Source organism: Neofelis nebulosa, chromosome 17 (genome assembly GCF_028018385.1).
Source record: "Neofelis nebulosa isolate mNeoNeb1 chromosome 17, mNeoNeb1.pri, whole genome shotgun sequence".
In the NCBI taxonomy this organism is placed as follows: Eukaryota; Metazoa; Chordata; class Mammalia; order Carnivora; family Felidae; genus Neofelis; species Neofelis nebulosa.
Window position 1 is genome coordinate 10,965,893 of NC_080798.1, and position 119,686 is coordinate 11,085,578.

General features: G+C 52.7%; 4 protein-coding genes and 1 long non-coding RNA gene across 16 annotated transcripts; 2 read left to right on the forward strand and 3 right to left on the reverse strand.

Annotated features, from left to right (window-relative positions):
• Positions 1–1,971: 1,971 nt before the first annotated feature.
• On the reverse strand, positions 1,972–24,901 carry PPP5C (protein phosphatase 5 catalytic subunit). The gene is made up of 13 exons (XM_058708603.1): positions 24,694–24,901; positions 18,898–19,139; positions 10,925–11,072; positions 10,130–10,251; positions 7,241–7,306; positions 6,825–6,923; positions 5,924–6,029; positions 5,026–5,168; positions 4,805–4,892; positions 3,998–4,038; positions 3,731–3,909; positions 2,685–2,766; positions 1,972–2,496 (listed from the first exon to the last, which is right to left on the reverse strand). The coding sequence occupies exons 1-13, from the start codon at positions 24,812–24,814 to the stop codon at positions 2,434–2,436; spliced, it is 1,500 nt and encodes a 499-aa protein (XP_058564586.1). The 5' UTR covers positions 24,815–24,901; the 3' UTR covers positions 1,972–2,433.
• Positions 24,902–28,716: 3,815 nt separating this feature from the next.
• HIF3A (hypoxia inducible factor 3 subunit alpha) lies at positions 28,717–92,966 on the reverse strand. Of its 8 annotated transcripts, XM_058708596.1 has the most exons (16): positions 92,294–92,966; positions 78,628–78,698; positions 52,575–52,765; positions 51,409–51,554; positions 49,643–49,727; positions 49,264–49,376; positions 48,627–48,835; positions 46,963–47,069; positions 46,595–46,742; positions 42,337–42,455; positions 41,124–41,314; positions 40,482–40,586; positions 35,246–35,517; positions 33,945–34,062; positions 32,385–32,466; positions 28,717–29,607 (listed from the first exon to the last, which is right to left on the reverse strand). In XM_058708596.1, exons 2-16 carry the CDS (start codon positions 78,642–78,644, stop codon positions 29,510–29,512), a joined length of 2,001 nt encoding a protein of 666 aa, XP_058564579.1. In that variant the 5' UTR covers positions 78,645–78,698; positions 92,294–92,966; the 3' UTR covers positions 28,717–29,509. The 8 variants fall into 8 exon arrangements, with proteins under 8 accessions (XP_058564579.1, XP_058564578.1, XP_058564582.1 ...); XM_058708595.1 differs by lacking the exons at positions 78,628–78,698; positions 92,294–92,966 and adding an exon at positions 57,756–57,878; XM_058708599.1 differs by lacking the exons at positions 51,409–51,554; positions 78,628–78,698; positions 92,294–92,966 and adding an exon at positions 57,756–57,878.
• On the forward strand, positions 85,227–95,429 carry LOC131499980 (insulin growth factor-like family member 3). Of its 4 annotated transcripts, none has more exons than XM_058708606.1 (4): positions 85,228–85,366; positions 93,636–93,689; positions 93,826–94,093; positions 94,280–95,429. In XM_058708606.1, the coding sequence occupies exons 1-4, from the start codon at positions 85,348–85,350 to the stop codon at positions 94,311–94,313; spliced, it is 375 nt and encodes a 124-aa protein (XP_058564589.1). In that variant the 5' UTR covers positions 85,228–85,347; the 3' UTR covers positions 94,314–95,429. The 4 variants fall into 4 exon arrangements, with proteins under 4 accessions (XP_058564590.1, XP_058564589.1, XP_058564588.1 ...); XM_058708604.1 differs by lacking the exon at positions 85,228–85,366 and adding an exon at positions 85,606–85,737; XM_058708607.1 differs by lacking the exon at positions 93,636–93,689 and having other exon boundaries at positions 85,227–85,366.
• Positions 95,430–110,974: 15,545 nt separating this feature from the next.
• LOC131499426 (insulin growth factor-like family member 3) lies at positions 110,975–113,660 on the forward strand. Of its 2 annotated transcripts, none has more exons than XM_058707428.1 (3): positions 110,975–111,079; positions 112,662–112,714; positions 112,791–113,660. In XM_058707428.1, exons 1-3 carry the CDS (start codon positions 111,055–111,057, stop codon positions 113,073–113,075), a joined length of 363 nt encoding a protein of 120 aa, XP_058563411.1. In that variant the 5' UTR covers positions 110,975–111,054; the 3' UTR covers positions 113,076–113,660. The 2 variants fall into 2 exon arrangements, with proteins under 2 accessions (XP_058563411.1, XP_058563412.1); XM_058707429.1 differs by having other exon boundaries at positions 110,987–111,079; positions 112,662–112,715; positions 112,804–113,660.
• Positions 113,661–114,106: 446 nt separating this feature from the next.
• LOC131499627 (uncharacterized) lies at positions 114,107–117,785 on the reverse strand. The gene is made up of 3 exons (XR_009255984.1): positions 117,690–117,785; positions 117,202–117,413; positions 114,107–114,435 (listed from the first exon to the last, which is right to left on the reverse strand). It is a non-coding gene; the product is annotated as an uncharacterized LOC131499627 (long non-coding RNA).
• Positions 117,786–119,686: the final 1,901 nt, after the last annotated feature.

Genomic DNA, 119,686 nt, shown 5'->3' on the forward strand with positions numbered 1-119,686 from the left:
TGGGCTTAAAGTTAATTCTGGCATCTTGAGCTCAACCAAGAAAACCTACTTTGAATAGGCAGGCATTTGCATAAACAAATGCATTTATTTCTATTTCCCTGTCCCCTTGAATCTGGGTCGGCCTTAGGGACCTGACGACAGGCAGAATGCGGTGGCAGCGACGCAGGGCGGCTTCCGAGACCAGCTCGCGAAGACGTGTGGGCTTCCACCTGGACCTGTGGGGTGCGCGCGGCCCCGTGGGACCCGGCCACCATGCCGCGAGAAGCCCAAGCCACGTGGAGGCCGTGTGTGGCTGGTCCGGTGACAGGCCCCAGCCGGCACCCTACACCGGCGGCCAGGCCCTGGAATAAGCCACCTCGGACGTGCGGCTAGGCTGGTCTTCGGGTGACGGCAGCCCCAGATGTCACCTGACCGCAAATGCCTAAGACTTCAAGTTGAGAACCGCACAGCGCAGCCCCGTCAACCCACAGAACCGAGGCAAACACATGGGCGTCTAAGGCCAGTAAGTTGTTTGTTGCACAGCTGTGCAATGAAGGACTCACCTTGCCCAGAGAAAGGTTTGACCCTTGCCCAGCTCCCGGGAGGGGATCTTGAAGCCCTGGGAATGTCCTCCCCGATGAGGGTCTTTGGGCCACTCGAGGTGGCCTATACTTACGTGTGCTTTGTGTTTGGGGACCCTGGGACACGTGACATCAGCTTGTGTCTCCCGACACTAGGGTCAGTCATGGGGGCGAGGCAGTGAACACGACCAACCCCAATAAAGCCCCTGGACACCAAGGCTTGAGCGAACTTCTGTGCTGGGTGACTCTACCACGTGGAGGACACCTGTGGGCTCCGGGCCGGTCCCTCCTGACCTCCCCCCGTGCGCCTCTTGTCTTTGCGGGTTTTAATCTGGCTGCAATAAACTGGAACCATAATAACTTTTCTGAGTCCTGTGAGTTCTTCTAGCACAGTATTGAACGTGAGGGGCGGCCTGGGGACTCCTGACTGCAGCTCTCAGCGACCCAAAGCCCCAGCGCGCCTGCAGAGGGCAGCTTCTCAGCAGGCGGGATCCCCCCGCAGGCCTGCAGGCCTCCCACAACACCGCCCATGGGACACCCCTGGGGTCGGCAAGCGGGGATTCACGCCTACCTTCCCCGGGATAGTCTAACCCCCGGTGCTCGGCCCCCAGGAAGGGCGTTCATATGCCACGATGCTGACTTCCTTCAGAGAGAGGACCCTAGCGCGGGGCCTTCCCAGATGTCACCGTGGAATTAGCAATGCCGTCTGCTCATCTCTGCCCTGGGGGAGGCAACCCAGGGGGTCAAAGTGCCCACAGGACTCAACCCTCCTACTGTTGCCACCTGCCCGTAGACAATACCCCAGGTCTACATCTCCCTGGAAAAAGGTGGGTCCAGAGGAGTTCAAACTTGAAAACAGGCCTCTCTCCACAGGCCCAGGGCCAGGCAGAGCAGCTGGGGTAAGATCCGGTATTAATCTCTGATGCAGAAGGAAAGCGGAGCGGTAGGAGGTACCTCTGGTCTTCCTTGGTGGGGGAGTCGGCTCCATCAGGTGCTGCAGGAACCAGGGTGGGGTCCGCCCTGGCGGGCTGTGCGCGACAGAGGGCAGGCTGCAGACCCAGCACATACTCGCTGACAGGATCGTCGGGGGGGGGGGGGGGTGGGGGGGGGTGGGGGAGGCGGGAAGAACGAGTCTCCTCCAGCTTCTGCTCCGGCGGGGCCTCGCGGGACTGTTCCCCGGAGCGCACCCTGTGCCGCTGCCCGGGGCTCTCCCTCCCGGGCGGCAAGTCGCTCCCTCAAGAGCCCACCGTGAGGGCAGACACTAGTGCAGCTGGGCTGGTCGGGCCCCCAGCCCCAGGGCACCCCAGGGCACCCCAGGGAGGTGGGAGATGAAGCTTCGAGGCCCCACCCCCCCACCCCTCTGGATGATGTGGTCATCCCAATCCCAGCAGCTCCACCATCTGAGACAAGGTGACTTACAATAATGACTTTATTTTAACATATTTAATTACAGACATAAAATAGCTGGGGAAGGGGGTGAACCCCAGCCTAGCCCCGTCTCGGGGCCGCCAGGAGGGGGAGACGCAGGCGAGGCCTCCCTGATGACCCTCCTTCTGGGGGGGTCTTCCTATGGCGGGGCCCTATTGCTTCAGGGGGGAGGGGCCATGCAAACGAGGGAGGCGGGGAAGCCTCTGGGCCCCGCCCACCCCACCCGCCGCGGCCTCCCTCCGCAATGCCCGGACGTGCCCCAACCCTGGCCTCTCCACCTCCTTTCTCTTTCTCCAGGGAGCGGACCCTCTGGCCGGCCCCCCACCCCCTCTGCAAACCTAAAGGGGAATAAATACAAACTTTACAAAGTAAAAGGGGGTCCAACGTTGCCCTGGGCTGGGCCTGGGGTCAGATGGGGAGCAGGCCCTGGGATGCGGGCCTCACATCACATCATCCCTAACTGCAGCAGCGTGCTGGCGTAGGCCATGGGCTTGACGTCGGGATGAGGCTGGGACACGAGAGCACACAGGGCAAGGGAGACAGAAACAGGGCAGCTTCAGGGGGGTTGTCTGAACACCAGATGCAGAGACCAGCCCTCCCCCCAAGAGCTGCTGAGCACTGCACTCTGTCCTTGACTGGGCCTCAGCCTTGTGCTCCCCAGGCCAGGGACAGCAGGGGACAGAGGGGGTGACTCACCACTGCTGTGAACTGGTGGAACTGGGGCCGCAGGTCAGAGCCCCGGAGGTGGATATAGGAGGCTTTATTCCCCATCTGGTCACTGTGGGGACAGGGGCAGAGCAGCTGGTCAGGGGTGGGGAGCAGGGGGGAAACACAAGGAAGGGCTGGGGAGGGGCCTGGAGGGAAGCGACCCAAGGAGGCTGGATGGCAGAAAGTCCCAGTGAAGAGGGAGACACAGACGGACAGAGCCCATCAGAGACACTGACAGAAACGGAGTCAGAGACGTTGAGAGCAGAGAGAGAGAGGCATGGACACAGATAGCCCCAGACACAGAAGTGAGAGACGACAACCGGGAAAGGCAGGAATCCAGGGGAAAGGAAGGGGGCCCAGGAGGTTCAGGTAGGAGGGGAGCAGAGGCGGAAGGGGAAGCAGGGGACAGGTGGGGGGCACATGTCCCCCCACGGAGGCAGGACGCTTGCCAAAGCCTGGACTCTGACCCAAGCACACCCTGGCTCTAACCACCAAGAAACAGAGGATAGAGGAACGTGCTGACTGGCACCCGCAGGGTGTAGGCGGCCTGGTCCAGAGCACAGGCAACTCTGGGGGACAAGGGGCCTGGTTTCTTCAACCAAAAGCCTACAAGTGACAGGGGAGGAGGGACAGGGAACCGAAAGACCAAGAATGTGTCCCCTGTTACTCGGAAGAAATCAAACCAAAAAGAGCCATTTTTGAGAGACACGAGGAAACGGGACTCTGCGTTCAGGTGATCCCATCTGACACTTGACAGAGTGACAGTGGAATTTCAGTCGCACGAAAAGGTTCAGGGGCACCAGGGGGTGTCGGAGCACGGAAGCGGTGATGCCCAGGGTGGGGGTGGCCGGAGGCCGGCCCGGGCTGGCAACTGCTGAACCCGGGTGACGAGGACGTGGGTGTTCCTTGTACGATTTTACCTGCTCTTGTGAGTCTCTGCAACTTTCTACCGCAAAAAGTTAAAGGAAAAACCAGCAACACAAGCAACAGCGGGTGGGGAAGGGAGGCCCGGATGGGTCGGAGGCGGGACCCACCAGTAGTTGGGGGCGGAAAAGACGGTGACGCAGCGGCCGCCATGTGCCACCTCGTAGCCCTCGGCCTTGACTTCGTGGCTGCGGATGATGTAGTCCAGGTGGTTGTCCTCCAGGAAGGCCTTGGTGACGTCGGGGCCAAACTGGCAGCTCACGCCCCGCTTGCTGACCGAGCGTCCGTTCTGGGGAGACAGGGGGCTCAGGGTGCCGCCCGCCCCACCCCCTCTGCCCGCAGCCCGCACCCGCCGGCCCAGCCTGGGGAACACTGACCTGCGGCTGTGGGTCTGACCAGAGCAGGTCGCACATGGGACCTGGGTGGGGGAAGGAGAGGGGACGTCAGCGCAGTTGGGGTGGAGGCTGGGCAGGGGCACGTGAAATGGGGTTCTGAGCCCCGTGACCGCCCCGCCAGATCCAGCCAATGTATTTCGGCCCCGCAGGGGGAGGGGCCCTTTAACAGTGCTATTCGGATCACACCCCTCTGCTGCTCAAAGCCTTCTGGGGCTCCCGCTGCCCTAGGAACAAAGCCCAAGCTCCTCCCCCAGGCCTCTGAGGCTCTGCAGGGCCTCATCAACCCCCTTTAAGTACATCCCCGCTCACCCCAAAACCACTGCCCTGCCAGCTGTTCCTCCCGTGTGCGAAACTCACACCTGCCTCGAGCCCCTCTGTGCTTGCCCGGGGCAACTCTGCGTGGCAGGTGCCTCCTTCCCAGTCGGTCCTTGGTGTGGCTCCTAGAGAGGCCATCCGGACCCCCAGCGCCCCACCCTCCCCATGCCCTGTGCCACACTTCCCACAGTCGTGCGTGCGTGCATGTGAGTACTCGGCCACCTGTCCTCACCAGCACGGGAGCCCCGGTACGTCACTCTCCAGAAGTCACAAACAAGTGACCAGAGCGCGCCCCACGTGGCGCGCGAGAACACTCCCTTGCAGGCACGGCCCCGTGGGGAAGTGCGCCAACCTGAGTCACAGGCGAGGACGCAGAGGCTCGGCCCTGCCATCCCCGCCAGGGGCAGGAAGCCCACGCAGGAGGTGCCGCGGCCCCGGGAGGGAAGGGGCTGTCACCCGGCCCACCACCGTCACCTGAATCCGGGGGCTGCCGGTTCCGCTCAATCTTCCTGATGTCGTCCAGGGTGACTCCATCTTCACTGAATAAGCCCCCGTGCATGATCTGGGGTGTAGTGCGGGGACAGCTGTGTGAGCGGAGGCACCGGCCACACCCCAACCCTCCAGCTCGCTTCAGGGTGGCCCTCGTGGGCGCGGGCGTGGGAAGGGGCCCGAGGGGTCCCGCCTGCCGCCCTCACCAGCACTTTGCCGTTGATACACTGGGCCAGCGGGAGCCACTCGAACACCTCGCTGAAGAGTTCGTACATCTGGGCTGTGTATTTGGCCTTCACTTCGCCCTCGAAGCCATAGATCTGGTTCATGTTGTCCGTCTCGTGGTTGCCTGGCCAGGAGCAGAGCGAAGCGGTCAGCACCCCCTGCACGGGCACCACCGGGCCCGGGGCCAGGGGCCTGAGGCCAACAACACGCACACACACCAGACACCCAGTGAGGTGTTGACACTGCTCTTAGTCCCTTCTCTGAGAGGCACACACTGGGCAGGTGGCCACAAGGCCTAGGCCTGGCCCAGCCTGGAGTGACCATGGGTATGTCCCTTGCCCCCTGGGCCCTGGACTCCTTTCTGGAGAACCTGCGTGCCTTCCAGGCTGGAAGGGGGCAGGTTGGAACAAAACACAGGCCCCTCCAAGATGCCTGTCGTGGGCCCGCCCCTTGCTGTTCCTCCCAACTTCCCGCACACAACCTCGTTCTGCCCTCCCGGGACTCCCAGGGCTTGGGGCAGACGAGGAAGCTGCCCGGGCCCCCGTGTCTGGCTTCATCAACTCTTCCGCTGGGGCTCGCTCTTATCACCTCCTGCAGGGAAGCCCACAGCAGACAGTCACCGAGCACCTACCATGTGCCGAGTGCTGACGCTCAGGCCCCCGGGAGCCCCCAACCCAGCCCAATTCCCCACCTCTCAATGGAGCCCCCAGCCCGGCCCCATTCCCCACATCTCAATGGAGCCCTCAACCCAGACCAATTCTCCACCTCTTAATGGACATGTGCCCCCCCCCCCCCCACCCCCGGTGGCCCTTGTTCCCTGGTGAGCTCATCTTGCACCAGGCCACACTGACCCCAAACCTTCCTGCCACACAAGCTCACCTCGAAGCAAGTGAAAGTGATCTGGGTACAGGAGCTTAAAGCCAAAAAGGGTGAGGATCACTTCTACGGAGAAGGAGCCGCGGTCCACAAAGTCGCCATTAAATATCTGCTCTGCTAAGGAAAACAAGGAGTGGGGGGCCCTGCTCCTTCCCCAGCCTCCCCATGTCCCGCGGCTCCTGCCGGTGCCACCCTAGGAGTGGGGATGTCAGCAGGGCTAGGGGATCTGGGCTGTGGTCTTCTTCCTTGCTGTTGGCTCTGGCCCAGTCGCCCAGCCTCTTGGAGCCTCAGCGGGATAGTGCTGACATCCCCAACCTCATCTGTTGCTCAGGGAAGTGGACGGTGGAGGGTGACATGAGGTGGTCAGTCTGCCATAGGGGCAACGGAACATGGACCGTCCCACCCGATATTCACAGGCCTGGTGGCCATTCATCAAGCAACGGTCATCACATCAGCAATCACTTACACAGCTCTGTGGGCCACGCAGCTCTTCACACATACGAACCCATTTACCCGTCTCAACAACCCAGTGAGTCGGACCCCATTATCCCTATTTTGCAAATGAGGAATCTGACGCACCAAGAGGTGACGTCACTGCTATGGTCACGCGGCTGGGGAGTGGCAGTGCCTGGGGCCGTTCCGTGTCTGATCTTGTAGCAGCCCCGTTTCAAGACGAAGAGAGGCTGGGGCCCAGAGGGACTGAGCCACCTGCCCCGGGCACACAGCGCAGGGGGACCTGCCCTGGCCACTCTGACGCTGGCCGGCCACTCCACCCACATCCCCGTGCCTGAGCGACTGTTCAGGCTTCTCCCTTCACGGGTTCCCACTGTGCCCTCTGGCCACGGTGCCTCCCCCAAATCCAGGTGGAGGGACAGGGAGGGTCTGCTCTTCTGAGGAAGGATACATAGGGGTTGGTCTCCGAGGGTAAACCGTTGAGCTCAAATATATTGAGGAGGTCATAGAACTGGCCGTGGGTGTCCCCGCACACCGTAATCTTCTCTGTCTGGAAGAAAAGAGGCCACCGGAGAGGGAGGGGCCCAGAGAGAGACGTGGGGAGGGGGCAGGGGTGAGGGGAGGGGCAAGAGGTCATGGCGGACCGAGAAGAACCATGCAACAGACACAGGCAGGGGACACAGAAATGAAAAGGGTGGGACAGAGACCAGGAGAAGAGAGGGACATCCAGGGGAGAGACACAGGGTAGGGGGAGAGGGAAGGCAGACCAAGCCAGGTGGGCCTGTGAGTTTCTGAGCTCCACAGCCCCTCCCCAGCCAGGGAGCCCCCCACCCCCAGCCCGTCCACACACCGCCCCACGGCACGCACCTCTTTAAGCGTGGTCTCCACGAGTGTGCTCAGCTTGGAGAGGACCTCTTTGACCTGTACCAGAATCTGGAAGGCAGGGTGGGCTGTGAGTGGGGCCTGGGGGAGGGCCTGCTGTCCGCCCCGGGCCCCGGAGAGCCTGGGCTGACCAAGAGACACTGCCGAGCGGAGGGTGAGGGAGAGGCAGGCAAGGAACGGGCAGCGGAGGCCAGACAAGTGAGCGCTGGCAGGAGCCACAGCATTTAAACGTTAGAATTACTGGGGCGCCTGGGTGGCTCAGTCGGTTAAGCGACTGACTTCAGCTCAGGTCACGATCTCGCGGTTCGTGGGTTTGAGCCCCGTGTCAGGCTCTGTGCTGACAGCTCGGAGCCTAGAGCCTGCTTCGGATTCGGTGTCTCCCTCTTTCCCTGCCCCTCCCCTATTCTCTCTCTCTCTCTCAAGAATAAAAACATTACAAAATTTAACATTTGTTTTAATGTTTATTTATTCTTGAGAAAGAGAGGGACACAGAGTGTGAGCGGGGAAGGGGCAGAGAGAGAGGGAGACACAGAATCGGAAGCAGGCTCCAGGCTCTGAACTGTCAGTACAGAGCCTGACACGGGGCTCTAACCCACGGACCGCGAGATCATGACCTGAGCTGAAGTTGGACGTTCAACCAACTGAGCCACCCAGGTGCCCCAAAACATTAAAAAAACTGAAACATTACGATTATTATTTTTTTTAAAGCTTATTTGAGAGTGAGGACATAAGTGAGGGAGGGGCAGACAGGGAAGGAGAGAAAGAGAATCCCAAGCAGGCTCCACACTGTTGGCACGGAGACCATCTTGGGGCTCGAACTCACGCACTGTGAGATCACGACCAGAGCTGAAGTCAGACGTGTGACCAACTGAGCCACCCAGGCGCCCTTAAACATCAGCGTTATTTTACACGGAAACAGAGACTCTGGGTTCCTCTTAAGATAATCAGCATCATGAAGAAACATAGATGAATCCAGATGTGGTACATTTTACAAAGCAACTGGCCTGGACATGTCTAAAATGTGTCATGGAAGAGTCTCCCCAAAAGGGCAGGAGACTGTTCTAGATGAAAGGAGATAAAAATGCAGTATTTGATCTGTGAATGGATTCTGGATTTTGAAAAATCCAACAGCACGGGGGCGCTTGGCTGGCTCAGTCAGCGGGGCATGTGATTCTTGATCTTGGGGTTGTTTAGTTCGAGCCCCATATTGGGTACAGAGATTACTTAAAAAAAACAAAACAAAACAAAACTTTAAAACAACAAACAAAAAATCCCACAAAAAAACCAAAACCACAAAACAGCTAATTTGGGGAAACCTGGGTAGGCTAAAGAGTTAAAGTATTTGTCTGGAAATGTAGATAATACTAGTTTTTGCTACGTGAAGATTAAAGATGACCTTGACCTTGTCATATAGATTTGTCGGTGTTTCCAGATTTTGTGGATGGCCTGTGGACTGTCTGCATTAGTCAGTATTATTTTATCAACGCTAAGTTTCTAAGGTGAGACACCTGAACTGTGGTCACATAGAGTATCCTGGTTTTAGGAGATACAGGTTATGATGCAACTTACTTCTGGCTCACGAAAAGAAAAGAAAACCGAGAAAAGAGAAGGAAAGAAAAAGAAGTGTGTGTGCATACACACGCATACGTAGAGAGAGAAAGGAAACGTGTCAAAATGTTAACTGGTGTATTTGGGTGAAGGGGGCAAGAATATTAACTATACTGTTCTTTCGATTTTTCTGCAGGTTTGACAGTTTTCACAGGTAAGAGGAGGGGGAAAACCCCCAAACGTTAAACAAAGTAGAAGGCGTCCACTTCTGGTCAGAATGGAGAAAGTTGTAAACTACGGTCATTTTTGCGCTAATGGCAACAGGCCCCGAACCCACAAAATCCAATCTTTCGAAAACCATCTGAAAGCCGAGCGTGCGCTCAAATCTCAATCAGTCAACGGCAGACAGCAACCTTCCCTGGGGCTTTTATCCCCGCAGCACGGCAGGAGGGCAAGAGGCCAAGGGGCGCCGAGGCCCAGAGGGAGGGAAGCCAGTGGTACGTTGATGACAGCGGACAGACCGGACAAGCCCCCGCCTCCGAACGCCTCTCCCCTCACCTGCCGGCTTGCTCACACGGCCGTCACTGAAGGCGGGGTGCAAGGCAGCACAAAAGTGGGGGCGGAACGGGAGAGCACAGAACTCCCCCGGCACACCAAAAATCTGGCCGCAAGGCTGAGAATCAGAGAGCTCTCCCACAGTTCCAGAAGCTGGAGACGTGACAACGTCAAGACATCCCTGGGATTTTGCCAGGGCTAAAGGGACAGTCCCGATCCCAGTCTGAAAACACCGCAAGCCCGCGGTGGGCTAAGTCCAGCAAAATGCCCGAGACAGCAGATCAGACGGACACAGCCCCTTGCGCCAGCGGCCCGACGGAAGAAAGGGCCTCCATCTTCTGTAGAAACTCCCTATTTAGCCCAGTCTCTACTGTTCTTTTGCACAAGATGTCTGGCATCCAACACAAAATGATGAGACACGTGAGGAACAGACCACAGAAGCAGACCCAGAGATGACCCAGATGGTAGGATTACCAGAGACTTTAAAATAACTGTGACAAACGTGCACAGGATCTCGCGGAAGAGACAACATGCGTGAACATATGGGGCAGGGACAGGAAAACTATTAATAAAAGGAACTAAATGGCAATGCCGGCCGTGGGAACGCAGCGTCGGGAATAAAGACCGCGTCCGCACGGTGCCCAGCAGCGTCGGCTGCCGTGACCACCCGCCCCCTCGAGCCGCCCTCCGTGGCCGAGTCTGGGCCCCGCCAGCGCCGCTGCGATGCTATCCTGGGGTCACGGGTGTGTGCAGCACCTGACGGGGCCTTACCTGGTAGGCGCATTTCCGGTGCAGTTTCTTCTGGTCCTTGTACCACTGCATGAGCTCCTTCATGAAGGTGACCGTCACCTTGCCATCCTCAAGCTTGGGCCCGCTGTACTCATCCTCAATGGCTGGGGTGAATGGGGGACAAGACTCAGTGGCCACGGCCACCGTGAGGCCAAGAGGAGGCACAGGGCAGACAGGGTGAGAGGACGACGGAGGGTGAAGGGTCCTCTCCCCGGCCAGGTGCTTCTGTTCAGGCTGGCCGTGCCTGGCCTCTCTGTGCAGTGCGCCCCCTCTTCCGGCACCCCCTCTCCCCGCTGCCTGCGTGGTTTTACAGCACTCGACACCGTCTAGTCCCCTCTCTCCCCACCAGGGCATCAGCTCCGCGAGGGCTGAGAGTATTTTATTCACAGCCGTACCCCTGGTGCCTGGAACAGCGCTTGGCACATAGCAGGCGCTCGATAATTATCTGTGGAACGAAGGACTGAATCGTCTGAGCGCCTAGAGGACCTACACAAATCCGACGGGGGCGGGGGGGGGGGGGAGGGAGGGAGGGGGGACCGTGAGGGCGGGGCAGGTGGTACAGATGTCGCTAGGGAGCTAGGCCCCGATGGCGGGACGAGGGGCTCGTCCGCCTCGCCTGAACCGCGGGAACCCAAGCCCCAGCGCCGGACCGTGGAGCTCCCAGGAATGCAGGAGGCACAGACCGCGGCCGCCCCTGCCCGCATCCCCTAGCGCGCACAGGGCCCGGAGAGGGCTTGCAAGAACGTGGAATGTTCTAGGCACCCAGGCCTGACTCACTCATGCTCTCGATGTCCAGCGAGTCCACAACGGAGCGCTTGTGCTCGTCGCCGGCGATGGCCCGCTCGAAGGCTTTCTGCTTCACAATCTTGTTGCACTCCTGGTACTTCATCTTGGCGTCCTTGTCGTGGGGCTTCACCTTCACCACCTGGGAGGGCCGGGGGAGGAGGGGGGGAGGGAGAAAAGAGGCATCAACGCCCAGGCACAGCCCGCCTGGCGCAGAGGAGCAGACAGGACGGGGGAACGCCGAGGCTGCCCGGCCCCGGGCTCCACGAACACGGAAGCCAGACCACCCGGCCTCCACGCGCGGGCGGAGCAGCCCCAGACTTTCTCACCTCCAGACCTCAGTCTTGAGCATCCACACACCAGGCGATGAGAGCTGCCCACGCCGGGCTGTCCCGCAGGGCAAACTTGTTCACCCATGCAAGCGGGAGTTCTTAAAATCCCTTTGCTCTGGGGCGCTGGGGCGGCTGTTGGTTGAGCGTCCGACTCTTGGTGTCGGCTCAAGTCATGATCTCACAGTTCATGGGTTCGAGCCCCACGTCGGGCTCTGTGCTGACAATGTGGAGCCTGCTTGGGATTCTCTCCCTCGCTCTCTGCCCCTCCCCCAATCTCTCTCTCTCAAAATAAATAAATAAACATTAAAAAAAAAAAACTTAGCTCTGTCGTTAAAAGTGTCCCATCTGAGGAGCACGTGTTCAGCTTTAGGTTCCTCGTGGGAGCCACACCGGCCGAGGCTCACTTTACTGACGTTCCAGTCAATACCGGGTGGGGAGGGGATTAAGAGGAAAGCGGGGGCTGGGTCTACCGTGGCAATGAACAGCCCAGACCCAGCAGAAGAACCAAGGACTTGCTGGGGAACCTGGACTCCCTGAGCCTCAGTTTTCTCTCATCTATGAAAGGGGGGACGGGACACGTCCCACCTGGCAGGGCGGCTGGAAGGACAAGTAATGAAGACGGGGCTCAGCACACAGCGGCTAGCACCTAGCGGCGTCCCCTCAGTCTCCTCCGAAGGGCGGTCAAGACCACGGGCCACAGAGCCAGGCCGCCTGCTTCCAATCCCGGCCCCGCCAACCCTCGGCGGAGGAACGCCGGGCGGCGAGTCCCTCCCTCTCTACGGGAGGGAACTTCTGACAGCGGCCCCGTCAGAGGGTGGCTGTGAGGGTCACAGGAACGGACACGCACGAAGTGTGTGCAGCGCGCCATCAGGAGTAAAGTCCACACGGGCGCCGGCTGCTAGTCACGGCCCCTTTCCTGGGCCGCTGTGCTCGAAACGGGATCATACGCAATAAAGCCCCGGGCACGTGACTCTGGGGTAAAGTAAGTTCACAATAAAAGGAGCCTGTGCCCACCCCTCCCTCCACCTTCTATCCTGCTTTCTACAAACTCGGATCCTCCCAAGTTCAGCAGCAGACAGGGCTGGATCCGAATCCCAGCTCTGCCGCTTCGTCACCGTGTGACCTTTGGCAAGGACGTCACCCGTCCAGGACTCAGTTTAGTTATCTGTAACTATGATTGCTCTGAGTGGACCCCGCCGGGCCTGCCCATTCTGCTGGCCACCCGAGGAGCTAGGTCCCTGCGGCTCCTGTGCTGGGGGCGTGAAGAGAAGTGTCAAAGCAGGCCTTCAAGCGTAGGGACGCCACCCCCGGGGAAAGCCTGGCAGAGTGAACCAGAAGCCTGTGCAAAGGCCCTTGCTAACCCCTGCGGGTCACCGTGGCTCATCCACCCTGGGAACGGGTGTACAGACCCGGTGGATGGCAGGAAGCCGGGCCGTGGCAGGCGACGGCTTCCTCCCTGGCTGGGCAGGCTCACGCCCGGGTATCCTGCCAGGTGGCTCCACCTGGGGGTGGGTGTGGCGCGAGGCCCGGGAGGGAGGCAGCACCCCCTGGAGTCCTTCCCAGTGGGGACAGGGTTTGAGTCCACACCCTGGGGTTAAGTCCAGGCCTGGCTTAAGTTATTGGCCTGGCACACAAGGGCCTGCCCACCCCTGCTTTCTGTTTGCCTGGCACCACCCGGCCAGACCAAACTCACAAGTGTCCAATGTGCCAGCTCCCTGTCACCTGGCACAGGCTGCCCCCTGGCCCAGAACACCTCACGTCCATCTCCAACCCCTTCCTGGTTCCTCTCCTCCAGCTGTCAGCTCCGCTGTCCCCTCCTCGAGGAGCACCCCACACCCCCCCAGCTTGGGTCAGACACCCCTCTGGACTCCCACAAGCCCCTGGCTCACCTGCCCCAGCCCTAAGCACGGCTGGAGATGGCTCTCTCCCCACTGGAAGGCGGCCCTGCGAGGCTGCGGCTGCGTCCCAGGAGGGAATGAATCCCCCCCCCACCCCCCCACCCCGCGAAAGGAAATGATGAAGCACTCAGCATTTCCCCTGGCCAGTCCCCTGTTCTCACAGAACTCACAGGATGGCTGCAGGATGGGGACAAATACCAACAAGGCCAGAAAAAGAGGAGCGGCAGCAGTAACAACACACGGCTCACTTCCTGAGCACCTACTATGTGCCGGAGCACGGCGAACTTGCTCCCTTTACCTGCAGAGCAGCTCTGTTGGGTGTAACCACAAGCCCCATTTGATGGATGGGGAATCTGAGGCCCAAGAAGCCAGAGTTCCGTCTTCTCCCTGCCTAGGATCCTGACTTCCACCAGCACGGTGGGTGCTCCCTCCCTGCCCACCGTCACTCGGCCACTCGGCCACTCGTCCCCACGGCACCTCGCATGCCCTCCAGGGACGTACAGGGCCAGGCCTCCAGGGGCTGAAGGCAGGCCCTCCCAGTTCTGAGCCCCGCCTCAGCCTCTAGGACGAGGGCAGGGCGCCAGCACCCCTGCAGAGGGCTCCGTCGGCCAGAATGCTCATTCCAGGCGGCCCTGCTGGGCCTCCCTGCTCCCGTGGGGGGTCATTTGCTCCCGACTGGAGGGGACTGGTGGTTCAGAACTCAACACTAGACTCTTCTGTAAAAAGTGATGTGTGGACCGTGTCGGGGTCCATATCCTGACTGTGGTGTCTGTGTGGTCACGCCAGAGGTGCTGCGGGGGAAACCGGGAGAACGGGATCTCTATTCCTCCTTACCACTGCACGTGAAGCTACGACGCTCTCCAAAAGCTGTTTCTAGGGGCTCCTGGGTGGCTCAGTTGGTTGAGCATCGACCTCGGCTCAGGTCATGAACTCGCGGTTCTTTGAGTTCAAGCCCCGCGTCGGGTTCTGCTCGGAGCCTGGAGCCTGGAGCCTGGAGCCTGGAGCCTGGAGCCTGCTTCGGATTCTGGGATCTTTCGGATCCCTCTCTCTCTGCCCCTCCCCACCTCACGCTCTGTTTCTCTCCCTCTCTCTCTCAAAAATAAATCAGCTTAAAACAAAAAAAAAAGCTGTTTCTAAAAAGTGCCACCTTCAGCTGGGCTTGTTCACGGGCAAGACCCATAGTGCGCGAGCTAGTGACACAGTAACACAGGTTCGCACGTGTCGGGTAACCAGGAACAGCTATGTTACGTGACGCCCCTAGCAGATCCGAGGGGCACTGAGTAGTCACACATATTCCCACCACTGCAGCAAAGCCTCCAGTCACCCGACGTGGAGGCACCAAGACCATCAATGACCTCTCGTCAGTTCAGGTCGGATTTTACCACCAGATGAGTTGCCCGAACTTAACTACAACGGTGGCCTTTTCAGGACGGCCCGAGTTTGGAACTGAGGGCGAGGGGCTGTCGTCCAGCAGCAAGAGCCGGGCCCAGGCTGAGCGTTCCTGACCTCAGGGGACCCATGTGACTACGCGTGGCGGGTCATTTGGATGACCTGCCCTGCATAGATGACGAGCTGTGCCCCAGAGAGGGGCCGTGCCCATCTGAGGCACACGGAGAGCTGGAGGAGAGCCAGGTTCCTAGGCCGGGCACTGCACAGTGACAGCCGTAAGCAGGACACAAGGGTTTTCACCCTACAGGGCAACACCCTCTAGTGAGTTAACTGAGGTCTTACTCAGTGTCCCTTTTATTTATAATAAAACAGAAGAGAAGAGAGCCCGCCGGAGTGGGGCTGAGCCACAGGAGGATGCCAGGCCGAGACGCTTCTGCCCGCTGCGTGCCTCCAGGGGCCAGGTGCTTGACTCTGGTACGAGACCGTCACTTCCTGGCTGCGGGATCTCAGGGAGCGAACTACACTCTGGGCCTCGGTTTCCTCATCTGTAGGTCGGGGAAAACAGTCCCCACGCACAGGGTCGGCGTGACGACTCCGTTACGAGGGCAGGCAGGTCCCAATCGCGCCCCGCCCACGGCGAGCACCGTGCCAGGCCTTAGCTGACTGCTCCCCCAACCGTGGGGACAGCCACACCTCAGGTGTGCAGGCGCCTGCACGGGCTTGCAAGGCAAGACGCATTTCTGACTGACTGCGCTGGACTATGCTGTGAGAAGAAACCCGAGGGCGAGCCGCATTGTGATCCAAACCCCCAAAATCCACGAAGCGGGGTGGGGACTGCGGGAGTCCCCCAGATCCAGCCAGGGCCCACATGACCATCTGAGCGCCAACCACAGACAGGAAAGAAGATGGTGGGTGAGGGGGAAGGGCAGTCTTTCGAGAAGAGGACCCAAAAATGGGACAGGGAATCCGGGAGCAAGGGTCCCTCTGAGAGGACTAACCTGAGACGAGGGGGTGGAAAGGGGAGACTGTTCCTACTGAGGGGCCCTGGAAGGGCCCACCAGCAGAGGGAGACACACGTGGACCCCTCCCCCGCCCGGGGCCCCTAACAAGGTCCTGGTACCTGCAAACAGCCCTTCCTGTGGGCCACGGGCTCCCCCTGCCCCGACACCCCCATGAGAAATGCCATCAAGTGTGTAGTGTGGGCAGGTCCCGCTGCAAATGTACAAATCTCACTGAATCGTCCCGAGAAGGCCCTGAGGTGGGCCCTTCTACAGATGAGGACACCGAGGGCAGAGAGCCAAAGCACTCCGGGCCACACGGCTTACAGCTGGGGTGTCCCGACCGTGCTGCCAGTACCAACTCCTACATTAGTGACCTTGAGGCTTTTGCCTATGACTCACGGTAAGGAATACATATTTTATATCACACGCCTGTGTTTACGTAAGTGAAAACGAGCCTTTCACAAATACATATACCCACTTCCTCCGAATGAACCGTTGTTTTCTTCTCTATTCTATTTGATGAAAGACAGAGGTGCTGGTCTCAAACCATTAAACTGACTTCACAGCTCACTCACAGCTACAGGCAGGAACTCTAGGTTCAGGGCCCAATTCGGCCAGGAGATCCGGGAGGAGGGGTTTCCCCCTCTAGACCTCAGTTTCCTGCCTGCACAATGGACTGAATTCACGCATGTAAAGAGCTCAAACATATCTGGGCCCACAGTGAGCGTGCGGATGAGTAAACTGAGGCTGAGAAAGGAAAGGGCCAGGCCACAGAGAGGCAGAGCCTCAGGCTTGTTATTCAACCAAGGTCACATCTTGGCTCCGCCTCCGAGGATGCCAGGATCTGAGAGCGGGCCTGAGGCTCCAGCAAGCATGTCTCCAGACAGCTCTGGAAGGGAGGAGGGGAGGAGGTAGAGACCGGAGGGTGAACTGCTGCCCCGGGCCGGCCCTTCTGCCTGTTGCCCACAGAGCCCGATGAGATGTGGCAGCGTGGAGAGGCGGACAGCCTACAGGCACATGGAGGGCCCACAAGGATCACAGGCTCGTGCGGGGACTCCCACGGCTGCTGGTGAAGCCACCACAGGGAAACAGGCTGTGATGATTTAAATGCTGAGCGTGGTCCCCGCCTCAGTTTGGTCCCCAAGAGGCTGTGGATCCCCCTCACCTGCCTTCCATGGCATAAAAGGTCTGGGCAGAAGTTCCGATGTGGTTATTTCCACAAGACGGCCAGAACTGACCATCTCAGCCTCACAGAGTAGGCGGTGTTAGGCCCCCGACTGGGCCAGAGCCACAAGAAGGGTCCTTCCCTGCCCCCCCACCCGGGGAAGACTTCCCTACACCTCTGGGCACGGTGAGACACTGGCACAGGCCTGTGCACAGGCTCATCGGCCCTCTGCTCTGCCCGGCTCTTCCAGGCCTCTCCCCGCACCTCGAGCCCTGCAGAGAAACCCTGCCCCCATCCAACCCTGAGTGCCCTCCCGGGTTACTCATTACTGGACCCTGCGCCCCAATGACCTCTACTCACACCACTTCGCCAGAGCCCCATGGCCACTCCGGAGGTGGCCACTCCTCTTGCCACAATTCTCCAGATGAGGACACCAGGGGACAACAAGGGGAGGCTGGGCTGGGGAACGGCTTGGGACCCGAAGCTCGTTAAGGACTCTGTTCTGGGGCTCCCTACACCATCCTGCCAGGGGGCACCCCACTCCCTTCTCCATTCTGACCCCAGTCTCTAAACTACCGCCTCTGGGGTGCCTGGGTGGCTCAGTCGGTTAAGCATCCGACTTCAGCTCAGGTCATGATCTCACAGTTCATGGGTTTGAGCCCCACATCGGGCTCTGTGCTGACACCTCAGAGCCTGGAGTCTGCTTTGGATTCTGTGTCTCCCTCTCTCTCTGCCCCCCCTCTGCTCGCACTCTGTCTCCCTCAAAATAAACATTAAAAAAAATTTTTTTTAAGCCACCTCTCCCATGGCCCTGCCCCCACCCCAATACAGGTGTCCCCTGGCCCTGTCTTGGCTCAAGACTTCACTTGGCCTAAAATCCACCCTCCACCCCAGGCTGGCGGCCAGCCCCGCTCCCTCTAACTGCAGCCTGTGGCTCTCAGCCCCCAAGCACCCTCCCCACTCAACAGAGGCTGCTCAGAGTGTATGGTGAACGAAATAAAATAGGATGGGGGTGAGGGGGAAATAATAATGCAGCACGCTCCGACTGAGCCCCTGAGGATGCCAAGCACTGACCCAATAAACTGAACAAGGAAATTCCTTCCTTTCAGGGGGCTCACTCTCTGAAGCCGGGGAGCCACGGGGGCCTGGGTTCGAATCCCAGCTCTGCCACTGGCCAGCTGCATGCTGACGGGCAGGTAGCTGAACTCTCTGGGCCTCAGCCTCCCCATCCGCACAGTGGGGTTCATCACCGTCCCTGCCCCGCCCTGGGCTGCCAGTCCCCATGGAGGGCATGGGACACGCCTGGAGTGAGCGCTGGCCCCCAGTGTCACAGCACCTGCCGTTACCATCAGAGCAATCGTAGCGATGGGAGTGGCTGACGAGCCGTTGAACTAGTGACTTCCCGCGGTGCGCTGGGTCCTCTCCCTTGTCACCTCATCACAACACGTGCCCCACCCGCTGCCCTCTACAGCTCATCGCCCCGTTCCGCCTTCTTCCGAGCGTGTACCCCGCCTGCGAGGACTCTGTTGGCCTCAGCTAGGACACAGGTCTGCGTTTTGCCCTCCTCCGGACTGGAACTCCACCAGAACATGGGCTGCGTGGCTCTCATCCACCAACAGTGCCAATAACCGCAACAGCTCGTGGGTACAGAGCACGGACTACATGCCAGGCACTGGTCTAAAGGCACGGAAAGCAGAAACTCATTTATTCTTCACAGCAACCCTTAGAGGCAGGTCTCAGTGTTCTCCCCATTTCGTGACGCGGACAAGAAGGCACTTGGGGCGCCCGGCGGGGGGGCTCAGTCGGTTGAGCGTCCAACCTCGGCTCAGGTCATGATCTCACGGTCCGTGAGTTCGAGCCCCGTGTGCCGACGGCTCGGAGCCTGGAGCCTGCCTCGGAGTCTGTGTCTCCCTCTCTCTCCGCCCCTCCCCTGCTCGTGCTCTGTCTCTCTCTCTCTTTCTCTCAAAAATAAACAAACATCCGAAAACAATTAAGAAAAAAAGACGGCACAGCGAAGCCAGGTAACTGGTCACTTCACTAAGCAAGTGACAGCAGAGCCGGGAAGGGAACCCACAAAGCGTGCTCCAGGCCGAGCCGCTGGACGAGTGAGGGGTGAGTGAACGCGGGCCCGGCCTCCTCACACCCTCCCGCCGCCTGCCAAGCACCCCGAGGCCCGGCTCACCGTCTCGTAGTCACGCAGGGCGGCCCGGAACTTGCCCAGCGCCATGTTGCTGGCGGCCCGGCGGTAGTAGCCCTTAATGTACTTCTTGTCGATCTCGATGGCCCGGGTGGCGTCGGCCAGCGCGTAGCCGTAGCACTCGGTGCGCAGGTAGGCCAGGCTGCGGTTCCCATAGTAGATGGCGCTGCTGGGGTTCAGCTCGATGGCCTGGCTGTAGAACTTGATCGCGTTCTCGTAGTCCTTGGCTGAGGAGACGGAGGAGCTGGCCTGAGGCAAGACCACCGCCACCCGGCAGGAGCGGCCCCGAGGCCGGGTCCTGGCCCGGCCCCCCCACTCACGGGTGGGAAAACGGAGGTCCGCAGCTGAGCTCAGAAACGTCTGTTCCGGCCTGCCCCCTCTTCCCTGTTCCAACCGTCCCACCCTGGCACGGGCTTGGTCTTCTCAGGTTCGAATCCCCAGGACTCAAAGTCACTTCCACACAACCACCCCCCCACCCCCTCCCCCAGCCGTCACCCCTTAAGGCGCCAACCGGGGCAATGCTTCTTCCAGGGAGGACTTCCAGAGGCTCCTCCTCTGGTCCCACGGCCCGGAGAGGACAGATTAATGAGTGCCAGAGCCGAGATGTTGTGAATCCAGCACAGGTGAGTCTGCCCTGAGCCCTTTGCTTGGCCAGCCCCCACACTCACACAAGTAAACAAGCCCAAAGAAGGGGCCTAGTAGGAGAATAGGAAGTGGGAAAGGAGAAGGAACCTACTTAGGCCTCAAGGAGAAGGGGACACACCGGCAGAGACCCAAAGGAAGCAACAAACTGGACAGGAGGAAAAGCATTCCCAACAGAAGGAACAGGAGGTGCAAAGGCCCCGGGGTGGGAAGTGAGGGGGTGTGCTGCCAGCGCACGCCTTGTGTCCGAGGACCATTGAGAGGCTGGTGTGGCTGGGGTGGAGGAGGCTGAGAGCAGGGAGGCTGGCAAGACAGATCCCGAAGGCCACAGCCACGGCAGGGTGTAGATATCGCTGTTCTAAGCGTAGAGTGACAGGATGTGTCTGACCAAGGGGGAAAGGCTGATTTTGTTTGCAACGAGCTATGGCTGTGCCCTGCGCTTTACACCGTCACCCGTGGAATCCTCACATCTCCACGGCATAAGCACCATCTGGTGTTCACTTTAGAGATGAGCCACAGAAGCCTTGCTCAAGGTCAGACACCCAGTCTGTATCTGCAGAGCCAGGCTTGGACCCTTCCCACGTGCCCATCTGACAGGCAGGAGAGCAAGGCTCAGAGGCTTGCCTGGTTTGGGGGACCATGATGTGCCAGCTGCCATGCGGGCTCTTGCTACACGAGTCCCTTCACTGAACCCTCACAACAACCCTGAGGACAGCTGCATTAGCCCCATTTTCCAGACGAGGGTACACAGGCCCAGAGAGGGAGATCCCGTGCTTGCGATCACAAGGCAGGTGGCAGGTGGCAATTCCGAGCCAAGCCAAGACCCAAATGCACCCAGCCTCACTCTCACACCAGGTGACCCCTGAGAGGAAACCTAGCACAAGGAGCACGCAGACAGTGGCAGGTGGCCCGGGCCCAATCCTGGCCCCACCTCTTACCTGCTGGGTGTCTTGGGCAACTTACGTACCCCCTCTGGACTGGAGTTTCAGAGTCCTTCTCCTAACACTTGGCCTAAAATGGGAATTCCTACCCTAACTCCCACCTCACTCCTCTCCAGTGTGGTTCCAGCGCCATTGGATGAACCATGACTTTCCTTTGTTTTCTTTGCTTATAATCCACATCCCCAATTTGAATGGGCGAAGGAAGGAAGACAGAGACAGACAGACAGACAGACAGACAGACAGACACAATGACACCAGGAAAAGAAGTCAGGTCTTGGGGAGACGGCCAGAACAATAGAATGATCCCTCCTGCAGGCTAATATCTGGCAATCTGTCAGATGGCTCAGATGTCCCCTCTTTCAGGAAGCCCTCCTCCGCTCTCAGGCTGGGTGAGGCACTCCTCTGGGCCGCCCCAGCCCCTGGGCTCCCCTATCCCAGCCCTGCCCATCACCGTTAGGTGATGGGTGTGTCTCTCCAGGACCGGGAGACCCGGAGGGCAAGCCCAGGACTTCCCAGAAACAAGCCAGGGCAGAACCAGACAGCCTAAGTCTGAGGGACCCTCCCTGGAATGCCAGTGCCTTTGAGGACTACCTCAGCCTCCTGGCTGTGTTCCAGAGGCCAGCTGGCCAGCTCTCTTGACGGCTGAGGTGTTACTCACGGGGCCCGTTTGGCCTGGGGTGGGGAGCCTGGTGTCTCAGAGCCCGATCGGCCCTGCCCTGCCTCGTCTAGTGGCTCTGAGGGCTAAATAAACTCTCGCGTGAAATGCGGCTACAGCAGAGAAGGCGATCAGCAGATGCTTGCAAAAGAAGTGAGTAAAAAATGAGTGAACAAAGAGGAGAACCAAGCAGAGGAAACGGGAGGAGCTGCACTTCACGCACCTGCCCAACAACACCGGTTCCTGAACCTGTTCTATCTGCTTTACGAGCGCATCCAGTCCTCCAGATTTTAGAGGAGGAGGACATCAGGGCACAGAGAGGTTAAGCCATTTGCCCAGGGGTCACACAGCACGAAACAGGAAGAAACAAGATTTGAATCCAGGCAGCCTGAGCTCTTAACCAAGTCGACAGAGCCAGAGACCCAGAGGCGTCTTTGGGGGTTAAATACAAGCCCTCCCGTTTTACAGAAGGGGGGCAATGAGGCCCAGAGAGAGGGGAAGAGAGCTGGGCAACACCGGGGACCAGGCTCTGCCCCCCCAGGGCTTCCGGAAGGGGCCTGAGCCCAATCAAGGGCTGTCCTCTTCTGCCTGCAAGCTCCAGGTAAGGACTCTGAACAGGGGCACCAAGCACGTGGCGAGAAGGGGGATATCCGGGCTCACACTCTGACCTTGGGCAAGCGGTTTCACTTCTGAGCCTCAGCTTCCTCTAAGAAACAAACAGGGCCGCTCCTCCCTCCCTCCCTCCCTCCCTCCCAGCGCCCCGGGGAAGATGAAGCGTGTACCTGGCCACCACAGGGGCTCAATTAAGGAGAGCGGTAATTATTCTTTTTATTGTTATTCCCACAGCCCCGGAGGCTGGGGCTCGGTGCCTGCCACCGCCTGCCAGACAGTGAGGGGCCTGGACCAGGAGGGCCCTTCTCCTCTCAGCCAGCTCAGTGCCAGTACCTCTGGCGGCCTGCCCAGGGCTTCCGAGGGCCCCGGGGCCTGGAGGGCAAGGAGCCCCTCCCCGTGACTTACGGCTTCCCAGAAGTCCTACCTTGCCTCAGCACCCACCCTCCTATTTGCCGCTCTTCCCGAGCCCCATTTCAGGGATGGCCCCACCTTCCTCGCTGTCCCCTGGCTAGAGGCTGTGCCTTGTCCTGGACGCCTCTCCTGACCCCTCAACCCCCAAAGCCAGGCCAGTCCCCGTGTTCTGTCAGGCCAGCCTCCTGAACATCTCTCAAATCCACCCACCATCCCTACGGCCCCGCCCTGCCCTGGTCTGGCCTCCATCCTGCCCGGCCCAGGTTCCTGGCCCAGCCTCCTTCCAGGTCTCCCAGCCTCCGGTCCTGCCCCTCCGCAGGGGTCTCGCTAAAGCACAAACCTGACCCGGTCCCTCCCCTCCTCAGGACTATCCACGGCTCCCCGGGGGCCGCAGCAGAAAGCTCAGCCCCCCCTCCTGCCTCTTCCACTCCAGCCCCACTGACTTCCCTGGTGCCAGGTTCCGCTCCCCTTGCCAGGATAGGCCTCCCCGACCCCGACCCCGTTCTCCTTGCCTGGGGGGAGGTCCCTCCTCCCTCTCTCCAGGCGGCCGCCCTCTTTTCCTCTCTGATGCATTTCTTGAGTCGCTTTGGGTCTCTGGTCAGCACCACCACCGCCTCTCACCTGTCTCGGTCTCTCGCATCTAATGTCAGCCAGGCAGCTGGGGGAATCTCACCGGGCCTCTTCGCTGCCCCCAGGATGACATCCGCACCCCCCTACCCCCCCCCAGCCAGCCGCCAAGGCTCCACCTCCAAGCCTCATCTCTCACGGGCCCTTCCTACCTCCTTCTCGGGCCCTTCCTACCTCCTTCTCGGGCCCTTCCTACCTCCTTCTCGGCGCTGCAGCCTGACCCACGTTCCCACTCTGAATCCCTCTGTGCTCCCACCGAAGGCTGCGAAGGCTCTGGATCCCTCCCCTCCTCTCATCCCTAAGGATGAAACACTTCACTTGTCAACATTTGCTGTCCCTTCCTTACTTCCCAGTTTGCTCTTTGGTATCCTCCAGGCTGACGCCCACCCCCACTGGTCCCCAGAAACTGCTCCCGTCAAGGCTAGCTAGCACCAACATCCGTGGAGCCAAATCCCGCGGGCACTGCTCGGTGCTCGCCTTGGCAGCATGTGACCCGGGCCACAGCCGCCCTCCTTCTAGAAGCACTCTCTTCTCTCATCTTTCCTGACTTTCCTTCCATTTCACGGACCACTTCTCTTGAGCTTCTTCCTCTTCTCTACACGTTAGAATTCCTCAAGGTTCCGGCCCCTTCTCTCCCTACAAGACCTCATCCATTCTGAGGGTGTTCTATTCCACTCATTGGCTGACCATGCCTGAATTCCTCTCCTCAGAGCTCCAGACTGGACCATCTATCTACTCAGGGTCTCCTCTTGGACACCTGAGTAAAATCCAAACTAGCCTTGCAATGACTTATGAAACCCTACCCGGGCTGGCCCCTGTCCTAAACGCATCTTGTATCAGTCTCCCTGCTGATCCGCTAAAGTTTCAGCCACGCCAGTCTTTCATTTCCTACCTCAGGGCCTTTGCACATGTCTCTGCGCCCACCTGGAACACTCCTTCGTGACTCTTCTCTACTTAAATGCCTCCTCCTCAGTTAAGGCCTTCCCTGACCGCAGTAGCCTCCAGCCCGATCTCCACTTCACACCCTGTCGGTGGCGGGGGGGGGGGGGGGGGCGGCGGTTCAAAGCCCTCATCACAACTTCTAAGCATTTTTTTATTTCTGGTGTTTTTACTCAATGTCTGATTCTCCTGCTAAATTACAAGCTATAAAAGGGCAGGGCCACATGTGGCTCATTCACTGCGATAACCCCAGAGCCCAGCAGAGTCCCTAGCGCATAGCAGGTGCTCAATCAACATGCCGACTGAATGAATGAATGAGTGCCCCCACATCTTACTCTTTCCCAAGATCCCATGTCATACTATTCTTGGGATTTCCCCCACCTTTACTCCCAGAGCCTCCCACGCATCCCTTTTCCTCGTGCAACCCCAAATCTCCCACCTCCTCGCCTTGCCACCTAATGATCGATCCCCCCCCCTCCGCCCTTACAATTCCCTACTCAATTGGGACAGTGTCCCCCAGGCCCCACTTGGTGCCACCCACCCTAGACCTCCCCACTCGGTAGCACCATCACTCCCGAGCCCCCTGTCACTACTTGAAGGCGCCCTCTATAGGGCTCACCATAGCTAACACCTCTCAAGGACCTCACGTTTGGAAGTGCCCTCGTTCCCGTCCCCCTCCCGCCTCACACTTGGTAGCGCCCTCTCCGGCCTCCCCATTTAGCAGCACCCGCTCCGAACGCCACCTCTCGCTATCACCCCTTCTGTCAGAGCCCCCCCCCCCCCCCCCGTCGCCCCCCGGGTCGCGCCATCCTGCCTCCCCACGCCGGGTCACTTGGTAGTGCCTGCCCCGCGCCCAGGCTGCCGCTCCGCGTTGCCATGGTTCCGCGCGGGCCGGGCACCCCTTGCCCTGGGCCGCTCTCCACCCCACCCCGGCCCCCTCCCGGGCGGGCGCACCTTTAAAGTAGTCGTTGGCCTGCGTCTTGAGCTCCTCTGCCCGCTTCAGGGCGCCATCGGCCGGGGGCTCGTCCCGGGGGGGCTCAGCACACTCAGTCCGCTCGCCCTCCGCCATCGCCATGCCGCAAAGCGACCCCCACCCTGGCAACGGCCGCCAGCGGCACCCGGCCGAATCGTCGCGAAGGAGTGCCGACTTGCCGCGGCCGCTGCTGCACAAGTGTCGTAAAGCGCGGGCCCCGAAGGCGCCCTCCGCGCGCCTGCGCAGGGCCCTTTCGCCGTAGAGCGCGCGGAGGACAAGGTGACCAGAGGGCCCCCAGACAGCGCCCTTCTTAGAATGAGCCATTGGGGGGGGGGGGGGGGCGGGGAGGAAGGGGGTTCGCGGGGCGGGGGGGCCGGGAGGAAGGTCTGGCGTGGCCCCCCGCCCCAAAGTCACCGTGTCCCGAGGCGGCAGAAGTTCGGGGGGTTTTAGGGTGGGATTTCCCCGCCGTCTCCTCGGGTTGGTGGGTGTGGCTGCCAGGCAGCACAGTGCCCAGCGCAGAACCAGAGCCGCGAGGCTAGCCATACTGCCAGTTACTCGTGTGACCTTGAGCAAATCGGGGCAGTTACCACCCCCCCCCCCCCCCGAAAAACGCGTGGCTTCTCAAACCAACGGAATAAAGTTTCAACCTTGAGGTCAGTATTGCTAGCTGTTAACTGAAGGCGCCCCGGATGCCCAAGTCGGGAGCAAGACTCGGAAGTTTGCTTACATGCACCCGTCTCCTTTCTTCATCCTCCGCTTCCCAGCCTTACGAGGTGCCTCAGTGCCCTTAGGAAAACGCCGAAATTTCTGATGACCTAGGAAACCTCCCCAGATGCCACTCCCACTCCTGCCCCCACCCCCCAGCTGTACACCCTCGCAGGCCATCCTTTCGAAGCCCTCAGCCGCTACCCATGTGGGACTATGGCTCTAGATCCCTTTAAGGCTCTGCTGGGGCTCCCCTTCTGGAGACACGAGCTAGACCACTCCCCCAGCCTCTTTGTCCTGGCGGCCTGACCTGACCCCACAACCTCCTATCACAGCCAACAATCAGCCTAGAAAGTAGATGCTAACATCAGCTCCATTTTACCGCTGAGGACTTTGACATTCCTAGAGGTCCTCAAACTTGCCCAAGGTCATACAACCAGAGTGGCAGAGCCAGAACTTCCAACTTGTCCCACCTTAATTCCTGCGCTCTTAAGGCCCTGCTCGACTGTCTCTGTGTTCCATCGCTCACCTTGTGGGTTCGATTTTTGAGATGTTTAGGGGTGTGTGTGGGAAGCCTGCCGTGACGGGTTTGGATCCAGGATTCGAATCCAGCTCAGCCCTTCCCTGCTGTGTGACCTTGACAAGTGACCATCCTCTCTGAACCTCAGCGTCATCCTCTGTAAAACGGGGACAATAACCATGCCTGTTTGTATACAATTAGAGGAGAGTTTGAGAAGATCAAGTGTTTGGCACAGGGCCCAACACAGATCAAGTAGTTTTTATGTCCACTCTGTTGTAAATACCCAGACTGGGACTGAGTACCCAGAGCTGGGAGGGAAGCTCCCGGAGGGGCTCTCTCAGCAGGTCTTGGGAGGACCTCACCCTGCAGGGTAGGCAGGGAAGACTTCCTGGAGGAGGGGAAGTCTGAACCAAGACTTGAAATATGAGTAGGAGATAACCAAGTGAGAAGGCATTTAAGGTGAGGGGCCAACAGGTGCCAAGGCTTAGAAGTGTCTTCTTTCTTTGAAAAGATTTCTGCGTCATGGGGGAGGTGCCTGGCTGGCTCAGTTGGTAAAGCACATGACTCCTAATCTCAGGGTTGTGAGTTCAAGCCCCAGGTTGGGTGTAGAGACTACTTAAAAATAAAATGTTAATTGAATTAAAAAAAAAAAAAAAGATTCCGGGGCGCCTGGGTGGCTCAGTCGGTTAAGCAACAGACTCCGGCTCAGGTCATGATCTGAGTCTGTGAGTTCGAGCCCTGCTGTGCTGACAGCTCGGAGCCCGGAGCCGGCTTCAGGTTCTGTGTCTCCCTCTCTCTCTGCCCCTCCCCCACTCATGCTCTGTCTCTCTCTCTCTCTCTCAAAAATAAAACAAAAACATAAATTAAAAAAAAAAAAAAGGTTCCTACATGGGAGAGGAGTTATGAGGTGATCTACGGAGACGGGACGGAACAGGCACACCTAACTGCACGTGAATCTGGACACGCAATCTCTCTGTGTCACATGTAACACCATACGCTCAAGTACAGAGAGCACTGTGTCACACAGATATCCGTCTACGAAATGACGGTGTCAGAACAGTCCCATCCATGCAAGCAAAACTGCGATACCACAAAACCTCCCACACTCAGGAACGCAGAAACCCCGGGTAGCCAGAAACCCATAAAGCAGAATCCTTTCACTCCGATGCTAACACATACGGGTAGAAGGGATTACGATCCCCCCCGCCGCAACCAGTTCACAGAATGATGTCACGAAGACACGTACATAGAATTACAACATCACCGGACATGCGCTGTTACCGACCCATGCAGGAACACAGAGTCACACGGACTCAAAGTGACACAGCCAGCCAGGATACCCACGCACCGCGAAGCGACCCCGCAGATGAGTCAACACACAGAGCTCTGGTGCCTACCAAGGCGAAGTCTTTATGCTGGTGTACAGACTAGCGGGTTTCAGAGCCAGAGTGGCTGGACCAGTCCCTTCCCCTCCCCCACCCCCGTCCAGTTCCCTCCATCGAGGGCCCAGGTCACCCCCTGAGGGAAGGAGGGGCCGGAGCCTTCTTCCCCCATAGCACCAATCTGGACAGGCCATCCCCGGACAAAACAGAGAAGTGCCTTCCAAAGTGGGGGTGAACGGAGCTGAGAGAGGGAGGCCTTTTTGTGGGGGAGACCAAGAGTAGCACCGTCGTAGCAATGGGGTGGGGGGCAAAGGGGGATACACAGGTAGTGGCGGAGTACTGAGGAGTCCCGGCCTCTCTCCCCACCCGTGATATGCAGATAGGGCTGTGCGTGTGTCTGTGCGGCTGGGGAAATCTCCTGGATTGTAAGGGAGCCCCAGGTCCCCCAGGTACCTGGGGCCAAGTAAAGGGAAGTGCATCTCTGGAGAGCTGGGGGTGGGGCAGTGGTGGTGGTTCTAGGAGAGGGAAACTTCAGGGACATGGGATCAAGAACGGAGGGGCTTGGGCGTGAAGTCCACTAGCAGAGGCACTTGGAGGCTGAGTTCTAGAACCAAGTGAATTTTGATCTGAAATCAGAGATGATGGGAGGCTGTGAGGCCTCGAACCAGAGGACTCTATAGACTATACAGAATGGAATTCAGATGTCTGAGGACCGAGTTCTAGAACCAGAGAGATTTTGGCGTCAAGATCTAGAATCAGGAGCTGGGGGTTGCAGGGTCTAGAACCAGAAATCTTTTAAAGGCAAGATCTAGAATTAGAAGATGTTTGGAGGCTAAGTTCGAGATCTAGGGTAATTTGGAGTCATAAGATCTAGAGAGGGCATTGGAGATTGTGAGGTCTAGAACCAGGAGGATTTATAGGATGAAGTCTGGAATCAGAAGACATTTGAAGCCAAGTTCAAGAGTCAGGGGAAAATGAGAGCATCAGATCTGGAATCAGAGCGTCCTGGAAATCGCAGGGTCTAATGGTTTTATAGCCTCGAATCAGTGAATGGTGCAGGTCATGAGGTCTAGAGCAAAAGAGAACTGGTGTGTGGTCTGGAAGTATTAGCGTGGTTATAAGATCAAGACATAAAGCTCGTTTTACTTCTTTTTGATTGGAAAAGCAAGTCTTGAGTGTAGAAAGTTGAAAAGGAAGGAGCTGGGCATCATGAAGCATCATGATTTCGAAGCTTAAGGAGTCTGGATTTGGAACCAAATGTATTACAGGTCAGGAAGACTAGAACCAATATAAAGTTGAGGTTGTGAGGTCCAGAACGAGAAAGAGCTGGCCGTCGTGAGGTCTGGAGTCAGAGGGGTTTGGAGCATGTGAGGTCGAAACCAGACTGTGTCGGGGGGGGGGGGGGGGGCTGTGTGGTCTAGATCCGGAGAAGGCCAGGGATTGAGTGGCCTAGAGCCGGAGAGAGCTGGAAGTCATACGATCTGGAAGCAGTGGAAGTTGGAGGCTGCCCCTGGAAATAGGAAGCCCATGAATGAAGCCAGTGCCCAGGGGAGACTGAGGACAGCAGAAGCCCCCAGGGGAGGGGCAGGCAGAGTGGGGTGGCCACTCGAGAGGCTAAGGGGTTGATCTGAAGTTGCTAGGGGTGAGGTCTGCCCCAGAGGCCCCCCCATTAACACCTGAAGAAGGGGGGGGGGTGGGAATCAGAGTTCTGCATTCTTATGGACCCCGGGCAATTCATAGCAATTAAAACCCTGTTGTGAAAACAACAAAAATGGATGGAAAGAAACATGACTGTGGTTATCAATACTCCCCAGAGCCCAGAAACACAGACCTGAGCCCCTACCTCCCCCACCCCTAATTACCCAAAATCAAGCCAGGAGAGTGGGAGAAAGGGATGAGGTAACCAGTATAGAGAACCCCAAGGGAAGTCCTGAGAGAAGGAGGAGGAGGGCGCCAGGGACCCCCTCCCAGAGGTCACTGAGCTGAGACCACCCCAGAAAGCCCCCCAGACATGGAGGGGCAGAGGGGTGAGGGCTGAGGTAGGCCCGAGGTGGGCGGGGGCCACTGAAAGGAGAGAGGGAGCCCCTCTCCTGGTGCCCCCATCCTGTGCTTTGGCTGCCGGCGTGGAGTGTGGCTGAGGTCCTTTCTGGGGAGTGGAAGGGCGCAGGGAAGAGGGCCCGCAGAGCTGGCTCAGTTGGCCTGGGCCAAGCCTGCCGCTGGTTGGAAGTGGCTCCTGGGCTCCACGGGGTCCTCGTCCGCGTAGAGAGAGAGCAGCGGGGGACCCAGGCCTGCGGGGAAAGATGAAGGGTCAACCAGTGGGGGTTCCCACCCAAACCCGTTTCTTCCCCTCCTGACATTTAAAAGCGTGCGTGGTGAGGCAGGCACGCCCGGGATCAAATAGCAAACTCTTGGGCCAGTTCTGTCCTCTGAACCTCAAGTGTCCAGGATGTTTAAGGCAGTAGTTAAGAAGGCTGGAGTCACGGGCACCTGGGTGGCTCAGTTGGTTAAATGTCCGACTTCGAATCAGGTCATGATCTCACGATTTGGGAGTTCAAGCCCCGCATCGGGCTCTCTGCTCTCAGCATAGACCCCGCTTCAGATCCTCTGTCCCCCCCTTCCCCACCACCCCCCCGGCCCTCCCCTGCTCATGCTTTCTCTCTCTCAAAAATAAAGAAGCATTAAACAACAAAACAAAAGGCTGGAGCCAGATGCTGCCTGAGTTGGAATGCAGGCCCTGCTGTTTACTTGCTGTGTGACCCAAGATGGGTGACGTCACCTCTCTGTGCCTTGGCTACCTGGTATGTAAAATGGGCTAACAATATTTCCTCCCCGGGGGCTGTTGTGGGAAGGTAAATGAATCAATCCACGTGAAGTGCTTTGGGCACTGACTAGTACTGGTAAGCTCCTACTGAATTGTTGTTACCTAGAAAACAGGGATGCTCCTATCTGCCTCACGTGTGAGAATTCACCCACTCAGAAAATACTGTTGAGCTCCTGGTGTGTGCCAGGCACCAAGGACACAGCAGTTAACAGGACCGATGAACCTCCCGGCCCTGACATTCCAGCGAGAGGGATCAGTTGGGTCATGTACACAACACGCTTAGCCCAAAGAGTGGCACAGAGTGAGCGCCAGGTAAATGTTAGCTCTTCGTTTACAAATATGTACTGAGGCCCTGCTCTGTGCCCAGCCACTGCCCTGCCTCACGCAGAGAGTATGGCAACCACAAGACAAGTCTGGCCCCTGCCTCCCACAGCGCACACCCCCGGGGAGAGGACAGCCAAAAATCAAATAATGACATGAACGCTTATGTAAATATGATCTGTGATGAGTGTTATGAGCCATGAGCTTAGGAAGTTAGGGAGGGCTTCATGGAAGGGGTAATACTCGATCTGAGATCAGAAGGATGCAATAAATAGGCAAAGAATAGAAGAGAAGGCATGCCAGGCAGAAAGATCAGCGTATGCAAAGGCCCTGAGGCTGTCTCCTCCAGCAAGATTACTTCAAAGTCAGCACAATGCAGAGTCCCCACTGCAGTCAGCCACCCACCTCCCTCCCCTCTGCTTCAGCCCTACTGGCCCTGTCTTCCCCCAACTAAGACAGATGCACTCCCACCTCAGGACCTTTGAATTTGCTGTTCCCTCTGCCTGGAGTGCTCATCCCCCCAGAAATTGTCACAGCTCACTCCCTTACTTCCTTCAGGTCTTTGCTCACATGTCACCTTCTCAAAGAGACCACTCTTGATCATACTACTTGAAATCAAAATCCTACCACCCCAGAGTTCCCTTTTCCTTTGCATACATTATTTTTTCCAGAAGTGCTCTGTTCCTCTCTCGCGCCCTTAATTATATGTGTTTCTTCATTCTGGACTGTCTACCCCGCTAGCATGTCAGCCCTATGACAGCAGGGATTTCTGTTTTGTACACACTCATGTCTCCAGCCCCTAGGACAGTGCCTGGCACGTACTGTGTATTTGATAAATAAGTGTTATATGTAAGAAGGACAGACTGAACCAAAAGACAGTCACTGTGGCTGAAACAAGGATGTGAGGCCGAGTGGGGTCTGTGAGGCCCCGGGCAGACCCTACAGAGGCTGGAGTACAAGGTTGAGGAGCTTGGTCTTTCTCAGAAGGGCAGTAGGGAGCCATGGATGAGTTTGGAGCAGAGGGAGGTCAGGGTCAGATTCGCGCTTTGGAAAGATCTCCTAGCTAATGCCTGGACATTTTTTTGTTTTTGTTTTTAAGTTTACTTATTTATTTTGAGAGAGATAGGGAGAGAGAGAAAGAGAGAGAGAGAGCGAACGTGCACATGTGGGGGAGGGGCAGAGAGGAGAGACAATCCCAAGCAGGCTACGCGCCATCAGCGCAGAGCCTGATGCAGGGCTCGAACTCACAACCTGTGAGATCATGACCTGAGCCGAGATCAAGAATCAGACGTTCAACCCGCTGTGCCACCCAGGTGCCCCTACATGGAGGTTTTGAGTGGGGCTCCGGCTCCTGACGGTTTTGCTGGAAGGTGAGGACAGTAGCTGTGGAACCAGCTTCGCGTGAGGGCGGACATTTCTTGAGTGTTTACTCCTCGGGTCTTGTGCTAGGCTCTTCCTGTGCTGCCCCCCCCCCCCCCCCAGGGATCCTGAAAACCTCTCCTTCAGGTAAGAACTATTGCAATGGATCCTATTTGACGGAGGGGGGACTACTGAGGCTCCAGAAGCAGAAACTGTTTTCCAAAGCCACGCAGCTGGGAATGACCAAGGCAGGACAGCCCCCGAAGTGTAAGCAGACACAAGCTTCGGGAGATCTAGATTGGGCCTGGGCTCAGCTTCCACCCCAACGGGCCGCGTTGGCCAGCCCCTGCCCCCCTCGGAGCCTCTCTTTCCCCCCCTCTGTGCCACTGAGAGCAGGGAGGGGCTGTGTCTACCAAGGTCACAGCCAGGCGCTGACAGCCCCCCACCCTCACCCCTGCCACCTTCCGGATTGCCCCACCCCTCTCTCAACCATGGCGGGGGGGGGGGGGGCATCCTAGGAGAGAAAGGGACCCAGGTCCTCTGTATACCCAGGGTGCTACTCACGGAGGGGCTCATTCAGTTCCAGGAGGTGGGTGCCGGGATCCTGCTGGCTCCCTGGAGCTGGCCCTCCTGTCAGAAGGAAACTCTGCAGGACAGAGACAAAGCTGCCACCACCACCACCGCCATCATCGTGAACATCCCAGAAGGCAGGATGGGGCGGTGGTCAGGAGCACTGTGGGGTTCAGCAGCCACGTGTGGGCTATGGGACTTTGGATTAAGCCAGGGTCCTAGACAGCTCTCCTCTGTGTGTCCCTCCAGAGCCTTGTTCGCCCCTTCCTCTGTGTCCCAGCAGGCCGACCTGGGCGGGTGGATTCCAGCAACATGCAGCCTTGTTCTAGGTATTCCTGTTGGGCTCACATAATGGGAGATGCTCTCAGGAGGGAGGAGGAAGCGGGGCGGTATTTGATCTCGCTGCTTCTCTGCCGGCTTGTCACGGGCTGGCGGTGTCCCTCCATGGAAGGTTTCTGCTCTTACGAGACCTACTCTCTCTAGGATCTGGCGACCGCGGCCCGCCCTGTGCCTTCAGACTGCGGACGGTGCCGGCTCCCCCACGCTGCTGGCCCCAGCGGGGGCTGCACCCCCTCCTGCCGATTCCCTATGCGCTGCCCACACCTTGGCCAGTAGTCCTGTTTTCAGACGCTCCTCCACACCCCCGTCTGAGCGCGCCGTTTCCTGCCCAGACTCTGACCGATGCGGTTGCTTGACCTCTCGTGGGTGAGTGTGAATACCACCACTAATAATAATAATAATAATAATAATAATAATAATAACCACAACATCTCAAGAGTGGTCATCAACCGCGCCTCTCACGTTCAAATAGCCCTGCTCAGCGTGGGGAGCCAGAGACCTCTTTTGTGGGCATCAGAGAGCCATGGAAGGTCCTGGAGGGAGGCTCTGTGGAAGTGGGACAGCCTGGGCAGGGTTTCGGAAAGGGTCTCCTGGTTGCCATTGTGCAGAAAAAGGACGGCAGAGGCGAGATGGAAGCGGGGAGATGGGAAGAAGGGGGGCGGGGGTTGCTGCTTCCGCTTGGTTGTTTTTATCCTGTTTATTGACAGGCACTAAGGATCAGCTCGGGACCTAATTTCATTTGCTTCTCGTGGTAGCCCTGTGGGATGTCACCACCCCCCTTCCCAGATGAGGAAACTGAGGTTTAGAGCGGTCACCGTACCTGCCCAAGGTCTCACAGTTATCAGGTGCCAGACCTGGGACTTGAACCCAAGTCCGTCTGACTCTAGTTAGTGTCTGGCCTCCTAATGCTACACTAATAATCCAAGGCCAAGACCTGTTCTAGGTCTGGGAGGGAGGCCCATGGGAGTGTAGGACGTTCCCACACCTACTAAACTTTGTCATTTCTCCCCTTTACCCTGCTTAATTTTTCTTCTTAGAACTTACCACCGACTTAGATAAATTTGCATGGCCTCACCTGGACGACTGACCTTCCATTTGACCTTCAGCCATTTGACCTTGCCCCTCTCTGGTTCCCGCCTCCCCCATACATAAAACAGTAGGTTTAAGCCTGCTAGGTTCTGAGGGCCAGAGAATCCCATTAATCCCCCAACATACCAGGCTGAGGGGAGGCAGCAGGAAGTTTTCGGGTTCTGGGCTGGGGGACCGTTTGGGGGGTTTCACTCCCAGCAGCTCCACCCCCTCGGCCTCGTCCTCTGAGCTCTGAGCCAGGGTCCTGGGGAAAAACAGGTAAGAATCTCAGAATACAACAAACCTGAGCAAGTGTGGGCACCACTGTGAGGAGATGATGAGCATTCATTTATTCCCCTAAGTGTTTATTCCTTTACTCATACACTCACCCATCCATCCATCCACCTATCTGATCATGTACCCACCCATCAATCTACCAACCATCCATTGATCCATCCATCCATCCATCCATCCATCCATCCATCCATCCATCCATCCATCTATCCTTCCATCCAAACATCCATTCATCCATTCATCCATCCATCCATCCACCCACCTACCCACCCACCCATCCATCCATCCATCCATCCACCCACCCGTCCATCCATCCATCCATCCTTCCATCCAAACATCCATTCATCCATTTATCCATCCATCTATCCATCCATCCATCCATCCATCCATCCATCCATCCATCCATCCTTCCATCCATCCATCCATCCATGCATCCATCCATCCATCCATCCATGCACCCATCCATCCATCCATCCATCCATCCACCTACCTACCATATTCATTAATTTCCTCCCTCCCTCATTCAATAAGTCTTTATTAGGCACTCACTATACATCCAGCACCAAGCTGAGAGCCTTGGGAAACAGTGAGATGTAGCCATAAAATCTCATAAGGATAGTAAAGGGACCATTCTGGACACTAAATGGGCACATGCCTACCACACAGAGTGCAAAAACTTGAGTATTAGTAATTTAATGTGTCTGGAAGGGGGACACGGACCCTCTGAAGTTATATGCACAGCTGTGCATCTGTATGTGTATGAACGTTCTTGGGAAAGAGTCCATAGCTTTCAATAGATTCTCAAAGGTGTCAGGAAACTTAGTTCTAGACAGTTTCTTTGACACTATTGCAATGTCCTCTTAACTGTGACAAACATTGTCGCTAGGCCAGATATAAATATGTTCCAAAGGAGGGGGCCCTGGCAGGCTGGTGGGATTTGGATAAACAAGGAGAACAGTGGAGGGCATTCCAGAAGGAGGGCACAGCCTAGGCAAGGAGAGAGGTTGGAACAAGCATGGCATGGGCTGGGGACACTGAGGGCCTGGCGGGAGCAGAGGTCAGCAGGAGGAACGATGAAGGGTGAGGCTGAAACAGGAAGGCAGGAGCAAGACAGGGGTTCACTCCCTTCATACCGTCCCTCTACCGTGGCTCACCTCTTCCGAGCCCCAGCCACGGGGGACGATGCCAAAGGGTCCCCTCTGGAAGGGCTGGAGCAGCTCAGCCGGGGGTCACTCCCCCAGCGGGGCAGCAGGGAAGGCTCAGGGGTTGGGGGCGACAGGCCATGGAAGCTCCGAGCGCGGGGCCGGGGGACAGCGCCTGGAGGTCTGCGGAAGGCCCTGGGTAGCTGCTCGCTGGAGTTGAGCTGGAAGTCATCATCCATGGAGATGTAGGGGGCCAGCATCTCCAAATCCAGAGCATCGACATCCTGCGGGAGGCAGGAGGAGGTTAAGAGCAAGAGCCTTGGCCTCAGGTGGGCCCGGGCTGGAGTCCCAGCTCCGTCGCATCCGAGTTGTGTACCTGAAGCCAAGAGTCTGAGGGGCGCCCGGGTGGCTCGGTCGGTTAAGTGTCCGACTTCAGCTCAGGTCACGATCTCACGGTTCGTGAGTTCGAGCCCCACACTGGGTTCCCTCCTGTCAGCCCAGAGCCTGCTTCGGATCCTCTGTCGCCTTCTCTCTCTGCCCCTCCCCCTGCTCACGCTCTCTCTCAAAAGAAAAGTCTGAGCTTCGGTTTCCTCATCTGTAAAATGGGTGTAAGGACCCTGTGGTAACCAGTCACCAAGATGGCTCTCGAGCATCCCCACCCTTGGTATTTGTGCCCCAGCGTAATCTCCTACTCCAGTGACTAGGGTTGATCTGGGAACAACCCTGATGGTGTGTGACTTCCAATGTTAGGTTGTGAAGAAACTGTGGCTTCTGTTTTTGCTGGTCCCTTGCTCTGGGGGATGCCCTCTGGAGAGGCCCCCATGGTGAGAAACGGAGGCCTGCTGCCTGCAGGCGCGTGAGTGATCTCGAAGGCACATCTTCTCGCCCCTTTCAAGCCTTCAAGTGACGGCAACCCTGCATGACGTCTCGACTGCAAGATGTCTCGTGACATCTCTCCTGCACGAGACGCCAAGCAAAAGCCACTCAGTTAACTGGCTCCCAGGCCCCCCCGGTCCCCAGAAATGATGTGAGGTAATACACACTTATTATTTTAAGCTTCAGAGTAGTAATCTGTTATCCAGAAACAGATGACAAGGTTTTGCCGCCGTAACGAAAAACCTAAAAGGCGGGGTGGCTTTAGCACAGGGCAGTGGGCGCAGGCTGGAAAGGCCCTGAAGAGCCTGTCAGGGCCTAGACCTCCTCGAACAAACTGTTGGTGGAAGCGTGAACCATGAGGAGCCAGCCCGTGAGGGCATAAAGGGAGGTGAGGGATGTGTTACGAGAAGCCTGAGGAAAGGAGGTTTTCGTTTTGTGGCAGCTAAAGTTGAACACCGGGCGTTGCGTGCAGTTTTCTGGAACAGAGAACACATGACTCGTGAGCCGGGCCATCTAGCTACGGGATTCCCAGCCACGGTGCGGGATGGCTGCCTGATTTCTTGCCACTTGGGAGTGAAGGCAAGAGGAGAGAAGATCTAAAGGAGAAACGTTAAAACACGCAGGAGCTGGGACTGGAAAGTCTGGAAGATTCTCAACCTCCCCGTGAAGCGAAAAATTAACTTTCCCCAAAGCGGGGTGTGTCCTCTGTCAGGGCTCCTTGGGATTTCCCGGGGGGGCAGGGGTGTCATTGCTCCTGGCGGTGAGCCCCTGGTGCCACGCCGGATACTTTCTGGCAACAAGATGACTCGGGCGGGGGGCTGGTCGTGCCCGAAAGGCCAACTATGCCATGAGAGGGGTTGAGGCCACGTGAGATCAGCCTGACCTCCGGGGGAAGCGTGTGTAGAGATGGAGGTCAAGGTCAGCCACATGGGCAACAGTCCAGCCATGCCGACAGAGTGAAAACTCCGGACACCACAGCTTGGGTGAGCTTCCTGGAGTGGGACTACTCCGTGTGTGCCCCCCCACACCAGTGCCGGGAGGGGAACACGTCCCTGGGGTCACGAAAGGCCTGCATTTGGGAACCTCCTAGTCTCAGATTCCACCCTACGGATCTCTTCCTCTGGCTATAGTATTCTTTTGCTCCAACAAAACGATCATCCTGGGGGCGCCTGGGTGGCTCAGTTGGTTAAGCGTCCAACTCTTGATTTCAGCTCAGGTCATGGTCTCGCTGTTGGTGAGGTCCAGCCCCACGTTGGGCTCCAAGCTGATAGCAAAGAGCCTGCTTGGGATCCTCTCTCTCCCTGCCCCTCCCTGGCTCACGCACTTGTGCACACACTCTCTCTCTCTCTCTCTCAAAATAAGTGAACCTTAAACAAATTATTAAAAGATCAACCTAAGTCAAGTGCTGTCCTAAGTTCTACAGCCAGCTCTAGCAAATTGTTGACACTGAGGGAGTCCGTGAGAATCTCTGAATTTGTAGGCAGCTGGTCTGAAGGGAGGGTGGCCTCGCGGACCCCCAAGCTTGCGGCCGATGTCACAAGTCTTGGACAGAAGTGGCAGACTGGAGGACGGCGACCTTCACCTTGCATTTGGCTGACCCTGGGAGCTCCGCAGATGGTGAAGGACACTAAAATTGACAAATGGTTTCTGAGCAAAGGCAAGTGCTCTCCGGAAGGCATGGTCTAAAGATGAAGCCAGGGGCGCCTGGGTGGCGCAGTCGGTTAAGCGTCCGACTTCAGCCAGGTCGCGATCTCGCGGTCCGTGAGTTCGAGCCCCGCGTCAGGCTCTGGGCTGACGGCTCGGAGCCTGGAGCCTGTTTCCGATTCTGTGTCTCCCTCTCTCTCTGCCCCTCCCCCGTTCATGCTCTGTCTCTCTCTGTCCCAAAAATAAATAAAAAACGTTGAAAAAAAAAATTTAAAGATGAAGCCAGCGTGTGACTATTAAAGTCTCCGGTTAGACTTCAGGAAGATCAAAGGCGTTGCCTAGAACATCCTTCAGGCAGATAAACTAGAACTTAAGGATATGCTAATCGATCTCAGACAAACTTCCTCACTCTGTCACTCATCATCTCCGCAAAATCCCAAGGCAGAGAAGGGCTTATCTCAAAGAGACCTATGAGCGTGGCTTTTGTCTAATGCAGTGCATTCCGAGAAGAGATTCACGTAAGACCCACACCTTTTTTAATAAGGATTATTATATAAACAGAAACACTGCCAGCTTGGACTGGAAGGGACAGAGACCGTGCTAAATGGAAAGAGACCTTTGGGCCACCAAAGTTCCCTGACAAGCAGCAGGTTCTGAACCCCCCCTCCCCCCCTGCCCTCAGCTGCAAATACATATCACCTTTTATGAAAAAGGGAGGAGGATTTTGAGGGAGAAGCCCAGCGTCTAACAGCGTGGAACCAAGAACCATGGAGAAAGCCTCTAGGAAGTACAGTTAAACCTTGGACTGCAAGGTAACTTGTTCTGCGAGTGTTCCACAAGACGAGTAAACATTTCTAATAAATTTTAACTCCATAAACGAGTGAGGTCTTGCAACACGAGTGTACATGATGGTGGATGTCACGTGATTACAACTGAGCCCGGTGGTTCTTGAAATTCGCTGATACGCGAGTACTTCGTGTTACAAGCGCGTTTTCGATGAATTATACGCGCAGACCAACGTTCCACTGTAGTAGCAGTGGGTTCTGATCAAGGAACTTCCCATAGTTGCCCAACTGGATTTCAAAACTGCCGCGGGCCAGCGATACCTGTGCACTCTTCTCTCCCTCTTTTTTTTTTTTTGACTTTAAAAAATGTTTATTTTTGAGAGACACCGAGACAGAGCACAAGTGGGGGAGGGGCAGAGAGAGAGGGAGAGAGAATCCTAATCAGGCTCGAACCCACGAACCCCAAGATCATGACCTGAGCCAGAGTCAGACACTTAACGGACCGAGCCACTCAGGTGCCCTTCCTCTCCCTCTTTTTGACCAGGAGGATACGTGGCATCACTCCGTGCCTGTCCCGCCACTGTGTGCGGGGCATGTGGCTGGCTCATCACTTATCTCTTTAGTTCACAGGCCAACAGAGGGGGAGCTTCACCACATCCAGACCTGATGTAGGTGATGAGATTCTGGGCTCCAGGCTGACGCTGTCACTGGAAGACTTTGGGGGCACTTCGGAGGGGGTTGAGTGTATTTTGCAGGAGGGAGGGACATGCATTGGTGGGATCCCCGGTGGTCCTTGCCTTTTGGCATTCACCCTCCCTGCGGATGCCTTCTGCATTGTACCAGGATTGGTCTGTATGACCAATACAATTCGGTGAAGTGATGGTATGCTGTTTCTGAGATTAAGTTATAATCTTCTGTCTTGGGCTCACTCTTGTTATCTCTTGGATTCCTTGCGTTGGGGGAAGCCAGTTGCCATGCTGTGGGGACACTCAGGCAGCCTGTGTGGTAAGGAATTGAGGCCTCCAGCCAGAGCCAGTGAGGGACTGATGCCTGCCAACAACTACGTGTGTGAGTTTGGAAGTGGGTCCTCTAGCCCCACATGACTCCCCTGATGGGAGAGCTTCACTTCAGCCTCATGAGAGACTCAGCAAAAACCATCCAGCTAAGCTGCTCCCAGATTCCCGAGTCTCAGAAATGGTGTGACATAATAAATGTTAGTCGTTTAAGGTGCTCAGTTCTGGGGTAATTTGTTAGGCAGCAATAGGTAACTAATATATCATGTCACTGTCATTGATCTAGCCACTAAATCAGTCATCCAAACATTATCCATCCATCTATCATCTAATGAACCAATGGCCTGTCTAACTACCAAGCTAAACATGCATCATCCATCCATCCAATCCATCCATCCATCTATCCATCCATCCATCCATCCATCCATCCATCCATCCATCCATCCAAATAGCTGTCTAACCATCATCCATCCATCTATCTACCATCATCCACCTAATGAATACAGTGGTCCATTCATTCATCCATCCACCCACCCATCCACCCACCCATCCATCCACCCATCCATCCATCCATCCATCCAGCCATCCACCCATCCATCCAGCCATCCAAATAGCTGTCTAACCATCACCCATCCATCTATCCACCATCATCCACCTAATGAATACAGTGGTCCATTCATTCATCCATCCACCCACCCATCCACCCATCCATCCATCTATCTATCCATCCATCCATCCATCCATCCATCCATCCATCCAAAAAGCTATCTAACCATCACCCATCCATCTATCCACCTAATGGATACAATGGCCTTTCTATCCATCCATCCACTCATCCCCTCAACAATTCCACCACCCTTCTCTCAGGCTCATACATGTCCGCCCTCAGAGCAAAGAGGTGAAGACTGTTCCTTCCGTGCCAGCCCTTACCTGAGCTATATCTAGATCTGTCTCCACAGCCTCAAGGTCTTTCCCAGAGGCCAAGAGTTTGTGTGTATTCTCCATATCCATGAGTGGTTCGTCTGGCAGATCGGCCTGTGGGAAGAGAGTAGACACTGAAGGAAATCTTGAGCCTAGAAAATATTAACAGTAAGGTAGTCCACACATTTGAGCTCAGAGGTAGGAGCGAGGGTCACATATCAGAGAGCTGGGGACCCTCACAATAACCAATGAGATGGCTACTTGTTACCATCCTAATTTTATGGATGAAGAAACTGAGGACCTGCTTGTCCAGGGTAACACAGCTGGTAAGTGGCAGATTCAGGATTTGAATCCAGGTTTGTGTAATTTAAGACGTTAGATGTTCTTGACTCTTTGAGGTCAAAACTCAGAGAGCCTGGATGCTTGGCCACAAGCAAGGAGAGGGGTCACCCATGCCAGTCCCAAATATCCCAGGTTTTGGTCCAGGTAACAGTTGAAGAATCTGGGATCTAGGTCTTAAACCCCAAACCCCATCTCACCCCAACCTCCCCACTGCACAGATGGAGAAACTGCGGCCCAGAGAATAGCAAGATTCAAGCCAAAGGCCAAAGAGCCTGGATCCCAAGGGTTCACATGGGAGGTACTGCTTACCGGAAGAGGGCTTTGGGGGCGCCGTGTGGCTGGGGGTGCGCTGGGGGTGGCAACTACTGAAGTCCCGTCCAAGATAGGTGCCAGGAGGCGACGGAGGTCAGGGCTACAGAAGCTGCGGGGGTCAGCAGCCAGGGTGGCCTCGCTCAGGGCAGGGGGGTGCAGGAAGGCCAGGATCCGGGGACCAGAGGCATCTATAGGACACATCGGTGGGGAGGACACAGGATGGTCATCCAGGACTGAGGGGCAGAGCCCCCTCGCCCCCAAACCCCAGGGAGCCTAGTTGACATTTTCAACAACCAATCAGGGTAGACAATGTCCACAGTGCTGGGGAACTGAGTTCTGGAAAACCCTCGTTGGACCAGGTTCTGTCTCTTCAGCTGCCAGATTGTAGTGAGACCCTGAAGGGTCCTAGAGGGGCCAGTGTGGGGGAGGGGGCACGCAGTAGGCTCGGGATAGTAGCAACTGCCCAATGAGGGGGAAACGTTTTAATCTTTAAAATCGATACTGCTGGACCAAGGCACATGACTGACCCGATTCTCCAGTGGCACAGAACAGCAATCAGCCACTCAGCTCTGGGGGGCTTGCATGTTAGGAGAAAAGACTGGCCCAAGGCCCTCAAGGAGGTTCTAAGGTCCCTGGAGGTCAGTTCTGAGCCAGAAAAGGAAAGGATATCAGTGACCCCACACCACACCCAAGAGCACGGGTTGCCAGCAACAGCTTGAAGAAGGTGACGGCCTTGAAGAACCAACAGGAAAAGAAGTTTGTCCAGGATTGAGGAGTCAGGTGGGGGGGAGAAGGAAGAGGTAGAAAGGAGCCAGACTTGGGAGGGTAAGATTACTGGACGCCAATGAGCAGTGAGGTGGGAGCAGGGAACGAGCTGAAGGGTGGGGGCAATGGGGAGCCATAGCAGGATTCAGAGCAGAGGGGCAAAAAGACTGAAGCAATCATCCCGGGGACACAGAAGAGGAAGGATAGAAGAGAGAAGAGTGTTCTGGGCAGAGGAAACTGCCAGTGCAAAGGCCCTACGGCATGAGAATCTAGCATATTCCATGAGCACTAAGGAAGCTGGCACCACTCAGAGTGTGAGCGAGAAGGGGAGGGAGGCAGGAGGCAGGTCACACACGGCCCGGTGAGCCACACTATTAAAGCATTTGGGCTTTCCCTCCAGCATCCTGGGGCCACAACCCCTCCCAGTCCCAGCCCTGCCCCATACCAAGGCTGTCCCCAGGATCAGGGGCGTCCTTCTGGGAGGGGGTGCCCCGCTGAGCGGGTCTGCGGGAGTGTCGCTCGGTTTGCTCCAGGGACAGCACCACTCCGGTCTCTTCTACCCGGCTGGGGTACAGGGCAAGAAGAGGAAGTCAGGGAGGGTCCTCGGCCCCAGCCCAGGCAGCCCCCTCAGCTCATGTCCCGTCACGGGGAGGCAACCCCACGCAGGGGCAGGGCGGCATCGTGCAGAAAGTTATTTGCCACATTTACTTATTTCTTTCAAGGATTTAATTTTTGTTGAGTGCTTTTTATTATAATAGCATTTAAAATAAAGTTATGTGTGTCTTCCCAAGCTCTCTCTGTGGAGGGAGACGGAAAAAACGAGTTGGCATTTAGCACAGCCTGGGTAAGGGAGGGGAGACAGGGATGGGGGCGGGGGGGGGAAGGAGGGACAGAGAAGGGGAGGGTGCAAAGGCATAAGAACAAAATATTCTCTTCATATTTACTTATAAAGATATTCTCATAGATGGATTGATGAAGTATATATAGTCGATGTTCTTACCTTACCAAATATGAAGAATTCAGAGGGGTACATTTTAATGAATAAGATTTTATTTATGAAGTTTCTATTCCTAGACATTTTTCATATTCAAGGGAATGGGTTTATAAATATATCCTTCGTATGTCCCCCGCGCCTCCCTTCCCCCCAATCGCTAGCTGCCGAGACAACCCAAATGTTCGCTGAGCAAATTGGCTTTTGGAGAATTGGTCTGGGGGCTGAGAACCAGGCCCTCATTTGCATAAAAATACCCAGGATGGCAGGTGGATGGTCCTCCCACGAGCCCGTTTGAGACACTAGGACCCTTCCCCACCCTCACGGAACCCCTTCTGGGCTGGAAACATCCCCATTTAGGCTGGACCAAAGCCACCCCATCCCCTTTGAAAAACACAAGGCCGCACAGCCACACCTATACACACACGGTACACACAAGCGCAAACAGGAACACTCATATACACCCAAGTGTATACACAAGACAGCTGTGCATAAGCCGTGCTCTAAGGCTCACACGTGCGTATTTGGCACAATCGTTCATTCCGTAAACATTTCCTAGACAACGAGTATTGCCTGCTGGCTAAGAACAGCGGCTCGACAGCCTGGGGCCTGGGTTCAAATCTCAGCGGTGCCACGTTCAAGCTGTGCGGCCTTGAGCATGTGGCTGAACCTCTCTGTGCCTCATTTGCCTCCACTGGAAAGAGGCAATAGCAATAACACCTTCTCCCCAGGTCGTTAGGAGGGCTTAAATTGACCAACACACATAAAATGCAGAGAACCGGGCCTGGTACCTGGTGAGCGCTACGTAAATATTTGCGATTCTTGTTTGTCGAACACCTACCGGGTGCCAGGCGCTGTTCTAGGTGCTGAAGATTCAGCGGGGCCGCGTCGGAATGAGTTGTATTTTTTTTTTAAGTTTTGTGAGCGTTTATTTTGAGAGAGAGAGAGAGCGCATGCGTACATGCGCGCACATGCGCACACGCGCACGCACACGCAGGGGAGGGGCGAGGGTGGAGAGAGAGAATCCCCAGCAGGCTCAGCACAGAGCCCAACACGGGGCTCAGACTGACGAACCAGGAGATCGTGACGCGAGCTGAAATCGAGAGCCGGACACTTAACCGACTGAGCTACGCAGGCGCCCCTTGAGGCGTATTTTTGTAACGGAATCGCTTACTGCAGTGGAAGGAGGCTCAGGTCTGGAAGGGGAGGGATTTTTACACGACAGAATAGAAGTGCCCGCGTACACGCAAATAGCTACCCAAGTGCACACCACACCACACGTACGAAGAACAAGGATGATTAGTACCATAGGCTCCTTATGTCGCCGATATTACGCAAACTCCCATTCATTCCTCACCCATTTCTGCCAACAAAACTGAACTTCCCAGGCCTGCTCTTTGCCTAGAGTGCGGAAGACTGGAACCACGGGGCCTGGCCACAGAAAGGCAAACCTTCACAATGAATGAAAGGGGTTTTGAGCAGAGAGGGGGGGGCAGGACCCCCTCTGCTTTGCAGTGACAAATGGCCAGACCTCTTTCCACATCTGCAAGTTATTCAAAGGTTCTGATTTGAAAAGGTGTGAAAGTGAGGGCATTCCAAAGGTAATCAGCCCCGTATTCTTGTGCAACACAAAAGACTTGTGCGGATGCACCTGTTACCCACTTCTGTTTTCTACCAGAACGCGTCCTCGATCAAAAAAGACACAGGGAAACTCCTGAGGCTTTAGAAACTGATACCATGGGGCGCCTGGGTGGCGCAGTCGGTTAAGCGTCCGACTTCAGCCAGGTCACGATCTCGCGGTCCGTGAGTTCGAGCCCCGCGTCAGGCTCTGGGCTGATGGCTGGGAGCCTGGAGCCTGTTTCCGATTCTGTGTCTCCCTCTCTCTCTGCCCCTCCCCCGTTCATGCTCTGTCTCTCTCTGTCCCAAAAATAAATAAAAAACGTTGAAAAAAATTTAAATATTTATTAAAAAAAAAAAAAAAGAAACTGATACCATGAGCTGGAAGGTAATCTTCAGAGAAAAGCTGTAATTCACCCTGTCTTAGGTGCTCCCGTGCCGCCCTCGTCACAATGTTGTCACGGTGGGAAACTTCTAAATGCTTGATGCAGCGGGGGAAAGCCCGTACGCCCGGTAGAATGAAACGAAACGAGACAGAACCAGACAGAACGAAATGCCGGCAGCCGTGCAGAGGAACCTTCACGCTGCAGGTAGGAATGCAAAATGGCGCAGCCTTCTCGGGAGATGGAGTTAAACATACCCTGACCATACGACCCATCCGTTCCGCGCCTAGGTGTTTACCCAAGGCAAATGACAACATGGGCTAACAAAATCTCGTAGGAGAACATTTACAGTAGCTTTCTTCGTAATCACTCAAAATTGGAAACGGCCCAAATGGCCTCCAACGGGTGAATGGATAAACCAACTGGTCTGTTCATATTCATACCACAGATCGCCACTCGGCGCGAACACGGAACCACTGGGGCGCCTGGGTGGTTCTGTCGGTTGAGCGGAGGACTCTTGATTCCGGTTCACATCAGGATCTCATGGTTCATGGGTTCGAGCCCCGTGTCAGGCTCTGTGCTGACAGCACGGAGCCTGTTTGGGATTTTCTCTCTCTCTCTCTCCCTCTCTCTCTCTCTCTGCCCCTCCCCCCTGCTCTCTCTAAACAAACATCTTAAAAAAGGAGCTACTGAGGGATGCCTGGGTGGCTCGGTCGATCGAGCGTCCTGAGCATCCAACTTCAGCTCAGGTCATGATCTCACGGTTTGTGGGTTCAAGCCCCGCATCGGGCTCTGTGCTGACGGCTCGGAGCCTGGAGCCTGCTTCGGATTCTGTGCCTCCCTCTCCCTCTACCCTTCCCCTGCTCAAACTCTGTCTGTCTCTCTCTCTCTCTCAAGATAAATAAGCATTAAAAGAAATTTTTTTAAAAAGGAGCTACTGACAAATATAACATAGATACAATTTAAATATATTATGCTAACTGAAAAAAGCCAGAACCAAAAGGTTACATACTATAGGATTCCATGAACATGACATTCCGCAAAAGGCAAAATTCTAGGGTCAGAGAACAGTTCGGTGGTTGCCAGGGATTGAGGGTGGGTGTGGGGGTTCACTATGACAGAATGTTTTGGGGCAATTTTCTATAGCTTGATTGTGAAAGTGGTTACACAATCCCGGGCCTTTGTCAAAACTCATAGAACTGTATACCAAAAAGAGTGAATTTATTATATTCCATTTTTAAAATGTTTTTCTAATGTTTATTTTTGAGAGAAAGAGAGAGAGAGAGAGCGTGAGCAGGGGAGAGGCAGAGAGAGAGGGAGACACAGAATCTGAAACAGGCTCCAGGCTCCGAGCGGTCAGCACAGAGCCCAAGGTGGGGCTCGAACTCACGGACCGCGAGATCGTGACCTGAGCCGAAGCTGGACGCTTAACCGACTGAGCCACCCAGACACCCCTATACTTCAATTTTTAAAAGGCAGCAAAGCCCCCATGATTCTGCTAGATTTACTTTGATTTGAACGGACTCTTGTTTAATTTAAATGAACAGCAGGCACACCCACGCACATACCTGTGCGCATTCGGTCACACGTTCTGCGTACACGTACATGTGAATACTCCCTCTCACGGATGTGTGCCTGACACACGCACACACCTATCCACACACATGCAGGCCAGACCCACACACACAGCTGCCCCGCCCCCTCCCACTTACCTGATCAAAAAGTGGACGCAGACGATGCTCTCAGACTGGGGACCCCGGCCCCCTGACACCACTGTGGCCTGAGTCTGGGTCCACAGATAGCCACCACTCCGGGCCAGGAAGCGATACTGCCCCGTTACCGCCTGGCCCTTGCTCAGCACTGGGGAAGGGGGATGGGGGGAGGGGTCAGGGCCCCAGAAGGGGCAAACGGGGAGAGGAGGCTCTGGGAGCAGGGGGTTAGGGATGCGGGAGGGAGCCGGGGAAGAGAAGGTTCCTTGGGGTGTAGGGAGCAGGGAGCTGGTGTCTGGGTTGGGAGCGGGGCTCCCTGGAGCGTGGGGAGCCGGGGGGCCGGTCGCAGACTGCCGGGGAGTCTCACGTACAGGTGTGAATGCTCTGGCCAACGGCGTCTGAGTCCAGAGCGTGGATGTACTCGTAGGCGGAGCAGCCGATCAGGTCATCGGGGCTGTAGCCGGCCACCTCCGCGATCCTGGGGTGGGTGCAGTGGGACCTGGTCAGTTGGACTGGCTGAGCTGGACGGTGGGTGGAGGGTGGGGCTGGGGGACACGGGGGATCAGCCAGCAAGACAGAGAGAGACTGGGTCGTAATGCAGAGAAAGGGAGAGTAAGAAATGGAAAAAGAGGCGTGCTGGGCTGAATGACGGCCCCCGGAGAGATCCACCTCCCCATCCCCGGACCCTGTGACTATGAGGCCTCACGTGGCGAAGGGGACCGTGCTGGGGACAGGAGATGATTAAGTGAAGGATCTTGAGATGTCGCGCTTCACCTGGATGATCCGGGCGTGCCCAGTGTGGCGACAGGGGCCCTCACAGAGGAATACTCTGTCCAGGGCAGGTGTTGATGGAGGCGGGGCGGGGGGGGGGGGGGGGCATGTGTTCTGAAGTTGGAGAAAAGGGCCCCAAACCAAGGAATGGAGGAAGATTCCGGAAGTTTTTAAGGCAAGGAGCCTCCAGAAGGAATGCAGCCCTCGACTTTAGCTCCATAAGACTCGTTTCAGGCTTCTGGACCTCCAGAACTCTGAGGTCATGACTGTGTGTCGTTTTGAGCCACTTGGGTTTGTGGTGACCACTACGGCAGCAGGAAATCAGTACGAGGTGGGGGTGGGGCAGGGAATGGGAAGAGTAAAGAGAGGGAGAGAGCGAAGGAGCAGGGAAGAGAAAGGAAGAAAGGAAATCACAGTAAGAGAGGAAAAACCCAATAGAAAGTAATAATGCTGATGATGATTAAACATAGACATGTCTAGGGGCACCTGGGTGGCTCAGTCAGTTGGACATCTGACTTCGGCTCAGGTCATGATCTCACAGTGTGTGAGTTCGAGCCCCGCGTCGGGCTCTGGGCTGACAGCTCAGAGCCTGGAGCCTGCTTTGGATCCTGTGTCCCCGTCTCTCTCTGCCCCTCCCCCGCTCACGCTCTGTCTCTCTCTGTCTCTGAAAAATAAATAAACCTTAAAATTTTTTTTTAATCCAAAAATAAATAAACCTTAAAAAATTAAAAAAAAATAAATCCAAAAATAAACATTAATAAAAATTTTTTTTCAGTAAAACCAAAATACGCTTCTCTAGCACTCTCCCCCAGGCAACACACTGGGTGCTCGGAACAGGTGCTCTAAGGAGACTCTGGTCACTTCCCGGGACAGATGAGAGCGCGGCACAGAGATGCAATGGCCTCCGGCCAAGAGTACACGGCCAGGCTTTAAACCCAAGCCGTCCGTCTGAGCCCAGACTTGCCATTCCCGAGCACAACTCCAGGGTGAGGGAAGGAGGGAAGATGCCGAAACAGGAAGGAGAGGGAGGAACAAAGACTCAGAGACAGACCAAGAGAAAACCCAAGGCCAAGAGACCCACAGAGGATTCACAGACAGCCACACAGAGACAGAGACGGATGGCATCAGAGACAGACAGAAGTGGACCAGAGGGAGAACAGTGGGGGCAGGGCAGGGGGCGGTGGATGGGCCGGAGCTAGGCATGAAGGAAGAGGAGGATCTGGGCCAGGGGAGGGGGTGGGGGGGCCGCGGGGCTCCTGCCCACCTCTCATCACAGTAGGTGAACTTCATGTCCAGGCTGTGGCGGCTGAGGAAGGCGCCCCGGCCCAGGGGGGGCTCCAGGCTGCCCGGGTGGGGGATGGCTTCACAGATGAGCACCAGGCATTGCAGGGGCGGCTCCAAGTTGGGGCTCCCTTCGGGGGAAGTCTGCGCAGGGGGCTTGTAGGCCCTCATGTGTCCAGAGCAGTACAGCACCTAGTTGGGATGGGGTGGGGGTGGGGGGGGGGCGGGCAAAGGCAGTGGTGCACATGGGCCTGGGGTTCCCATGGGCCTGGGAGGTATGTCTGTAGGCGCCCCACCGGGAGCCGAGAACAAACCCCTGACCTAAGGAGGTTCTGATCCAGATTCTGAGACTCAGGGAGCTCTGAAGACCCCAGATTCCAGCCCCGTGGAGACTCCAGGCACCGAAGGCCGAGCACCCCCAGCCCCAGGCCCACAGGCTCAGAAAGGACACAAGGACTCCCAACCCTCCGGCTCCACGGACACCCAGCCTTCTAGATTCAGCCTGAGGGTGCCCCACAGGATCCCCGCACTCGCAACATGCTGGGAGAATTTTCGGGCTCAGGCCCAGCCCCAGCAGGCCCCCAGGCCCCTCACCCTCCTCCAGGCCAGGCCCTGCCCACCTTCCAGGTGGCCGCCTTGAGGTTGAGGGTGCGCCCGCGGCTGGTGAGGGTACTCTTCATGCGCAAAGAGAAACACCGCTCGGTGGGGGCCTCTGGCTTCTTTTTGGACAGACCTGGGTGGGGAAGGGCCACGGGGAAGGGGGGGAGCGGGTCGCTGGGCGGCTCTGGACAGACTCGACTAAAGTCTCCCCGGCCTCATTCCCACAGTGGAGACCTGGAACCAGGGAGGGCCCCAGGGCTAGGGGGTGCTCCCTGCCGACACCCCAGGGCCGGGCCGGGTTCCCTCTTCCCATTTTTCGGAGTCTGGAGAAATGGGATATGCAGGGGGGGAAAGCCTCAGCTTCTATAACCAGGGGACAGAGGCCTCCAGGGAACTCACTCGGCCGGGGGGTCAGGGCGTCCTGGAGCTCCTGTTGGTCACAGGGGTGGATGAAATCAAAGATGCTGTGTCCGATGAGCTCCAGCTGCCAGGGAGGGAAGCAGGAGGTGTCTGGGAGGAGGCGCACTTTCACCAGGGCCTCTGACCCAACTCCTCCTTCCTGTCCTCACCGCCCTTTCCCCCACCCCCACCCCCCCATTCGTGAGCCTGGATTACTTTCCCAGGCTTTTCTCTCACTCACTCAGTCACTGAGCAACCGCTTCTTGAGGACCTGCTGTTTGCCAAGCCCTCTTCTAGATGGTAAGCAAAGCTGTGGCCACGCAGGCAAAATCCCTGCCTCTCGGAGCTTACTGGCTAGTAGGGGAGACGGCCGATGAGCAAACACATCAAACGCCACAGTTATAAAGCAAGAGAGGAAGTGATACGAAGAACATCAGGGTTAGGCAGCGCAATGATGGGCTGCTATCTTAGAGGCAGTAGTCAGGGCCCGTGATAGTGAAACGAATCGCTGAGCCAAGCCAGCGAGGCGGTCGTGTGGCTCTCTGGAGTGTTCTGGAAAGAGGGAACCGCAAGTGCAAAGGCCCTGAGGTGAGCCCCCATTCAAATCCCACCTGTTTGGCAAGCCAAGGACTCAGCGTGTTGCTTCAGGTCAGGCAATGAGCCTGGCGCTGGCCGGAGGGGCATCAGATGGAGGCAGAGCCACACAGCTCTCAATCCAGTGGTGGTGTGGACCAGGGGAAGAGAGCTCTCTCTCCTCTAACAGCCCCTTTGTAGCTGGATTCAAATCCTGGCCCTGCCACTTCCTAGCTTCGGGGCCTTGGGACATTCACCTCTCTGAACCCCCAAGCTCGGGCTGAAATGGTACCAAGAGTGGGATAACAAAGCAGGAGATAGGCCCCAAGTATGGAGTCCGTTTATGTGAAACAGGAAAAAGATGGGTAACCCTCCCGTGGGGCATGCTGTATGGATGAGCTGAAATCAGTTCCCCACCCGTATCTCCTGCCTCCCCATCCCCAGACCCCTGCTCAGGCTCCTCTTCTCCTACCCAGGGCCCCGCACCGCTCCCTGTGGGCCCTCAGCCTCTAATCCCAGCCTCCACCTGTACCTCTGGGCACACCTAGAGAGAGCTTTCCAAAACGTAAGTCCTATTCTACCTCTCCCACAGCCTCTCCCCTGCTGAAAATCCTTCTATGGCTCCCCAGTGCCCTGGCAATAAACCGCTTTGGTCCTAAATTACCTAGCTCTGTTGACCTCGGGATTTTTTTTTTTCCTCTCACCCCTCCCCTTGCACTCTGCACTTAGCCAGGAGAAGCATCTCGATTTCCTCCAAATGCTCCGTTTTATCTCACCTCTGGGCCTTTGCATATTCTGTTCCCTCAGCCATGCACATTCCCAGTCTTCGCTGTTCCCGTCCATTCGCCCTACCTTCTGACTGGCTAAGTCCTTGGGGTTTCAGCTCAGGTGTCTTCTTTTCCACGAGGCCCTCGATTCCCCCTGAGGCTGGGTCAGGTAACCGCCCCCCCCACCCCCTTCCCCTGGCTCACACAGCCCCCTAGGGTGCCCCATCCCAGCCCTGATCATTCTGAGTCCTCCTGTCTGGTGACACGTCTGCCTCCCCTCTGTACGGGGAACCCTGTCAGGGCAGGGCTAGGGCAGTCTCGGTCACCTCTGGATCCCGGCATCGCCTGCCCAGGGCAGTCTCGGTCACCTCTGGATCCCGGCATTGCCTGCCCAGGGCCAGGCACAAAGCAGGCAGCGCCTCTCACCTGACTGAGGCCCAGGTGTTTGCTGACATTCTCCGACAGGTAAGCCATGTCTCCCTCGGCAGTGAGCACCATGACGAAGCCCTCCAGGGCCTTCAGGTAGCAGGCATCCAGAGCTTCTCCCCCTGCTCCCACCTGGTTCCACTCCCCTGGTGTCAGGGCCAGGGTGGATGGGGTGTGTCTAGTCAGCCATGGATCCACCCTGGCCAGCCTCCCTCTGCCTTCCCTCACTCAGAAGAGCTTCCAGGTACCCCCAGGTGAGCAAGAAACATATGCCGAGGCTTGGAGTCCCCAAGGAAGAGGGCAGGGCCGCCAAGGATTGTAATCCTAAGGGGGCAGGGCTTGCCGGGGACACAGAATTCTAAGGTGGTGGGGGGTCTCCCACGGGAACAGAATTCTAAGCGGGGTAGCCTTCCTAGGAGGGCAGAATCCCATCTAAAAAGATGGGATTCCCAGGAGATCAACATTGAAGGGGCCGGGAGCTCGAGGGCGTCAGAATTCTAAGGGGGCCCGAGACTCCGGGGTGGGGGGTTCGGAATTCTTGGGGCAGGACCTTCTAGATGGACAGAATTCTAAAGAAGCAAGGGCTTCCAGGTGACAGAATTCTAAGGGGGCAGTGCTTCCCAGAGAAATAAAATTCTTTGGGGGCAGTGAAGTCTCGTGGGCAGAGCCTGCCAGGGGATGACTCCACATTCCTCATAAATAAAGTCCTGAGGATTCCAAAGTGTGTGTGTGTGTGTGTGTGTGTGTGTGTGTGTGTGTGTGTGTGTGTCAAAGCCTCCTGCAGGGTAGAATTCCAACTGGGTGGGAATTCAAGAGGATGGCTAAGGGGAGGGGTCATGGACCTTAGGGAGCTGGGGAGGGTACTCTCTCAAGCAGGCATTAGAAATCGGGCAGCTAAGCCTCCCCGGGGGATTCGTTGCAAGAAGGTCTCCCAAATCCTAAGGGCTGAAGCACCACCCCAGCGAGTTAGCCGGCCTCCTATTCCTCAAGGAGGGCCACCTAGAAGGAGGTGGGGCTTTCCCAACGGGCGGGGCCTCGCGTGAGAGACGACGGAGAGGGCGGGGCCCCGCCGGGGAAGCACCTCCCAGGGGGTGGGGCCCCGCCGGGGAGACGTGGGGGCGGGGCCTCGCTGAGGTGGGAACCCCCCCCCGGGGGGCGTGGCTCACCTGCGGCGCAGAGGCGGTGCATGCGCAGGTAGCTGATGGTGAGGCGCATGATGGAAGCCTTGTCCAGGTGGGCGCTGACCCCGCGCGCGAAGGGCAGCGTGTGCGCCAGCTGGTACAGCACCTCGGTCTCCTGGCTGCGCCGGCTGCGGGCCGCATCCCGGGACTTCTCCTTGCGCAGCTCGGTGCTCGACCTGCGGGCATCGGCAGCGGTCACTGGCGGCGCCCCCGGAAGGGAAAGAGTCGGATGGGACATGCGCGCGGGGCGCTGCCGCACGCGGCCCGGGCTCACAGAGGGCAGGGCCGCGACCGTGCAGGTCCCGCTGTGTGGCCCGGGCGAGTGCCCGGGGCTCTCTAGGCCCGCGAGGGTTGTACTCCGGGGCAGCTCCCCGGCCGCGGGTTTTATCTGCCCCCAGCGCCTTGCTTCTCTCCGAGGCGTGCCTAAGGGCCGCTGTCCCCTCCCTGACGTATCTGCTGTCAATTCCCGGGGCCCGGGACGCCTGGGGGACAGGGTGGCCTCCTGCTGGGAGAGGGCCGGGGGAGCTGGCCCCCAGCCAGGGAAGGGAGGGGGCATGATGTCAGCAGCCTCCAGGCCCCCTACCCTACGGCCTCCCGGAACCCTCTCTCCTGCCCTTTCCCCTCCTCGGCTGAGCTGAATCCTCAGAATCTTAGAACACAGATCTCAAAGTCCAACCACCCACCACCAGGGGCCCTGCCGATGTGACACAGCAAACCAACCCCAGTGTTCTGTGAAGCCAACAGCTAACCACTCACCCCTGCCCTTTAATCCATTTCAAATGCCTGACTTCTGCACGTGGGGTTGGGGGTAGACGGATGAGTACTGTTTTGTCACAAACATCTGCCACTTATCCCGCATGTACTGTCAGCCCCCAGGCCAAGGAGGTAAAAGACCTGAGCCCACTTAGACCTCAGACGACCCCAGCAAGAAGGCAATAACAGTTATCCCCATTGAACAGACGAGGAAACCAAGGCACAGAGAGGCACAGCGCTTGCCCCTAACGAGTGAAGCCAGGTTTGAACAATGGTGGGCCTGAACTCTTCACGTTTCTCTGTTCTGTGGCTCTGGGTTTATCTCCAGGTTAGTGCTTCTCTCTGCTACCGCCACTGTCTTAAGTGTCCGAATCCAAACTGCATGGATTTTGGAAAAAAGAAAAATTATAGAGTATAGTACATATAGTATATATAATCTTCTCCCTCTCTGAATACACACACACACACACACGTGTATATATATATGTGTGTGTGTGTGTGTGTGTGTGTGTGTGTATACATATATATCTCAAACTCACAAATTGTGAGATCATGACCTGAGTCGAAGTCAGACACGTAACTGACTGAGCCACCCAGGTGCCCCTATAGATATATGTAATTTTTTTTAAGTAGGCTTTAGGCCCAGCACGGAGCCCAGTGCGGGGCTTGAACTCACGACCCTGAGATCAAGACCTGAGCTGAGATCAGCAGTCAGATGCTTAACCGACTGAGCCACCCAGGTGCCCCTAATCTTCTCTGTACTTATCATATTGAGAAAGCCATTAATAAGCAGCTATAATTTGCTAAACATGCACGTGTCTTGCACTGTTCTAAGTACTCTGCCTATGTGTACTCATTCAATTCCAGGAGGCACTTTAAACCTCCGTGTCACAGAGTGGAAACTGGGGCTCTGACAGGGAAAGTCCTTTGCCCCAAAAGTCACAAAGCCAGTAACCGGCAGAGCCGGGATTTGAACTTAGGCAGTGAGGTTCCAACGCCTTCATTCTCTGATCCCTTCCTGGTGACCCAGCCCAGGGAAGCAGAACTAACTCTAGGAGGGGAGGTTGTCCCTTCCAAAAACCAGAGGCCACTCCTGGGGATGGCATCAACCTCGCCCCCAAGCAGGAGACCTGAAGCCCCACCCACAGGCACAGATGGGGAGAGGGAAGGGGACTGTCCTGTCAGGCTGCTGGGGGAAAAAACTGCAGCCAGTGGGAGGCACAGAAGGGGGCAGGCTGGGTGGAGGGGTGGAGGGAGCCAGCAATCACCCCCCCCATTCCCTCCCTCCTGGCTGGTTGGAGGCAGGGGCCTCCAGTCCTGCTCTGCCCAGAGGACATTCCGTCCTGTCCCGTTCTGTTCCAGCCCTGTTTGTCTTCCTGCCCAGAGGGTGGGGGTGGGCGGGCCTCCCTGAGCTGGGGGCCCAGACGGAGGGAAGAGGGAGTAGGAACAGGAATGGGGGTGGGGCTGGCCCCCCACCTCCCGGGCAGCTGGGCTCTGTAATTCTGTCTGTGGCAGACTTCTCCCTCGATAGAAGGAGCCAGCTGGTGGCTGCGGCAGGACCCTCCTTCTAGCTCCCAGCCTGTTCTCTGGATGTTCTTCTGACGGGAAGTGCGGGCCTCTCGCTGGCTTCAGAGCTGCCTGGGTCTCCGGGCCTGGGTCTCCGGCCTTTCGTTAAATGGAGTAGGGACTTGTTCAGCCTTTCATTAAACAGAGTAGGGACTCGTTCCTCAGGTTTGGGACTCCCACTACGTCCTAGCTGTGTAACTTTGGACAAGTCGCAGGGCTTCCCCCCGAGCATCACAACACAACCTCACAGGGTTGTTTTAAAGATGAAATGAATTACCATACGGCAAGGACTCAGAAGGGGGCCTGGTGATTGGGGAGTGCCAGGAGAGACTTAAACTTTCTGTTATCCCCTCTTGGTCCACATCAGGAACGGAAGGCTGAGGAGCCTCTTGCGTACCAGGGAGGCCTGTGGTGTGTGTGTGTGTGTGTGTGTGTGTGTGTGTGTGTGTGATTACACACGTGACTTTCGCACACCTAGGGGGTATCCTGCCCCAAAGATCGGTTCCCTCACTGCTCCTCATCCTGATGTGGTGAAGTGGAGGGAAGGGATGATCCCCATCTTCCAGGATATGTGACTGAGGCTCAGAGAGGCAGTCACTGACACAAGGCCACGCACCCAGGAAGCAGATGAGCTGGGATTCGAACCTGACTCTGGGGCCTGTGCTCTTAGATGCCATGGCTTGGGGGGCATGTCCACCCCAGGGGCCCCTGCCCTGCCCCTCCTTGGCCCCGTGGCCTCAGTCCCTTCCCCGTGTCCCACCTCTGCTGCCTCCGGATTTCCCCAGCTGGCCAGTCTCCCCAGCTGGCCCCATGCCCAGCCCTGGTCCAGCCCCCTGGCACTCTGCCCGGCTTGGGACGTGCAGCTGGAACCCGGCCACCCTTCCTCTGTGTTCCAGCAGAGAACAGGGGGTGGGGCCAGGGCCTGGAGGCCCCAGGGTGAGGCCTGGGAATGGGGGCTGGGGCGCAGTGCCCCCCCCCACACACACACACCAAGAGAGGGAGAAGCCCACCTCTGAAGAACTTGCCACCCAAGAACACAGGCATGAGAAAGTAGGAGACCCTGTGCACACTAAGGGCTGCCCTTGGCCCTCTCTCTTCTGACACTGAGTTGGGTATTGGGGGTCTTGCAAAAAGTGTAGCGGATCTAGGGGGGCTTTGGTTGTATCTGGGCAGGGACCCTTCTTGACACCGTGAGGCCAGAGGCAGGGTTTGGGTTTGAGAAGGGACTCGGGGTGGGGGCCAGTCAGGAGGAGTCTCTCTGCCTCTGCCTCTGCTCATTCCCGAGGATGTGGTAATCCAGTGAGGTGCCTGTACCCAAGGTCCTATCTTCTCCAGGAGCCCTCTGATCTGGGGCGTGGTGGGGGGGAGGGCACCCGGGCCCTTATACCCATCAGGAACTTCCCAAGAACATCCCTTCCCGGGGTGGGATGGCAGTAAGACTGAGCTGGAGGAAGGGAAGGGGGTGACGAGGTATGGGGGCCCACTCACCATCACCTAGGCCCCCTTTGGCCCAAGTGCCATCCTAGGGGTGCAGGAGGGGATGGAGCGTGGCTGGGATCCGGGTGCGAGTTATGAGAGGGTGGTGCACAGCACTGGGATGACACCACAGGAAAGGGTTGGCCTTGGTGGGGAAGGGGAGCGCCCCAGCTCAGCCAAGGGGGCCCCCACCCAGCCAGGAGGGGGCGCTGGGAGGGGCTGGGCTGAGGCTGGCCCAGAAGGGGTGGGATGGAGTTCCCTGGCAGGCCCAGGGCCAGAGACTGGAATAGAACTGAAGGGGGAACGGCTTGGGGTGGGGGGGTGGTAAAAAACATGGGGGTGTGGACAGATCCAATCAGACCTGTGAAGCCAGGGAGGAGGGAAGGGGGTGAGGCTTCCTGGATGCTTCAGATTGGACAAGGGAAACCGAGGGCCTGCAAGATTTTCCAGGGTCCTGTGAAAACATGGCCAGATAGACCCCCCCCCCCCCCCCCCCGGGCAGCAGACCCAGAGCACCCAGCGGATCTGCACCTGCTGGGAGGGGATCACGGAAACCTACGCTCCCAGCTGAACACTCCCTGCTTGCACAGAATCAGACACAGCACCCTCTGGGGTGGGGGTGGGGGGGGATTCCCTAAATAAGGCTGTGCCATGGTCACAGGCACTGAGTAGGGGTGGAGGAGGGAGAGAAGGGGCTAGGCTTTGGGAAGTGGGTCGGGCTGTTTCCTTGTTATGAAAAGGGGTGCCTCTACCTTTACCAAAAGGTCCCGGGGAAGGTTCCCAGATAGCTTCTGAAAGGAGACCCACCTCTGCTTATTTCTAGGGGACCCAAGGTTCGCAAGACTGGCGGGGGGAGGGGGGGAAGCATCCAATTATAGGAGATGTCTCTTCTCTTGAACTCAGAATCTGACTTCCCATTCCAAGGGGCTGTCTATATCTGTAATATCTGTACACACCCCAAGATCCCAGGGATCCGGTTGCAAAGAACCACCTCAATTCTGGGAATTCGGAGGCTGGTAATGTCAACATGTGGAGGGAGAATGCCTTATTAGAAGCCCGGGAACTGCTCGAACACCAGCACCCCCAGTTCCGTGGGGGACCCCGACCAGGTGGGAAAGCGAACTCGGGGCAGCAAGAAAGTGGGGATCACGGCCCTGAAGTCACTCCAGGCTAGAGGGGCGGGGCAGCCGGGGACTTGGAGGAATCCCCCTCGCCTGCACTCGGGTAGGGTGTAGGGTGCGGCGGGGATGTGCCTCCAACCGCGCGTCCCGGGGCGTCCTTGGCCGGCACCCGCACATCCCCCGCCCGGCTCAGGGGTCCCCAGAAGGAAAGCCCCCCGACTTCCATCATCCCCGCCCCGAACCCCCCTACCTTGCGCGCTGCAGCCCCAGCGCCATGGCTCGCCGTCGCCGCTCCGGAGCCCTTCGAGGCCCCTCGCCCCCTCCCCTGGCCCTGCGAGCCCCCTCCCCAGCTCCGCCCCCCGCCGCACCGTTGGCTGCGGCGTGCCCGGCCCGCGGCTCTGGTTGGACGATGGGTCTGTCACTTCCGAGAAAGAGGCGGGACCAGAGGCGAGGACCTAGAACTCCGGAGGGGGGGGGGTATACCGCGGCACACACCGCCCCCCAGCCACACCCCTCGCCGCGGACTTCCTCGCCAGTGTCGCCCGCAGGGTCCCCGGGCCGCGCCTCCCGGCCCAGCCTCTCTCGCCAAGTTCCCACACCAACCCTCTCCCGAATCCACCCAATTCACTCCGACTCTTACACCGCACCCCCCAACTCTCACCCCCGGCCCGGCCCTCCATTTCCCACCCCCGGTGGGGCCCCTCAGACCACCGTCCCACCCACTCCCAAGTCGCCCAGCTCTGCCCTTATCCACTGGCGAGAACCCCCGCCTCTCCCCACCCCCCACTGCCAACCGCACCCCAGCTCTCCAATCCCTCCCCCAATGGACCCCACCATTCCCTCTGGTCCGCAGCCCCCTCTGCCCCCATCCCTGCAAGCCAGTATCCCCACCTCACCCCCACTCCTCCAGTCTGGCACCCTCTGCACCCTTAGCCCCACCTTCTTGCCTCCCTAACTCCCTTTTCAAGTTCCCACTGCTGAATGATCAAGTTTATGTCAAGTAAATATGTACAACTCAATCACACCAACTTTTTAAAAGAGCAGAGAAATGGTATCTACTAGCGAAGTAAGACGGGAAGGGTACAAGGTCACCAAGGAGTGGCTAAAGCATTAGGATCGGATTGGGAACAGACTGTGTGTGTGTGTGTGTGTGTGTGTGTGTGTGCGCGCGCGCGCGCGCGCGCATGTGTGTCTGTGTGTTGGAGGGGAGCGGTTTACTAATCCTCGGCCGACCAGTATTCCAGATGCAGCTTTGGACAGGGAAAAGGATACTATGGCCCAAGTTTATAGGGTTTGCCCCTTCCCAGCATCTCACTCAGTTTACCAGCGGGGAACCACTTCTCTCCCTTCTTACTGTATTTAAATTTGAATAGGGCTGGCCCTAACCCTCCCCTAACCCGCTGGGGAACAGGAGGATCCAAACCTAGCCAATCAGTTTATTCTGTTTCCCTGGTCACCGAGATTGGTTCAGGGAAGACATGGGACCTAACCCTAGCCCAGTGAGAACCAACCCGGAGACATTTGCTGCAAGGAAAGAAAAAGGTTCTGTATTTCTGCTGGAGTTGCCCAGCTGGTGGGAGGTGACCCTGGAGCAGATGGGGCTCACCCTGTCCCCAGGAAAGAAGAGGCTTTGTGAGATGAAAGTCAACACAGAAGAAATGAAAGTTTGCGAAAGACAGTCTTGACATCAGCATTTGGGTGCCTGGATCCAGCCATTCCTGAACTCCAAGTTAATCTCAGAACCATTACGGTGTTTGGGGCTGTGCCTGTTGTTGTTAAATATAACCTTATTCATTGACTTTGTGCTTAGATTAGTATGAGTTGATTTCAGCTGCTTTCACTCAAAAGAATCTTGATAAACAGAGAAAATATCTCCCAGGCTCCAGTGTGGAGGCACGTGGGGTATGAGAAAACAAGAGGCCTAAATTAGAACGGGCTGCAGGGGAAGCAGTGTCCTACATGCGGAAGCAGGGGCTGTGCAAGTCATAGCAGAGAGCCAATGCGAGGGATTGACAGAGCCCAAGGGAAGCTGGCACTTGTTAAATACACATCAAAACAGAATTTAAAAATACGTACGGATGCACCAGGCCTCTACAATCTAGGTTAGCATTAACTTGGTGGTTCCTGGCAGCTAAGGCAATGTTTGAAGTGGACTCCGACTACAACCCGGAGCATAAAGAGAAGAGGTGGGAGGTGGTGATGGAGGGGTGCAGGCAGGTGAAATCCAACCAGATCTGAAAACCGTGGAAGAAGGCTGGGCAATCTCCTGAAGGCACTAGGGAGCCATGGCAGAGTTTTGAGCAGGACAGGAACACAATGTGTGCCTTATAAAGATTCCTCTGGCTGCTCTGTGGAGCGTGGATGGATGAAAACAACACAATGGCAATCGTAGAACCTAGGTGACACGGTTCGTGTTCATCACCATGAAATCTTTCAAATTTTCTATATCTTTGAAAATGCTCATAAAGAAACGTTGGGAGAAACAAATGTTCAGGAGGCCAGAGGGACATGGTTTGGAGATTGATTATTTGGTTGTATGGATGAAGTTGTGGTTTTGTTGTTGTTGTTTTGTTTTGTTTTGTTTTGAATATGCTCTGCCTTGGGCAAAGGGAATCCTCTGTGTTTTTTTTTTGTTTGTTTGTTTTTTGTTTTTTTTGGGGGGGGGAATCCTCTGTTTTCAAGGTGAGTTGAAGTCTTTTCTGTCCTTCTCTTCCCTCTCCCCTGGATCTATTTATCCTACAATACACCCACCCCCTCATTCATTCATTCATTCATTCCATTTATCCCACACATTTCTTTCTTTTTTTTTTAATTTTTTTTCAACGTTTTTTATTTATTTTTGGGACAGAGAGAGACAGAGCATGAACGGGGGAGGGGCAGAGAGAGAGGGAGACACAGAATCGGAAACAGGCTCCAGGCTCGGAGCCATCAGCCCAGAGCCTGACGCGGGGCTCGAACTCACGGACCGCGAGATCGGGACCTGGCTGAAGTCGGACGCTTAACCGACTGCGCCACCCAGGCGCCCCTATCCCACACATTTCTAGGAATGACAAACATACCGTTGTAGACATTGGGGATGCAGTGGTGAACAAGACAGGTCAAGGTCTCTGACCTACCTTCACGGAATTTACACTCTGGGCAGACAGACTATACAAAGAGACATAAATGAAATACATAGTACGTTATATTGTGACAAGTGCTCTAGAGAGATGTAACCCAGAGAATGGAGGGAGATAGTGATTTTTGGCGGGGGGGGGGGGGAGGGGGGAGCTATAATTTTATATAGTTTGATCATGGAAGAGCTTGGTGAGAAGGTGACATTTGAGCAAAGACTTGAAGATGAGGGGGAAAACCCTGTGGATTTCCGGGAGAAGAGTGTGCTAAACTAAGAGAACAGCAAATGCAAAGGTCTTGAGGTTGGACCGTTCAGGGCTCAGCAAGGAGGCCGGTGTGGCTGGAGCTGAAGAATGGATGGGGAGAGTGGGAGATGAAATCAGAGAGGTGGGGTAGGGTGTAGGGTGGGTTTTTAGGTTTTCCCTGGATTTGGCCTTTCGCTGTGAGGGAGATGGGAGCACGGGAGGCTTTCGTACAGGGAAGTGACATCGGAGTTAGGTCTGAATGAAGTCCTCTTTCCCTTCCCTTAAACGAAAGAACTAACTATAAGCTCTCTAGTTTCCGAAACAAACCACCGCCCGAGGTTTATTTGCTCGTGAACTGCCATCCGAGCAGGGACTGGCGTAGACAGCCGTCTCTGCCCTACCTGGCCTCGGCTGGGGCAGCTCAAGGGCTGTGGGCCGGAAGGATCTGAAGCGTCCCCACCCACCTGCCCGGCAGTGGATGCCGCTGTCAGCTGAGACCTCATCGGCGGGCTGGGGCCGGAACACCCGCAAGTGACCTTTCCACGTGGCAGCTTGGGCTTTCTCACATCACGGCTTATTAATTTATTCTGAGAGAAAGAGAGAAGCAGAGACGGAGAGAGAGAATCCCAAGCAGGCTCTGCTTGGTCAGCGCGGAGACCCGGGCGGGGCTCGAACCACGAACCCTGATCAGGTCATGATCTGAGCGGAAATCGAGAGGCAGACGCTTCACTGACTGAGCCGGCCAGGTGCCCCTGCCACACTCTTCATAAGACGGTGTCTTGGGGACTCAGCACGAGCAGGGGAAGGACAGAGACAGAGAGGGAGACACAGAATCCGAAGCAGGCTCCCTCCAGGCTCTGAGCTGCCAGCACAGAGCCCCATGCGGGGCTTGAACCCACGAACTGTGAGATCACGGCCTGAGCTGAAGTCAGATGTTTATCGGACTGAGCCACCCAGGCGCCCCAGAGAGTCATTTCTAAAAAAAAAAAAAAAATATATATATATATATATATATATATATATATATATATTATAATTTATATAATATATATAATTTTTATATTATATATATTATATATTATATATTATATATTATATATAATTTATATAATATATATAAATATATATAATATATATTTATATATATTATATATATATATGCATTTGATAGAAAATAGTATCACCCGGGATAGATTGGATTATTGTTTTCCAGTCTCCATTCCCTCCTTGTTATAGAACCACCCGTCCATGATTTTCCTATGTGACCATGGAGGCTCTCCTAAGCAAATCGAACGCATTCCCTGGCCCGTTTGGTCACGTGACATCGCTTGGCCAATCAGAGGGGAAAGATGCTGTTGTCGGTATACACACACAAGACTCCACGGAATGTGGTGTGCCCCCTGTTGGGAGGACACAGCACCGATGAAATACTTCCACCAGAATAACTGAACCTGCATCTGATTAAGCTCCCGGATGTACCCATCCGTTTACAGGAAAGGCAGTGGACGGGCGAACACATTAAACAACACTGTGAAAGAACAATCAGCCAGATGTAGACTGCGGGCAACTCTAGACCAGCGTTGCCCAACAGAACTTTCTAAGTTGATGGAAATGTTCTAGATCCCTGCCGGCCCAAATGACAGCCACTGGTCCTGTGTGAGTACTGAGCACTTGAAATGTGCTCAGGGTGATTGGGGAACTGAATTCTTTTATTTTCAGTTTCTGGGGTAGCTCTTTCTTTTTCTTCTTTCTTTTCTTTTTTTTATTTTTTTAATGTTTATTTATTTTTGAGAGAGAGAGAGAGAGAGCACGAGCAGGGGAAGGACAGAGAGAGAGGGAGGCACGGAATCCGAAGCAGGCTCCAGGCCCGGAGCTGTCAGCCCAGAGCCCGATGCGGGGCTTGAACTCACAAACCATGATATCGTGACCTGAGTCGAAGTCCGGACACTCAATCGACTCAGCCACCCAGGTGCCCCTCTTTTTTTTTTTTTTTTTTTTTTTTTTTCATTGAGGCAAAATTCACATAATGGAAAATTAACTGGTTTAAGATGTATATAGTTCAGTGACATTTAGTATATTCACTGTGTTGTGGAACCATCACCTGTATCTACTTCAAAAACATTTTCATCAGCCCCAAAGAAAACTTGTCACTCTTGTCTCTGCCCTCTCCAGCTCCTGGCAACCACCAACCCTACTTTTTGTCTCTCTGGATTTATGTATTTTAGATATTTCATGTACGTGGAACTGTACATTATGTGGCCTTTTGAATTTGGCTTCTTTAACTCAGCACTATGTTTGCAAGGTTCAGACAGTAACCCAGGGTGAGCTTGTATCTCTACTTCATTTCTTTCTATGGGTGAATATTAGTCCATTGTATGGCTACACCACAGTTTGCTTACTCGTTCATCAGTTGATGGACATTTGGGTTGCTTCTGTCTTTTGGTTGTTATCAATGATGAACATTCATGGACAAGTATTTGCTTGAACACCCGTTTTCAATTCTTTGGGGTGTAGGCCTAGAAGGCGGAATTGCTGGTAATTTCTAACCTTTTGAGGAACTGTCAAGCTGTTTTCCACAGTGGTTGTACCACTTTATATTCCCACCAGCAACGAACAAGGGTTCCAATATGCGCACATCCTCGCCAACATACGGACTATGGGTCCATGATGATGAGGAAGGGAGAGGAGCCCCCCACCTACTTCTACCTGAAAGTGAGTTGTCCACTGGACCCCACCCCCACAGGGACACGTGCTTCTGGATTAAATTGGGATTGAAGTATATCTACTGGGGCACTCGGGTGGCTCAGTCCGTTGAGCATCTGACTCTTGACTTTGGCTGGGGTCGTGATCTCCGCTTCATGAGAGTGAGCCCCACATCTCTGCTTGAGATTCTCTCCTTCTCTCTCTGCCCCTCCCCTGCTCTCGCTCTTTCTCTCTCTCGAAACAAATAAACATTTTTTAAAAACCGAAGTGTATCTTTGGTTTCTTTTCTTCTCTGAATTGATGATAGAAAGCTGCTTGCCTTCTGCTCTTCTAGCTTGCTGAGTGCCCGCCCTGGAAGGATGGCAGTGTGTCCCAGGGATTGGGGGAGGGGACTCTCCCCTCACAATTAGAGGCCAGTGGTTAAGGATGCTCGGTTTGGAGTTTGGGAGGCCTGGGTCAAATCCAGGGTCTGCCGGGGCGCCTGGGTGGCGCAGTCGGTTAAGCGTCCGACTTCAGCCAGGTCACGATCTCGCGGTCCGTGAGTTCGAGCCCCGCGTCAGGCTCTGGGCTGACGGCTCGGAGCCTGGAGCCTGTTTCAGATTCTGTCTCTCCCTCTCTCTCTGCCCCTCCCCCGTTCATGCTCTGTCTCTCTCTGTCCCAAAAATTAAAAAAAAAAAAAAAAAAAAGTTGAAATCCAGGGTCTGCCACGTACATGATGCATGACTCTGGGAAAGTTACGTAGGGTCCTGATAACTCAGTTTTCCTCGTCTGTATGGTGGGGATCATAATAGTCCCTACGTCTTAGACTGTGGTGTGGATTTGGGGGGGGGAGGGGCAGAGGGAAAGAAAGAAAGAATCTCAAGCAGGCTCCATGTTCAGCGCAGCGTCCCACACGGGCCTCGATCCCACGACCGTGGGATCCCACCTGAGCCGAAATCAAGAGCTGGACGCCCAACCCCCTGAGCCACCCAGGCGCCCCTGTGGTGTGGATTTGATGAGAGCAGGCATGTGAGTGTTTCGCACAGCGCCCGCCACCTGGCGAGTTCGCGGTATGAGTTATCATTCACTCGATCGTTTACACGACCTTGAATGATACATCTACTCTCTGCCCGGTGGAGCGTCGGAGAATTTCACCGGAACTGTCCCTGCTGGCCAAGGGGCTCCAGCCTGGAGGGTGGACGAGAAAGGCTCAGACGGGCGCTTTCACTACCCATGTACGTGTCCACGCGCATACGTGTCACGTGGATGTCGGGGTCACACAGGTAGGGGTCACAAGACAGGCTGGCGTTAATGCACGTCAGTAACAAGCCACGTGGCGTAGGCCTTAAGACTGAGATCCGTGCCTTAGCCTTAGACACGCCTTGATATGAGCAGGCTTGTCGACGTGGGCACGCGGGTGAGCGTTGGCACCAGTGCGCATCTGGGTTCCGTAAAGAAGGGCACCTGGCATCAGTGAAATGGGAGGCAGCTCGCGCGCGTGCCTATATGGTCACACGCACGGAAAGGTCTCACGCACGTCCCAGGTCCCTGTACAGATGCTCGTGTGCATGCCTGTGTCGGTGCAGGTAACTGCCCGGGGCCGTGGGATGATGGGTGGATGCTGTGGCCCAGGTCCCCCTCTGGCTCCCTCAACACCCCGCCGCCCCCCGCAAGAGAATCTCCCAGGGCCCCGAGCCCCCCAGCTCACCTGCTGATACTTCTCACAGCTCCGTGAGCAGCCAGGGCGTCCCAGGAGGGGTATGTACGTGTGTAAGGTTTCTGGCAATTGGTGGCCGGGGCCAGGGGCTCCCAGCTCTTGCGACGCAGCTGCACAGCCCTGACGAGGAAGGGTTTCCTGGGTCCTCCTGGAATCGGTACGTGCGGGAAGAATCTGTGACTGTCAGAGGCTACAGCGACTCCCGTTTCATAGACAAACAGCAGGAATTTGGGGCGCGTGGGTGGCTCAGTCAGTTAAGCGGCTTCCTGAGTCTGAGCCCCGCTGTCAGCTCAGAGCCCGCTTCGGATCCTCTGTCCCCCACCCCCCCGGTGACCCTCCCCCCTCTCAAAAATAAATACACATTAACAAGAAAAAGAATCTGGATCTTTTAAAAAAAAAAAAAAGCAAGAATTTAGTTCTATTTTTAATATGCTGTGAATTTTCCAGAAAAGCAAGTCCACGCGAATCAAGGGAAGATCATACCCTGTTTGGGGCAGCAGTTGCTCTTGGGGAGCGTTGACTCTCTCGGAGAATCACATCACCAACATCCCCCCTCATCATGATAGTTGAATCCCAGACAGCAGAGCTGACCCCTCTGCTTTGGCTTCTCCTGCAACCCACATGGACATAACGAATGGTCTTATTTCGCCCTTATTCCAAAATGTCAACGGTAAAGAAAAAAACAGACATTTGACTAAATCTTGTCCTATTCACCTTAAATCTAAACCTGTAATTCACCAAGGGGCGTCTGGGTGGCTCAGTGGGTTAAGCGGCTGACTTCAGCTCAGGTCATGATCTTAGGGTGCATGAGTTCGAGCCCCGGGTCGGGCTCTGTGCTGGCAGCTGGGAGCCTGGAGCCCGCTTCGGATTCTGTGTCTCCCGCGCTCTCTCTCTCGCTCTCTGCCCCTCCCCCGCTCGTGCTCCGTCCGTCTCCAACTCTTCAAAAGTAAATAAACGGTTAAAAAAAAAAGAAAAGTTAAACTTCCAATTCGCCAAAAGCAGGAGCATCTGGCTGTGTTATGGCTGTGAGCACTGACCTAATGCAGCACCTTGGATTTCTTATAAATTACAGGCTCCCCATCGGTCATTCACAATCCCCAGATCCAAACAACTGAAAAGGAAAGGCTTGTCTGAGTGGATGGCAAAGCCTGACCTGATGCAGGCTATTTTTGGTAATCGGTGTTTATCCCACTTTGATGTGGCCAGCCCGCATTTCCCTGCAGGAATACTAAAGTGCCACCCTGACCCCAGATGGGCTCTCACGGTATATGCACCGCATATGTGCGACGCCTTTCTAGAACCTAACCACCTACCCCCTCAGTTCTTAAACACACGCATCTGTGAAGGACTGTACGTTGTAGTTTTTCATTTGTTTCTTTTTTTTTAATTTTTTTGATGTTTATTTATTTTTGAGACAGAGACAGAGTCTGAACAGGGGAGGGACAGACAGAGAGGGAGACACAGAATCTGAGACAGGCTCCAGGCTCCGGGCGGTCAGCACAGAGCCCGACGCGGGGCTCGAACCCACGAACCGTGAGATCACGGCCTGAGCCGAAGTCGGACGTTTGACTGAGCCACCCAGACGCCCCTCCTTTGTTTCTTTATATTACAGACAACATCTCACAAGGCATTTCAGTTAGAGATGATATGCACGGGTAAATTATGCTGCGCGTGAACTGAACTTCATGATAATAAAAGGGTATCTAAAATATTTTTTTTAATTTTAAGTTTATTGATTTATTTTGAGAGAGAGCGAGAGATCATGAATGGGGGAGAGAGATCATGATCTCAGAGAGAGATCAGAAAGAGAGAGAAGAATCCCAAGCGGGTTCTGCACTGTCATCGAAGAGCCTGATGCAGGCAGGGCTCGAACTCACAAATCATTAAATCATGACCTAAGCCGAAAAGAGAGCCGGACGCTCAACCGCCCCTAAAATATCTATTTTTTTTTTAAAGAAGGGCACTGGAGGGGCGCCTGGGTGGCGCAGTCGGTTAAGCGTCCGACTTCAGCCAGGTCACGATCTCGCGGTCCGTGAGTTCGAGCCCCGCGTCGGGCTCTGGGCTGATGGCCCGGAGCCTGGAGCCTGCTTCCGATTCTGTGTCTCCCTCTCTCTCTGCTCCTCCCCCATTCATGCTCTGTCTCTCTCTCTCTGTCTCAAAAATAAATAAACGTTAAAAAAAAAAAGAAGGGCACTGGATTGAATGGAGAACTGAAATTCTAACCCAGAGGTTCCCCAAGCACGGTCTGCAGACCCCTGGGGGTCTCTAAGATCCTTTCATGGGGTCCACAAGGGCAAAACCATTCCCATAATAATTCCAAGATGTTATTTGCCTGTTCTTTTCCCCAGAGTCCAGTGAACTTTCTCAGAGGCCATGTGATTGGGGATGATGTCACTGCTCTGATATTAACACGTAGTGGGTTTATTATTGCTATTTCAAAACGAATAACTAAATCTTTTAAAAATTTGTTTAAATTTATGTAAGGTAATTTTCAGGATCCTGGGAGCCAGTTTTTAAAACTTGAGTAGCTTGAAATGGGCCGTGGTGGGAGTATTTACACCATGGAAACACCGCATCACGGGGTTACTTTTCCTTCCGACAGCTGGTCCGCATAAATGAAAACTCTCTGGGGAGCCTCAGTAATTTTTTTCAGCTTATTTATTCATTATTGAGAGTGATTTTACCTGTGAATCACCATTTGTCGAAAGGTTACATGCAAAGGACTGTTACAAGCTATCACACATCCTATCACTCAATCCTCACATCTCCCCTACGAGGAAATATTATTTCCTCACTTTTGTTTCCTGAACCGTTTGAGAGTAAGCGGCCAGCATCACCCCTCACCGCCTCATCTCTGAATCTCTGGCCTGTAACTTCTGGAAACAAAGGCCCCTCTCCTATGTATAGTCTTTTGACTTCTACGCCGTCCGGGTCTCCTTCTCTCGTCCTGTCCATCCCAAAACACTCCACTCGAGCCTGTGCTCTCGCCTCTGGGACAGGACGAGACAGAATAGCCTGATTTAAATAATGAAAGAGGGAGGCAGCTGTTAGAAACTTTGAACCTGTCGGGGGAATCACCTGGGTGGCTGTCCTCCTCCCTCGGGGGACCCTCACTGTCCACTATGACCTCATGGCCCTGTCTCAGGGTGGGCCTGGGAGGCCCCACTGGCTGGCCCTGGGATATTCTGATGTTGAGTTCTTCTTGCACTGTCATCAGCGAGGGCCACAGGGCAGAGCCCCAGGATCTAAGGACCCGGGAGCTGAGACCTGGGAGTCCCTGCTCTGTTCACCTTCGAGCCGGGGGCAGGGAGGGCGCAGCAAGGCTGGGGTGGCTCAGAGAGGTGAGGCCTCCCTGAGCCTGCACCAGATACCCCACGCTTGGGTGCGAGAGAAGACACACGCTCTGGGCTGAAGTCTTGTTGGGCAGAGAAGGTCAGGGACAGTGAGGTGACAGGTCACTGCCTGGGGTGGGGCCTGCAGGATGGGATGCTGCCTGATTGATAAATCGTTGAATAAAGCCCATGAGATCTTTAAATTTTACTCAGTTGGATTTTATTTCCTTTTTTTAAAAAGATTTTATTTATTTTTTAAAATTTTTTAAACGTTTTTATTTATTTTTGAGACAGAGAGAGACAGAGCATGAACGGGGGAGGGGCCGACAGAGAGGGAGACACAGAATCGGAAGCAGGCTCCAGGCTCCGAGCCATCAGCCCAGAGCCCGAGGCGGGGCTCGAACTCAGGGACCGCGAGATCGTGACCTGAGCCAAAGTCGGACGCTTAACCGACTGAGCCACCCAGGCGCCCCAGATTTTATTTATTTTGGAGAGAGCACAAGCGAGGGAGGGGCAGAGAGGGGCGGGGGGACAGAGGATCTGAAGCGGGCTCTGTACTGACAGCAGGGAACCAGATGTGGGGCTTGAACTCACAAATCTGGAGATCATGACCTGAGGGGAAGTCTGAGGCTCAACTGACTGAGCCACCCACGTGCCCCTGGATTTTGTTTCTTAACCCTTTTCTTCCTCCAGGGACAAGAGAGGATCAGACAAGCCCTCTTCCTGTTACGGGATCGAGGAACTAGGTCGGTATTACGAAAATTGGTCCTCCCCGCCCCCCCCCCCCCGAAAAAAGATAATGAATTCAGCATCTATCCTGCCTTTTACGCAAGAACTGGACCGCAGTGTAGACAATTAAGCTGAGAAAGACAAGTATTTCTTTCTAGAAGTAGTCCAAATAGAGACACCTGGGTGGCTCAGGCCGGTTAAGCGTCTGACCCTTGATTTCGTCTCAGGTGGTGATCTCACGGTTCATGGGGTTGAGCCCCACGTCAGGCTCTGTGCTGACCGCACGGAGCCTGCTTGGGGTTCTCTCTCTGCCTCTGTCTCTGCCCCTCCCCTGCTCGCGTGCTCTCTCTTTCTCTCTCCAAATAAATAAATAGACCTAAAGAAAAATTAGTCCAACCAATAAAGGTAGAAAAAGGGGGCAGAGTGACATTATTACTATTTTGCGACTCTGAATGAATAGATCTAAGCGGCAGCTCAGCCGCCCTCGCGGCGGCCCACATTGCAGCGGGGGGGGGGGGGGGGGGGGGGGGCGGGGCAAGTGGATGGGATGCGCCTCCTAGTGGAAGTCCTGCGCACTACACGTGATGTGTCCCTCCCTTCCCTGCAAACAGGAGGAATCTCGCTCCGAGCACAGGCCCTTGGCAGAGGCCGAGACTGTGCTCCAGACTGTGGAAAACCGCAGGACAAACAACCTTGTTCCTTCATCACGTAAACTACCAGGAAACAAACAAAAAAGATGTAGGGGGAATCGACAGGCTAAAAGGCATTTAAGAGACATACTAACTGGGCGACTGGGTGGCTCAGTCGGTTGGGCATCCGACTTCGGCTCAGGTCATGATCTCACGGTCTGTGAGTTCGAGCCCTGCGTCGGGCTCTGTGCTGACCGCTCAGAGCCTGGAGCCTGTTTCGGATTCTGTGTCTCCCTCTCTCTTTGCCCCTCCCCTGTTCATGCTCTGTCTCTCTCTGTCTCAAAAATAAATAAACGTTAAAAAAAATTAAAAAAAAAAAAAAGAGACATACTAACCAATCACAGCGTCTGGACCTGATTTGGGGGGGGGGGGTTTGTTTGTTTTTTGTTTCTTTTTACTTTTTTCAGTTTTATCAAGATATAAATGACATCCAGCACCGTATAAACAAGTGTAAGGCATACAGCGTAATGATGTGACTTACATATATCGTGAAATGACGACCACGATAAGCTTAGTTAACATCTGTCATCTCGGGGTCCCTGGCCGGCTCAGTTGGAAGAGCACGTGACTTTTGATCTTGGGATCGTGAGTTCGAGCCCCACATTGGGTGTAGAGATTACTTAAATAAATAAAACTTTTTCTTTTTAATGCTGTCATTTCATATAGATAGAAGAAAAAAAATTCTTTCTCGTGATGAGGAAACGTTTAGGATCTACTCTCTTGGCAACTTTCAAATATCCCATATGGCAGTCTAACTACATAGAACTGTGGTCATGTCCTAGGTTATACTGCAGTACTCATCTGTCTTGTAACCAGAAATTTGAATCTTTTGATTAGCTTCGTCCAACCTCTCCACCCTCCCCTCCCACCATCTGGACCTAATTTGGATTTTGATTTCACACTTGCAGACCGCCGTGGAGGGAGGCTTTAAGAAACACCAACCGGGGCGCGCGGGTGGCTCAGTCGGTTAAGCGTCCGACCTCGGCTCAGGTCATGATCTCGAGGTTTGTGAGTTCGAGCCCCGTGCCGGGCTCTGTGCTGACAGCTCAGAGCCTGGAGCCTGTTTCGGATTCTGTGTCTCCCTCTGTCTCTGACCCTCCCCCGTTCATGCTCTGTCTCTCTCTGTCTCTCAAAAATAAATAAACATTAAAAAATAAAAAAAATTTAAAAAAGAAACACCAACCTTGTCAGCACTTGATCCTGGACTTCCGGCCTCCAGAATCATGAGGAAGTCAGTTTCTGTCGTTTAAGCTCCTCTCAGCCTGTGGTACCTTGTTATGGCTGCCTTGTTATGGCTGCCTTGGAAAATGGGTACAAAAGGACAAAAGGAAAAGAGAAAGGGGAACCAAGAACAGGGCCATGACTGGGGGAGGCAACAGCGTCTCCTGTGGGATGGGGTTGGCTTGAGACTCATTGAAATACCACAGGACACAGAGTCCCCTCAGCCCCCAGGAGACCCGTGGGACCCCCCCCCCCCAGAGGGCAAGGCCCTGGGGAAGAGCAGGCTCTGGAGAGAGGCCTCTGTTCTGGATGCCAAAGGAGGGCATGACCTCCTTGTGCCTCAGTTTCCTTATCTGTACAAGAGGGATCACATGGTACCTACTTGTCAGGGCTGACGTGAGACTTAAGGATCAAGGAGAACACAGGTTTTTTAACGTTTATTTATTTTGAGAGAGAGAGGGACTGCAGGGGAGGGGCATCGAGAGAGGGAGAAAGAATCCCAAGGAGGCTCCACACTGTCAGCACAGAGCCCAACATGGGGCTTGATCCCACGAACCATGAGATCATGACCTGAGCTAAAACCGAGAGTTGGACGCTTAACCCACTGAGCCACCCAGGCGCCCCAAGGGGTATAAGCCTCGAATGGCTCTCAGCACGTAATCACTCACTAAACTTGCGTGATAATATTTCCTCTCCCTTGAGAAGAAGGAGAACGAGGTGGGGCGCAACGAAGCATGCTGTACAAAAACTCAACCAGAGACAAGACCCTCCCACAAGTGTCAGGCACAAGGGCACGCTGGAAGTCACATTCTTTTTTTTTTTTTTTAATGTTTCTTTATTTTTTTTTTAATTTTTTTTTAACGTTTATTTATTTTTGAGACAGAGAGAGACAGAGCATGAACAGGGGAGGGGCAGAGAGAGAGGGAGGCACAGAATCTGAAACAGGCTCCAGGCTCTGAGCCGTCAGCACAGAGCCCGACGCGGGGCTCGAACTCACGGACCGCGAGATCATGACCTGGGCTGAAGTCGGCCGCTTAACCGACTGAGCCACCCAGGCGCCCCAATGTTTCTTTATTTTTGAGAGACAGGGAGAGACAGAGCGTGAGCAGGGGAGGAGCAGAGAGAGAGGGAGACACAGAGTCCTAAGCAGGCTCCAGGCTCTGAGCTGTCAGCACAGAGCCTGCCATTGGGCTCGAACTCACAAACTGCAAGATCATGACCTGAGCCAAAGTCAGACACTCAACCAACTGAGCCACCCAGGCGCCCCTGGAAGTCACGTTCTTGACAATGGCTACCGTGGAGCCCCTGATGTAGGCCTGAGGAGGGAGCAGTGAACTAAGGGATGCCACACCCTCCTTGACTTCAGTCACAATGCCTCGACGGTGTCTCAGTTACCTCCTAGTGCGTAACGATACGCCCCAAACTCAGTGCTGCCGAACAGCCACTGTGCTTGCTTCCCACGGAATCACAGCCAAATGGATAGTGAACTCGGGGTGGAGAAGGCTTTGGGCGGGGGCTCACTGGCCCCTTTGCCAAGAGCCATTGACTCGAAGTCAAGCCTTCCCCGGAAGGAGTCTACCTCTCCTAACCTCTGTCCAGGTGTTTCCTGGCGAGGCTGGAGGTGGGCTGGGCTCCAGGCCTGGTCGTGTTTACCAAAGAAGAGGGTGAGGTCAGGGCACCAGAGGAACCCATGCTACCCAGGACAGGGCTGAGCTTGGTGTCTCTGAGACAGGAGGAGGCTGGCCGGCTTTCCGGGGCCGGGAACATGGTCTCACAGGGCAGCTGAGCGAGGCCCTCGGGGAGGAGGAGGAGGGAGATCGGGACAAGGTATGGAAGTGGGGGTGGGGGTGGGTCTTGGAGGCCGTGCTGGGGGCGGGGCCAGGGCTCTCGGACACTGGAGGCCGCCAATCTGACAGCAGTGAGGCTTTGGGGTCAGACAGCCCCGAGTCTCAATCCTGTCCCCGTACCTTCCGAAGGCGCCAAGATGCCGTTCGCAGGTAGTATTACCCGCCTCCATTTTTGATGTCAGGTCCTGACGGCTTCAGGCCCCATACCCCCGGCTTCTGCTTCGCGTGGGCAGACGGACCTATGAGAGAGCCAGTACTCTCCCTCTCTTGGTACCGGCAGGAAGTTCCAAGCGCTTAAACCCGTCCCACATCCAGGAACCCTCATCGGCCCCAAGTCCTAGCCCAAAGGAAGGCCAAAGCCACCCGCTTCAGTCATCTCACGTGGACTTCCCTCCGGACTGCTCATGAGCCCTGCCCTGTACCGTTGCTCTCTGTGTGCACGATCAACTCTATTTTGGACGGGTGTCATCTGTCCCACGTCAATATAAATTCCCCGGGCAGGGACTGTCCGGCCTTCAACAGGAGACACTAGACCCTCAAATAAAAAGTTCCACCACCAGGGGCGCCGGAGTGGTTCAGTCAGGTAAGCCTCCCGACTTCAGCTCTGGTCATGATCTCAAAGGTCGTGGGTTCGAGTCCTGAGTCGGGCTCTGTGCTGACAGCTCAGAGCCTGGAGCCTGCTTCGGATTCTATATCTCCCTCTCTCTCTCTCTGCTCCTCCCTCCTCGTGCACTCTGTCTCTCCCTCTCAAACAAAAATAAAAAACATTAAACATTAAAAAAAAAAAAGTTTCACATGGGGCGCCTGGGTGGCTCAGTCGGTTAAGCGGCCGACTTCGGCTCAGGTCACGATCTCGCGGTCCGCGAGTTCGAGCCCCGCGTCGGGCTCTGGGCTGACGGCTCAGAGCCTGGAGCCTGCTTCCGATTCTGTGCCTCCCTCTCTCTCTGCCCCTCCCCCGTTCATGCTCTGTCTCTCTCTGTCTCAAAAATAAATAAACTTAAAAAAAAATTAAAAAAAAAAAGTTTCACAACCAGCTGCCTTCTTGTCCCCCATCCCAGCCCTGGCCACTCTTGTCCAGGCATGAGGCAACCATCTGTACTGCTCCTAGAGTTCTACGGGGAAACAGACTAGGGCTGCCGTGGCCAACGCCGTGTACCCAGTTGTCGGGACTCTGTCCCTTTCCTCCTCAGGATGCTCAGGGTCTCACAGGAAGTCACAGTATCTCCCACCCCCACCCTGGGTCCCAGGACACGGGGAAGACCCCAGCAAAGGGACCCACCGCAGGTCACAGACACAGTCTGGACTGTCCTCCCGGCCCACCTCCATCAGTCCTTGGCCAGCTCCTCCAGAAAGGACAGGAAGGTCCTGCCCTCAGCCCTTCCCGAGGGAGAGGCCCCGGGTGCGTGTTCCCACACCTCTTGGGTACCGCTGGCAAATCTGTACCTTCTGGAATGTGCAACAGAAAAGGACATTCCCTTTCCTCCCGTCACCGGCTTCCTACTTCGCTCCAGGAGAAAATACCTGCGTCTCCCTCCTGGCATCCTGAGGGCATTCTTTCCATCGTGGTTCAGGAGGCCCTCCCAGGTGAAGAGCAGGAAATACCTCCTCCCATCCACTTGTACAAGAATATCTGTAGCAGAATTATTCGTAATAGCCTCAAGCTGGGAACAACCTGAATGTCTATCAGCTGGCGAATGGGTGTGGTGTGGGTCTCAGCCTTTATCTGCTGGGAACGCCTGAAGGGCTCACCCGGGCGCCCGTGCCATTGTGGTGAGTCCCCACTGGCATTTCCCCAACCGCAGCCAGCGTGGTGGCTGGATCTGCCTTTGTGGGCGTTTTTTTTTTTTCATGTTTATTTACTTTTGAGAGAGAGAGAGAGGAGAAAGAGTGTGAGCGAGGGAGGGGCAGACAGAGAGGGAGACAGAGAATCTGAAGCAGGCTCTGAGCTGTCAGCACAAGGCCCAACGTGGGGCTTGAACCCACAAACCGTGAGATCATGACCTGAGCTGAGGTCGGACACTCAACCAACTGCTGAGCCACCCCGGTGCCCCCACCCTTGTATTTCTTATTATGATCCCAGAACACGCGTCGGCAACAACCACCAGGGAACTGTGAATAAGACTGATCACGCACAAGTCAGAGAGGGTACGCGGCTTGCCCAGGGACACACGGCGAGGTCCCAGGTAGCGAGAGAGGGAAGATGCACGCACCCGGGGCTCTGTTTCTACTAGGGGCCGAGGATGCGGTGTCTAGGGTTTCACAGGTTCACTCTTTCTGGGTGAATTTAAAGCCTAAGAGCAGGGGGCACTTGGGTGGCTCAGTCGGTTAAGCATCTGACTCTTGGTTTCGGCTCCGGTCATGATCTCACAGTTCGTGAGTTTGAGCCCCGCGTCGGGCTCCACACCGACAATCCAGAACCTGCTTGCGGTTCTGTCTCTCCCTCTCTCTCTCTCTGCCCCCCCCCCCGGCTCATGCGCATGCGCTCTCTCTCTCCCTCTCTCAAAATAAATAAAGCGTAACATCAGGAGCTGCACTCAACCCGTCAATTATATAGGTTACCCCAGACTTCCTAAAGAGGAATTTCATGGCGAGGGGGGTGGCCTGGTTCCTTATCCGGTTATTTTTTTCCCCTCTGCAATTCCATATTGCTAATTTCATTCTCCCACATAAAAACCATGGTTCCTCCCCGAACATCCACAGATGCTGTCTGTCCGCTCAGTTCTACCCACAAAACGATTATACCATAAAAAGATTTTGGTTTGGATAAGAGTCTGAATCACTGACTTTCTCATATGTCATCACGACGCAATTATTACCACTGTGTTTTAAGCTTATTACCCTGTATTTTCCCTTTTTTATGTTTATTTACTTCTTTTGAAAGAGACAGAGGAAGGGAGAGAGGGAGAAGGAAAGAGTGTGAGCAGGGAAGGAGCCGAGAGAGAGGGAGACAGAGAATCCCAAGCAGGTTCCGTGCTGTCAGTGCAGAGCCTGACTCGGGGCTCCAACTCACGAACCGAGATCACGGCCTGAACCAAAATCCAGAGTTGGACACTTAACCGACTGAGCCACCCAGGCGCCCCAGGAACACAATACACCTTAAAATATTTACTGAGAGATTCATGACCTTGTAACTGGGGAACGTTGTGTGGTACGTTACACTGAAAAAAAAAGTGAGATGTTTTCATTTCTCTCTCTCCGTATACAGGTGTGGATTGTTTTAAAAAAGTACTTAGTGCGTTTGCAAGCACGTTCTGCACCAGTGGCCACCATTTCATCGTGAAGCCGGGTGAGGGGAGTACGGAGCTCATGAGCTGACCAAATCATGGGGATCTGGATGGAGCGAGGAAGGTCAGCACTGCAAGAGTCTCCCCCGCATCATCCCCTCCCCGGTCACCTCCACCCCTCGAGAATGAGGATCTTCTCTCCAACCCGATGAGTTCATCATCTCACAAGCTCTGCAAGGTTGACCCTGCTACGGTCTCATTCACGGCCCTGTGGGCCCAGAAATGCATCAACCGGGGCCACTTCAAGTCCTGTTCCAAGCCTGGAGACACCAGGACATTTCATCGTCCCGGGACACGCGTCTCTAAGTTTTGGTGGTGGCTTTGGAGGGAGTGTCCCTCTCCACCTCAGACATGATGGGGACAGCCCCGTCCCCCCAACCTGAGCCCAGGTTCAGAGTCCCTCCTCCACCCCCCGGCCCACAGGAAAAGAGCAAGAGAACTGAGTGCCAATCCTTAGTCCCAGTGCTTGCCCTTGCCCATAATCCCCCCGCATCTGACCCAGAAGGGATGCTGTCAAAACCCTGATGTGAAATTGGAAACTGGTCGTGAGGCTAAATACGGGTGGGTCTGAACCCTGAGGACGTAGCATAAAAAAGAGAGGAGAGGGGGGCGCCTGGGTGGCGCCGTCGGTTGAGCATCCGACTTCAGCTCAGGTCACGATCTCGCGGTCCGTGAGTTCGAGCCCCGCGTCGGGCCCTGGGCTGACGGCTCGGAGCCCGGAGCCTGTTTCCGATTCTGTGTCTCCCTCTCTCTCGGCCCCTCCCCCGTTCATGCGCTGTCTCTCTCTGTCCCAAAAAATAAATTAAAAACGTTGAAAAAAAAATTAAAAAAAAAAAAAAAAAAAAGGAGAGGAGAGGAAATTGGGAAGGTCACAGAAGTGGCAGGACAAAGGAGAGCCTAGAGAGACTCCAGGGGCTAAATGAAGACTTGATTCTGATTCTGCCGTATTCCCAGTCTCCTCAGAGCCCGCCTCACCCCCGCCTGTGTCCGCCCAGCACTTGATCTGCTAGTCTGAGAACTGGCCCTGTGTTTCCTGGGGTGGGGGCCCCCATATGGCCACACTCCGAGTGCCCCACCTCCCACTTCTGATCTTCTCCAGCTCAGTTCCGAGCAGAGTTGCACCCAGCCCCCTCCCGGAGAGAAGTTCTGGTGAGGGATGGTTTGAAATGGCGTCCAGATCCCCCTTTTCACTCTGGAATGAACCTCCTTCCCCTCTCCTTCCCTTCCTGATCCCAGGGTTTGTGGGATAATGCACTTTTCAAATTGTGAAAGACATTAGGGACCCTTGGGTGGCTCAGTCCGCTAAGCATCCGACTCATGATTTCAGTGCAGGACATGATCCCAGGATCATGGGATCGAGCCCCGCGTGAGGCTCTGTGCTGACAGCACAGAACCTGCTGGGGATTCTCTCTCTCCCCCTCTCTCTCTCTCTCTCTGGCCCTCCCCCACATGCACACACTCTCTCTCAAAATAAATAAACTTAAAAAAGAATACATTCTGAGACCTTAAAAGTATTTTCTATGTATTAATTTCATTTTTCAACAATTTTATATCAAAATTGGGACAGAAAAGGGAGGTGCTCTGGGTCACTGAGGTGGTGTCTCCCCAAACAGGGTGCAAATAGGCGCCTCCCTCCCGGGCTTTCTCAAAGGTTCCAGACCTTTGGCTCACTGACTGAGCCACCCAGGTGCACCTGAGATGACATTTAGTTCAAACATCCCAGCCTCCCATCCATCAACGTTGATTCAGGAGGGCCCTGAAGAGTCCTCTGAGGGGGAAGGTCAGGGTCTTATGGATTGTCCACTTTGACCCTGTCCTCTATGTTGTGTTACTAAGTCCAGATCTGTCAGTTTCCAGAATCCCATAATGCCGACATGTTTGGTTTATTCCAAAGAAATCATTGTGGAGGCAAATAAATTCTTCCCGGGTGAGCGTCCAAACTCCCACACCACTGCTTACTGGCCGTGGGGCCAAGGGGTGAGTCCAGCCCTGGGTTTGGGATTCCAGGAGAGGCGAATTTTTGCTCCCGGGGGGGTGGCCGTTCCCGCCTGGTCCACGCTCGCGCTGCCCTGCCCCATCCCCGATGCCCGCCAGGGGGCGTAGCGGTCCGGTCCTCCCTCCTCCGGGCAAGAGGAGTCAGGAGGTACTCAGCACTGACCACTCCTCCTTCCCTATGGATGGTGGCCCAACCCCCAGTCCCACACCCTGGCGAGGTCGACGCAAGAACCCCAGGCTTTGTGATAAACATGGGATTTTACTCACTGAAACCAGGCGACCATGGTGAGTATCTTGAAATGCGTTCATACGTTGAAAAAGCGGGCATACCTCGCCACCTGTGAGAGCAGAGAAACGACCCAGGTCCACCATTTATGGCCTTCCCAAACTGTCAAGCTCCCCTGATGACAATCTAGGTAAAACTGTAGCATGTACGGAGTCTCTTGCGTTTTGCATCTGGCCAGAAAAGGGCCTAAGGTCTTGAAAAATATGTCAGGGCAGTGTCCCCAGGGCCAGCCTGGGGATTGCACCTAGTGATACTGTGTAGGGGTAAGGGTGGGGGGGGGGGTCAGGGCCCTGGGGACTTCCCAGAGCACAATAATCTCTCAGGATTGTCCAGAATCATAGAAAGGGGACCAGCCACCCTACGCAGGAGAGAGTCAGGCTGAGCGTCTCCTGTCCCCACACACAACTCCATGTTCCACACCCAACTCAACAACAGACCCCTCTCTCCAGGATCATTCAGGAAGCAGAATCCAGCAGTCAGCGGACACTGAAGAGGGACAGAGAAAGTGAGCAGGAGAGAGACAGACAGAGATGGAGGGACAGACAGAATGTGGGCAGAGGAGTGGAAAAGAGAGGCCTGAGAAGGAAGCTCTCCTCTCCCGCCCCACATCGCCCCCTTTCGGGCCTGCTTCCTCTGGCAGCGGCATTCTCCAAACTGTGGGTCTCACCACCTCGGTAGCGGGCTGTACAACCCCTTGAGTTCGTCTTGAATGATACGTTTTACAATCAAAATAGATTAGAAAATGGTTATTAGGTGCCCCACAGAATCGTATCAAGTGCTGTTTACTGAAACTCCTCAGGGCCGTTGTAAACCTTGGCGGCCAAATGGTTCGATACTCAGTAACGGAGCGGGCTCCAGGCGAGAGCCCCGCTTTCAGACTGGGCTGCCCGTCTTGTTTCCCAGTTGAGGGCCCATCTCTCGCGGCCTGGATTCAATGCACTTCCTGGGGAGACGCAGGGCAGGCCTGGACACAGGCCTGGTTGCCTCACCAACATCCGAAGTACAGTAGAGGCATGGAGACCAGCCAGGGTGACGGTGACAGCACAGACCACGGGGCATGGCTTGGAGAGGTCTCTGAGGAGGGACAGCCAAGCAAGGCCCCAGCCGCATGCTCCAGGGCCCAGAGCCTCATCTCTCCAAGGAGCTGAGTCACAAAAGGGCAGGAAGGTGGAGGGAGATCCGCACAGGACTGATTTGCCTATTTTTGATTTTTCATGTTGTTAGAATAATACTGGGTGGCTCGGTCGGTTAAACACCCGACTCTTGATTTCGGCTCAGGTCACGATCTCACAGTTCGCGAGATCAAGCCTTACATTGGGCCCTGCGCTGACCGCGGGAGCCTGCTTGGGACTCTCTGTCTCCCTCTCTCTCTGCCCCTCCCCCAGCCTCTCTCTCAAAATAAATAAATGAACTTTAAAAAAATACGAATACAATACGCGGTCCTCTGCTTTGTCTGGCTTCTTTCACCTGTTTTCAAGAGGCATCCGGGTTGTTGTGTGTATCGGTATCTTGTGTATGTTGTGAGGAACAAGATTTCATTATACGGATACATCGCATTCAGTTCATCCACCCGTCAACTGACGGACATTCGTGATATTCGCACCTTCTGGCTCTTGTGAATCCTGCCACTGTGAACGAGTGATTGTCTGAACAACTACTTCAGTTCTTTTGGGTATCTACCCAGGAGCATAATTGCTGGTTCACGCGGTAATTCTCTGCTTAATAACTTATTGAAGGACAGACAGTTTGCCACAGGGGTTGCACTGTTTTACTTTCCCGCTAACAAAGTATGAGGGGTGCAATTTCTCCAAACCCACTAACACCTTTCCCCCCACTTAAAAAATCATCACCATTCTCGTGGGTGTGTAGTGATAGATAATTCCTAGTAGTTTTGATTTGCATTTCCCTAATAAAAATGACTTTGCGCATCTTTTCATGTGCGTGTTGGGGACATTTGGATATCTTCTTTGGAGAAATATTTATCCAAGCCCTTTGCCAATTTTTAAATTGTCTTGTCTGTCTTTTTGTAAGAGTTCTATATATACTCTGGATATGATATTCTCGATCACTGTCAGATTATGATTTGCAAATATTTTCTCCCATTCTGTGGGCTGTATTTTCACTCTTCTTGATAGAGGGAGGTCCAGTTTCACTATTCTGCCTGTAGATATCCATTTGACTCAGCACCACATGTTGAAAACTATTCTTTCTACACTGAATGGCCTTGGTGCTCTCATCAAAAATCAACTGGGGGCGCCTGGGTGGCTCAGTCAGTTGAGCATCCGACTCTTGATTTTGGCGCAGGTCATAATCTCCCAGTTGTGGGATCAAGCCCCCAAGTCAGGCTCTGCGCTGAGCATGGAGGCTGCTTGGGATTCTCTCTCCCTCTGTTCCCCTCCCATGCTTGCTTGCTCTCTCAACATAAACAAACAAACAAACATTAAAAAAATCAATTGGCCATAGGGGTACCTAGTTGGCACAGTCAGAGCGTGCAACTCTTCATCTTGGGGTTGTGAGTTAGAGCCCCATGTTGGGTGTGATGATTACTTAAAAATAAAATCTTAAATCAACTGGCCATAGATGTATGGATTTATTTCTAGAACCTCAATTACATTCTGTCGATCTGTATGTCTTCCCTTATGTCAGTACCATACTGTTTTGATTACTGTATCTTTTTTTAAAAAATTTTTTAACGTTTATTTACTTTTGAGACAGAGAGAGACAGAGCATGAATGGGGGAGGGTCAGAGAGAGGGAGACACAGAATCCGAAACAGGCCTCGGGCTCTGAGCCGTCAGCACAGAGCCCAATGCGGGGCTCGAACTCACGGACCGCGAGATCATGACCCGAGCCGAAGTCAGCCGCTTAACCAACTGAGCCACCCAGGTGCCCCGATTACTGTATCTTTATAGTAAGTTTAAAATCAGGATGTGTGGGGTTGTCTGGGTGGCTCAGTCAGTTAAGCATCTGACTCAGTCGGTTAAGTGTCTGACTTAGGCTCAGGTCATGATCTCTCAGTCCGTGAGTTCGAGCCCCACGGAGCCTGGAGCCTGCTTCAGATTTTGTCTCCCTCTCTCTGCCCCTCCCCCACTCACGCTATGTCTCTGTCTCTCTCTCTCTCAAAGATAAACATTAAAAACAATTTTTTTTTAATAAGTAAAATCAGGATGTTTGAATCTTCCAACTTCGTTCTTCTTTTTCAAGATTCTTTTAGCTATTCAGGGCCCCTTGAAATTCCATATGAATTTGAGAATGAGCTTTTACATTTCTGGAAAAAGAAGAAGGAGGAGGAGATGGAGAGGAAGAGAAAGAGGAAGAGGGAGAAGGAGAAGGAGAAGGAGAAGGAGAAGGAGAAGGAGAAGGAGAAGGAGTAGGAAAAGGAAGGAGGAGGAGGAGGAGGAGGAGGAGGAGGAGGAGGAGGAGGGGACAAGGCCATTGGGATTTTGCTAGGGATTGAATAGAATCTATAGATTGCTTTGGGAGGCAATAAGCTTAACAATGTAAATGAAACTGATTTTGGGGGTGAGGATGGGACTTTGCTATGGAAGGAGATGAGGGCAGGGAAAGGAAGAGCCCGGGGTAGAAGATGAGGTTCGCTTGGGAGTGGCTGTGACTGGAGATGGGGTTCTGTCCTCTGTCCCCTGGAGGCTGCATTGGGATAGTCACATCTCTGGGGTTGCCATTGGTTCAGTCGATGGTCAAGCAGCAGATTCCGCAGGTCCCTTTATCTCTAGAGAACGAATAGTGATGGCAGATCTCCAGTCCTCTTCCCTGGCCCCCCCAGGGGCATTGCTCGGCTCTGGAGCTGGGGCAGATGTCAGACAGGATAGCTATCACTTTGGAACTTGATGTCAGATTCTTTAAGAGCCAGGAGAGGGGCGCCTGGGTGGCGCAGTCGGTTAAGCGTCCGACTTCAGCCAGGTCACGATCTCGCGGTCCGTGAGTTCGAGCCCCGCGTCGGGCTCTGGGCTGATGGCTCGGAGCCTGGAGCCTGCTTCCGATTCTGTGTCTCCCTCTCTCTCTGCCCCTCCCCCGTTCATGCTCTGTCTCTCTCTGTCCCAAAAATAAATTAAAAATGTTGAAAAAAAAAATTAAAAAAAAAAAAAAAAAAAAAGAGCCAGGAGAGGACAGATGACCCCTTCACTCCCCTTCAGAGCCACCCCATTCTCCCAAGTTGAAATAGTGAATAATGCCTTATCAATGTGACCCTGCAAATCTTTTTCCAGGTTCTTCTGTATGTGACTGCCTGCCCTGCCCGTCCACTCCCTGACCTCACACTCCCAGCCCAAGGACCAGAGTGTAGTAACCGCAGCTGATATTATTCAGGTGCCAGAGACTGTGACAGGCAGTGACATTTTCTTTCCAGATTCGGAAATTCTTATTTGAATGAGTCGGCAAAACGGGAAATTTGCCAGGTTTCTGGGGGGTCACTCGTGAAGCCAAGACAGGGACTCAAATGCCACAGGGATACCATGTCAACTTCCATATCAGCTTTTTAGTCATTTATTCGAGGACACACAACTTGTACATCGCAGGCACTGATCTTAGGTTCAGGATGTGAGAGTCAGTGTGGAGGCTGACCCCGCAAAACTCACTGTTCTCATTAGGCTCCGAGGGGAGAGGGACTGGGAGAGAGGGAAGGGCCCAGGAGAGGAGAGAGAATATAAATGAGAGAACGGGAAGAAGTCGTGCTGGGCACTAGGTGAGTGAGCAATGGCTTTGGAGTTGATTGATGTGATATCAGTGTCATTATCCTACTTGTTTCATTGATGCGCTGGATGAAAAAGCCCACAACTATCGCCAGACCCTCAGGTAGGCCATGGTCTCATTAGAATGAAGACAACAGGACGGGTAAATGTTTTCACTCATCTCCTTCATGGAAATGAATCAGCTTTGTGCCTGACGATGCTTGATCTGAGAGACAGGGGAGTAGCTCTTCCTCAGTGAGAAGCCACTTGGGACCAGAACGTGGAGTCACTTCCCTTAGGGAGGCTGACAGGGCATTTTATTGCCTATTTTTCTTTTCATTTTCTTTTGAGACTGAGTGTAAGCTGCACAGTGATGTACGATCTATTTTCCCCAGTGGACACAGGCCAGTGGTTAGTAAAACCAGGAACAGAGAAGGCTCTGAGCCCCAGATCAACTCCCTCGGTCCTGGCAGGGCCCCCATGCTGTTGGTGGCCTGAATTTCCGGCCCCAGCACAGGGCTGGGTCTGATGTGTATGGGGTGGAGGAGCTGGGGAGTGGGGAGTTGTGAGGGAGGCTACCCAGGAGAGAGGTCCTGAGACCGCCCCCGGGGCATGAAATCCCACAGGACCCACATGAGCAACAGCATTACAGGCAGGGCAGAGAGGCTGCCTGGGGTGGGAGAGGCTCGAGCTTCAGGCTGATTTCTGACCAATTCACAGAAAGCCATTATGTCAAGACAGACATGTGGAGTTAGATACACCCTGAACACAGGGCTTTCATCATGCATGCATCCATTCATCCATTCATCCATCCATCCATCCATCCATCCATCTATCCATCCATTCCACATTCCTCAGGCACCTGCTCTGTCACCAGCCCTATGGTAATCAGTGCTAAAGACACAGTGGTGACTTAGTCCCAGGACCTATCCTTCTGGTACTTATGTCCAATGGGGAACATAAATCATCCCAAACAATAGTGACTCACAGTGAGTAGGGCTGGAACAGAGGGTCAAGGGGATCACGATGGCTTCCTGGAGGAAGGGACATCAGAGCTATGACTCTAAGAATGAGCGAGAACTGACTGTTTCAAGGAGGCTCAGCCCTGGGAGGGCAGAGGGTGGGGCCAGTCACCCCGTGGGCCTCTGAGAGGATTCTGGACTTAACCTCATGGGGTCCTATGCAGAAATGGAAGTGGTGAGATTTGACTCTGTGGAAGATCCCAGCATTTGTCTTCTGTGAGGGGGGTGGTCAGAGGGTTGAGACCGGAGGCAGGAGGCCAAGGAGGAGGCTTCTGAAGCAGACACTGTGGAGTAACCAGAGTCCTAAATGTCTGCTCCCTCCAAGGGGTGGGGGATGGCACGCTGTCCTCCCAGTACATTCTCCCCCGCTCTTCAGGCCTCTCCTCTCCTCAGCGAGCCGCAAGGTAGAGAAGTGTTCTCCAAACTGTGGATCATGACACTTGCCCAGGACGTAAGACCAACGAGTTTGTCACAATGGGTGCTTTAAACATTAAATTCTTGACTTGGATTCAGGTCATGATCTTGTAGTTCGTGGGTTCGAGCCCCGGCACCAGGCTCTGCTCTGGCAGCAAGGAGCCTGCTTGGGAGTCAGTCTCTCTCCCTTCCTCCTCCTCCTCCTCCTCCTCCTCCTCCTCCTCCTCCTCCTCTGTTTCTGTCCCTCCCCCGCTTGTTCTCTCTCTCCCTCTGTCTTTCTCTCTGCCTCTGAATAAATAAATAAACTTTTAAAAAATTGAAAAATAAAAAATGGATTCAGCTCCGCCATCGTTCGTCCCAGGTGTTTCCTGGGGAGGCTGAAGGGAGGCTCCGCTCACCTGAGGTCTTCATGCCCCTCCCCTTTTAGCAGCACTGCAGCTACACTCCTGTGTTGCAACGTGAGATGAGTAGGTTCCCCAGGTGTGGGCAAGGGTGTCTATCGAAGTCTCTGTATAAGGCCCCAGACCCAGCTCTTCTGCTGCCCTGCCATCGACTGCCCTGGAGCTGCATCGAGAACCATGGTGCCCAGGACCTTTGGTAAGGGCACTCCAGCCCCAAGCTTCTGTGACATCACACCCCTAATGCACCTCTGGACCTCAGACCTAATGCTCTCCTGCCCACCCATCCTTGGCTTCCTACTTGGTAATCGCCCCCAGGTTATCTCTGACTTCATCGGTCCTAACCTGCAAAAATATTAGACTCAGCTCTTCCCCTGACCCTCCCTGCCACCCTGAGTCAATATCCACCCTGAGCTGTTCCCAACAGTGAAAGGAGGTCAGTGATGTCACGTTGTGCACCCTGGTGGCGACCAGAAGGCTCCTCTCTCGCATTATTCGCGTTCCCCTTCTGCTTCTCAGCTGCTGTCTGGATTTCTGAACTCCTGAGCTCAGGCTCAGAGGGAATCGCAGGTGAGAGCAGGCGTAGCGAGAAGGGAAGAAGGGACCGTACTATGGATGGAGGTAGGGGCTCCAGAGGTCCCAGACTAATCCTTGGAATCCAATCCAGCTCTGAGTCCCCCAGATCCTGGACTGTGGATGTCACAGCTGGTGCTCCGGTGTAGAGACCCCTGTTACCCCGTGGAGCAGTGCTGTGGTGAGGGGGCCTGACTCGGGGGTTCCAGGTGAACCTGCTGACTTGGCTTCCAGCACTGTTTTCCCAAGTCCTTGAGCTCTCAGAACGGGCTGCTGGGAGGTTGAAGGTCCCAGGCATGAGGCTCAATTGCACCAGGATCTGCGCCCATGTGAGGGGTCTATTCACATTCAGGCTCAGGGAGGAAGGAGAAGTGGATGGAGTTTTGTCACGTATGGTCCATTCAGATGAGCAATGCCTGCTGTGTTCGTAACACTTCCTTTTGGGTAACTACGAGTCTCTAGCATCTCCTTCCGTGTATTTCCTGCCCCTCCCCCCTTCTCCTTCCCCTCTCTTCTCCTCTCGCTCAAGTTGAATGAAGAGTAGCCCAACCACCTTCCGGAATTGCTTTTTATCCAAGCCACCCTAGGAATCAAGCGAGAGCCCCGCCCCATACCCATTTCTCTGCTCATTCGCTCTCATCCACACCCCTGACAACCACCAATGTGCATTCTGTCTCCATGGATTTTCCTACTAGTTTAGATATTTCGTTTACATGGAATCAATCAGGGGCGCCTGGGTGGTTCAGTCGGTTGAGCATCCGACTCTTGGTTTCAGCTCAGGTCATGATCTCATGGTTTGTGGGTCCGAGCCCCACATTGGGCTCTGCCTAGACAGTGCAGAGCCTGCTTGGGGTTTCTCTCTCCCCCCCTCTCTCTCTGCCCCTCCCCAGCTTGATCTGTGTCTCAAAAAATGAATAAAAATTAAATAAATAAAAAATAAAATTAAATAAATTTAAATAAAATTTAATATAATTTAAATTTTAAATTATAATAATTTAAATATTATATATATAATATATATTATAAATATTATATAATAAATATATATAAATATTTAAAATAATTTAAATTATAATAATTTAAATAATAATTTAAAATTAAATTAAATTAAATTAAAATTAAATAAAAATTAAAGGGAATCAATCATACCATACATGACTTTTTATGTTACTTTCATGTTCCCCTTTGCATAATATTTTTGAGGCTTATTGACACTGTAGAATTCACCAGTACTAATTCCTTTTTAAAAAAGTGTATTTATTTTGGGGGGGGGGGGGTTGGGGAGGGGCAGAGAGTGAGGGAGAGAGACAGAATCCCAAGCAGGCTCTTTGCACTTAGCACTCGGAGCCTGACGCGGGGGGCTTGAACTCATGAACCATGAGATCATGACCTGGGCACAGATCAAGAATCAGATGTTTAACCAACTGAGCCATCCAGGTGCCCCTACTTCATTCCTTTTTATAGCTGAATAATATTCCACCCTGTCTATATACCACAATTTGTTTATCCATGCATCTTTTAATGGGCATTTGGACTGTTCCCATCTTTTGGCCACTGGGAATAGTACTGTTATGAATATGTGTGTGTGTGTGTGTGTGTATTTGAGTACCTGTTCTCACATCTTCAGGGTATATACCTAGGAGTAGAATTTCTGGGTCAAATGGTAATTCTATGTTTAGCTTTTTGAGGAGCTGTCAAACTGTTTTCCACGGTTGCTAAACCATTTTATATTCCTATCAGCAATGCACGAGGGTTCAGATTTCTCCACCTCTTTCCCCATCCTTGTGATTTTCCACTTTTCTTTTTATGACAGCTGCCCTCGTGGATGTGAAGAGATAGCTTATAGTTTTAATTTGCATTCCCTTAATGAACAGTGATGAGCATCTCTTCATGTGCCGACTGGCTGTCTGTATGTCCTTTTGGAAAAGTGGACACTTTTTCCACTTTTAAACTGGGGTGTCTTTTCTCATTGAGCTGTAGGAGTTTTTCAACAAATTCTGGATACTTACCTCTTATCATATATGTGATTTACAAATACTTCCTCCCATTATGTGATTGTCTTTTCACCTCCTTGATATTTTTGTGTGCAGCACACAGGTTTTCATTTTGATAAATTGTATTATTTTTCTTGGTCTCTGGTGCTTTTGATGTCATAGCCAAGAAAACATGGCCTAAATCCAAGGTCATTAAGATTTACTCCACTGTTTTCTGCTAATGATTTTATGGTGTTAGCTCTTATATTTAGGTCTATGATCAATGTGAAGTTAATCTTTGTGTATGGTATGGGAGAGATCCTTCTTTCTCTCCTTCTCCACATCCTTCTTATTCTCTTTTACACACAGACACCCAGTTTTCCCAGCACCATTTGTTGAAAAGATTATTCTTTTCCCTAGTTCATTGTCATAGCACTTTTGTTGAAATTTAATTGACCGTAATTACACTGGTTTGTTTCTCGACTGTCGATTCGGCCCATTGATCTACATGTGAGTCCCTTAGGTCAATACCACACGGAATTAACTAGTATAGCTTTGGAGGAAGCTTTGAAATGATGGCGCATCAGTTCAACAACTTTGTTCTTTGTTTTGGCTACTCTGGGTCCCTTGCATTTCAGTATGAATCTTAGGATCAGCTTGCTCATTTCTGCAAAGAAACCAGCTAGCATTTTGACAGGAATGGCGTTGAACTTATAGGTCAATTTGGGAGCACTGGCATCTTACCAGTATTACATTTTTCAACTCATGTACATTTATGGACCTCGATTTATTTACACGTTCTTGAAATTCTTTCAACAGCTGTATTGTTTTCAGTGTGCCCGTTCTGCACTCCCCTTGTTAAATTTATTAACAAGCATTTTATTATTGTTGGTACTATTGTAAGTAGAATTTTTTTTAATTTTTAATGTTTATTTATTTTTGAGAGAGAGACAGAGTGTGAGCAGGGGAGGGGCAGAGAGAGAGGGGGAGACAGAATCTGAAGCAGGCTCCAGGCTCCAAGTTGTCAGCACAGAGCCTGACACTGGGCTCAAACTCATGGACCGTGAGATCATGACCTGGGCTGAAGTCGGATGCTTAACCAATTGAGCCACCCAGGCGCCCCCGTAAGTAGAATTATTCTCTTAATTTCAATTTCAGATGGCTCTTTGCTAGTGTGTACAATGGGCTTTTATATGTGGGCCTTGCATCTTGCAACCTTGCTTAATTCATCTGTTCGTTCTGTAGTGGCCTTAGTAGCTTCCTTGAGCATTGTTAATGTACTAGATGATCATGGTACTTGAAAACAGAAATCGTTTTACATCTTCTTTTCCAGTTTGAATGTTTTTTTTCTCTTTCTTGCCGAATTTCTCTGGCTTGAACTTCTAGTGCAATGTTAAATCGAGTGGTGAGGGTGAATGTACTTGCCCTGTTCCAGACGTTGGGAAGAGGTGCATGCAGTCTTTTGCCATTAGGTACAGTGAGCTGTGGGTTTTCTTGTAGATCAGGTTAAGGAAGATCTCTGGATTCCCAATTTGTTCTTTGTTGTTGTTACTATTTTAATCACAAAAGAGTATAAATTTTGTCAAATGCCTTTTCTGTATCATTTGAGATAATCATGTTTCCCTCTGGCCATATTCTCCTAATAAGGTTTATTACATTGAATGATTGTCATATGTTGAACGAACCTTGCATTCCTGGGATAAATCCCACTCAGTCATGGTGTAGAATCCTTTATATAAGCTGTTGGATTTTGTTTGTTAGTATTTTTTCTTGAGAATTTCTTAATTTATATTCATAAGAGATGTTGGTCTATAGGTTTCTTTTCTTGTGATGTCTTTGGTTTTGATAGTAGGGTAATATTAGCCTCATAAACTGAGCTGGGAAGTTCTGTTGTTTTATTTTTTGAAATTTATGGGGCACCTGAATGGCTCAGTCGGTTAAGTGTCTGACTTCAGCTCAGGTCATGATCTCATGGCTCGTGAGTTTGAGCCCCATGTCGGGCTCGGTACTGACAGCTCAGAGCCTGGAGCCTGCTTCAAACTCTGTGTCCCCCTCTCTCTCTGCCCCTCCCCTGCTCGTGCTCTCTCTGTCTCAAAAAAGCAAAAAAACAAAAAAACAACATTATTATTACTATTACTATATTATTTATAATAATATAAACATTATTTTTCGAAGTTTATGAATGATTGGCATCAATTTAAGGATGGTTTTTTTCTTGGTCATTTTAGCTACAGTTTTGTCGACTCTGTTAGTCTTTTCAAAGAACACACTTTTAATTTTATTGATTTTCTGTGTTGTTTTTTCTATTCTCCATTTCATTTACTTTCCTTGGTATCATCACTGTTTCCTTGGTTCTGCTCCCCTGGGTTTGTTTACTCTTATTTTTCCAGTCAGAAGACTGAATTATTGCTTTGAGATCTTTCTTCTCTTATCAAATAGGCGTTATGTCTATAAGTTCTCTGCCATCACTGCTGTAAGCTGTACGCCATATGTTTTGATACATGGTGTTTTCGTTTTCATTTGTCTCAAACCATTTTTGAATTTCCTTTGTGACTTTAGATTTCCTTGACCCACTGGTTATTTTACTTAGGAACTGGCTCTTATATTGCTATATATTTGTGAGCCTCCCAAATTTCCTTCTGTTATTTACTGCTCCTTGAATTCCACTGTGGTCAGAGAATGTATTTGGTATGGTTTCAATCCTTTTACATTATTGAGGCTCTTCCTATGGCTTAGGATATGGTAGAGCTTATAGAATGTTACACGTGTACTTGAAAGAATGTGTATTTTGCTATTTTGAAGTGTTCTACAGACGTATGTTAGGTTTAATTGGCTTCTAGTGCCTTTACAAGTATCCTATATTCTTTTTTTTTTTAAGAGAAAGAGAGCAGGAGTTGGGGAGAGGGGCAGAGGGAGAAAGAGAGAGAGGGAGAGAGAGCACGACAGAATCTCAAGCAGGCTCCACGTTCAGCTCAGAGGCCCATGCAGGGCTCGATCCCATGACCCTGGGATCATGACCTGAGCTGAAATCAAGAGTCGGACACTCAACAGACTGAACTACCCAGGTACCCCCAAGTATTCTATACGCTTGATGACCATCTATCTGCTGTTTTGTTCTATTCTTGAAAAGGGGGTGTTGAAGTCTCCAGCTATTGCTGGATTATCTATCTTTTGTTTGTTTGTTTGTTTGTTTAGAACTCAAAACCTTTATTTGCACTGTAAAAGGGAAGAAAAGTGATTGGTAACCGCGTGTGTGATGCAACAGAATTAGTTCTTACCATAGAGAGCAACACATCAGCACTCTAACCACCTACTCTTATAGCTCGGATTTCACAAGAGCATACATACCCAAACATATTTCCCCACACATGCATGACTAATACTCGCTAAGTTCCAGTGACAATAACTGTATTACACCTAGGTCACTGGTAAAGAACTGAACTATCAGGCCAATATTTTTTTTTAATTTTTTTTAAGTTTATTTATTTTTGAGACAGAGAGAGACAGAGCATGAACGGGGGAGGGGCAGAGAGAGAGGGAGACACAGAATCGGAAGCAGGCTCCAGGCTCTGAGCCATCAGCTCAGGGCCCAACGCGGGGCTCGAACCCACAGACCGCGAGATCGTGACCTGAGCCGAAGTCGGACGCTTAACCGACTGAGCCACCCAGGCGCCCTGAATATTTTTAAACATTTAAAAAAAAAAAAAAGGCCCAGAAGGCAGAAAAATCCCAAGGGGAAAAAGTATTGGGGATTTTAAATTTTTTAAGTGAAATTTATTTAAAAAATTTTTTTATGTTTATTTACTCTCTCAATAGAGACAAAGAGACAGAGCGTGAATGGGGGAGGAGCAGAGAGAAAGGGAGACGCAGAAGCTGAAGCAGGCTCCAGGTTCTGAGCCGTCATCACAGAGCGGGCTCTGTGGAGCTCGAACTCACAAACCGCGAGATCGTGACCTGAGCTGAAGTCGGACTCCCAACCGACTGAGTCACCCAGGTGCCCCGCGCGCCCCAGTTTTTAAAATGAAATTTAAAGGGACGAAGGACATGACAAAAAGCCACTGGTATTTACCAATTCAATAGATGCATCTCAGAAATGACTATTATCATAAAGGGGTTTCAGATCTTTCCCTGAATTTTTATAAGCAGACCACATCTAGTAAAGGTCCCTCCTCCCCAGTTTTGCTTTACTCCCTAAACTGATTTTGGCCAGTAGTTTCCCCTCTAGTACTGGGTCATCTCGGAAGTACCTTAGGGGCACCTCGGTGGCTCAGATGGTTAAGTGTCCGACCCCTGGCTTAGGCTCAGGTCATGATCTCACAGTTCATGAGTTCGAGCCCTGCATGGGACTCTGCACTGACAGCACAGAGACTACCTGGGATTCTCTCTCTCCCTCTCTCTCTGCCCCTCTGCCCCCTCTGAAAATAAATAAGTAAACATTTTTTTAAAAAGCACATTAGACAAACAAGCTGACAGGTGGGGCCCATCGGGAGTGTCCAGATCCAAAGACCTCAGTTTACCCTAAGCTTCCCTCTACCTGGGCTGCACACTCAAGGTCACCTCACATACCATCCGTTACTTACCGTTAACATTATTATGATCTGCCCTTGAGCCATATGCTCTTTGGATCCTCACCACGATCCATGGGGGGAGAAATCCGCAAACTGTCACTCTCCTCTGGTTCCCTTCCTCGAGTTCATGGAGCCTGCGCCCTTCTGCTAGATCACGTGATAACCGTGAGCACGGTCCCAAATAGCTCTCCAGGGAGTAAATAAAGGGGTTTGGGACAGAGTTGCTTGAAAGTTCTAAGGATAAGGTACCTGGGAGATACAGAAATGGCAGGTGTTTTGTAGGGGAGGAAACTTAAAACAAATGGAGAAGCCATCCTCTCTGCATTTTCACTAATGCTGGGGCCACCACACGGAGGAAACCGCACTCGCTATCTGATATGCGGTAGCCCAGGAGGTGGGGGCTCAGGTTATGGAGTAACAGGACACTTTCCACCTGCAAGTCGTAGAAGATGAACCCATACCTTTCCTTCCTGTTTTATCCATATGATCTCATGGTTACCTGCCTCTGTGTGCTTTCAAACCAAGGACAGCTGCGGAATGCGTGAACTTGGTAAAGCACTAACCCGGTCACGCGATTGCATTTAAATTTTTTTTTCAACGTTTTTTATTTATTTTTGGGACAGAGAGAGACAGAGCACGAACGGGGGAGGGGCAGAGAGAGAGGGAGACACAGAATCGGAAACAGGCTCCAGGCTCCGAGCCATCGGCCCAGAGCCCGACCCGGGGCTCGAACTCACCGACCGCGACATCGTGACCTGAGCCGAAGTCGGCCGCTTAACCGACTGCGCCACCCAGGCGCCCCATGTGATTGCATTTATAAACACCCTTCGGGTCGCCTCCGTTCTTTCCCATTTCCTGCATCTCTCCAACTCCATCCCTAGTCGTGGGGGGGGGGGGGGGGCAGAAGTCGCAATACAGGTAAGGGGAGCTCCAAGTCCAAGAACCTTTCAAGCCCAGCCGCATCCCCAAAGCAGCCCTGCACCCAAATTCTCTCCTTGTCAATCTTACCCCAGCTTCCTTCCTCTTCCTTTCCATCCTCTGGATATCTTTAACACCTGCCCCACCCCCTCTCCCACCTGGGAAACTCCACTGCATTCTTAGAATCCTAAGCTATGGCATCCCAAGAGTTTTTCCTGCATTCGCTCCCTTTAAAGGGTCCAGGCTGCTCGGACCCAGCTGTCTAGACTCTTACATGCATCAGGAGCTAGCCCTTAGGCAGAGGTGGCCCCAAACCCAAGCGTGTAGAGCAAATCTGGAGCCAAGCCTTCCCCATACTGGCCTGCCCTCCCTGAGGCCAGTCAACCCAGTGGCCGCACTCCAGCCCCACCCTCAACCTCCTTTCCCTCTCCTCCAGCTCCTGTGTGTGTGTTAGTCTTTCTTCTCCTCCAGCACTCAAAGACTGTCACAGGTGAGTACCAGGATGGGGACGAATGAAGAGGGACGAGGCTCCCCTTGGGAAGTGGGGTCACGGTTCACAGAGGGCTCCCGACTGGGGGAGTTAGTGCCGGGACCTCCTTGGGCTCCCACCAGCAATCCCTGCCCAGATGCCCCCATGGGCCCAGGGCTGTGGCTATGTCAGCAGGCGCCCAGGTGTGGGGACAAGATCTACAACCCTTTGGAGCAGTGCTGTAATGATGACACCATCCTGCCCCTGAATCGGACCAACCTCTGTGGCCCTAATTGCACCTTCTGGCCCTGCTTTGAGCTCTGCTGTCCTGAGTCCTTTGACCCCAAGAAGTATGTTGTGAGGTTGGAGGTTCTGGGTGTGAAGTCTCGATGCTATTCCTCCCCCATCTCCGGGGACTGTGCCAGGTGAGGACCTTGCCCCTGGCTGAGGAAAAGAGGGTCGGGATGAGGAGAAAGGAGGAAGGGAGTGTGGGTGTCTAGGCCATTCCTTTTGAGGACACCCTGCTCACTTAATCTCCAGCAGCGACTCAAATCTTATCATTCATCCCCTTGTCTGTGCTTCATAATTTATTGGTTCCTCCTTCTTTGCAGCAGAAAGATGTTTTCTCATTTGGAAAGATATTGAAGAAAATAAATTTCCACTAAGGCAGCTTGGAAAGGAAGGCTGGGGCAGGCATCAGCGTCTGTGCAATGAAGAGCCTGGGATTTCCACCTTGGAGAGACCTTAGCTGACTGCCACTTGGTTTTCCCAGTGTGCTCCATTTTGACGTCCGCCCATCATCTCTGTCATTGCTCCCTTGTCCTTCGGTCCCTCTGTCCTGATTCACCACCCTTGCTGATACGTGTTAGTCAATCAGCTCACGGAGGTGCCGTGTACCATAGGCACCCGTGGTTCTTTGGTTGCTCTATGAAACCCCTTTTGCTATTAAATATCCATGGGATTCTGTTGCAAAAATAATGTGCTCTTCAGACTCGTAACTTGTCTGGAGAAGATTTTCCAGCACGTATCAGACTTGCTTGTGCTTCTGTATGGCCTCCTAACTTAAGAGATATGACAGATGCCAGCAGGCCTATTGGGCAACTCCTAGCTGCTGAGCTCATTATGCTTCAAGTTGCTTCAAGTTGCTTCAAGTTGCATGTGGGAAAGAGCCTTCATTCTTGCGAGAGCAGAGTAGAAGGATCTAGTAAGGCTCATAGGCTTCACCCTTAGAGATAACGCCCAAGAGAGAGTACTACATTGTTCTGTGTCCAGCCCTTGGGAAAGAGGATTTCTGATTGCCTTAAGTTACCTGAAGGAGTAACAGAAGTGTCATCAAAATGGTGAAATGGAAGTTTTCTACTGTCTTCCCCTCAAAGAGCATTGATTTTGACGATCACCCACCATTCAAGAGTTTAGCGCAGCCACTCCACGGTGTCGGTGCCTCAGAATCCTTTTTATTTGGCCAAGCAGCCTGCAGGGAACCTTAAACTGGCACCCTCCCCCATTCCCCCGTGCAAGTGCATGCCCCACATAAAAGCCCGCTGAGTCAGAAGCAAATCTAAGTTCCTGATTTCCCTAACAGCCCTTAAGGTCAACAGTCTCCCTTACCCCCCAGGGCCTTCCCCTGGGTGCCCCTTAGATAAGATCCCTGTGGACCTTACCGAAACACTGCCCTTTATGGTTTAAACTGACCAATCTGGCCTTAGCCCAGGGACCCCAAAACATTCCACTCATAGACCTAAATAAAGGTATGTGCCCAGAGTCCTGCCTCTCTCTCTCTCTCTCTCTCTCTCTCTCTCTCTCTCTCTCTGCCTGCACCCTGCCTTGACCACCTCATGTGGCCCCTTGCGTCTTGCCATGTACTTCTTCTAGAACCTGTAACAAATTATTTATTTCAATTTCTCTTGTGATCTTTAATTGAACCTTGGCTTACCAGCTAGTTGGCCCTCCATGCTCCGCTTAACAACTGTTAATTTAACAAAGTCGTAACACCCACAAACAAGAGTGCCTTTGTGGAAATCTGGGGTCCAACACAGAAGTTCCAGAACACCACTGGAGGGGAAAGAAAGAAAGAATGAATGAATGAATGAAAGGGAGGGAGGGAGGGAGGGAGGGAGGACACAAACTTGGGCATTCAGCACTGCCCAGGGAAAACAAATGGGAGGCTGTCAGCACCTGGCCTGCCTTTGCAGTATGGAGAGAAAGCACCCAATTTTAAGAATTCCACCCAGGGGCGCCTGGGTGGCTCAGTCAGTTAAGCGTCTGACTTCGGCTCAGGTCATGATCTCACAGCTCGTGGGTTCAAGCCCCGCGTCGGGCTCTGTGCCGACAGCTCAGAGCCTGGAGCCTGCTTCGGATTCTGTGTCTCCCTCTCTCTCTGCCCCTCCCCCACTTGCGCTCTGTCTCTCTCTCAAAAATAAATGAACTTAAAATAACATTTTAAAAACATAAAAAAGAAAAGGTCTAAGAAAGCCTCAGAATCCCTAACAGGATCGATGGAAGGTATTTCCCAAAGCCAGTCAGTAAGACTGGAAGAGGTGACTGCTTCTTCCAATGCAAAGACATCAATGCCAGGATTCAAGAGACATGGAAAGTCAAGGAAACAGGACACTGCAAGTGGAACACAATGACTTTCTGGTAACTAGTAACTGACCACAAAGAAATGGAAACCTGCTATTTACCTCACAAAGAATTCGAAATGGTTGGGCTTTTTTTTTTTTTAATTTTTTTAACATTTATTCATCTTTCAGAGACAGAGACAGAGCATGAGCGGGGAAGGGGCAGAGACAGGGAGGCACAGAATCCAAAGCAGGCTCCAGGCTCTGAGCTGTCAGCACAGAGTCCGACACGGGGCTTGAACTCACAGACTGTGAGATCATGACCTGAGCCGAAGTCAGACACCCAACTGACTGAGCCAACCAGGTGCCCCGAAATGGTTGTTTTAAAGAAGCTCCATGAGCTACAAGAAAACACAGAAAGACAATTCAATGAACTCAGGGAAACAATACACTATCAAAGTGAAAAGTTTGACAGAGAAATAGGAATCATAAGAGCCAAACAGAAATTCCAGAGCTGAAGAAGTGAATGAATGAAGTGAAAAAAATGGAATAGAGAGCATCAGTGGCAGACATGATCAAGCAGAGGAAAGACTCTGTAAAGTGGTAGACAAGTCAGTCAAAATTATCTAATCAGAGGAGAAAGAAGAAAAAAGAAAGAAAAAGAGTTAAAAAGGTTTTTTTAGGTTTATTTACTTGAGAGAGAGAGAAAGCACACGTGGGTGTTGGGCAGAGAGAGGGGAGAGAGAGAATCCCAAGCAGGCTCCACACTGTCAGCACAGAGCCCGATGTGGGCTCAAACCCATGAACTGTGAGATCATGACCTGAGCTGAAACCAAGAGTCAGACACTTAACTGACTGAGCCACCCAGACGCCCCCCAAAAAGAGTTTTAAAAACTAAACTGTGAGGGGCACCTGGCTGGCTTAGTTTGAGGAGCATGCAACTCTTCATCTTGGGGTCATGAGTTCAAGCCCCACATTGGGGGTAGAGATTGATTTAAAATAAAATTAAAAATTAGAAAAAAAAAAAAACAACGTTAAAAGCCTAACCTGTGAACAACGGGATGCCATCAAAACAAAACAAAAAAATGCATCATTGGAGTAACAGAGGGGGAGAAAAGACCAAAAAGCTTATTTAACAAAATAATGGCTGAGAATTTCCCAAATCTGGGGAGAGATTCAAGCATCCAAGTTCATGAAGCTCCTAACCAACCCCCCAAAATTTCAACCCAAAGAAATGTTCTCCAAGATACATTATAATAAAACTGCCTAAAATCAAAGATCAAGAGAATTTTTAAAGCAGCAAGGGAAAAAAAAAACTCCTCACAAATAAGGGAAATTGCCTAAGTCTATGGTGGATTTTTCAGTTTAAACTTTGCAAGCCACAAGAGAATGAGATGACATATTCTATGTTCTGGGGGGAAAACAATCTGCCAAGCAAGAATACTTTACCCAGCACAGGTGTCCCTCAGAAAAGAGTGAGATAAAGACTTTTTCCTAGACAAACAAAAGCTGAGGGAGTTGATCACCAGTAGATCTGCCTTCAAGAAATGCTGAAAAGAGTATTTCTTTTTTGTTGTTGTTAAGTTTTATTTATTTATTTTTAGAGACAGAGTACAAGTGGGCGAGGGGCAGAGACAGAGGGAGAGAGAGAATCCCAAGCAGGCTCTGTGCTGTCAGCACAGAGTCCGACTCCAGGCTCGAAATCAGCAACCGTGAGATCCTGACCTGAGCTGAAATCAAGAGTCAGATCCTTAACCGACTGAGCCACCCAAGTGCCCCACTTTCACTCATGTTAACTAAACTCAGTGCAGTAGCTGTTTGACAATTTATGTAAGTCAAATCATTATGCTGTACACCTTAAGCTTCTACAGTGATGTACGTCAATTATATCTCAGGAAAAGTGGGGGGGGGGGGAATGTAACTATCTTGAGACAGACAGAAATGGAGACACAATATACTAACACCTATGGGATGGCAGCAAAAGCGGTTCTAAGAGGGAATGTGATAAAAGCCAACCTTAAGAAAGTAGGATCTCAAGTAAACAAATTAACTTTACACCATAAGGAACAAGAAAAAGATGAACAAACTAAGCTCGAAGTTGGCAGAAGGAAGAAAATAACAAAGATCAGTACAGAAATGAGTGAAATGGAGACTAGAAGGACAATACAAAAAAAAAAATCAATGAAACTAAGAGTTGGTTTTTCGGAAAACAGACGCAACGGACAAACCTTTAGCTGAACTAATCAAGAAAAAAAAGAGGACTCAAATAAGCAGAAGTATAAATGAATGAAGAGGCATTGCAACTGACACCAGGAGAACACTGTGGTTCTTAAAAGACTACTATTAACAAGTATATGCCAACAATTTGAGTAACCTAAAAGAAATTAATAAATTCCTAGAAACATACAACCTACCAAGACTTAATCGTGAAGAAAGAGAAATGATGAAGAGACCAATAATGACCTGATGGTTTCACTGGTGAATCCTAGCAAACATTGAAAGAAGGATTAACACCCATCCCTCTCAAATTCTTCCAAAAATCTGAAGGAGAGGGAATTATTTCCGAACTCATTTTACAAGGCCAGTGTTACCCTGATACTAAAACCAGACGAGGACAGTAACAGAAAATTACAGATCAATATCCCTGATGAAACAGATGCAAAAAATCCTCAACAAAACATCAGCAAGTTGAATTCAACAACACATAAAAAGCGGGCACCCGGGTGGTTCAGTCAATTCAGCCTCTGACTCTTGATCTTGGGTCATGTCACAGTCTCACGGATCGTGAGTTCGAGCCATACATCTGGCTCTGTGCTGACAGCACAGGACCTGTTTGGGATTCTCTCTCTCTCTGCCCCTCCCCACTCACACACTCTCTCTAAATAAATAAATACACTTAAAAAAAACACATAAAAAGGACCACACACTATGACCAAATAGGATTTTTTTTTTAGGTTTTATTTAAGTAATCTCTACACCCCACGCAGGACTCAAACCCATGACCCCAAGATCAAGAGTTGTGTGGTCTTTCAGCTGAGCCAGCAAGGCGCCCCAGATGGGATTTATTTTTGCACTGCAAAGGTGGTTCAACATACACGAGTAAAAGATGTGATACACCACATTAACAAAATGAAGGACAAAAAAGGGTAGATATACATACTTACACACACACACACACACACACACACACACACACAGATTTCTAAGAGAACCTCTGGTAGGAATGGTGGTTCAACAGGGACACAGGTATCAAGACAATGTGGAGGTCCTCTCGCGGAGGACTTAAACGGATGATTCTGAAAAGAGCCGTTTCCGTCTTGCAAGATGCCATGCAGTGTGGTTTCCGGAGCCAAGAGACTGAGACGGAGACTGAGACACCCTTAGAACACATTTGTGAAGTGTGGTCTTAATTTTCTGTGGCTCTTTCCTCTTATTTTCATGGGAAATGTATTTGTGGTAGAATTCTGTGTAGGGAAGATACAGGCAGTTCCTTTACTCGACACATTTGTTGATCTGTCAACAGTGTGTAATGCCAAGTAAACCAGACCAAGCAGATTCACAGCGTGGTGGAAAGACAAAAGACGCTGACAGGCCATCTGCGAAATTACATACAATGAAGACAGTGGAGGCAGTGACAATGGGGGAGAGGGGCTCTCAAGGTAGGGCAGGAGAGGGAATCTGGAGGACCAAGGGCTTTTTCGTTCTGAGGAACAGGTGAGAGAACATTCTGGGCAGAGGAAGCAGCAAGTGAGGAGGCTCTCAGATGAAAAAGGAAGACTGGACATCGGGAGAACTAAGAGGAGGCCAAAGACACTGCTGAGGGACATGATTAGGCAGGGCCTTCTAGGATGATGAAGGGTTTGCCTGACTTCCAAAAGGCAATGGGACACCAGTAAAGGCGTTCAGGTGGAGTGAAGCGGCCATTCTGGCTGCCGTGCGGGGGGTAAGATGTGAGGAGTAGAGTATTGTCAGTGTGAATGGGTTCAAGGAGCCTTTGCAATTATTGAGGCAGTTGTGCATGGCTTGTTTGAATCCAGTGGTAGAGGTAACAAGGAGGAAGTGCTAGCGGACTCAGAAAGAATTAGCACTGAAGAAAAAAGGGGGCACCTGGGTGGCTCCATCGGTTGAGCGTCCGACTTCGGCTCAGGTCATGATCTCGCGGCTCGTGAGTTCGAGCCCCGCGTCGGGCTCTGTGCTGACGGCTCGGAGCCTGGAGCCTGCTTCCGATTCTGTGTCTCCCTCTCTCTCTGTCCGTTCCCTGCTCTCGAGCTCTCGCTCAAAAATAAATAAACATTAAAAAAGACAAGGACTCATGTCACAGCTTAACTTAATAGAGAAATTTGTAGTATTTGCAGGTTATCACAAACTTTGTTTGTTTGCTATAATAGCAGCAAACATTTACCAAACCACTAGGTTCTTGGCTGCAGGAGTCCTCATTATCAGGGTTCATTATCTGAGTCTTGCAATTACCAGATTGCATGGGGAAATAAAAGCTGTTGTCACAAAAATATTAAACTGACCCTTAATGCAGTAGTTCCCACCAGCACATATGTCCCTGTTTACCACTAGTGTGAATCCTCTCTCATCACAGAAACTTCCTTATAGGCCAGCCTCTCTGTGACCCTCTGATGCAAGGTGAAATTGCAGATCTTACAAAACACGCTTGGTTACAAAAAGTCTTTGAAAGCGAAGTGGGGGGGAGGGGTGGGGAAAGTGATGGAATCCCACCCAAATCCCTTGACCAACTGGGATCTGACAGAGACAGACCAGTTAACTTTTTTTTTAAGTTTATTTATTTATTTTGAGAGAGAGAGAGACAGTATGAGTGGGAAGGGGCAAAGAGAGAGAGAAAGGAGAGAGAGAGAATTCCAAGCAGGCTCCTTGCTGTCAGCATGGAGCCCAATGTGGGGCTCGAACTCATGAATCTTGAGATCATGACCGGAGCCAAAGTCAGAGACTCAACTGAATGAGCCGCCCAGGCACCCTGACTAGTTAACTTTTGAATAAACTATCATCCACAAGGATAATGGCATGATGAGCCTTCAAAAAAGTATGATACAGAGATCAAAGGAGTAAGAGAGGTCTCTGGGGACCTTGTCGGCACCCTAGAATAATTTTCCAAAAATTAACTTTACGACTTAGGTTATAAAAGCTAGACGTGAAATAGTTTTGTAGGAAAAATTCTAATCTATCACCCTCCTCCCCCACCAAAAAAACCATCATTTGATTCACTGTTTATTTGAAGAATGAATCTCATACTGCTGTTATAGTCTGAATTTTGTTCAGTTAAAGATAGGCCTATTTTTAAAATAAAGGTTTTTTCCCCCAATTTTTTTATGGTGGTAAAATACAAATAACATAAAATTTGCCACCTTATCTGTTTAAAAGTGTACAGTTCAGTGACATTAAGTACATGCATGCTGCTGTGTGACCATCACCAAACAAAAAAAGAGAGGGGGGATAAAATTATATGATCATCTCAACAGATAACAGAAAAAGCATTTGACAAAATTCAACACTCTTTCATGGTTTAAAAAAAAAAAACTCTCTGGGCACCTGGGTGGCTCGGCTCATTAAATGTCTTTTTTTTTTTCAACGTTTTATTCATTTTTTGAGAGAGAGAGACAGACGGATTGCAAGTGGGGGAGGGCCAGAGAGAGAGGGAGACACAGAATCCAAAGCAGGCTCCAGGCTCTGAGCTGTCAGCACAGAGCCCGATGTGGGGCTCGAACTCACGAACCGCGAGATCATGACCTGAGCCAAAGTCTGACGCTTAACCGACTGAGCCACCGAACGCACCCCAAGCGTCCAACTCTTGATTTTGGCGCAGGTCATGATCTCACAGTTCATGGGTTCGAGCCCTGCACAGGGCTCTGCATTGACAGTGCAGAGCCTGCTTGGGATTCTCTCCCTCCCTCTTTCTTTGCCCCTTCCCCATCCCCTTTCTCTGAAAATGAATAAATAAACTTAAAACTCTCAACACATTAGGAATAGAGGGAATATACCTCAACATAATGAAGGCTGTAAATTACAATCCCAGAGATAACATCCCATTCAACAGTGAAAGGTTGAAAGCTTCTAAGATCGGGATCATGAGAAGGATGCTCACTCTTACCACTTCATTTCAACATAGTACCAGAAGTCCTAGCCAGAGCAATTAGGCAAGAAAAAGAAATAACGGGCATCCAAACCAGAAAGGAACAAATAAAATGGTCTCTGTGGATGCCATGACCTCATATATAGAAAACCCTTTTCTTCATTTCTACCAATACAACTAATCACTACATGTCTGTTTTGTATACTTAAAGCTATCTGCAGTAGACCCTTCAACAACACGGATTTGAACTGCACGGGCCTACCTACATGTGGATTTTTTTTTATAGTACTATAAAATTTATACAGTACTATAAATTTTTTTTACAGACATTATAAATGTCTTTTCTGTTCTTCATGATTTTCTTTTTTTCTACTTTAAAAATTTGTTTTAATGTTTATTTATTTTTGAGAGAGAGAGAGCACAAGCAGAGGAGGGGTAGAGAGAGAGGGAGACACAGAATCTGAAGCAGGCTCCAGGCTCTGAGCTGTCAGCCCAGAGCCCAATGTGGGGTTCGAACTCACAAACCACGAGATCATGACCTGAGCTGGGGTCGGACGCTTACCCATTGAGCCACCCAGGCGCCTTCTTCTTCATGATTTTTTTAAATGACATTTTCCTGTCCCTAGCTTATTTTATTGTAAGAATACAGTCTATAATACAATGAACATACAACATATGTGTTAACTGTTTATGTTATGAGTAAGGTTTCTCAGTCAACCACAGGCTATTAGTAGTCAAGTTTGGGGGACATAAAAGTTATACATGATTTTTGACTGCACAGGGGGGTTGGCATCTCACCCCTGCATTGTTCAAGGGGCAAGTGTAGTTACATTCTGGAACTGAGTCTTTTTTTCTTTTCTAAGTTTATTTACTTATTTTGAGAGAGGGAGAGCGCACAAGCAGGGGAGGGGCAGAGAGAGACGGGGAGAGAATCGCAAGCAGGCTTACCAACTGCGAGATCGCAACCTCAGCTGAAACCAAGAGTCAGACGCTTAACTGACTGAGCCACGAGCCAGCCTGGGAACTGAGTACTAAAAAGCCAGTCTTCAGAATTTTTGGAGGAAGCCATAAAGGCAGTAGAGCCACAGGGGGAAAGATTGCATTCTGCACTAGAAACCGGTTAAAAATCTCTTTCAATAGGGGCCCCTGGGTGGCTCAGTCAGTTAAGTGTCCCACTTCCACTCAGATCATGATCTCACAGTTCACGAGTTCAAGCCTCGTGTTGGGCTCTGTCTTGACAGCTCGGAGCCTGGAGCCTGCTTGGGATTCTGTGTCTCCCCTCTCTCTGCCCTTCCCCCACTCAGACTCGGTCTCTCTCTCTCTCTCTCTCTCTCTCTCACAAGTAAACATTAAAAAATATATATTTTTTAAATCCCTTTTGGTAAGGTGGTTCTCTTTTGGTCAATTTATTCTATCCTTGCAGTGTTATGTCAACAAAGTGGTCCTGGACATATTCCAAGAATTCATAAACGGTTGCTACGTCCTGTTTCAGCAAGAAACTTGTAATTGTGCATAGCTTTCTTACATTGATATCTTACTGCTTTGGCAGTAATGGCAAAAATAGAATTTCTGAAACAGGCTCCAGGCTCGGAGCCATCAGCCCAGAGCCTGACGCGGGGCTCGAACTCACGGACCGCGAGATCGTGACCTGGCTGAAGTCAGACGCTTAACCGACTGCGCCACCCAGGCGCCCCAGAATTTCTGTATTCTTAAGTACCATAAATGTTTGTTTTTGTTTTTTTAAGGAAACATTTTCCATCTGATGAAATACAAAGCCCAAGTTTCTGCTAGTATTCATACTTGAACCAATATATTGAGGCTTGCTTCACTTAAATAAATACACGAATGAGGCCGCCAGTCGGTTGACTACACTGATCTGGAGGCTGAGGACCCAAGTCTGTGGTCCCAGGGACACCTGATGGACACAAGTGCAGTGTGACCACCTACCGGCCTGCAGGCCCCGGCAGAGGTCTGTCCCTGCCACCTCCTCCAGTCAGCTCCAAGTAACACTGACCCAGGAGGCATTTTGTTGAGCAAATCTGAGAAACCGTGAAAGACCGTATCGCGGGTACTTTCCTATTGTTTTCACAGCCCACGAATCGGAATCTATGTTCTATAAAGGTTGACACAGATTCACGTGGATTCTTGATCAGTTACCACCACCAGCATTTGGGAGAAACAGAGACTCTCTTCTCCAGAAATAGGGACCCGCTGGGCTCATGTTTTAAATAGAGTGTTTTTTCCTTCATGAAAATGAGGCCCAGATGCTCACAGGGCGTCTCCCACACTGCTGGTAAATCGGGGAAGAGCCAGAAGAGGCTGCAGGGAATGTTGCTTCTCCCCAGGGACTCAGCGCCTCCTTCTGGTGAGAGATTTAAAGAACACCAGACAGGACCAGGGAGAGCCCTGCCGGCCGGTCTGGGAGCAGCCCCACCTGGGTTCTGAGTGTCTGGTTCTTCCTTTCCTTTATAAGAAAGAGAGAAATCTGGGGCATCCGCGTGGCTCAACTGGTTGAGCACCCGACTTGGGCTCAGGTCATGATTTCGCAGTTTATGAGCTCGAGTCCCACACTGGGCTCTCTGCTGTCAGTGCGGAGCCTCCTTCCGATCCTCTCTCCCTCTCTCTCTCTGCACCTCCCCTGCTCATGTTCTCTCTCTCAATTAAAAATAAATAAGCATTAAAAAAAAAAAGAAATAGAGAAATCCTACAGAAATACACAAGTAAATCACAATGTGAGGAAAGCTTCCAGGAAGGTTTGAGTGCTGAGACCTACCTTTCCCAAATTTTTATAAGCTTACGCATTACAAAAATGAGTACACAACAGAATAGAAACATGCGGAGAAATATCCTTAGAATAGGAATGCCTCTCCTGGGAGCTGACTAGCTTTTAAAAGCTGGATCCGGACGACAATCCAAACCAGAGACTATGACTCAGGGGAAGGGAAATAGGTCCCAGAGAAAGGGATTCCTTAAGTCACTGACTTGCCTCTGAATGTGGTTTAGATCCTTCCATTGTTTGATTAGATTTTCTCTCCGTTTTCCCAAGTGTTTAGAACTTGAGTGGATTGAGAAAGGGGGGAGGCAGGGAGTAAGATTCCAAAACCCCTAACCCAAGCTTGCAGGGACAGTGCAGAGCCGGCTTGGGATTCTCTTTCTCTCCCTCTCTCTCTGCCCCTCCCCTGCTCACACTATGTCTGTCTCTCTCAAAATAAATAAATAAACTTTAAAAAAAATCTTTTAAGTGTTAAAAGAGAAAATTATAGCTTTGAGTTATACTTCATTAAATATTAATGTGATCTTCCTTGCTTTGCTTTATATTACATTTACCCCATGTATCTGTATTTATAGCTATGTATTCAGCTTTCTTTGTCTTTTTTTAAACAACCAGAGATATTTCACAGAATTTGTTTTATTCACATATTGTGATAACCAATGTGTCTGGTCTTATTTAAGGCATTTAACTTTTTTTCTACATAGTATGATTTTTCTTGGTTTTTTTTTTTTAATGTACTTACTTTTCTTGAATAGACCGTATCTGTGGGTCTGTGTGTGCACGCGTGTGCTCACACAAATGCACACGTCTTTTACCTTTTTTCTCCACTATGATTATTCGGAAACATACTATCTGTTCTTTTATTCCGTGGGTTGCTATATACAAATGCCTCACAAAGGTAATAAAATACAGTTCTCCCTTTCTTTATCAATAGAAAATGGAACAGTAGCTATACCTCTTTCCTGACCTGCACCCATAATCTCAAACCCCAATATCAAGCTTTAAAATTGGAAAACTTTGGGGGCGACTGGGTGGCTCAGTCGGTTAAGCGTCCGACTTCAGCTCAGGTCACGATCTCACGGTCCGTGAGTTCGAGCCCTGCGTGGGGCCCTGGGCTGATGGCTCATCCCATCAGCCATCCGAAGAGCCTGCTTCGGATTCTGTGTCTCCCTTTCTCTCTGCCCCTCCCCCGTTCATGCTCTGTCTCTCTCTGTCTCAAAAATAAATAAACATTAAAGAAAAATTTTTAAAAAATTGGAAAACTTTGCAGTTATATTTACTATTTTAATTTATCCCAATATTTCAGTATTCTGTTTTTGAACATCTAATGATCAACACACTGATGTTCTGTAACCCATCAGTATCAGGCACCGTGATAAATTGGGGTCAATTCTCAGCTTCAAGGACTGCCCACCACTAGACAATCTGCCTGTGTTTCTTTTTTTTTTTAAGATTTTATTTTATTAAAAAAATTTTTTTTAATGTTTATTTTTCAGAGAGAGAGAGAGAGACAGAGAGAGAGAGAGAGAGAGAGAGAGTGTCAGAGCACGAGCAGGGGAGGAGGAAAGACAGACACAGAATCCGAAGCAGGCTCCAGGCTCTGAGCTGTCAGCGCAGAGCCTGATGTGGGGCTCAAACCCACAGACTGCAAGATCATGACCTGAGCTGAAGTCCAATGCTCAACCCACTGAGCCACCCAGGAGCCCCTTAAGATTTTATTTTTAAGTAATCTTTACACCCTATGTGGGGCTCGAACCCACAACCCCCAGATCGAGAGTCGCACGCCCCACCAACCGAGCCGACCGACTGAGCCAGCCCCTGACTATAAGTTTCCTAATTCACACAACTGAAGAGTGGTTTTGCATGGAATCCAAAAGCAAGATGTGTAAGGACCCGTCCTCCCATCCTAACTTCCGGAAGGCTTACAGCAACTTGTGGAGTCCAAAACAATTCTGTGACACAGCAGGAATGTGTGAGATTAGCATAATAACAAGATGAACCAAATTGTAAGAAATTCAATTAAGCATCCAACCACCCACCTCCAGCATCCGCTCAGGGTGTGGCCTCCCCCCCACCCCCCCAAGTCCAACATCAACTTTTTCTCGTTTTAAGCCTTGCAAGTGACATACCTCTGTTTCTTGGTTTGTCTGTAAGGCTCCCTTCTTCCTTCTCATTTTTATGAGCTATTTGTAATTTTTTTTTTTAGGAGTAATGACATTTATGACCATTTCCCCCCTACCTTTGTTTTTTCTCTATTTTTTTTCACCCAGGCAAAGCAATACAATGTCCTACACCTTCAGTTAGTTTAGCTCATTAAAGTCCGTTTGGGATGCCTGGGTGGCTCAGTTGTTAAGCATCTGACTTCAGCTCAGGTCATGATCTCAGTTGGTGAGTCCGAGTCCCCCGTCGTCGTTTGAGCATGAGCCCTGCATCGGGTGAGCTCCAGGCCTGCATCGGGTAAAAACACGGGCCCCAGGTGAGCCCCCCTACCCTCTCTCCCTCCTTCTCTCTCTCTCTGCCCCTCGTTCACTTGCACCCTCTCTCTCTCAAACCAATCAATCGATCAATAAATAAAGTCAGTTTGGGAAAACAATTTTTATTCAGCAAGATCTTTCTTTTTTTACGCCGTCTATAAATGTTACTGGACTAGTTATATCTTTGGGGCAGAGACTCATTAGGCTACTTGCTGGTGCTGAGCTGGCCTGTTTTACTTGCCACTTGCTCCTGCATTTAGATAAAAATAAGCTCTGATGAATTTTTCCCCGTGACATGACATTTCTCTCTCAAGAGTCTTTGCAGAACACTTGTCCTGGTCATAATCCAGCATCAGCTACCTTCTATTTGCACGCGGTCTCGAATTTCTGGCTCATCACAGGCTTTTTTCGGTCTCGGATTTTGAAACATCTGTTCTGGTTTATTTATGCTCATGGACCAATGCACCATTCCAAACCAGCAGAGAGCTTCTCTGAGCACAGGGAGGGATTGTGCTTCCCAAGCTTCCCGACCACGTGAGGCAGATGAGGGGGGATGAAGATCGCAGGCGGCATCTCCCCCTCGGGTTTCTGCCCCTCCCGAACCCTAGATTCACACCTGAGCTCCCTCCATCCTGAATGATGCTCCTGGCCAATCTCGTTCTAGGGCCAGATCTGAAAGCTCCGGGTTATTTTAGGTTTTGTTTTTCTCCGTCCTTTCTTTTTCCCTTTCCTTGTTGGAACTTAATATTCTCTTAATGAAATTCATCTCACATTTGTTGTTGTTCTTCCCCTGTAAATTTCCAGCTTCCAGACACGGGATGGAGAGTAGTAATTCCAGTCATGTCCTAGGAAATGCTGAATGAGGACCCGTAGCAGGGCAATAAGATGAGTTCAAGGCCAGCCATGATAAATGAGAGTAACTTATTATTTATTGAAATGTTTATGTATTTATTTTTGAGAGAGAGAGAGAGAAAGAGAGAGAGAGAGGGAGGACAGAGGATCGGAAGAGTTCTCTGCGCTGACGGCAGTGAGCTGATGTGGGCAGGGCTTGAACTCAGGAAGTGTGAGATCATAACCTGGGCTGAAGTCTGACGCCCAATCAACTAAGCCAGCCAGATGCCCTATAGCTCTTGTTTTTAGGAATGGGCCTAACATTTACTATCAGGACGCAGACACCTGTCAGTTTCTCTGACCGGAGCTGCTCCTCCCTGGTCCCTGCTCAAAGCAGCCCCTGCGCCTCACCCAATGCCCGCCAGGGGCACTCTGGTCCCATTCGTCCAGTCCAGACCCACTACCTGTGACTTGGGCTCACCCCTTGCCAGAGCCTCTCACGGTAAGGGATGTGTCCCTCTCCCACATCATCTGTGAAGTCGACATAGGCACCTGGAACCTCGAGACTGGGATGGGAATTTTACTCCGTTGGATCCAAGGGATTCAGGGTGCCCATGCTGAAAACACGTGCGGGTGAACACACACACACACACACACACACACACACAACCACCCCTGTCTCACAGATTCTGGATTCTAGAATATGGGAGCCAGATCTCCCTTTATATACCTTCTCAGCACACCCATGATAGTATTAACCTCTAGCCCATACCTAGCAGAGAAATGAATCTGAGGAGGAGGAGGAGGAGGAGGTGAAGACCACCCACTCCCTTTTAAGAGGGAGGTATGGGCAGATCAGCTAGAGATTGTGGCCTCCATGACACTGGTCATGGGGAAGAAAGAGGGATTTGGTGGCCTTGTCCTCCTCCAATACCTACATAGCATCCCACCAAGGCTGCCCCCCCACCCGGGGCAAATCTAGACTGAGGAGGGGGTCTCCACTTAAAAGAGACACAGGTCCTGACCTCCCAAGAATCCTTCTCCATTTCTGCCCTAAACAGACGTCAAGCAGGGATGCTCATCTGTGACAAACCCCACCCCTGGAGGAGGGGACAGCGAGTGACCTTCACCTTAACCATGAAGTAATTCTGGGAGCCTAAGGCTGGGGCAGCATTGCTTGGAGCAGACTGTGGATGAAGTTTACACAGTGCTGCATGGAGTCAGAACTCGTCCCCCCATCTCATGTGTGGCTGGCACAACACTAGGTGAGTGCCCATCGGGGACACTGGAGGAGACAGAGCTGGTGTGGCTCAAGCAGCAGGGCAGGTGGGTCCCAGCCTGGGCCCTCTGGGAGCCACACCCCACCCCGAGTTTCCTGGTCCCTTCTGGACTCACCTAGGGCTCCATGTGGGCAGACGAGGGTGAGGGTCTAGACAACAAACGAGAGCCAGTGGAAGAGGAGAGGGATGGGGGGGGGGTCGATGGGGCAGCCGCAGGTCCACCTGGGAGCCCAGCCTGAGGCAGGGGAAGGCTGTGGGGGTCTCTGTCCTCACTGAGGCTCTGGGAAAGGTTAAGAGCAGATCCAGGATGAAATCAAGTCCCCTGTGTTCAGGTGCCTTGGGATATAGGTCTCTGGCTGGAGAGGGGATGCATCTCTTGGGAGAGATGGGTTTAGTGTTCTCAGGAATGTGGGTATTTCCTGGGTAGGAGGAACGGGAAGAGGGTTCTTTAGATCAGGCGGCTCAGATGCAGTCAGGCTATAAAGGGGGCTGAGCTCACACGTGTTGCATTATGTATATGACCAACAGTAGTATTTAGGGAATTAGGGGGCTCCCAGCTGGCTCAGTTGGAAGGGTGGAGGAGTGTGAGACTCGTGATCTCAGGGTCGTGGGTTTGAGACCCATGTTGGGTATAGAGATTACTACATAAGAAATAAATAAACTTAGGGGCGCCTGGGTGGCGCAGTCGGTTAAGCGTCCGACTTCAGCCAGGTCACGATCTCGCGGTCCGTGAGTTCGAGCCCCGCGTCAGGCTCTGGGCTGATGGCTCAGAGCCTGGAGCCTGTTTCCGATTCTGTGTCTCCCTCTCTCTCTGCCCCTCCCCCGTTCATGCTCTGTCTCTGTCTGTCCCAAAAATAAATAAAAAACGTTGAAAAAAAATTTTAAAAAAAAAGAAATAAACAAACTTAAAAAAAATTTTAGAGGGTTAGGTTTGGAGTGGGAACCAAGAGGTATGGCACTGGGCATGAGTTTGGAAACTGAAGCAGGGATGTGGATGGGGCTGGGCCTGGGGGTGTGGAACGGGTGTCACTATGATGGAGCGAGTCTTCACTCCCCTCGTAGCCCAGGATGGAAATCGTTGAGAAGCTCAACCTAGGGTAGGGCCATGCTGCAGTCCGCCGAAGTCTGGAGCGGCCCAGGAAGCGAGCAATGAGTCAGTCTTCAGTAGCTCACACCTAAGGGCAGACCAGCCAATCAATCCCCTCCTAAGGAAACTATGTGCTTGCCGGTGATTCTCAAACAATCTGCTGGGGAGCTTAGGAGTGGCCTGATCTGAACTGCCCAATCAGGTGAGTAAAGGTGGGGCCAGCTGGCTGCAAAACATTCCGGTCCTGATCATTCTCTTTCATTGGCCTACAGCCTCTTCAGAAGCGATGATACCACGAAGGTGTATCTTAGGTAAGGAGGACCCCAAATCTCACCCCATCCCCCACGCAGTTCCCACACCCCAACATCATCCCAGTCTCCTCCCCGCCCCTGGCCACCTCAGAAGCATCTCTGACAAACAGCTCCATTCTTTTTTTTTTTTTTTAATGTTTATTTATTTTTGAGACAGAGAGAGACAGAGCATGAACGGGGGAGGGTCAGAGAGAGAGGGAGACACAGAATCGGAAGCAGGCTCCGGGCTCTGAGCAGTCAGCACTGAGCCCGACGCGGGGCTCGAACTCATGGACCGTGAGATCATGACCTGAGCCGAAGTCGGACGCTCAACCGACGGAGCCACCCAGGCGCCCCAGCTCCATTCTTTAACAAACCATAAACCTTCTGTCTGTCTGGGAGCCCAGTCTCCCCTTAACACTCGTCCCCCAGAAAGCCTCAGCAGCTCACGACCTGTTTGAGCTAGATGCCTTGCAGGGATAGCCCCAAACCAAATTCTGCACCTTTATTATTATTTTTAACGTTTATTTATTTATCTTGAGGGGGGAGGGGCAGAGAGAGAGAGAGAAAGAGGGAGAGAGAGGATCCGCGCTGTCAGCACAGAGCCGAGGTGGGGCTCGAACCCACGAACCATGAGATTGTGACCTGAGTTGAAATCAAGGGTTGATCGCTTAACTAAGCCACCCAGGTGCCACCCCCCAAAATCCGTACCTTTAAACCACCCTAACCTGGCCTTCTTCCCTACCCATCTGCCTTCCCTGAGGATCCCACGGCCATTTTCCCCACCCCACTTTCCTCCTTGAGATATAATGATTTATAAGAAATCCGTATTTGATCATTCAGATAACCGAAACGTATTTCTCATGTACGTTTGGTCTTCACAAATTCCTGAAAATGACTCAGAGCCATAAAGGTGAAAGGAAGGCGACTTTTGAACCCCACCGAAGCATGGGAGCTGGTAGCCAGGAGGACCAAGCAGGCAGACGAAGGAGGGGAACGTTCATTCCCACCTTCCCCACCTCCTGGGAGGGGAGAAGGGCCAGAGACCGAATCGGCCAATGGCCAATGATTAATCGGTCATGATTATGCAATGAAGCCCATAAAAACCCAAAAGGACTGGGTTTGGAGGGCTTCCAGGTCGGTAAGCTGGTGGAGACTGGGGAGCATGGGATGCGTGGAGAGGCTCAGGAACCTTCCCCAGACCTTGCCAAGTGCATCTCTTCATCTGGCTGCTGACTCATATCCTTTATCAGAGCCTTTAATAAACCGGTAACATAAGCAGGGGTTCCCCCAAGTTCTGTGAGCTCCTCCAGCAAGCCGGACGAACCTAAGGAGGTCACTGGAACCTCCAATCTGTAGCCGGTGAGTCAGAGGCACAGGTGACAGGCCAGGTGGGATTGTGACTAGTGTCTTCGGTGAGGGGTGGGGGACAGTCTTGCGGGTCTGAGCCCTTAGCCTGTTAGCTGATGCTATCTCTGGGTAGACAGTGTCAGGACTGAGTTGAATTCTCAGACACCCGCTGGTATCTGAGAATGGCCTGGTGTTGTGTGGGCGTGAGTTGGGAATTCCGACTGGAAAAGAGCCCACTTTATTTTTCCCGTAGGAGTTCCTGTCTGCGTAACAATTTTCTTCCTCCAGGGTTCAAAGGCAGTGGCAGGTAAGACCAAGGAGAGAGAATGGGGAGGGAGGAAGCTGCCCTGGGCATCTGTCCCTCCTTGGACGCCCACCATCGGTGTCTCCACCAGATGCCCCCATGGGCTCAGGTCTGTGGCTGTGCCAGCCCGCCCCTCGGTGTGGGGAGCAGGTCTACAACCCCTTGCAGCACTGCTGTAGCGATGACACCATCCTGCCCCTGAACCGGACTCGCCAGTGTGGCCCCAACTGCACCTTCTGGCCCTGCCTGGAGCTCTGCTGTCCCGAGTCCTTTGGCCCCAAGAGGTTTGTTGTGAAGTTGAAGGTCCTGGGTACCCAGTCCCAGTGCCCTTCGTCGCCCATCTCCAGGATCTGCCCCAGGTAAAGGCGCCAACTGCTCGCGGCTGAGGGAAGGAAGCAGGGATGAGGGACACAGAGGGTTCTAGGGGGATCCCCTTCCTGTTATTTTTATCTCCAGCCATTTCTGGAAACTTCCCACTCTTTTCCTTGTCTCTGTCTCATAATTTCCTAATTTTTCTTTCTCTGCAGCTGAAGGAGCTAGGCGAGCTCCTTACAAAAATGGAATGTTTTGCATTTGCCAGCACAGACCCGCACATATCACCAGCTTCCCGCCCTCCCCCCCCCACCCCCCCCACCCCCCCCCCCCCCGCCACAGCCCCCTGCAGGGTTGGCAGGAAAACAGAGAAGCCAACTGACCTGACCTGCAACCTGCCTGCTGGTCCCTGTGCTGCCCATCTTTGAACGCTCAGAGACTCCCCCACGACCTTCAACTCCTTGTGCCTCAGTCCCTCACCTGTAAAATAAGCATGTTACCCACCTCCTTGATGGACGTTTTGAGGAAGACGCGCAGGATTTGAGTATTAGGGTGAGCAGGATGAGATGGAAACTCTTGAAAAATCTGCATGTGTATTTTGAAATGGAGACAAATAAAAAATATAAATTAGCCAAAGGCCTGTGTAATTTAGTAAGCTCCTTCTAGAATATCAGATGGCTTAACATTGCATACATGTATATATAACTGAAACTTCTCATTTTCTTATTTTTTAATCTCTTCTGAATCTGAATAAAGGAAACCTCATTTAAAATGGAGTCTGGGGTGGCCGGGGTGCCTCAGTTGGTTAAGCGCCCGACTTTGACTCAGGTCATGATCTCACAGTTTGTGAGTTCGAGCCCTGCATCGGGTTCTCTGCTGACAGCATGGAGTCTGCTTGGGGCTCTCTCTGTCCCTCTCTCTCTCTCTCTCTGCCCCTCCCCAACTTGCACGAGGACGCGCTCTCTCTCTCTCTCAAAATAAATAATTACACATAAAATAAAATATAAAATAAAATAAAATAAAATAAAATAAAATAAAATAAAATAAAATGTCAGAAGCCCAGAAGGGGAGGGGAGGAGAGGGGTAAACTTTCAAGCTATACCTCACAGAGTCCTTCAAAGAACCAACTGGAAGAAGCCCACCTCACTACCTCAGCAAGAGGAAGACTCTGTCCTGGCAACAGCCCAGCCAATGAGATGATCGCACCCCAGCCAATCAGAAGATCGCAGCCCAGCCAATGAGAAGCCACTACACTCAGAACTCCCAGTTTACTCCAATGGGCTTTTCCTTACAACAGTCCCTCCCACCTCCCGGCTTTCGTCTCTAAACAGTGGTTCTCCCCTTTGTTTTCTAGACTTGCCTGTGGTTTTGCCATGGCTTGTGTGTGTCGAATTCCAATTCTCTGCTACTCCTGAAAAAAAAAAAAAAAATTGGGGGGGGGGGGGGCGGGTGGTGGTAAAATAACTGATAGTTTTATTTCTAACGTCAACATTACATATCCAAATGAGATGAGGTCACTATCTCAGAACAGACACACCCATGTTCGCTGTGGCATTATTGGCAATAGCCAAGATATCCATATCCAACAACCGAAATGCCCAACAGATAAACCGATAAGGAAAATGTGGTATACATTATAGATACAATGGAATATCGTTCGGCCATAAAGAAGAGGAAATCTTGCCATTTGTGACAATATCGATGAACCGGGAGGGCATTATGCTAAGTGAAAGAATCCAAACAGAGAAAGGCAAATACTGTACAATATCACTTATATGTAGAACATACAACAACAAAAAGGTGATTTCGCAGAAAAAGAGCATAGACAGAATGGTGGGTGCCACAGGGTGGGAAGGGGGAGAAATGAAGTGCTCTGTTTTAAGAATAAGTTCTGTGGAGGTGCCTGGATGGCTCAGTCTGTTAAACATCCGACTCTAGGTTTTGGCTCAGGTCATGATCTCACGCTTTTGTGAGTTCAAGCCCCATGTCAGGCTCTCTGCTGGCAGCATGGAGCCTGCTTGGGATTCTCTGTCTCCTCTCTCTCTGACCCTCTCCCACTCGTGCTGTCTCTGTCTCTCTTAAAATAAATACATTAAAAAAAAAGAGAGAGTAAGTTCTGTGGACCTCAGGAACAGTATGGTGATGATAGTTAATAATATGTATGGCAACATGTACTTGAGAGTTGCTAGGGACAGATCTTAAGCAGTCTCAAAACACACACACAAAGGTTTGCTATATGAGGTGACAAGTGTGTTAATTATCTTTACCTTAGTTATCATTCCAAAACATAAATGTATATTGTGAAAATCAGTAATGACAAACCTCATTAAAATGGAGTTGGGAGGGGGCGCCTGGGTGGCTCAGTCGGTTAAGCGTCAGGCTTCAGCTCAGGTCACGATCTCGCGGTCCGCGAGTTCGAGCCCCGCGTCGGGCTCTGGGCTGATGGCTCAGAGCCTGGAGCTTGCTTCCGATTCTGTGTCTCCCTCTCTCTCTGCCCCTCCCCCGTTCATGCTGTGTCTCTCTCTGTTTCAAAAATAAATAAACGTTAAAAAAAATTAAAAAAAAGAAAAAAAAAGAAAAGAAAAAAGAAAATGGAGTTGGGAGATGTGGGTAGGGGGAGCTGTCATGTCCTAGCACTCATTGTCAATTGCACACCCAACAGGAAGAAATGAACTTGACCTTGTATGGTCTTGACCTTGCATGTGGCTATTACTCTTCCACTCTGGCCCAAGGAAGTCGCTTTCCTCGGCACCCCCACGCACCAGCTCCACTAATGAGAAGCCACCATACTTAGAACTCCCAGTTTCCTCCAAAGAAATTTTAATTCAGAAAGCTTTCTCGAGTTACCCCTTCTCTCCTTAAAAAAAGTGTGCCTTGGGGCACCTGGGTGGCTCAGTTGGATAAGTGACCGCCTCTTGGTTTCAGCTCAGGTCATGACCTCACAGTCTGTGAGTTCGAGCCCGGCGTCAAGCCCTGCACTGACAGTGTGCAGCCTGCTTGGGGTTCTCTCTCTCCCTCGCCCTCTGCCTCTCTCTCTCTCAAAATACATTAAATAAACTTTTTTTAAAAGTGCGCCTCTCCTTTGCTCCCTGGACTTGCCTGTGGCTTTGCCACAGCTTGTTTGTCTGGGATTGCAATTATCTTTTATTCCCCCCAATAAACCCATCTTTTGCTGGTAAAGTAACTGACAGCATCTACTTTTGAGGCTAACGACACCAAAAATGTTAACTTTGTGTGAGGTGATGAATGTGTTAAATATCTTGATCTTGGTAATAATTCCGCACTACATTGTATATCAAATCATTGCGTTGTATACTTTAAACACATACATACGTTTGTCAATTATCCCTCAATAAAGCTGAAAAAAAACCCACTTAAACGGGACCGTTTCAATGAACAAAGCATGACATGAAACATAATTACAAAGCAGCTTTTGTTTTCACACCTCTTTCCTTTTCGATTTTTTTCTGATTCTTCCCCCGCTCCTGGATAAAAAGGTGAAATGCCATGAAATTTTCTGGCCTCTTTTATTTTTTTTTAATTTTTCTTTAATGTTTATTCATTTCTGAGGCAATGCGAGAGACAGAGTGCAAGCAGCAGAGGGGCAGACAGAGCGAGACACAGAATCCGAAGCAGGCTCCAGGCTCTGAGCTGTCAGCACAGAGCCCCACGCGGGGCTCGAACTCACGAACCGTGAGATCACGCCCCGAGCCGAGGTCGGACCGTCAGCTGACTGAGCCACTCAGGCGCCCCGAATGGCCTCTTTTATTTAATAAATATCTTCTTCTGACCAATTGAAAATGTCCAGAAGTATGTAAAAGTGAGAGCAACCATCTTGACTTAAGCTTACATGTCACGCTCCCTCCTAGCTCTGGCCCTCCGCAAAAGTGAAAGCCTGCGTACAAGGGACGTGGGCGCCTTTTATTTTCCCTAACACGCGCTTTTATGCACCTCCTCCCAGTTTTCGGACTTGGTTTCCGAACCCACCAACGTAGGAGCTCGGAACCCTCTGAGCTTCACTGCTATCGCTCCCCAGGCTCCTACAGCGGTGGGTCCTCCTCCATCAGGACCATCATGGTGACCCAGCACTGACACTCCCTGAGCTTTGCAAATATTTAAAGCTGCTTCCTCCCCTTCTGGGTGCCTTCTGGCTTCTACCCACACACACATCTCTCACCTGAACTTCCTTCGATGGGGGGCAAGCGCCTCAATTCCGCTTGCGTGTTTACATTCCTTCTCAACCTTGCAAAGTCAGCAACCAAAATCCAGCGGCAGCTAGGCTGGCGGGCGTCATGCAGATGTCCAGGCAGCTACAGCAGAGGGGCCGCTGCCAGCCACGGAGGTGTGGGCCTATGCAAAGCGAGGGCTACTGCCTGGGGACCCCAGTGCCTGGATGGGGCAGACACAGGTATGAGGGCCCAAACCTCACGTGTGTAACTTGGGATCTGTCTGGGTAAAGGGGTGCAGGCTGGCTCCATCCCCATGGGAGATGCACCTGTGCAACCCCCCCCCCCCCCCCCAGGAGACAAAATCAGGTGCACTGCGCGCGGCACGACTCTCCCCGGACTCCAAGGGGCGGCGGAGCCCTGACGGGGCCCGGGGGCCGCCAACGGAAACCATTAAGGAGGATCACAGCCCCATGCGAGGGCAGTCGCAGCCGCTAACTCAGCAGAGTCCCAGAGTCCAGGAAGCCCCAGGGGCAGCAAAAGCGACCGCACTGCGAGCCTAACGGCGCGACCTCGACGGAAACATGGCGGCCCCCTCCGCCGCAGCAGTGCGCATGAGCGAGCTCTGCTGGAGGCGCCTGCGCACTGCGGCGCTGCGCCGCACCGCACGCTCGGCGTCCTCCCGCCAGAAGGAGGGACTGCTGGGGATGCTAGGCTGCGAAATCCCAGGAAAGGGTGCCCCGCAGGCCTTTTGAGTGACAGGGTAAATGCTATATGCTGCTGTGTTTGGTGCATTTTAAACCCGCCCTTGATCCCACCATTGGATGCTGTTATAACCCCTATAAAAACTAAATGACCCAAAACACAGACCAATCCAAGGCGTGACGAGTCCGTTGATGCCTCTTTGGATAGTAAGGTCCTGGTGATCTGTGTTACATTTGCTCATCCAAGTTCACGGTTGGGGCGGGGGTGAGTGCAAATAGGTTCAGGATAAGTTTTACCCCCTTCTCCTTGGGAAGTTGACCTCAGGCATGTTCTCTGGATACTGTTTCTTTGGAACCACCGTGGTTTAAGATAAAGGCGTAGTGTCAGCTGTGTTATCAGGCAACATTGTTTATCATTTAAGAGCTCGCCTGATCCGCACTGGAAGAACTGCGACTATGTGACCGGAGTTAGAGATCCCTGGAAAAGGAATGACAGACATAGCTTTCTGGACACAAGGAAAGTCATTTTAGGCCCCCGGGGCCATCTTATGAAACAATGTAAGAATAAACAGCCAGGAGGTTGACTAATCCTATCAGGGCAATAAATCAGAGTTAAAACTCCCAGTGCTCATTCATATGTGAAGACAGCCTTGTGCACACTAAGGAGTAATCTTTGTGGGATCTAAGCCCTTTTGAGCACTCAGATACTAGACCACAAGGAGCCAGAGAATTGATAATGCTGACCCTTGCCAAACCTAGTGGCTTTGACCTGGACTCAGTCATGTTAAGATGATTTTTCCGCCGCGGGGCACCTGGGTGGCTCAGTTGGTTAAGCGTTCCCCCAGTTTTGTTCAGGGAGACACTACTTTGGAAAAGATCCACTGCATTTTCCTCGTTGAAAATAAAACCCTTTCTTTCCCTATTCTTTGGCTTCATTGTGTCTTGTGGTTCAACACTACCAAGAGGCCAAGATGTGAACCCAGTTTCTGGGAGCAAATGGACCCATAGGTCCAGAGGGCCTGCATAACCTGTGGACTACTTAAGAGAGAAGTCTCAGTTTTCCTGGGTGGATTTTCTTGTTTCTGAGCACAACGCTTGCCTGTCTTGGAAGCTACACTGAGTTTCTCTCCTCTAGTCTGTTTTCCATTCACAACAACTATGTGTCACAGCAGCTGATTTCTTCAGTTCATATACACAAGTCACAATAGGCTTCAGCTCAGCAGAGCAGAGTTAAGAGGACATAAGAGGGAAACCCAACATGCTACCATGACAGCGTTAGACACATCTTTATGGGGATGCCTTGCAACTATCTAGGTGGTCCTTTCTGGCCTCCCAAACAGGCAGCCCAGTTGAAAGGGGTAGGCCTCGTGGTTGGAGATGCAAACTATCTCACATGTAGATCCTCATACGGGACAGGAACCATCAGCTTGTATCAGCCCATGAGCGTGGCTTCCAAAGTATACAAGTGTCACATTCAGAAAAAAGAAACTTCACCCAGGAAAACAAAAACTTATTTCTTAAGCCTTTTAGAGCCACCCAGGTGCCCCCTTAAACCATTTTTTTTTTAAACAGTCCAGGCTATGTAGGCTATGTGCCCACTGACGATCCACTTAGTCTTTATCTTTTCGATGATAAACAATGTTGTCTGATGACACAGGTGATGAGGGAGCATAAGGCAGGCTGACTGACACCCCACAAACCACCCCCACAAGGTGGGATGTGTCTGGTACATCAGTCACTCCTGGCTGCCCAAGGACAAAGGAAAGGGAGAGAAAACCAATGGTTAACTGAT

What these genes read in the sequence shown, in the direction of transcription:
- LOC131499980 (XM_058708604.1), top strand. Translation starts at nt 85,611, where the DNA reads ATGTCACGTTGTGCACCCTGGTGGCGACCAGAAGGCTCCTCTCTCGCA. An exon ending in GCACTCAAAGACTGTCACAG is followed by an intron (nt 93,690 to 93,825) that starts GTGAGTACCAGG and finishes ATCCCTGCCCAG; the next exon opens with ATGCCCCCATGGGCCCAGGG. An exon ending in ATCTCCGGGGACTGTGCCAG is followed by an intron (nt 94,094 to 94,279) that starts GTGAGGACCTTG and finishes CCTTCTTTGCAG; the next exon opens with CAGAAAGATGTTTTCTCATT.
- PPP5C (XM_058708603.1), bottom strand. Translation starts at nt 24,814, where the DNA reads ATGGCGATGGCGGAGGGCGAGCGGACTGAGTGTGCTGAGCCCCCCCGG. An exon ending in ACCGGAAATGCGCCTACCAG is followed by an intron (nt 7,307 to 10,129) that starts GTAAGGCCCCGT and finishes CCTGCCTTCCAG; the next exon opens with ATTCTGGTACAGGTCAAAGA. An exon ending in CCTCGGAGACCAACCCCTAT is followed by an intron (nt 6,030 to 6,824) that starts GTATCCTTCCTC and finishes TTAGCAGAGCAG; the next exon opens with ATATTTAATGGCGACTTTGT.
- HIF3A (XM_058708594.1), bottom strand. Translation starts at nt 53,145, where the DNA reads ATGCCCCCTCCCTTCCCTGGCTGGGGGCCAGCTCCCCCGGCCCTCTCC. An exon ending in TCAAGGCGGCCACCTGGAAG is followed by an intron (nt 48,836 to 49,263) that starts GTGGGCAGGGCC and finishes CATCCCAACTAG; the next exon opens with GTGCTGTACTGCTCTGGACA. An exon ending in GGAACTGAATGAGCCCCTCC is followed by an intron (nt 29,608 to 32,384) that starts GTGAGTAGCACC and finishes CTTTCCCCGCAG; the next exon opens with GCCTGGGTCCCCCGCTGCTC.
- LOC131499426 (XM_058707428.1), top strand. Translation starts at nt 111,055, where the DNA reads ATGATACCACGAAGGTGTATCTTAG. An exon ending in ACCACGAAGGTGTATCTTAG is followed by an intron (nt 111,080 to 112,661) that starts GTAAGGAGGACC and finishes TTTTTCCCGTAG; the next exon opens with GAGTTCCTGTCTGCGTAACA. An exon ending in AGGGTTCAAAGGCAGTGGCA is followed by an intron (nt 112,715 to 112,790) that starts GGTAAGACCAAG and finishes CGCCCACCATCG; the next exon opens with GTGTCTCCACCAGATGCCCC.